Genomic DNA, 116,121 nt, shown 5'->3' on the forward strand with positions numbered 1-116,121 from the left:
CCGGCCAAATTGGCTAGTAAGTTTTTATTTACACCCGCCAATATGAATTTTTACACCCGCCAATATGAATTTTAACCCGCATTTGGCGGGTTGGCGGGTGTTAATTTAGAACCCTGGTTGTGTGTAAGGCCTTTAATTATGAAATGCTGTAAAAGGAAGTGTCAATGTGTGACTCTTGATGTGTCTCTTCCCCGTCGAATAATGTTCCCCTTCTGTTAGTTTTGCATTTCCTATAGTGCCACCTACCGACTGGTTAGGGTCAGGCATAATGTTGGGTGCAGGTTAGGGGAAACAGATCGAAGGGGAAACAGACTTAAACAATCCACCGGTCTGGGTTGTATGCTGTTGCGGAGAATTTGAGACGTCTTTAAGGTAATGAAGCTGCTGTTTTATCGGAGTAAAACTTTGGTAAACGTTAGTTCAATGTTAGCTTTAAGTTCAACAACAAACTGCAGACGTTAGCCTAATGTAGCGGTGAAGCTTACCAGCTAATTCGCCAGCTAGTTGTTGCTTACTGTGGACACACAGCTAGCTAGTTAGCTTAGTTTAATTTAGCTAATTTTTCTGCTCGATCAGGAAAGACACAAAACTTGACAAATCAAATTTTTACCCTGTGGACACCAGGCCGTGTAAATAATAAGCGGTGAACACTTTGACTATTGTGTTAGTGTGTTTTCTGTATTCAATGAACAGTTTTTAACGTTAGTTGTTATCGCAAAAATATGTGGCTAACTTAAGTTACAGTATTATGGGTGTCCTACTGCTGATTGTCTACAGTATATCCATACTTAATGTACCAACATACACAGACCTTTTCTCAGAATGTTCTGGAATTCCTGTTTTGCTTCAATGGAATTTCTGAGTGCTCAAATTGGTTTTAAATGCTTTATGTCCGTATGTAAGTTGTTGTTTACATGTCCCCAATGAATAGGAATGTTCTCTTTCTTCATGTTTTATTTTTTTCACGGTATATCATGATATTACCAAAATAAAAGGGATACTCCATTCCAAACAGGACTCCACCGCTTTTCACTCTATTAACAAAATAAGGCAACACATCTTAAGGAAGAAAAAAATAATGAAAAATGCACATGTTTATTGTCTCCAAATAGGAATGAAAATGATGTATAGGCTTACATGCACTTTGGAAGGAGTGACCTGCCCGATAATGTAGGTTAATTAGTAAAGTTATGTGATTCCTTCTCACAGTTAGATGGTAGGATTAGGCATCTCAACAGCATTTGCGTTTGGCAGAAAACCAAAAGTGTATTATATAAGAACAACAGTCAGAGTACCACGGGGCATGTCTATCAAGTATATTAACATACAGCAGCAACAGACACACATACTGATTCAGCACACAGCAGGGGGGGCTTTCCTGTAACAACAAAAATATTTGGTCTGGCTGTGTGAGACAACACAAAAAGCAAAGTGAAAAAACAGTTACCCACATCCAAGATACTTCTCTGGTTGTTTAATGGGCTTCAAATGAGATTCAGTGTTCACACAGTTTCTCTTGACTGCTCCAGAATTTTAAATACAGCAACATTGCTCCAGGGTGTGGGTCTACAATAGATGCTGCTGGGCACATTAGCCGAGGAACGTGCCTATGGCAAATCATAGATCATAAATTAGCTTGCCATTGGTAACAGGCCAAAAAGTCTGCAATTCATGATTCACCCATTCTACAAAATGGGATTATTCTCCAACTCCATCCTCTCTGTGGACCCGCTATCAAACTGCCAAGCATTGCAAGCTAGCCATTCCTTGCAGCCTCCAGCAGCGTACTGACCGGACAAGGGGGGGTAACTCTGGTGTTGTCAGAGAATCACTAAACTTGTCCATTAGACATGAAAGGTGTCTCTGTGGCTTATTTTCGTTGGTCAACTCTTTTATTGAGTCTCAAAATGAGTATTTTTCTTGGCGTCCTGGGATCCCGAAGAACAGTTTTTGTTGAGATGAAGACTCCTCCATTGGTAGTTGAACTGTGAGTTCTGTATTGAGCATTGACTGCCTTCTTGGCAGTCAATGCTCAATACAGAAAAAATATTAAACAAAAATAGAGAATCCTTGCTGCCAGTCCACCCCAGCCACATATGCAGACAGGACACTCAAATGCACAAAAAACAGAGCAGAACACAGAGCAACTAGTACAATTATGACAAGGGTTGTGACATGCTATGCTGGCTATCCAATAATAATTCCATTTATTATCTTTGTTTGTGTATCATGCTAGTAAACATTTCTTGAAAATGTTAATGGCTGCAATGTTGGGTGGACTTAATTTACCTTCCTCACCACGCAGCAGTAAACCAGGTACCATTGACCCACTGATCTGCATAGTAAGGAAGGAATAATGTTTGTGTCTGTGTGTTCCAGCTGCTGGTCCTCTGGTAGTTTCTGGTTATTGTGGTTGTGGGAGGACTGGCGATGGGGCACTGGATAGTCCTTGGGGTTCAGTGGCTGCGTCCCGTCCAGCTTTTGCTGCCACTGGTGCTCCTTGTCGTCTTGCTGGTGGCGGCTTGGGCAGAAAGCCAAGAGTACTACAATCTGCTGGGAGTCAGCAGGGAGGCCACCACAAGAGAGATACGTCAGGCCTTCAAGAAGCTGGCACTCACCATGCACCCCGACAAAAACCCTGTGAGTTACTCTGAGAAACTACTCACCAAAAACACAGACACAACCATTGGTTTAACCAGAAATACCTATATATAAACCACAAGCATCTAACATCCAGATTCATGTCAGTTTAAACCAAACCTTAATGAAAAAGTGTTCTGTTTAAGGGTGACCCTTCAGCCCATGAGAAGTTTCTGCAAGTAAATCGAGCCTACGAGGTTCTGAAGGATGAAGATCTTAGGAAAAAATATGATAAATATGGAGAAAAGGGACTGGATGAGCAGCAGCAAGGAGGACGGTACGAGAGCTGGAGCTACTACCGTTATGACTTTGGTAAATCTCTATTGTAACCATGCACACCTTTCATATGTAACTATGGTGAGCAACACATTTGTTGTTGTGTTGTGTTTTTTAGGACAGTTTATGTTTAAACCATAGTAGGATTTAGAATGTTTGAAAACCATAAACTGATTTATCTGTTTAGAAATTTGCAGTCTAATAGTCCAACAGTTGTTTGATATTTAAATCTGTCCTTCTCACTAGGTATCTACGATGATGATTTGGAGATTATCACATTGGACAGTGGAGACTTTGGTAAGAGGGGTTATTCTCCAAATTTATTTATTCATTTATTGTTTTAAAACTAATAATCTGTGTGCATGGGCGTTGTAGTTGTTAAAGTTGGTGGTAAAGATCTCGCCCTCCATAAAAAAATTCCTGGGGTGTGATTTATGGTAGTAGTGTCTTTGGCTTTTTTCTTAACTCGATGATACTGTTGTTCCCTGTCTACTGGGTATGAAAGATGACAGCTGTTAATTAAATGGCCACTTCAGTGGTGTAGATCAGTGATTCTCAACTGGGTTGATCAGTGATTCTCGCTGGGTGGGTTGCGACCCAAAAGTGGTTTGCGGTCCCATTTTCAGCAGGTCTCAATGGACAGATTGATATCCCTGAAGTTTAACTGACTTGATGTTATGCTGTGATGATTAAGTGTTCCCTTAATTTTTTGAGCAGTGTATTTAACTGTTCATACTGTATTTCTTTTCATTTTTGCTGTGATTTTTTTTCCTTTTACATCTGAATTCATCAACAAGTGTGTGTGTGTTTCAGAGGCAGCAGTGAACTCTGGAGAAATCTGGTTCATCAACTTCTATTTCCCACGATGTTCACACTGTCACCAGCTGGCTCCAACGGTTGTGTAACACTAAAATATACAATAAACACGCACATACACATTAAAGACAAACTAGACACTGAACTCAACACTGAACACACAGTACACTTTGTATGCGAGTATTTGCCACTCATGGTAGCCTTTTATGATTTTAAATGCTCACTTAAGCTCTTTTATTCTTCAATTCTAACTTTTAGCCTATTTTTTTGTTTTTAAATGTGGTTCTTTATTCTTCAATTTAATTTTCTTCCAAAAATTTTATCAGAGTGTTTTTGTGTATTCAGTAAGTTTTACATTGTTTAATTACTGAGACAGACTAGTGTTAACCAAGTCGTACAACATCCATCTGTCTTTCTTAGATTCTCTCCAAGGCTTGGGGAAAAAAACAGTTCACTTAAAAATTGTGCTTCTTTTTTTTGTATCATTCCTGAATTACCATTAATGCATTGAAATTACCATTGTGACTGAGATAATGTTATCTAAACAAATGATCTGTTTTACTTCATATGCTTAACAAAATAACTTGTGCTCATTAGGGTAGGGCAGTAATCCAGTAATAAGGTATCCCACAGTATCTAAAAATAGCAACGGTATCAGTTTCATTACTGTCATTAAAAAAAATGTTGCGCATATAGGTCTATAGGGGCCTAACATAATTGTAGCATCGTCATAACAAAAATGAAGTCCACTCCATTCAATGTATCTGGTTGAATTTTTACTCGAGAAAAAGGTGACTGTGCAAAAGTACATGCTAAAAAATTAACCTAAGCAGTTTTACAGATGTTTTAACACAGGTATGTCCAAGTGCTCATTTGGGCGCATCTGGGCAGAGTACCGTTATCTCATCCAAGCATACGGAGAAACTCCTCTGTTGAAAACATTTTTTCAGCCTTTTTTCTGCTTGCTATTGTTCTTAGCTCTCATAAAAGGACAAAATACAAATAAAACAGTAAAATAACACCTCGGGCTGCTCAGCAGAGTCCTCTGTGAGCGCTCTGCTCATTCATGTGTAAATGAGATCGAGCGGTGAAACTAACTGCGTAGTTACACCGGTCAATAGCTCAGCGACCCATTGGTCTATTTTGATGATCGTCACCTCAATCGACCAGTCAGAGTCGAGAGAATCGAGGGGCAGCACCCAATTCACCATAGAAAGACGAATGACAATCCAGAAGGAAGTAACCCTAGAGATAGGCTATCGCATGAAGAGCGCTCCCTCCACTCTAGAAACCCCCTCCTCTTTATGTAAACAACCAGGACCTTCGTGATTCGTGGTCTCAAACTAACACAGAATCATAGGAGGAGATATTAGCAATGTTTTTTTGAGCTGGAATATAACTTTTGACCACAAAACAGCAAAGGTAAGACATACTTGATGTAGCGACGTTTTTTTCTGCTACTCTTTGGTGGCTAGCTTGAGCCGAGTTTTTTCACGCACAGTGAGGCAGACATCTTCGTGATCATCAGACTCTCTGCTTTCATATGATACCAGGCTTGTGTGGTTTGCAGGAAGCGGTGAAATCAGCAGATACAGTACTGTTGACGTGCGCTATTTTCGTTACATGCATATATAATTTCTTGGGGTGTGAATTATGTTTTGTTTGGGTGGCAATGCTTGGTAGAGGCTTTTATCTGAGTTTCTCCCTGTCATTCTAGTATGCTACAAGTTAGGATTGGTGCTTCTTACGTGAGCATTGACCGTCTGAACTGTGCACATGTCACGGTGCCCTGCAAAGTGATTTTTAATTATTCACGGTAATACCGTATACCCTGGGAAAATGTGGGGAAGGTTTGATGGTATCAAAATTTGGATACCACCCAACTCTAGTGCTTATACTTACAGGCATGTATTTTCTTGGCTCCTTGGAAGGTATTTGATGCTCTGGGAATGAGAACGGGTTGGCAGGAACAGCTAAATGTAGCACTTCAAAAAAATATATTTTTGTATTCATTGTATTGTACATTCTTTTGTACATTTTATTTATCACTTCTATATGCAGTATAGCATTGGTGCTGCTGAAATAAGACTCAGAAAGACTGATTGATGTGATGTGCATTGCTTTTGGAAACTGATGATATGCAGTCTCTAGAAAAATGTATGATTCAACTTTATCCCATAATCCATTAAAAAAGCAAAACAAAAATTGCGTAAAATCATAATATCGAATCGCAATACATATCAAATCACCACATAATTATTGTTATAGTATCGAATTGGGAGGTAACCATATTGTTCCAGCCCCTGTCTCTCTAAATGTCTCTTGTCTGTCTCTTAGTGGAGGGAGTTTGCCAAGGAGATGGATGGAGTCATCAGGATTGGAGCAGTAAACTGTGGAGACAACAACCATCTCTGCAGGAGGAAAGGCATCAACAGCTACCCAAGTTTGTTTATATACAGAGAAGGGCAGGTCTGTTTGCTTTATTGATTGTTTCCGTATGGATCACCTAACTAATTAATATGAGTGAAGTGTGGGTCGCTGCGATAAAGAAAGCTTGCATTGGATAAAATGCAAGTGTACCTTTTTGTCAGGTTGAGGACTTTAAAAATGCAGCTGGAACATATTCTGTATTTTAACCCACTTCATTTTCTTTTCTGTCACCTTATTCCATCTCCATTTGAAATGATCCATATCTTTTTCCAGTGTTTACACTGAAAACATCCTGCATGTTTGCATTAATAAAGTTCAGCAATCATCATAACCTGCAAGCCCATTCAATGACAGCTCACCAGCATGCTTTTGGTGTAGGTTTAAATTCAATTTTATGCAAGAATACGTTTCAGTAATTTTATTTTATTGAAGGTTAAGTTTAACTCGGTTACTATATAATTTCAGTAACTGAGTCATCGGTTCAATAATTGATAATTGTCTCTTTGGCGATAAATAAGCAAACTTCCCCTCCAGGGCATGTAAAGTCATTTAATTTGTATGAGCCAAAGACAATACTGGAGAATCTTGTAACAAAATGAGCTGATTTAAATTTTTATTTAAGTAACAATATCTAGAACATGCCCTTCAGGTCTCATGCATGTTACTCATCTGTTACTGTTGTGCAAATGAAAGTTAAAATGTGAGTGTTAAGACGCAAAAGAGACAAGGTTAAACTGCTACATTGACAATGAACCCAAGAGCAAGATAAACTTTATCATATTTGAGATTTGACTGAAGTGTTTTTGTAGTGAACATTGCCTGCTTTTCCTCATTTGTCTATGATTTACATATCATCTTGCTGTCTGAGTAAATCTGGCTAACCTGAACCAATGTTGCTTAGTTATCATTAACATTTTGTTTGTCTTTCTGTAGAAACCAGAAAAGTTTAATGGGGAGCGTTTTAAAGACAACCTGGTTCACTTCTCCATGCAGTTCATCACAACAACTGTCACTCAGCTCTGGCAAGGTAGACCACTTTGAATTCTTCATTTACACTAAAGATCTTGTCTTGTTTTTAGAGAAAATTAAATCCCTGTTTCATTTGGATGGTGTTGTACGCGCTGTGTCTCTTGATCTCAGGCAAGCGTCTGATACCATTAATCACAAAGTTCTGTTTGCTAAGCTATCCAAATTTATCTCTAATGGTGCGGTTAAATGATCATACTTTACTTACTGGTCTCAAATCATTTTCCATAAATAATCATCAATCTTTGCATTCCATTTGCGTACTGGTGTCTCGCAAGATCTTTTCTCTTTTCTTGGTCCTTTCTCAGTCTATACATCAGCGACCTTCCATCTTGTTTGTCCTGAACTTGAGGCTGAAAGAGTGCTGCCAGCAACAAAAAAGCTGTCTCAAACAATCATTATTTTCCAAGGAAGGTTGAATCTAGGGTAACTCAACTTTGTTGTAGAAACTTGAAAACATATTGCGTCTCATCCAAGGGGCTTCTTCAGTTCTAACTGTACTGTATATGGACATTTGTACAGATTATAAAAAAATAGTATCGCATCTGATAAATACTATTGTGCTTGAGAAATACTAGGACTATGTATATGCAATGAGCTGCAGTGTCATCCCTCTGGGTGTGCGTCCATTAAAAGTGTTTTTGCCACTGACAGGTTATTGATTGATTATAATAAGTGTCTGACAACATTGTGGAAGGGATCCCTCCTGAGATACATTTTTGTTAAAGAGTAAGATATGTTTTTTTTATAATCAGAAACCGCTGTTTCATTGTTCTTGCCAAAGCCACCAGACTCCATTCACAGAACAGTAATTTTATCATTGTAAAATCCACTTCATTCAAACGCAACAGAAATAAAATAAAAAAAACAAAACTTTCTTAGTTCGTCTTTCAGTGTTCCAAAAATCACCACCATTTCTGGTGTGGTTGAAAAAACTTGTAATTCACTCAGTCGTCATCAGACATTAGGTAAGCAGCAAGGGAGAACAGAGCTGGAATGTTTTCACATCTAACGAATTATTTTTAGTGGACATTATGACTTGAGAGAGTTGAATATGTTGGACTGACCTCAGATTTTCCCTGTAAAAAACAAAAAAAATAAAACAGTGATTACTGGACAGCAGAAACTCTGATTACGTGACCTCTCCATCATGTTGTGCATCTGCTGCCATGGTGTTGCTTTTTTTTCCCCCCACTATTGAATATTAATTTTTTCAATCAAATGTATGGATTTTTACAATTGGAATATATATTTGAATTTAGAATATTTGTTGACAGCTTTAACACACACACTGCTTATTTGCCATTTTGTGCAAAAAATCTGTTTATTATAACAATTCTGTCTCGTTTTCCAGTGGTTAATCTGCATGCCCTGTTTTGTTTTTGCTTTGATGTATTCTTTGATATATTTTAGGAAGTCTTTTAACACCTTGGCTAATGATGTATCACTCACATCTCTGATTTGTTCAGAGATTCAGAATAAAGGAAATAAAGCGGCAATTCAAACTTGATTATCAGGCTACTTTCTGTTGTTTTGTGTGGTCTGACCAGTGGGTATGTATGTGTTTTTGCTAGGTAACGTATTCAATGAGATAGAGAGTGCATTCTCATCAGGTCTTGGCTGGCTGATCACCTTCTGCTCTGACACTGGAGGTAACACACATGCATATATGACTTTTCTTCATGCCAGAAAGTGCACTGCATTCTGATTATCACTTAAAACATTCAATCATGTGTTTCTCTGCATGTCACACATGCATATACACAGGTGTGTGATGTGACATAAATCTATAAAAAAATGTTATGTGTCACATCATCACCCCTTTGTTTATGAGAAGAGGCAGACATCAAATCATTCGGCATAACCACACACACACACACACACACACACACACAGATAAAATTCTGGTCGACATTAATGGAACTCCAGGATTTTAAGTACATCATGTATAATATCTCCTGAAACAAATGTTTTAGGAGATATTATATCATTTTCACACAGAGAAGGAAAAAACGATAACTTAATGAAAAGCAAAAGAAGAAAATGTATTGTAACTTCATAAAGAGAAAGACTGCCTTGTCGTATTGCCACCCTTTTGGTGACTTCAAAAGATCACCTTTGATAAATTCTCCGTGACTTAAATTAACTAGTGAATGATGGCTTTAATGCTTAACAAGCCTACTTTATTCTGTATTTGCTGTTGTCACAATGGTGAAGACCAGAGAGCTGTCTGAGAACATCACCAATTTCTAAAGGGAGCCAGACCATCTCCAAAGACTGCATTCCTGTTTCAACATTGCACAATGTTATTAAGAAGTTTGTAATTGTCAAATACCTCCCAGAACATGGGGGCTGCAGGAAAATCAGTGACAGAAGTTGTTCACAGCTAGTCTGAACTCTGGTACAAACTTCACGTAAAACATCCAGAGAGTGGAAGCCTGACCTTTCAATCTAATGGTAAATGGACTGTATTTGTATAGTGCTTTTCTAGTCTGAAGATCACTGAAAGTGCTTTTTCAACTGAAGCCGACATTCATCCATTCTTGCCCACAATCAAGGTAGCCAAGCCACCTGCTCATTATGAGTGTTACCCATTCACACCAATGGCACAGCATCGGGGGCCGTTTTGGGGTTCAGTATCTTGGCCAAGGACACTTTGGCATGTGGACTGCCGAGGCCAGGGATCGAACCACCGACCTTCTGATAGGTGGACAACCACTCTACCTTCTGAGCCACAGCCACCCCAACTGGGGATATTTATCCTTCTGGACAAATGTTCTGTGGACAGATGAAACCAAACAAAGCTCTTTTGCAATGCAGACCGCAGTCTGCAAGTTTATAAGGAAAAGAACACATTGCCAACAGTTTAACATGGTGGAGGAACCACAATGTTGTGGGGCTATGTTGCTGCCTCTGGTGCTTGAAGCCTATACCATATTAAAGTTATGATTGATGATTGCCAAGGTACTTTAGGGTGCCTTTAATGGTGTCATATTTTGTATTTCTTCTCTGCAATCACTGCACTTATGTTGAAAAGGTTTTTGTTGAACAAAGATGGAAAATTTACATTTATTTCTGAGGATATGGTACAGGTTATACAAAAAAAATCAAGGGTGCTAATACTAATGTACTAATACTAGTTCTCTCTCTCTCTCTCTCTCTCTCTCTCTCTCTCTCTCTCTCTCTCTCTCTCTCTCTCTCTCTCTCTCTCAGATTGCCTGGAGCCAAGAACAAGACAGAAAGTGGCTGGAATGTTGGTGAGCAAAAGGCAGTAATGATCAGTTATTACTGATCTTCTCTGCTAATATGAGAAGAAATCAAAACAGTTGGAATTATAAAAAGCTTACCTTTCAAATTGGTAAAAAAGCTGAGATGCTATTTCACACAGCAAATGGAATTTATTCAGTGGATAGGGCTTCAGTGTCTTTAGCGGTTCCCAAATTTTGGCTTGTGACCCTTAAAACAAAGCAATGTCTTTTCACCCCTCATCAGCAGTTGACTGGCCTCTACTCACCAAACCCCTCAGATTTATTATGTGGTTCGTTTTAGGCCTAGGTCAGACTACACATTTTTAGCCCGATTTTGGGATGATTTTGATGAGGCCAGCGAATTGCCAGCTTCATGGCCGATGGTGAATGACAATCGGACATCTGTTCTCGTGTGGTGTGACATGCCGAATGACGTGTTGTTGGATGCCCCACAACGCTGCAACCCAGACGTGAAGACTAATGTTCTGGCAACTTTGTTTTGAAAGGCACAAAGGTGTTCATTGTCTTTGTGGGAGTTTACTCTTACGCCTGCAGACGGACTCATCCTTGTTGCCTCGAGTGAGACAGCAAGAAGAGAGCCCAGAACAGGGGAAGTTGTCAGGTTATATACAATACATTATCTTGTAAATAGGATGACATTACCATCAGAACAATGTCAGCACAATAGGCACGTCATAATGTGTTGTTCAGTCAGGACAATGATCAATCAGCAGCTTTGATCATGCAGGATGTTCCCTTAATCAGTAGATGAGTACATCCGTGGTGTCATGGTCAGCAGATCAACACATACATACACCTAATCAAATGGCAGAGTTAATCATTTGGCTTCAAGGTAGTGAATGCTTATGACTGAATAAAGAGAAGATGAAATCATTTGGTTCACGATTGAGGAACAGGGAAGACAAATAATAAGAAATCCCATTACACTAATATGTCAGAATTTTTTGTCTTGACTCGTTGAGTCAACATGTTCCTGAGCGCAGTCGGGTAACCACAGCGAGGAGGAGGTGTGCAGAGGCCACTGCTGTCAGGTGGGAAAAGGGAAGAGGAAAAAATTGTTGAGCTGTGGCAACAGTACCCCTGCCTGTTTGACGTTTCCTGCGCAGCATCCACAGCTGTTTTCTCTTTCTTTTCTTTATCGGTACACAAGACTGCAGTATCACACGCAATGCTTCTCTCAGTTTGATTGACAGTTGCTTCACCTGCCTCCCCAATGACATCTGATGTCATGTGTGATCATGAAATACGATGCGCCGTGACTGATTAAGGTCATATATGTAGTCTGGCCAGTCACCTAACCAAGACACAGCATGAGTTTATGGCACTGTGATTGTTAAATCTGGCACAGTGACAATTGCTTAAGACAAAAAAAAATTGTGTTGTCAGAACCAGGCCTTAGGGGTCCCAACACCCAGGTTTGGTTCTAACTGTCCTTGTAACAAAGACAAGACACTGTGAGGAGCTGTCAGACTCAGGTCAGCAGATCACAGCAATAGTCCATTTTCACAATTGTGCCATTTATAGTTTGTGAAGACGCATTTACTGCTGGCAACAATCCAAGATATCCAGTGTTTACTTAGTTATACTGATGCAAAACTCCTTTTCTCTTAGCTTTAGTTTGAAAATATGGTGAAAGTGCAAACTCTCTAGTCCTACACTTTGAGTGAACTATCACTACATTGCTGACAAAAGTGACTTTTTGTTTGAGGCTTCGAGTGAGTGATTATAGTACTTTTTAATCTGGATGATTTTGTATTTTGCACTTCCAAGACTGTTCTGAAATTTGCAGGTTTCTCTGCAAAACTAGCAGTTTCAGAGATGTAGGTAGCTGTCATTCAGGTTGGTAGGAGCAGGTTTGGCTATTTTTGTTGATATGCCTGCTGGTTGTGCTTCCCTTCAGTGTCACAGCCAACAATTTTTGTTACTTTATGTGTTTGTTTAGAAAGCTTGAAAATACTGGAGATTTAAGGAAAATACTTAAACAGGAGGACAGTGGACAAGGACAAGAGGACAGAGAAGGGTAAAATACTGGAGAGTTGACAGATCTGGTCCAGAGAACAACACTGTTGCGTCTTGGCTGCAAAATGTAGATAAATATATTTATTTGGTGCTTTTTTTATTGGGCGTCAACCTCATGTTTCTGCAGTTGTTGAAAAAAAGATTATGAGTGTAAATAAATGCTTCAGGCCGTGGTTATGTCAGTGAGACACAGTTGAAACGTTGGAAAAATGTCTTTGATAAGGCTTGTCAGCAAAATTCCTGTCAAAAGCAATCATAAAATAAGCTAATATTGCCATAGACACTAGGTTATGCTGAGGCTATAGTAGCAATGATGTTATTGTTACAAAACCATAATATATAACTGTACAGTTATTTTGGTAAAAGTAATGAAAAGTAACATAAGGAATAACACGTACATACCTTGATTGTAAGGCCACGGTACGATATCTATTGCGATATTTTAAAAAATCACTGTTAAAAAATGCCCTTTATTAATAAATTAGTACATACAACTTTTTTTTTTTTTTTTAAATTCATATAACAGCAAAATTAAGCAAAGCATGGAGCAGGCAGGAGAAGTGTGCCCTGTAGGAGAGCAGGAAGTATGACCATAGTTATGAGTTGGTTAATTAACATATAACTTAACGTTTGAAATAATTAAAAGAGCTGTTCCATCAGGTGGCCACATCATCATCAGTTTATTTACTGGCAGGTTTAACAGTCTCTGTTTGGTGGTAGTTGAACTGTGGTAGAAAAAAAAAAAAATCGCTGCTACACACCTCACTTGACCAAAGTTACTAACAACAGCAAGACTGTGATGATTGTTGTTATTCTTTATGTCAAGTTCCCACTCCAAAACAGCAGATGTCAAAACCTCACCAATGTTTAGTCCAGTGTGTGATTGCTGCGTCTGCAGGACAAAACTTTTAAATTCCCATTAGCTGGTCATAACATGAGCTGTGACTGTAATAAAGTTCTCAAGCTCGTGAAGTTCACCCATCTGTGATTATTGAGATGCTCTCTGCTTCTTTGAGGACCTTGTGTCACTTAGGCATTTGTATCTTGATACAGAGCTGCTATCACTGAGCGACTAAAGTGTGGCCTTGGAGGAATTGTATACTTTGGGTCCAGCGTCTTTACTAACCTCTGAAATTAATCATTGTTGACCTCAGAAAATGGCCTTAATTCTTTGGCTTTATACATATATTCACAGATGTATCTTGATACTTCTTCAGTTCTGGGACTTTTATGCACAAGTGGGGCTCCCAATGCTTCTTTTAGGCTCCTTTAGCCTGGCTGAGGCTTTGTTGTTGTTTTGATTTGAGCTTTTCTGGGTGGTGATGTGCCAAATGCCGTCTCATATTTGGTGTGTTTCCCATAGTGTAGTTGACCATCGTCCGGCAGTATTTGGAATTTGTTTTGTGTTTCTCAGTTTCCTTTTGCCATTGTCAGTTGAAATGGGAAAACCGAAATGTTGCCACACATCAGCTCTAAATGTTGATGGAGCATCTTCAGTGTCTTTTTTCATTATCTTTTTCGTTCTTCCATAATTTTCTCTTTTGGATTATTCTTGCAGCGCTTGCCTTGCACGCAAAGGTTGATGAGAGTCTTTCTTCTTGATTACTATGATTACGCCCTCTGCTTTTCAAGCAAAAACAATACAATTTTTGACAAGGGGAGGTAATAAATTACCATGTAAGACACCGTCACAGTCTCACAACCACATATATTGCCACTGGATTAGCTGTTGAGGCAATCCAATCTAGCCTCTCATAATGATGCTTCTTATTAAATTAGATTAGATTAGATTCAACTTTATTGTCATTGTCAGCGCACTACGTCAACAATGAAATGCAGTGTAGCATCTAACCAGAAGTGCAAATAGTCAGAATATCCAAAATATAAATACATACAGGTAGTGCAATTGGCGTGAGGTATAAACAGTATGAGGTAGGTGCAAGGAATGAACGTGATTACTATGAGACTATGAAACATGTGCAACAAGGTATATAAATAACTGACATGTGCAATAGGTAGCAAGTGGCAATGCCGTAATGTAAAAGTATAAGAATATAGAGTCTATGTCTTCCTGAGAACCAAGGAAAAAAAGTGTCTTTCAATTACATTTTTTTTTGGTGATTTCCTGTCTCTTTGCAGCTGAAACAACAACTCACAAGTTAGAATTTTGTAAAAATGTTTTTATTTTAGATTTTACAGCATGTCCACTGTAGTGGACTAACAGAACGATTTTACCATAACACAACAAAATCATAATAGGCTGACAAGAAAACAAGAATGTCAATGCATTTTTTAAATGAAACTGAACATTTGGCCTGTTGAACTACTGAACAAAATTGACATTATAAAACATTCATAACATTGCTATTATTTTTCCTAACAAAAAAGTTTAACTGATCTCTGACTCAAATTAATGATTCCTGACATGTTCATAAACAAGAAAATATATGATTACCATAGTTGAAAAAAAAACAATATCTTAACATCTTGACTTATCTTTTCTCTTCTCCTTGCATTTGCGTTTTGCTGCAGTCTCCATTTTGTCTCAGCATGAAAACAAAGTTCCCCTCATCCCACCCAAACACATGAGATATCATTGGAACGGCCAGGATGTCCTCTACTGAGCACACCAGGATTTAGTAGGGTAGCTTAAATGAGTCAAAAGATATAGACCAAAACCAAACTACAGAGGACACGAATAGGCTGGGTCTCAGGAGGATATAATACAAAGTGTTTTGAGCAGTATGACATGGGCTGAGCTGTTCATCTTTGTTGTAGTCTCTTGGGTCCTTAGTGAGGGCCACGAGGTGGCAAGAGGGGGTGTCAATGTCAGTGGGAGTTGGAGGGGTGGCTATGAGGTGGTAAGAGGGGGTGTCAGTGTCCATCAGTGGGAGGGTGATGGAATGGGGGGGGTCGGAGTTCAGCTCTGGGGAAGAAGCTGTGCCTGCTCGTGCGGGAACGGAGGCTCCTGAACCTCCTACCAGATGGTAGGGGGGCAAACAGTTCATGGTTGGGGTGGGAGCTGTCACTGCTGATGCTGCGTGCCCTTCTTAGACACCGCTTGCACTGGAAGTCCTTGATGGCAGTTAGCTTGGCATCGTTGATGTACTGGCCGATTTTCACCACCCATTGCAGGGCCTTCTGCTTGGAGTCTGTGCAGCTGGCATACCATACTGAGATGCAGTTGGTCCGGATGCTCTAAAGATTAAGATTTACTTTATACTATAAACTATACTAAATGGTGCAGCGGTAGAAGTTAACTAGGAATTGACAAGCCAAGTTAACTTTCTTCAGTCTCCTCAGGAAGTAGAGGCGCTGTTGAGCCTTCTTTATCAAGGTGGAGGAGTTGAGGGTCCAGGGAAGGTCCTTGGAGATATGGATGACCAGGAACTTGAAGCTGGAGACACGTTCAACCTCAGCCTCATCAATGTTAATGGGGGTGTGACTGCAGCCTGTGGTTTTCTTGTAGTCCATGATGAGCTCCTTGGTTTTGTTGGTGTTGAGGGTCAGGTTGTTGTTGGTGCACCACACCACCAGCTGCTGAACCTCATCCCTGTAGGCTGACTCTGCAAACTTGATGATGGAGTTGGAACCATGCACCGCACCAGTGCCAGACTGAAAGCGTCCACTCCAGCTAGAACTTGGTCTGACGTCATCTGCCGCAAAAGCAAATCAAGCAAGAAATCAAATAAGAGGGTATCAATGCTCGCTCCACCAGTTGAACTCTGCAAAACAGGTATGAATCACTGACTCTGATTGACAAAAACTGTGATAATACTTACTAGTATTTGAAGTATTTCAAGATGCTGCTGCCCGAGTGGCAGCTTGTTACAGCAGCTCTTTCTTTGTATCAGTGTGTTTTGCACACAGTAGTCTCACAGCTCCAGAGATCACGCCCCCAAGCCCTCCTCCTCATCTCTGGAGACCCTTCCCTGTCCTCCACTCTCCCCACTTTCACGCAGTATGTTAAATACCCCACCAGAGACAATAGAACACTGGACTTACACTATGCAAACACTAAGGATGCTTACAGCTCATCACCTGTACCCCCGCTGGGTCGTTCCGATCCAATCTGGTTTATCTGCTCCTTGCATACATACCTTTAGTGAATAAACAGCCACCGGCCATCAGGTATGTGAGAAGATGGTCAGACGAGTCCAGCATGGCACTGAGAGACTGCTTTGACATCATTTACTGGGATGTGTTGTGCAGTCCACACTGGGAAGACATTGACAGTTTAAAGGTGCCATATTCTGAAACTTTTTCAATAAGTTAAATAGGTCTATGATTTCCATGAAACATGTTTTTCAAGCTGTTTGCTGGAAATAGCTTTTAGGAAAAGATTCTGCCCCCCCTCTATTCCCCTCTGTTTCAGTCCCTTTCAGAATGCTCTATTTCTGGTGTCCATAGCTTTTAGTGCAAATGAGCTGCTGCTGCCCCACCCATGTTACCATGGTAACAGGGAGAGCTTAGACTCTAACGTAGCACAACCCGTGTGAGAGTAGTGGATATGGCAGAAAGGAACAGACTGAACTCTTCAGTAGTTCAACCGTACATGTTCGAACCTTAAACGGATCCTGAAGGCGAGGAGGCTCCTACAGAACCTCAGACTCAGAGAATTCAGCAGGACGCTACTGAATGGTTAGTCAAAAAATGTCTTTCTATTTTTTTTTCTCTTCGATATGAGCACCGCCTGTACAGGGACCAGTGTGAGATGCCCGCAGTTCAGATGGGCAGTGCTTACGCTAGGAAGCACCAACCCTAACTTGCAGCATACCAGAATGACGGGGAGAAACTCAGCTAAAAGCCTCTACCAAGCATTTCCATCCAAATGAAACACAATTCATACCCCAAGAAATTCTATGGGCATGTAACAAAAACACGAAAATGGCATATGTCCACTTTAGCGCGTCTACTGATTTCACCATGTCACAAAAACCACATATGAAAGCAGAGAGTCCGAAGGTCCTGGTTGCTTACATAAAGAGGAGGGGGTTTCTAGAGTGGGGGGAGTGTATGTGAGTAAGTAAGTGTATGCTGCAGAACGCAGCGAGAACGCATACATTTACAAGGCTGAATACAGCTATGGGGGATAGAGCAGTGAGTTTTATCTATAATAACCTACTTAACTTCACTGTTCATACACCATTATAAACTAAATATAGTCAGCCAAGGCCACAAATTCAGATCGGATTTTATCTTGAACATATAGCCAAGTTTTTCCTTAGCAAATAGTGTATATTACACATTTATTCACATGAAACATTTTACAGATATACAATAAAAATTTATTGACCGCAGTCATGAATATTTGGTCATGGAAATACAGTACAAGTGAAGGATACACTGAATCCAATTTAGAAAAATGTGAATGCAGATGTTCACAATATAGAACCTGTTGACTAACATAATGTTCAATTTTCTCAGTCTTTACAGGTATTTAGCTTATCCTGTGCAATACACAGATACACAGACACACACACAAAAAAGTGAATCACTCGTATAATTTACTAGATTATTCAGCAACTGTTAATATACTGTATTTTCCGGACTATAAGTTGCTCCGGAGTCTTATCGGTCAAAAAATGCGTCATGAAAAGGAAAAAAACATATATAACTCGCACTGGACTATAAGTCGCATTTATTTACTACACAACAGCAAATAGAACAACCGGCTGAATGGGTGTCCAGTATGTTAACGTAGCACATTAACATAACACAGTAGCATAAAGGAAGCTCCATACCTAGGAGGCTGAATAGGCTAAATTAACATAACAAGCCAGTGTAGGGGAATCAGTTTATTAAACCTCTAAGTTAACGTTGCATTCGTTAATAAAATAAGGGGCACCAACCTTCCTCAGCTCAGAAGGATTTTATTTATTATTTCTTGTAATGCTGATGTAATGATAACGAATGAACCAACAGTAGACCAGTCTGATAATCTGAAGCGTAAGTTCTCAATACAGGAATTGCTTATATCCAGCTCAGAAGGACACCGTCTGACCACAACTTGAATGAAAAATCTTATTTATTAAACACAATAATGAATGTGAATAATGGATAATACGACAGAGAATATGAGTGATATGATGTAACACAAACAACTGTATAGAGAAACTTATGGCAAGTAATGGCAGAATTTGGCAATAGTGAGAAGTAGTTTTGAGGAAAAATGGGGACGCGCATGTAAGATTAATTTCTTGAATGAGTGACGAAGTGAGTCTAATGAAAATTTAGATTATTATCATTATTTATGACACCATCTCTTTGTTCAGCGTGGAATATGCCTACTACTGTGCCAGCGGCGCTCCAATGGTGGTCGTTAAATTTAATTAAAAGAAGGGGCCCCAGGCTATCGTTCATGGCTCCAATCTGCACTGCGGTCCAATGGGTGAACCAATCAAACCACAGTTGAGAGCCGATATTGGACAGGAATGTTTCAGGAGCTGGAAGGCCGTCAGACAGATCTTATGAATAATGACAGCATTCAACAGTAATCATGATAACAAAGATAAGGAAAGGCAGACTATATTTGCCTACTATCTACTACTATGACTACTTATTATAATTGTCTTATATCAAGTATCTAACCTAACTGCTATGAACCTCTAGATGGCAGTATGGTTCCATGGTAGAAACTCAGACAAACTTTTTAGAACTAAAATCACAGTTTTGTCATTTTATGAGCCAGAATCACGGGAAAAGCATTGATATCATACAGTATTTAGTATTTGAATTTAGTATTGTAAGAACATCCAAAGTTGAATTTAACATATAGACTGCATTATCCTGGTGTGATGGGAAAAGAGGCACACAGACATACAACACAGTTTGCTTTAGGAATGTCTAATTTACAACCCATAAGCACTATCTGATTTGTAGATTCCTCTGAGACATGGTACTTGTTCATCCAGACTGTTTTACTGTCCTTATCTCTCATGGGGCTATCAAGAAAGAATTAAGCCTGGTTTACGCTTCTGCGTCGCGTCGACGCTGTACCTACGCCGTCGACGCAGACCCCTACGCGGACCCTACGCCGTAGCCTGACGCACACCTCCAAAAAATCCTGACTACGCGTTGCGTCGACGCGTCATGACGTGAACGTCGAGGACTGTGATTGGTCCGCTCAGAACTTATTTTCGGTTCAGTTGCAGCCCTATGGTCACAGCACAACAACACCGCCATTTTCAAAGTTTCTGTGGTGAGAGCTACAAGAAAAAATGGACCAAGCCGAAGAAAGAATTATCGAGGAGGTACGCAAGTACGACCACCTCTACAACTCCTCTTCACGGCAGTATAAAGACTGCCAAATGGCCAACAATTTGTGGAGGGAATTCTCGCGAAACACGGGGATCCGACAAGAGCCCCCCGAAACCATACAAAGACACAGCCACACCCCCCTAGCGGCTTGGCGGTGAATTGCGGAGCAACGCGTTCCCTCGACGCAGAACTATGAATGCTCAATGACGGCGTCGGGTGTACGCCGTAGGTATGGCGTTGCCGTGACGCTGAAGCGTAAACCAGGCTTTAGCGTCTCCATGAGAAACATCCTGAGTGAAAGGTAACCTTTGAAGTTGAACTGGTTGTATCTTCTGCTCCGTGGAAGAATGTGGAAGAGGTGTTTCTAAGTCAGACACCCTGTCTCTCTCTGAAATCACACCTCCCTGTAAACAGTCCAAATGGTCAATAACTCCTAAAAGTTGGGATGTTTAACAACTCCATTTCTCCTGAAGGAATGCAAAAAGGGGGAAAGAAGGTCAGTTACAGGTCAGTTCTGCTACACCAGCAAGTCCAACAAGCAAGTTACCGGTAAGCAAGTTCACCAAGCTCCCGATTTCATTCCATATCACTGAATCCACTGAATTGTTCATCCTCGGTGTTGCTTCTGAACAACTCCGCCAACTCTGGAGGAAGATGAAGCGTCGTCTTCTCTTCTGCGAGGCTGATCTTCAGACTCAGCATTAGTTCCAGTTATTCCGGCCTTTCTGAATCCCGACAGGATGGTTTCGGTTGTCATTGAAGTCCAGGCTTTGTTGATCCATCCAAGGACTTGCTGGAAAGTTGCATGCCGTATCCTCCCGGTTGCTGTGAAGCTGGGCTCTCCATCCACCATCCACTCCTCCCACAGGTGACGCAAGGCTGCCTTGAAGCTCCAGTTCACTGAGATGTTGAGTGGCTGGAGTACTTCATTATGCCTCCAGGGATGATGGTAGGTGTGGAGTTGCAAGCTTTTATTTTATCTTTGAACTGTGGCGTTATGAGCGCTTACATACTGTCCATCACAAGCAGGGCTTTGCATGTTTTAAAGAAGCCATCAGGACGCTTAGTAGAGGTGTGCCAAAAAATCGATTCACAGAAGAATCACGATTCTCATTTACTGTGATTCAGAATTGATATAAAATGTCCCAAAATCGATTTTAAAAATTAAAAAAATAAAACAAATATGGTGCCTGTCGGCTTCCATGTTACTATGCGGGACGCGCGCGATGTCCTGACGTCACCATGCAGCTGGTTCTGGAACTCATGCTTGCGTCGGACACACAAAAACAAAGAGGAAATTCAACCAGCCCCGTCCTCGTTAAAGGCAAAGATTTGGACTCATTTAGGTTTTTACCGAATACCTGGGAAAACCGAGCTTGACATGAGCTTCACAGTCTGCAAGGTTTTGCAAAATGAAGATTAAGCACTCAACACCACAGATGCGCGGGCTCACATCACCAGGCATCACCCAGAGTTGAAGTACACAGTGCAGAGTCAGCCACCAGCGGCAGACCAATGCACACTGCAGTGCTTCACCAAACTCTCTGCCAACTCCGAATGGGCCAAAAAAATAACCTGGTCTATTGCCTGCTTCATCGCCAAGACTTACGGCCTTACAGTGTGGTGGAGAATGAGGGGTTTATCTGCATGTTGCAGACAGTGGAGCCAAGGTACGCTATACCATCCCGTAAGTTTTTCACTGAGACAGCTGTGCCACAGCTTTACCAAGAGACTAAAAAAAAAGTTGCCAGTGCCTTGACCAAAACGACCAGAGTGGCACTAACATGTGATGCATGGACATCAAGAGCAATCCAGTCTTTTGTGACATTCACAACTCACTATATAACTGATACGTGGCTGCTCGAATCCCGTGTTTTGCAAACTCGTGTGATGCACGAAAGCCACACGGCTGTGAATGTCAATGCAATGTTTCACTCCGTTGCTAATGAATGGGGGCTGACCATCGCGGATCTGGTGATTGTGACTGATAATGCTGCCATTATGCTCGCCGCTACACAGATTGACGACCTGGCACAAATGTTTTGCCCATACTCTCAACCTGGCTGCTCAACGAGCTCTGAAGCTCACTACGGTGTCACGACTGCTGGGGAGGATCAGACGAATAACTGGCTTCTTCCACCGCAGCACCATCGCAAATCATGAACTGCAGGAGAAACAGAAAATTCTGCCAGCGCACAAACTCAAAACGGATGTTGCTACACAATGGAACAGCGCGCTGGACATGATTGAGCGATTCATAGAGCAGCAACCTGCTATTTGTGCTGCGCTCCTGTCCCCACAGGTGAGAAGATGTGGAAGCGACTGCACACTCAGCGAGATGGACATCTCCACTGCTCAGGAAATGGCATCAGCACTGAAACCAATGAAAGATGCAACCCACATAATGTCCGAGGATTCTACACCTACACTCTCAGTTATTGCTCCTCTGCATGCTCAGTTGCTGCAAGACACCGAGGCAGCTGGCGTTGCTGCTGGCACTCCAGTTATTCGGAAAATCAATCTGAAAATCCATGAAGATTTGGTAAAAAGATACAGTAGTGTGCAGGATAAACACATGCTCTACACTGCTTCCTTCTTGGACCCCAGATTCAAGGCCCTGCCTTTCTTCACCAAGGTGGACCAGCTGGAAGTCCATGCGAATGTAGTTGCAGAGGCTGCTGCACTTGAGGTAAATTACCTGTTCTTGAACAACATATATATATTTGTAAACTGCGTAACACATTTATACATGTTGAAAATGGACAGTAATGTAGGTCAAAGTTAAATCTTGCATGGCTCTGTGTATCCATTTTTATTTTATTTTACCATAAAGGAGGGACTGGTGTGTGATTATATTAAACATAATGATTGATATGATTGTTGTTGTTGTTTTTTTTTTTCCTGTAGCATCATGTGAACTCAGTGGAGGCTGAGGACAAGTCTGAGACACCACAGCCAGACCCAGAAGAAGGACCTGCCCCCAAAAGAAGGCCCTCTGCACTGGTTAATCTGTTGGGCAAGACATTTACTTGGGTCAGTGTCGTCCATAAATTTGCCAGCACCAGAGCTGAAGAGGAGCTGAAGAAATATTTGGAAGCCCCTCCACTGTCCCTGTCAGAGAACCCCCTCTGCTGGTGGAGAACCCATGAGGCAGATTTCCCTCTCTTGGCTGGACAGGCTAAACGATTCTTGTGCATCCTTGGCACTAGCATTGCAGCTGAGAGAGTATTCTCCACTGCTGGGGATATAGTGACAGCTCAGCGAAGCAGTCTTACACCAACACATGTGGACCAGCTTCTTTTCCTACAAAAGAATCTGGATGTTGCACCTGCAAATGCACAGTAATCTTGGACACAATTCATGTCCAGTTCTCTTTTCATGGTTTGTTGAAAATCATACAATCAGTTGCACAGTTGTGGACAGTTCTATTGTTGCAAGAGGCACTTTAATGAAAAATTCAGAGGCAGCTAGCTTACAGGTATGATTTTTCATTTGAAAAAGTTATTTTCATAACTTGTTTTTCTTAAAGCAACTGAGAAATATTAATGTTTTTCATTTGTTCAACAGTTGTGTTGCACATGATATTTTTGGTACTGTAATTTCTTGTGAAATGAAAATGCATCTTGTTCAACTGTACCATTTTTATTATACAGAAGCATTTTATTTTTTGTTTCAGCTTATTTTATAGCTAGCTACATAGAGTAGCAGTTGTGGTCCACACACTGTTGTTGTGGAAAAGGCATTTTCCTTAGAATTCAAAACTTAATGAATGTAAAAAAAATAGACACTTTAATGTCTCCATTTGTCATTCTGTCTTGCAAAGCAGATTGGAGTAGATCATGACGATCCTTTGCACACCTATAGAGTGAAGCAGAAATCATTATCAATCAAGTCGTTTTGAATCGAAAATCGCCTTGAATCGAAAATCGATTCTGAATCACATCCTAGACCCAAAAATCAGAATCGAATCGAATCGTGAGATAGTCAAAGATTCCCAGCCCTAACGCTTAGTGTAGCAGCATTTTTTGATCCATCCACCCTTTCTCATTCATGGCCATGACAACTTTTTTTGGGGGGGGGGCGGGGGGGATTTGTCTTTTGGCATGGTTTTCCATTTGAAAATGACCATTGGTGGCAATTTCGATCCATCTCTACAACATGCCAGCACCACTGTGAAGTGTGATTTCTCATGACCAGTTGTCACTATATTCACACTTTTCTGCCCTTTCTCTGCGACACTTCGGTCCATAGGGATGTCAAACGTGAGGGGGGACCTCGTCCATGTTGATAATATAATCCGGGGATGCGTTGTGTTCAGTTACCTGCTTTTCAATGAAGTCATGGAAACTGTTGGCTTTGGATTGGAAGTCTGCTGGCAGTTTCTGACGCACCATTGTCTGTGCTCTGATAGAGAGGCGGTTGCGTTGCATGAAGTGGTAACACCAAGAAGGCCCGCCTGCAAGGTCATTTATATTCGTCTCCTTGGCAACTAACAGGGCGTGGAGCAGAGTCCTGCACGGGTCCAATTTTCGAAACCCGTGCCCGCCCCGCCCGTCAATCATCAGACCCGTGAACCGACCCGTTACCCGTGATTACATCAAATGTCAAACCAGCCCCGCCCCGCCCGTCAAAAAATGGACCTGTGTCCCGACCCGTTACCGTGATTACATGCACTAAATAGCCTACAACAGACGGTCTCTCACTTAAAAAAAAAAAAAAAAGTTTTATTTTTTCAAGCCTGTCTTAACACAAGATGACAGCAGCCTTCATTAACGCTCTCAGCGAAGTCTTACAGTAGTAGACTGACTAGTCACACACAGACGCACCACTATTTCATATTCACTGCTTGCTAACTTAGCTCGTATCTCCTTCTCCTCCATGCGGTTTTTGTTTTTATTTCCGCGCGCGCACACGCTGCTGCTGCGTGTGTTTATGTACTGGAGGTCAGAGTGCGTGCTGCGCGGTGCGCAGCGTCTTCGCTGCGTCATACTGCTTGAAACTAGTGATTTTCATGACACAATAAAATGTTGCCCGCCCACTTTTGGTTCCGTTCCACCCGTGCCCATACCCGTAAAATTATAAATGCATAGTTTCCACCCGTTTGTACCCGTCAATTGCGGGTACCCGTCGGATATCCGCGGGTACCCGGCCCGTTGCAGGACTCTAGCGTGGAGACGTAATTGCACCATTCACAAGCCTCTCCTGGCAGCATGTTGTTCAAGCACCCATCTGTGGACTTGTTCCTCCAGCTCCGGCCATCTTGCTTTTTAGCCCGCGGTTAGCTTTCTTTGTTTTCTTCATTGCAGCAAGAGTAACGTCTGCTTTTCACCAGTCCCTCACAAATTTCTCACTCACCCCAAACTTTCTGCTCGATTACTGTTTTTGGCTGCATATTTTACTACCTGCACTTTGTAATCTGCAGAATAGGATTTTCTTTTGGGGGGCATTTTGTTTGTGTTCAGTTTTTCTCAGTTGTCTTTCAGTTAATGTTTCAGTTAATTTTTTCAGTGGTACAGGAGCAGCATATAGTTGTCACAAGTCTAGAGCACCCTCTCACAGCTGTAGACGGTAATGTTTACTCCTTGGATCATGTCAGTTAGTATGAATTAACATTTAAAAACATGTTTAATTATATATATTTTGATATATAAGTCGCAGAACCAGCCAAACTATGAAAAAAAAATGTGACTTATAGTCCGGAAAATACGGTAGTGACATTTTACACTTTGAATTTTGTAGTTTCTCAGGTATTTATGGGTGTATTTTTTTGGTTTATTTATTGTGTTGAAAGTACTGAGTTGCGGTACTTTGTGTCATGTACAATATAAATGTTTGTTTTTTGAGTGAATAAAAAAGACGTTTTTTATTACACTTACAAATGTGGCCTCACTCTTCACTGGTTTGGCTCTGCAATATTCCTTCCTGGATTTTGGAAAGCTCAGTTTGAAAAGAGGATCCCCTGATCCCCTGTTGCTTGTCCTCTATCAGCATTCTCGCTGTAATGCAGTGCATTACAACGAGGAAGGCTGCAGGCCCAGATGGCATCAGCTTCAGGCTTCTCAAGTCCTGCTCAGATCAGCTGTGTGGGAATGTCGAACACATGTTCAATCTGAGCCTGAAGCTGGGGAGAGTGCCACAGCTGTAGAAAACATCCTGCGTGGTACTGGTGCCCAAGACTTTGCACCCCAAGGACCTCAGCAGCTACAGGCCGGTGACACTAACATCCCACCTAATGAAGACCCTGGAGCAGCTGGTCCTTGTTCATCTCCGCCCCCTGGTGAGCCCATCCCTAGATCCACTTCAGTTTGCCTACCAGCCTGGCATCCAACACCGAGCTCTCTCTCACCTGGAGAAACCTGGGAGTACTGTGAGAATCATGTTTTTTGATTTCTCCAGTGCTTTCAATACCATTCAGCCTGCACTTCTGAGGGACAAGCTGGAGCACACTGGGGTGAACCATCACCTCACACACTGGATTCTGGACTATCTCACCAACCGTCCACAGTACGTGAGGACCCGGGACTGTGTGTCCGACACGGTTGTCTGCAGCATGGGGGCCCTGCAGGGAACGGTCCTGGCTCCGTTCCTCTTCACCCTCTACACTGCAGACTTCTCATACAACACACCCACCTGTCACTTGCAGAAGTTCTCTAATGACTCTGCAATCGTCGGCCTCGTCACAGATGGGGACGACAGAGAGTACAGAGAACTGACATAGGACTTTGTGGACTGGTGCCAGTGGAACTGCGTCCAGATCAACACAGGTAAAACCAAAGAACTGGTGGTGGATTTCTGCAGACGAACACTTTGCCCCCCGACACCGGTGAACATCCAGGGAACGGACATCGAGATAGTGACATCTTATAAGTACCTTGGTGTTCACCTGAATTATAAACTAGACTGGATTCACAACACAACTGCACTTTACAAGAAAGACCAGAGCAGACTTTATCTGCTCAGGAGACTGAGGTCGTTTGGAGTGCAGGGGGCACTCCTGAAGACCTTTTATGACACTGTGGTGGCATCAGCCATCTTTTATGCAGTGGTCTACTGGGGGAGCAGCATCTCGACAGCTGACAGGAAGAGACTTGACAAACTGATCAGGAAGGCTAGCTTTGTCCTGGGATGCCCCCCCGACTCAGTGGAGGTGGTAGGAGAGAGGAGGATGATGGCTAAGCTGTCATCCATGATCGAGAACGACTCCCACCCTCTGCAGGACACTTTAACAGCACTGGAGAGCTCCTTCAGTTACAGACTGCTTCACCCAAAGTGTGTGAAGGGACGCTATCGCAGGTCCTTCCTTCCTGCAGCAGTCAGACTTTACAACCTGCAGTGCCCCTAGTAGACCACACCCTCACCAAGACTTTCAGTATGACTGCACTATAATATACATCAACTGAGTTCACTCATACTTTGAAAATATTTAGCTCAGGTGACTTTTAACTTAAGGTGCAATATACTATATTATATACAATATACAATATTACTCCTATGTGCAATATCAAAACTCCAGTCGGGAGTACTATCATCCTATTACAATATCAGTTCATATTTCATTATTCCTTGTTGATATTGTTTATATTGCTTGTTTGATATTTAATGTCCTTTTTACTGATCCCCTCTATGTTTATTATCCACTTTGCTGCTGTAATACTGGAAATTTCTCTGCTGTGGGACTAATAAAGGTATATCTTATCTTATTACAACATTAGCCCTTGCAGGACACAGTAGCCTGGACAGCTGTAACAAAAGTATATTGTTATGATAACAGGGCATACTTGGGGCTGCAACAGCTCACTGGTAAACTTGATCAACAGCAGGTAACGGTAATGATGCACTGGCCTATATAAAAAGTGAGAAGTGTCAAGTATCAGCTTTATCTTACATGTATAGCTATGCCAACAGCTACATACAGCTTAAAAAAGGATCACTCATAAATAAACTCCAAGAGAAGAAACTCATTGCACAGAATGGTTGGCTTGGAGTATAAATTGTGCTGTGATGTAGCAGTCTCAACCATACACTTGTTTTGCCCTGGGCTAGGCTAAAATCCAACATTCCAGTTTAGAAAATATTTCCAAATGCATTATTTTCACAAATTCCCAAAGCTTAGACCCGGTGGAGCGTCTGTGTATGTATCGCTGACCGACTGGGTCGCTGGGTTTGCATATAGAGACCATGCTGATTGCTAACTAGAAGCTAGCGTTAGCTTGTGCTATATGGCAAAAGACATGCTACAACACGCAAGAGTTCACGCAAATCTACAAAAGAAACACAGCTAATTATCTGTATACTTACATGTGCCTCGTCTGCAAGTATTCCACGCAAAGTTGGAAGTGATCCCTCCTTTAGAAAAAGTCTCCCAGCTAATCCTGCCTCGTACTGACAGAGGTTGGAGAAACAGTCAGCCTCGTACTGGTTAGCACACACCAACAGGTTTTTGCCAACTGTAGCTGGGACGTTCCCTTAAAAAATTAATTCAACTACGCTGCCCTTCTGTCATCTGCAGCTGGGAGCCAATGGAGCAATTTGGGCTTGTCTTTACAGCCAACAATAGAACACTGCGTGTGGCGCCCCCATGTTATGATTCTTAACACCGTGTTTTAGATGAGGAAATGACAGATCTGTGAGAGGGTAGTGCTGTATCTGGTGGGTGGAGAGACACCTGGGAGATGGTGAGGGGGGTGGTGACTGGTGGGTGGGAATATGCAAATATGCTGGCTTCTTACATAGGAGTCAGCGCCGAATCTGATTGGCTCGTTTGGAAGCTGCAGGTAGCGTGCTTTCAGAAATCTGTATGTCACTCAAAAAGTATGGATGGGATTTTTTCCACACTTTTTATGAGTGAGACACAAAATAGCACCCCAAATCCCACAAAAAAGTGAATTTTTCATAATGTGGGACCTTTAACAACCTGCATTATGGACTACATTAACTTCTGTGTGGAAAACAGTGTGCCGACAAGGAAGGTACAGTGTTTCCCAAACACTGGTGATATTAAACAGCCGGTGGCATGGTCAAACACATTGAAGCAATCATGGACCATCTTGTACCTGTCTCAGTCCCGTCTTAAATTTGCCAATGTTCAACCACAGTCAATCGTGTCTCCTATCCCTACAGCTGAAATGAGCTGTTTAATGTCAGATCATTTGCTAGCAAATCCTTTTTTGTTAATGATCTAAAAACTGAAAACAATTTGCATTCTATGTTTTTAGCTGAGTCCTGGCTAAATAGCACTACTGGTGTACCTACACCGATAGAGGCTTGTCCTCCAAATCATACTTTTTATCAGTCAGTCAGACAAAACAGGAAAGGAGGAGGCATTGCAGCCATTATTTGCTCGCTTGCAGTTCTTGGAAGCTATTCTTTTGTCCGAGCTCAACTACAGCCTGCAGTGTTCGAGCAGCCGGAATCCAGACCGACCACTGTCTCGCGGCAGTCACTGAGCAGAGCTACCACTGCAGCCAGGGGAGAGACAGTAGGAGGGAGGAGGGGCGAGGGGCAAGGGGTGATCACACACAGCACAGCCGATCTCATTGCTAGCTCCGTAAAAAGGTACAGTTCATGCCATCACGTCATTTGAGTCACACAGCTATGACTGCTCTTTAAAGGACATGGTTGAACATTACCATGTCATCTGCTTTAAATGCTGTTCCTCCACTAAAGATTGAAAAGAGGTTGGCTGACAGAATCTCCCCATGGTTAAACAACAGCAGTATTAATGAGATAAAGAGAATTTGTTGAGCAGCTGAAAGAGGAAATGGAGGAAAGCTGGGCTCACAGTTCACTCTAATATATTCAAAGAAGCCATGACTGTCTATAACAAAGCAATATGTCTGGCAAGAAAGGATTATTTTTCCAAGATTATTACAGAGAATGCTGGGAACTCTGAAATATTATTCTCCACTATTGACCAGCTGCTCAGCACTGCCCCCAATCTACCACAGTTCTCTACATCAAACTGAAGAACTTGCATCATTGCTCACTAACAAAATAACTTCACTCAGAGCCAGAGCCAGCATTGTTGCTAATGTGAACACAGATGAACTCAATAAACCTTGTAAAAAAGACATAACCATGGAAAAATTACCCTTTATTACTTTAGCTGAGCTCTGCAAGACTATCAATGAGTCCAGCTCATTGAAGCGGGTGTTTGACAGTGTGTCAAATCATGTCCTGAAGATTAGAAATACATCTCTGCAAACAGACATCTTCACCAATGCGTTTAAAACAGCTGCTGTAAAAAAATTATTAAATAAACCCAACTGAGATAGTAATGCACTGACTAACTACAGACCTATATCCAGTCTTCCATTCATCAGTCAGATACTGGAAAAGATAGTTTCAGTGCAAATTGATGCCTTTCTTAAAGAAAATCAGTCATACTTTAGAACACACCACCGCACCGAAACCACTCTGACTAAAATCATCAGCGACTTCATTTTGATGAAAATAAAGTCTCAGTTCTTGTTCTGTTAGACCTAAGTGCATTATTTGATGTGATTGACCGTGATAATCAGTCATCTTGAACAATTGGTTGGTTTTTCTGACTGTGTGTTGAACTTGCTTTAAAACATATGTTAAAAGGGAGAGAGTTTATGTCAGTCTTGGAGATCATGTGTCTGAGAAACATGCTTTAGATTTAGATTTATTTGTTCTTCTACAAGGAAAATTGTTTCCACCTTCCATATAGCCTCAGCTTACACAAATACATACATCAGACTGGACAGAAAACATCAAATTTCACAAATGCATAAGTGATTTCCACATGACAACAGAGTACAGACAAATACATATGGGAATCACACACCATACACCCACTACCACGGCATTCTCAAACTTAACATACTCAAATACACAAACGCACATTGCAATCTGTATTTTCTGTTCAGTTCTGTTATGGCAGAGGGTACAAAACTCCTGCTGAATTTCACTTTCTTCCATGCCAGCGACCTGTAACGCCGACCAGATGAGAGGAGCACAAAGTGTGGGTTGAGGGGGTGACTGGGGTCAAGTGCTATGGTGTGAGTTCTTTGTGCAGTGGCTATGTGATTGAGGTCTGGGAGGTTGGGGGTTGGGAGGCCATTGATCTTGGCAGCTTTGTGTGTGATTTGTGTAAGTCTGCTTTTGGAGAGGGTTGACAGCACAGGGCTCGAGACTGCGACCAAAATGGTCGCATATGCGACCTTTTTTTCAGAGTTTGCGAGTAAGAATTTCATCTGGTCGCGTTCGTGCGAGCGCATCAGTTTTATTGCTCCGTGTTAGACATTGTGGTTGAAAGTCGTCCTTTTTTTTCACTAGCTTAGTCAGTCGCCTCCACCTGCACTCTCTCCTGTTGAGACAGCGCCGTCACGTGCACATAAGCCATCGCGTACACGCGCAACGCACAGAACTTCAAGACAACAAGACTAGCGTTTCGCTATTCTCAAAAATGAAGCGGTCTATTGCTAACCCTAACCCTTTTTTCCAAAAATTAAATAAGGAGAGAGAGGAGGAGACTGGTGGTTAGGTAGAGCCAGCAAAAGGTGCCGAATCAGACGACCTGTCGGGACCAATGCATCACCCGAAACACTGAGCCCCTCCCGACTTTTTTTCAGCGGATGGATGAGAGTAATCGCTCAACAGAAGAGAACGAAATGGTCATTAAGTTTAATATTGCCTATAACATAGCGAAAGAGGAACTCCCGTTCACACAATTCAAATCCCAGATCGCACTGATGAAAAAAAACGGGCTGAATGTGAACCCAACCTATGCCAATGACAAGGCATGTGCCCAGTTCATAGGAAAATCATGTGCTGGTGCGACCAACTGAGAAAGTTGGTCGCACCAGTGCTACCAGTGGAAAAGTTAGTGTAGAGCCCTGCAGCATATTAAAGAAGCAGGGGGAGCAGTAGAGGAGGATAGGTTGAACAATACTTTTGTAAAGTAGCAGCTGAATTTGGGGCACAACTAGGGATGGGTACCGAATTTCGGTACTTTTTGGGTACCGACCGAATTCCCGCTGAAGTACCGAGTATCGATTCACGGGAAGTCCGTCGGTACCACATTTCGGTACCTGAACGCACCTTTTTTTTTTTTTTACCCTGTACGCACCTTGACGTTATGCGTCGGCGAGAGCGGAGGACTCGGTGACGCGGTTACGTCAGTGGACCGCAAGCGCTCCGAAGTCTGGCTTCATTTTACCAAGCTGGATGCCGACAACGCACGGTGCAACATTTGTGATGCGAAGTGCAAAGCCAGCAAAGGAAAGACGTCCAACTTGAGGAAGCACTTGGTTAAACACCAAATATTCCTCAAGGCGGAGGAGTGCACGATTTTTGACAGTTTAAAAACACAGGCTAACGTTACCACAGCTACTCGCCCGGCGCCAGCATTAAACGTTACCGCCAGCAAGCATGCTGCAGCCAGCGGCTCGACACTTGCAGCCAGCTTCGAGGAAGGAGAACAACCGCCCCTTTTAAAAAGGCAGACGACGACGACGACGACAACGACGCAGCTTCAATTAGCTCAGCAGCATCATTATTTTGAAAGAAACCCGCCTAGTACAGGCTGCAAATGTTAAACATTTCATACAGTTATTTATTTTGAAAGTTGTTTGTTACTGTACAGGCAGCAGGTGCAAATGTGAAACATTTTATACAGTTATTTATTTTGAATCTATTTATTTTTAAGTTATTTACTTTATCCCCACACACATTTTTCTCAAGTTCTATGTTGGAGTTATTTCACTTGATGTTATTGAAGAATAAATGTTATAAATTCCGAAGTTTTGACTATTTTTTTAAATATACAAAATAACTTTAATTACCAAACACATATCCCCCCCAAAAAAAGTATCGAAAACAGGTACCGAAAAATACCGGTATCGATTTGCAGGTACCGAGTATCGGTATCGTATCGATTCAGATGTGAAAGGTACCCATCCCTAGGCACAACACAAAGTGCTCTAAGTTTGCGGATGCCAGAGTCTTTGCCGACAGCATTTATGGATGTCAATTGTGTGTGGTTCAAAATTCATTTTATTGTCTAAGGCTATGCCGAGATATTTGTGCCACCATTTCAACAACTTCGCCATTGATATTGATGGGGGTGTGGGATGGATTAGAAACTGACCTTTGTGTGCTGGAGGAGTTGAATACCAGGTCCTTTGTTTTTGAGACATTTAACTGTAGATGATTGTCTTTGCACCCCTGTTTGAGAAGGGAGATGGAGTCATGGTAGCTTGAGACCGAATTATTATCATTGGCTAGTGCTGCAGTGTTGTCTGAGTATTTGAAGTACATGATGATGGGTGAGGGACTGACACAGTCATTGGTGTAGAGGGTAAACAGGAGGGCGCTCAGGAGGATGGAGGATGTGGATGTTGTACTGCCCACTTTGACGGATTGTGTTCTGTCACTGAGAAAGCTGTGTACCCAGTGGATGAGAAGTGGTGGAACATTCAGATGATGGAGTTTCCTGATCAGCTGGTGGCACTGGGTGGTATTGAAAGCTGAGCTGAAGTCAATGAGGAGGAGTCTGGCAAAGTTACAGGGTGATTCGAGGTGTTGTAGGAGTGGATGGGGGAGACAATTCAGTTTTATTTGTATAGCACCATATGACAACAAAAGTTGTCTCAGGACACTTTCCATATAGATCTGGTACAGGCCGAGCTCTTTTATCTACAGAGACCCAACAATTCCCTCATGAGCAAGCATTGGCGACAGTGGTGAGGAAAAACTTCCTTTTAACAGGCTGCTGCATCCTTAGCCCCCCTTTTGGCCTTGTAGGCAAATTGGTTTGGGTCCAAGTGTGGTTTGACGGTAGGAAGGATGATGTTGAGAACCAGCTTCTCCAGGTGTTTCATGATTATTGAGGCGAGTGTAACTGGGACGTACTGGTTTGGTTCTGATGGGCAGGGTTTCTTGGGTACCGATGATTGTGTATGTTTTCCATAGGGTGGGCACTGAGGCATTACTGTAGAACTACCAGAAGAGAGAGTGCACAATGGGAAAGAGCTAAATGACACACTACCTCAGCACCCATGCCTGGATACTGTCTGGCCCTGGAGCCTTGCCCGGTCTACAGCGGCCCAGCTGCCGGCATACATCCTCCACAGTAAACGGAGCAAGGTGTGTTGACTCAGGGATGGGGATGGTATCCAGTAATGCCTTACATTCTTGTGAGCAGTCCATGATGTCAAACTGGGTGTAAAAAGTGTTCAGGTTTTCAGCAAAAGAGGTGGGATCAGTTATCAGTTATATCACCTAACTTTGGTTGTAGATCATGGCCAGTGAGTGTTTTAACTTTTTGAAAAGCTTGTCTTGTGTTCATGGTGATGAATTCCAGTTCCAGTTTTTCTTTATACCTGACTTTGGCTTTGAAGATTTCATTTTTGATTTGGCGTGTTATGATTTTGAGTGAAACTCAGTCCTGCCGTTGAAAAGCTTTCTGTTTTTCTCTGAGGCTGTGCATGGTATATTGAGTAATCCAAGCTTTTAAGTTTGTGTATTTCTTGAAAAATGTAACTGGGATTGTCGTGAAAATACAGAATTTTATATAGTCTGTGATGACGGAGACCCTCCTATTTAGACTGCCACCCGAGAGAATGTCCCAGCCAGTACAGGTGAGCCCTGCAATTGCACAAAACTGTCCTCCATCCACTGGTGACACTGTAGGCCTGGGGGTTGTGACGCTTGAGTTCCGTTCTCTCTCTGTTCGGGAGATGTAGGCATTAGTAATATTTCCATAGCATAACTTCAGTGTGTTCCCCCTCCTTGTCAGGATGTCCAAATATTGTTGAATGAAAGCAGGACGTTGTTGAGTCTGCAACTGTTATAATCCCCTGTGATAAGCACCAGCGCCTCAGGATATTTCCCCTGCATGTCACTAATGGCATTTGCCACCAGCTCAGCAGCAGTATTAACATTAGTGCTCAGTGGATATACATACAGCTGATGACAACGATGGGAAATTCCTTACCAGACTCCTTTGTGCAGTCTGCCCGGGCGATGGTGAAGTTGTTGAGGTCCACCTTGACATCTGGGAAGGTTCCGTCCAGCCAGGTTTCAGTCAGAGCGATGACACAGGCTTCCTTGTAGGTCCTCCCCAATAGGCACTTTGCATGGATTATATCCATTTTTTTTCCAGAGAGACCGCACATTGGATGTGATGATGGAGGGAAGAGGGGGTTTAAAGGGCCGCTTTGGGGTTGCACAAGGGAGCTGCCTTGGTCCATTATTACTGTTCTCATTACACATGCTGCCACTAGGTGACATCATTAAAGAAAACATGTTTTCATAGTTACACTGATGATACACAACTGTGTATTTGTGCTGAACGAAATGATGCTGCAGAGACAGAGTCCGTTGCAAACTTTTATAATAAATTATATAAATATATGCAAGTAATGCAGTTGGCATGAGATGTAAACAGTATGGGGTATATGCAGGTAGTGCAAGTAATTGCTTTAAAACTATCTGGGGAAATTAAATCCCTGTTGTCATCCTTCACTCATCCATTGTTTAAGTCCCACATCAACAAGGTGACTAAAACTACATTTTTAGTCTTTAAAAACATAGCTCAAGTATGACCATTTCTTAACCAAAAAGATACTGAAAAAGTGATTCATGCCTTTATTTCAAGCCAACTTGATAACTGTAACACACTAGTTACTGGCCTTCTGAAAAAACAAAAAAAAAAACCACTTAGAGACTTCAGCTCATTCAAAACTCTGCAGCTCAGCTATTAAACAGAACCAAGAGCAGACAGCACATTTGTCCAGTTTTAGCTGCTCTGCAATGGCTTCTAGTAACATTCAGCATTGGTTTTAAGGTCCTCCTTGTATACAAAGCCCTTAATAAACTTAGACCAAGCTACATCACTGCCTCCCTCATTTATTATTTGCCTTCAAGAACACTGTGATCATCTACTGCTGGTTTTGAAAGAAAATTGGGGCTGCAGCCTTTGTCCATTATGCCCCAACGCTCTGGAACACACTACCTACAGATTTCAGGGAAGCCAGCTTACTGAATATTTTCAAGAGAAAATCTTAGATATTCCTTTTAGCCTTTCACTAGCTTTGACTTCCTGATACAGGTCTGAAACTTTTGTGCTTTGCCTCACGCTTACAAACTGCTGCATTTCTTTTAAAATGTGATTTTATGCATTCTGTGTAATCTAATTTAACCTACCTATACCTATCATTTTATATCATTTTATGCTGTGATTTGCCTTATTCTACTCTGTTTTTACCTAGATTTTAATATTTTATTGTGTGGTTTTGTGCTTTGTCATTTACATTAATTTTTTTTAAATAGTTTTTATATCCATTCTGTTGTACGGTGGGCTCTGGGGCAATACTGGGTTGTGTCCTATTGGCAGATAAAACCTACAGTGAGATTACGTCCATGAGAAGACATTCTGAGGCGGCTGTGAAATGCCTGCTTCAGTGTAATCAAGACCTGTGGTGAATCAGTATGTGTAAAGAAGGAAAAAAGATTCTGTTGTGTCTGAGAACCACGGAAAGCAGAGGCACCAGACAAAAAATTCTTTTAGAGCTTTGTCCTAATAGACTTCTTCAGATTTTTATCCGTATTCTACTTCATTTTTACCTAGCTTTTTATATATTATTGTGTGGTTTTATGCATTGCCTTTATTTTTATTTTCATCCTTATCTCAGTACATTCACTTACATTCATTTTCACAAACATTGCCACAATACTTTAAACAGCTTTAGTCAAAGTTATAAAGGAGACACATTCTGTTTCTGGCAGATTTTGCGGGAGTGAGCAGAGCTGAGTCAAGCTGGATACTGATCTGTTGTTGTATAGAGGGACTGGTCGGGATGACAAGGAGCTCAGTCTTTGACAGGTTAATCAGAATCAGAATCAGAATGCCTTTATTAGTCCCCCGAAGGAGAAATTCCATTTCAGTTACATCCCGTCCAAGAAACACAAAAAAGACAGTGACACATAACAGGGGAAGACAGGAGCGGGAGAACTGTGGGTCGCACACATGGAGAGCCCCCCGTTTGCTTAGATGTGAAAGAGGAAAAACAAGAGGGAAGAAGAGGGTAAAAAAAGCAACTCCCAAACTAAGCTCCTGTGGGGGGCGGCACAGTGTGGGATTAGGAAAAAAACACCTCGGCACATAAGCAACATAGTAAGACATTACAACAAAATCTCAAGGACTTGCACATGTGGGAAGGGTGGGGGGAGTTGGGGGGGTAGGTGTCGCAGCACAGACACTGGGCGCGTGCAGATGAAGGTGGTTTTCCTTCATCCATGCAGAGATATCAGCAAGGCATGCCAATCCATCCTGAGACTGTAGGGACGTCTGGCGGGAATGAAAGGAGGAGCTGGGTATTGTCAGCATATGAGTGGTATGAGAAGTCATGTGAGCAGATGACTGCACCAAGTGCGGTGGTGTATATTGAAAAGAGAAGAGTCCAAGCACTGACCCTTGAGGTACCCCTGTGGACAAGCAGTGGGATTTAGACACTTCTTCCCTCCAAGATACTGCAAAGGATCTCCCTGAGAGGTAGGACTAAAACCAGTGGAGAGCAGATCCTGAGACGCCGAGCTCCGCAAGTGTGGAGAGGAGGATTTGGTGGTTAGCTGTGTCAAAGGCAGCCGATCGAGTAATAGTAGAACAGAGGACTGACCAGTAGCTCGAGCTGATCATAGTGTTTCCACTACAGATAAGAGCGCAGTTAGACTGTCTGCGTTTGAAAACAAAGCCTGCTAACAGCCTAGATCCCAATCTAAGCCAGAAATAATGTCAGAAAACACTTACTAATAAATTACCAACTCCTATCTTGTAAAATCTAGCTTGTTCTGCGTAGTGGTATGCTCAGTCTGTCTTTTGCGTCTTTGCATCTGACCATGTCAGGACAGACATGACCTCTTCTACTGGTGAGTAACATTAGATGGACACTTTTTGTATGGATGTCAACACCAAATAAAATAGACCTGATGGGGTGTCCCACAGGGCTATACTTTAGGCCCAGTACTTTATATGTTAACACATGGCAAGATTATTTGAAATTGCAACATCAGTTTCCGTAATTATGCAGCTGATACCCAGCTATATGTCTCTTTTAGCTCAAATGAGTACAGTTCAATGAACAGCATGATTGCATGCACCTCAGGCAGAGGTCTGTTGATGACTCAGAACTTAAGCTAAATGAAGATGAAGCTGAGATCCTCATAATTGGAGGCAAAGCTGAGAGAGAAAAGGAAGGAACAAGTACAAAACCATGGTATTATCATTGATTCCAACCTAAATTTTGAGTGTCACATTAGAAACATGACTAAGCCGTCCTATCATTTATTATAGAGTAATTATTTATTGTTGCTAGACTGTCTTTATCCCAAGCAGACACAGTAAAGTTAATGCATGCTTTTATCTCCAGCAGGCTGGATTACTGTAACGCTCTTTTGTCTGGTGTCTCCAAGAAAAGCGATTAGTCAGTGTGCAGAATGCAGCATTGATTTTATTTTCCGTGTTTTTATTACTCAGAAATGTTAGGGTTATCTGCTTTTATGTTAAGCACTTTGTGTTGTATGTATGAATTTTGCAATATAAATAAAGGTTATTAATTTTATTATTATTATTATTAGGATAAGATTGAAAATCTGCAAAGTATCCCTTTAATGTTATCAATTACACTTATGCTTTCCCTTCTATGACAAGCCAAAATGTCTTTGAAAACAGGTCTATTGATCAGTCAGGGTTAGGCATGTTCAGTTCTGTTAATTTACAACCAAAGCAGCACATCACATTGTTGAGGGAAAAACAGAAAACTTGTTTTTTATGAGTTTTGGTTGTGATTGATGTTGGTGGCAGAAGACTCTTACAGACACAATCAACAAAAGGAATTAAGGAATTAACTCAAATTTAGATTTAGTTTTAGGTTAGATATTGACCAATTAACTTGTATTTTAACATGAGTTCTGTCTTTGTATAATGTATTGTGTAGAATGGTCTTGTGAAGGTGGGATGGATGGACTGCACCACACAGGAACAGCTCTGTGACGATTTCCAGGTAAGGCTTGACACTCCTGCAGTACCACTGATATTACTATTATAAGATACTTTAGTTATTCTTTATGGGGAAAGAAAAAAACTGACCACTCAGTTTGTGTCATTGGTCTTGTATTGTGGAGAGGCTCCCATGATTCTTAGCATATATATATGTATGCCCATGGCTAGTTGTAATGGTAGTGGTGTATTAGTTGTTGCATTTAATTGGGATTTATTACACTCTCCAAAATTAGATTTATGACTTGTGAGTCCATCGACCAAGAATATTTTTACTGGCCAAAATACATGGGCACCTCAGTGCTGCAGTATAGTAACTTGAAAATTGCCACAGAAGGTCCTTTCTAGACCTGTTGTACAAGGATATGGTTGACTTTGCTGATAACTTTGATAAGTTTTTTAATGGAATTATAAAAATCTGCCTTTGTAGTAATGAATGGGATATTGTTTGTGATTTTAGCATCTAATTAATAAAAATGCTGTAGTGAAAGAACTGAAAAGTAATGACAGATGTAAGCCTTTGTAACAACAAAGAAAAACACCGAAACCTTTCTGTTTTAAACAACTTTTGTGGCCATTTGAGTATAGATTCTGAGTTTACCAGGTGCACTTGAAAACACCATGAAAGCCTGTCAGTGCCCATGCACTTTGCCATACAAAGCATTATAGATTTCAGAGTTTTCTTTGTGGAAGTGAGTGCACCATGAGGTCCAGGACAGCCCCAGCCAAATTTTAAGCCCTGGTACTACTATTAGTCTCTACTCCTACTTCTGTATTTCAGGTGACCAGTGGAGCGACTGCTTTGTTCCCACATGGAAGTTCTCTGGATCAACATGGGAGTGTACTTGTAAGACACATTACTGGCTCTATTTAGACTTTTAGACAGTGTACTACTGTCTGTAGTAATACTGAGTGTTGTACAGCAGCTCTTACACAATTTGCGCATGTTTCAGTGGCTGAATACTCTGGACAGTAAAGAGATTTACAATCAGGTCATCAACCATCTGCCTAATCTTCAACTGCTGACTACTGACAGCTTCCAGGTACACACAATATTGTACTCACACTCAAAATACTCTATAGCTTTCAGGTGAAACACTCTACAATGCATGGTGAAAACGAACACCCTGTTAATGATATATAACTTCTTGACTCCAGAGGAAGCTAGCCCATCATCGCTGGTTGGTGAGTTTTACATTTGGAGACAGAAGCCCTGCCCCCAACGAGTACAAGAAGCTACAAGTTTTCCTCCAAAATGACCACATACAGGTATCTGTTTCTCTCTCTCTCTCTCTCTCAGTGGGTGAGTGAGTGAGCGAGCAAGCTAGCAAGCCTTCCTGTATGTCCAACTAACTGTGTCTCTCCAGATTGGCAGAGTGGACTGTATAGCAGACTCAGAGTTGTGTCAGTCTCTCTACATCCATAAACCTTGTGTCGCTGTCTTCAAAGGACTGGGAATCCATGACTTTGAGATCCACCATGGTGAGTATTACACACTGTACTTTAGTGTGCTTATACCTTTCTGTGTTCTGCTGTTTGCTGTGCCTCTATGGACGGCAGTGTCTGTCTGTCTATTGGTCCACCACTTTTGACCAGCCTAACATTTATCATAAAATGTTGCATATACTGCCATGAAATTTTGTACAGATATTCGTGGTCCCCTGTTGATAACTCTTAAGCCTGGTTTAGGCTTCTGTGTCGCGTCAATGCTGTACCTACGCCGTCGACGCAGACCCCTACGCGGACCCTACGCCGTAGCCTGACGCGCACCTCCAAAAAATCCTGACTACGCGTCGCGTCGACGCGTAGTGACGTGAACGTCGAGGACTGTGATTGGTCCATTCAGAACGTAATTTTCGGTTCAGTCGCAGCCCTATGGTCGCAGCACAACAACACCGCCATTTTCAAAGTTTCTGTGGTGAGAGCTACAAGAAAAACTGGACCAAGCCGAAGAAAGAATTATCGAGGAGGTGCGCGAGTACGACCACCTCTACAACTCCTCTTCGCGGCAGCAAGAGCCCCCCGAAACCATACAAAGACACAGCCGCACCCCCCTAGCGGCTTGGCGGTGAATTGCGGAGCAACGCGTTCCCTCGACGCAGAACTACGAATGCTCAGTGACGGCGTAGGGTGTACGCCGTAGGTACGGCGTCGCCGCGACGCCGAAGCCTAAACCAAGCTTTACTGTTAGTGTGCTACCATGCAAACATGCAACGTGGTAAACAATCATACCTTCTAAACATAAGAATGTTAGCAATACAACTGAGAGCATGTTGCCATCATTTAGTTCAAAGCATCACCGTGTCTGATTACAGCCTCACAGAGCTGCTATACACTGTTATTCTAGTTGCTCTTCAAACTTTGTCATTCAGTCCTTGTTTAAATGAGTCATTTCCACCGCATGGCACTGCATAGCTCAACTGGACTCGACTCACCTGGAACAGTTCTCTTGGTTTTGCCATTGGCAAAACTTGTTAATAGTACCTGGTACTTTTTTTTTGGTTTTACAGTGACAAAGTTATAAGCCAACTGAGCCAGTAGGAAGTGCAGTGGAAAAAACAAAATCAAGAAATGTACCTGGTACCAAAAGTGACTCCAGTCAAGCTCATTTCCACTGCATGGCAGTCAATACTACCATGCAGTGGAAATGAGACTAAACAGTGTTTCACTTTTGCAACACACCTTCTGTACTACCATCATGTTTTTTTTTTTGTTTTTTGTTTTTTTAAGATTGTGGTCAGCCGCTTTATTTGGTCAATGGGAGCACTAAGAAAAACAACATGTTTGAGAAGCTCAAACCAGGACATATTTTGGCTTAAAAAAAAAAAAAAAAATTTAATGAATGATAGATTAGCAAAAAAATTGTAGATTAATTTTCTGTTGATTCACTGTCTGCGTAACCTGTGTGTCTGTAGGTAAAGATGTGTTGTACAACATTGTGAGTTTTGCGAGAGACAGCGTTCGTGCTCACGTGACAACTCTGAGACCTGACAACTTTCCCTCAGACAGAAAGGAGCCCTGGCTGGTTGACTTCTTCGCTCCGGTTTGTAACTAACTACTTAATAAGAAGATTGATTGATAGATACACACACACTTATGTTAATTTGTTTGACCTGCTCAGGCTGCTATGTGTTACTGATGATGCTTAGTTCTGTTAACATGAACCAGTGGTGAACCAGGTACCAAAATACATATCAGGTCATCTTAGATGGACAGATGCACACCCCTAGCCTGACATACTTATTTAGGTCAGTGGTTGGCATGTGAACTATTGGCATGTTTCATATAGCATCCTATATATTCCATATATCCTCCTAATGATAGATATACAGGTGGAAATGCCCCGTCATAACTAATAAGCTTGACTTGACCTCAGACAGTTTCATGCCTCAAACTTTGCTGCTTGATGACCAATCCTGTATGACTCCCTGTTTACCTTTAGGGCTATGGTGCTGTTACACCTACAACACAGTGAGTGATAAAGAGACAGGTACAAAGAGGCAGACAGGAATAAACAACTTTGTTGCACACCAGTAAAATGGCAGTGGGAGAAAATAACTGTCCAATCGGAGCTGACATGTAAATTCATGTACATGCCTAAGTATAAACATGCATGCAAGCTTGCAGACTTGAGAGAGGCAAGAGAGAGCCTGAAACACACAATGTGTGTGTGAACAAGAGACTGTTAGTCAGTTCTCCGTCCAAATTTGCTAAAGTGGCAAAAGAAAATGCAGATTAATGCATGTTTCCATCCACCACTGAAAGACCATCTGGAAAACATGATGGAAATATAGCATTTCTTTTTGTTTCATGTTTTGAGGAAGGGTACAGTCTCCTCATTGCGCCACACAGATCTCATGTTTTTGTCTCTTCAATGGAAGCTTCAGTGACATGCATTCTGGACGAACTGAACAGTTACAGGATAAGTCACATGAATTGTGTACATGTACATCATGAAGTCTGTTCTGCGCTGAACTACATTTTCTTTTAATTTAGTTTTTATTTTTTGTGATGTTTCAATTTTTTTTATGCACAAATTGAAAATTTGCATATATTATACATATATTCACACCTCTTAACTTTCCCCACATTTTGTTATGTTACAGCCTTTTTCCAAACGGATTAAATTCCTTTTTTGTCTCATTAATCTGCACAAAATTACCCATAATGACTAAGTAAAAAAGTTTTGTTTTTTTTTTTGTTTTATTTTGTTTTTGCAAATTTATTAAAAATAAGAAACTGAAATGTCACATGTACATAAGCATTCACATGCTTGGCTATGACACTCAAAATTGAGCACAGGTACATCCTGTTTCCACTGATGAAATGTTTCTACAACTTGATTGGAGTCCACCTGTAGTAAATTAAATTGATTGGATATGATTTGGATAGGCACACACCTGTCTATGTAAGGTCCCACTGTTTATTTTTCCAAAATATTTTTATTGGTAAAACACAATACAATACTTTGACAGAAATACAATTTACGTTTTCGGTTTTTTTTTAACATACATGCATATGTACACGTTACATATACACGCATAAAAATAAATTTAATTAAATTACAGAGTACCGTGTAATGAACAATGAACAACCAACCACCCATGCCCCCACTCAGCTCGTCATGACCAACACACATATTACTGGTTATTTATGCAATATAAAAGGTACAACAATAACAGGCACACATTCAATTGGGTAGTACCTCTAAATTAGTGAAATAGGAAATAAAGGGTTGCCATTTGTGAAAAAATTTGGCTGTGCATCCTCTCAATGTGCATTTAATGTTCTCAAGTTTTAAAAAAACATGATGTCTTTGAGCCACCGGGAGATAGAAGGATATTTAGCAGATTTCCAATGTAACAATAAGGAGCGTCTAGCTAGTAAGGATGTGAAAGCTATAATGTCCTTTTGTATTGGGTTAAGTGCAAGTGAGGGGTCAGAAATCCCAAATAATTGGAGATTTACCCCAAGAACAGAGGACATATATAGTAAAATAACCCACCCAGAAACCTTTCAGATCAGGACAAAGAAAAAACATGTGGCTAAGGTGACAAGGAGAGCCATGGCATTTATCACATTTGTCTTCCACTCACGGATACAGTTCAGATAGTCTAGATTTAGAGAAATGTGCCCTGTATAAGACCTTAAATTGAATAAGTCCAAGACGAACACAAGAGGTGGTAGATCGTATTCTCTCTATGGCATGTTCTCAGGACTCCTCATGTATGTGTATTCCCAGTTCCCTTTCCCATGTACACTTAAGTTTAGCATTTGAGTGGTTGCTAAAAGCTAAGATAATGTCATACAACTTTGAAATAATTCCTCTATGATGAGGAACAAATGAAAGCATGGTTTCCCACTGCTGATCTGGAGGTAAAGAGGGGAAATTAGGGAAACACTTAGCCACAAAATTGCGAGTTTGAAAATAGCGGAAGAGATGAATAACAGGGAGGTCATAGCGAGATGACAAATTGCCAAAACTATCAAAGACACCATCTACATATAAATATCTGAATTGTGTAATACCCTTGTCATACCACACTGAAATGTCGAGTCTGAAAGTGATGGAGGAAATAAATGGTTGTTATTTAAAGGACCGGAAGATGCAGCTACAAATTTAAAGTGCCGTCTAAATTGATACCAGATTTTGAGTGTGTTAAGAACCACTTGATTGTCAGTATATAGAGAGGGTTTTATAGGTAAAGAGGAATAAGGTCCCACTGTTGACAGCGGACGTCAGAGCAGAAACGAAGCTATGAAGTCAAAGGAATTGTCTGTAGACCTCTGAGACAGTAATGGATCGAGGCACAGATCTGGGGAAGGGTACAGAAAAATTTCCACAGCATTGAAGGTCCCAGAAGAGCACAGTGGTCTCTATCATTCGTAAATGGAAGAAGTCTGGAACCACCAGGAATCCTTCTAGAGCTGGCCACCTGGCCAAACTGAGCAATCGGGAGAGAAAGGCCTTGGTCAGGAAGGTGACCAAGGACCCGATGGCCACTCTAACAGAGCTCCAGCGTTCCTCTGTGGAGATGGGAGAACCTACCAGAAGGACAACCCTCTCTGCAGCACTCCACCAATCAGGCCTTTATGGTAAAGTGGCCAGACTGAAGCCTCTACTAAAATGCACATGACAGCCCGCTTGGAGTTTGCCAAAAGGCACCTAAAGGACTCCCAGACCATGAGAAACAAGATTCTCTGGTCTGATGAAACCAAGATAGAACTCTTTGGCATGAATGCCAAGCGCCACATCTGGAGCAAACTAGGCACCTCTTATCACCTGACTAATACCATCCCCAGGCTGAAGCATGGTGGTGGCAGCATCATGCTGTGGGGATGTTTTTCAGTGTCAAGAACTGGGAAACTAGTCGGGATCAAGGGAAAGATGACCGGAGCAAAGTACAGAGAGATCCTTGATGAAAACCTGCTCGGGAATGCTCAGGACCTCAGATTGGGGTGAAGGTTTATCTTCCCACAGGACAACGATCCTAAGCACACAGCCAAGACAACGAAGGAGTGGCTTTGGGGTATGTCTGTGAATGTCCTTGAGTGGCCCAGCCAGAGCCCAGACTTGAACCCAATTGAACATTTCTGGAAAGACCTGAAAATAGCTGTGCAGTGACGCTCTCCATTTAACCTGACAGAGCTTGAAAAGATCTGCAGAAAAGAATGGGAGAAATACCCTAAATACAAGTGTGCCAAGCTTATAGCGTCATATCCAAGGTGACTTGACACTGTAATCGCTACCAAGGGTACCTCAACATAGTAGTGAGTAAAGGGTGTGAATACTTATGTACATGCGATATTTCAGTTTTTTATTTTTAATAATTTTGCAAAAATTTCTAAAAATAACTTTTTTCACTTTGTCATAATGGGGTCTGGTGTGTAGATTGATGAGACAAAAAAAGGAATTTTTATCCATTTTGGAAAAAGGCTGTAACATAAAAAAGTGTGGGGAAAGTGAAGGGGTGTGAATACTTTCCGAACGCACTGTAAACAGGCAGGTGGAAATACATTTATTGTCCCCAGGCTGTAGTGTTTTTATTCCTAGACCTTATAGTCTAGTCTAGTCTTATTACCAATATCACTAATAACAGTTTGCCCCAAGTGGCTTTATAGTCTGTACAGCATACGACACCCTCTGTTCTTAGACCCTTGATTCAGGTAAGGAAAACCGAAAACCAATTTTCCGTATTTGTCCCTGTCAAAACATTTTGGAAATGCAGTTAAGGTTGTTTTCCAGTTTCATTTCCTCATGGTGAATATCAGGTATTGTAGCCTACTGCCTGTGCCATCTGTGTGATGTACTGTGATGTGCTATTGCACTGTGATGCATTGGGGAGGTATGGACTGGTTATTGATCTCTTCTCATGTGGGTGTGTTTGTGGGTAGCAGTAGTAAGGAAGAAGGCTATATGAAACAGAATGTTAGTTACGTACCACAGCTCCAGATTCCATGGCTATGGGTACAGTCCTCTGAGCCATCAAGAGTGCTTTGGAGGTGCAGAATTTTTCCAAACTCTTGCTATGATACGGAATATCTACCAAAGTAGGTGACTGCTGCTTACTTGATATATGTATGGTGATTGCAAATGGTACAGATGAAAACTGATGTACAGTTTTCTTCCACTTTGTACATGTACTCGTACTCGTCGTCTTCCACTTATCCGGGTCCAGGTTGCAGCAGCCACAGCAAGAGAGCCCAGACAGCTCTCTTCTCAACCACTTCCACCAGCTCCAGCTGAGGGATCCTGAGGCGTTCCCAGGCCAGCTGAGAGACATAATCCCTCCAGCGTGTCCTGGCTCGGCCCCGAGGTCTCCTCCCTGATGGACGTGCCCAGAACACCTCCCTGGGGAGACGTCCAGGAGGCATCCTCACCAGATGCCTGAACCATCTCAACTGGTTCCTCTTGAGGCAGAGGAGCAGCGGCTCTACTCTAAGCTTGTCCCAGATGTCAGAGCTCTTCTCCTGGTCTCTAAGGCTGAGCCCAGACACCCAGCCGAGGAAGCTCAATTCGGCCACCTGTATTTGCGATTTCATTCTCTCGGTCATTACCCATAGTTCATGACCACAGGTGAGGGTCGGAATGTAGATCGAATGGTAAATTGAGAGCTTCGCCTTCCGGCTTGGCTCCCTCTTCACCACAATGGACCGTTTGAGTGCCTGCACCACTGCAGCCGCTGCCCTAATCCACCTATTGACCTCCCGTTCCTTCCTACCCTCCCTTGAGAACAAGACCCCGAGATATTTAAACTCCTCTACTTGGGGGAGATCCTCCTCCCCACCTGGAGCGAGCAGTCCACCCTTTTCCAGCTAAAGACCATGGCCTCAGACTTGGAGGTGCTGATTCTCATCCCAGCTGCTTCACACTTGGCTGTTAACTGCCAAAGCAAGGGCTAGAGGTCATGGTTCGATGACGCCAAGAGACAAGATCCTCAGGTCACCAAACCCAACACCTTCCACGACTCGGTTGCGCCTAGAAATTTTGTCCATAAAAGTTATAAACAGAACCGGTGACACAGGGCGGCCTTGGCGGAGCCCAACCCTCACCAGGAGCAGGTTTGACTTACTACCGGCTACGCGGACCAGAGCCACACTCCGTCGGTACAGGGACTGGATGGCCCCCAACAGAGATTGGACAACCCTTCGTTGAACTCCCCAGCTCTGCTTCATTTTAGGAATACGTGTTGGTGGGATTGAGGAGGTCCTCGAAGTATTCCTTCCTCTGCCCTACTATATCCCCACATGATGTCAGCAGTTCACCACCTCCACTGTAAACAGTATGAGCAAGTTGCCGCCCCCAAGGCACTGGATGGTTTGCCAGAACCTCTTTGGAACTGATCGTAATCTTCTTTCATGGCCTCACTGAATTCCTCCCACGTTTTTGCCTTGGTGACCGCCACGGCCACACACCGCTTGGCTCAGTTGACAATTATGCTCCTCTCTTCACCCGAGTGTCCAGCACATGTGGCCGCAGGTCAAACTATATGAGTATAAAGTCGATCATTGACCTATGACCTGGGGTGTCCAAGTGCCAAGTGCACTGATGGATACGCTTATGTTTTAACATGGTGTTAGTTATTGACAAACTGCGACTCGCACAGAAGTCCAACAACTGAACACCGCCTGGATTCAGATTAGGCAGGCCATTCCTACCAATCACACCCCTCCAGGTCATGCTGTCATTGTCCACGTGAGCATTGAAGTCCCCCAGCAGGACATTGGAGTCCCCAGTCAGAGCATTATCCAACAGCTGTCCCAAGGACTCCAAAAAGGGTGGGTACACTGAACTGCTGTTTGGCACAGAAGCGCAAACAACAGTCGGGACCCGTTCCCCGACTCAAAGGCGCAAGGAAGCAACCCTTTCATCTAGCGGGGTAAACCCCAACGTACAGGTAGAGAGTTTGGGGCCTATCAGAAAGCCCACCCCTGCCCCCTGCCTCTCACCACAAGCAACTCCAGCATGAGAGAGAGTCCAACCCCTCTTGAGGACTTGGGTTCCAGAGCCGGCACTATGAGTCAAGGTGAACCCAACTATATCTAGTCTGTAACACTCAACCACTTCCACAAGCTCCAGCTTCTCACCCACCAGAGAGGTGACATTCCATGTCCCAAAAGCTAACTTTTCCTCAGGTCATTAGGGCTCTCAAACCCCTCTGCCATGATAAGGTGGCAGCTCAGGGAGTTCAGTGGAGTTCTTCCACTTCAACATGCTCAATCATATCATGTAACATAACAAGCTACCAGGACTTGAACAAAGAATTACCCATAGAAACATGTTGCACTTGTCCATTTTGTGCCAGTATAGTGGGAGATGGGAGAAAATAATTACCTAATCAGAGAAGAGTGTGCAAATTATGTGCTTAGTTCTAACATGCCTGCAATCTTCAGTCTTTATTAAAGACAAGAGAAAACCTGCAACTTTGTATTTTTGGAGATATATATTATATATTTAACAAAAACCCAGCCATGCATTAAAAACAATTCTTGTCATGTTACGTACTTGGATATTAATTTAATAAATGTTTGATACATGTGTGCAGTGGTGTCCTCCATGTCGAGCCTTACTGCCTGAACTGAGAAAAGCTTCAATCCAGTTGGCTGGACAGATGAAGTTTGGTACTCTGGACTGCACCATCCACCACAACCTCTGCTCAATGGTAAGTGCATACATATTCAGGCTGTACCATTATGAGCTTAAGACAGGCACATACCACAAACAGGTTGATGATTTGTCTTTCTCTCTGTTTCTTAGTATAATATTCAGGCTTATCCCACCACAGTAATCTTTAATGGTTCCTCTGTTCATGAATATGAAGGACAACATTCAGCTGATGGCATCCTGGAGTTCATAAAGGTACTGTTCCATATCAATTGCATACTAATACACATTATTTCTGTTACTTTCGCTTATAAGAAGCAATTCTAATTCGAAAATTTTGAAAGAGAAAATCGGGATTCTTGTTTAATCCAGAAATTTGCAGATTTACATGAACATAGCTCATAAAAAGAAAATGCCTGCACACTGCTGATGCCTTCCCACCCATAGTTTTGACAAAATGTTTGAATTAGCACCTAGAAAAATACATCTTTGGCTGAAATAGATTATTTCTGTCTCAACAGGATCTGGTTCACCCATCTGTGGTGGTCCTGGATCCTTCCAGCTTTGCTGAGCGAGTTAAAGGTAAAACTAGTTCCGACAGCAACAGATAGTTCTGGTACTAACTGCAGACCAGGGACTGATTGCACAACCAAAGATGTTTAAATTCATTGGCTTGTTTTTGGTATTTCATGAACTTAACAAACATAAACAATAACTATGCAACAATAAAAATGTGTTTCCATACAACTTTTTTTTATGAGTGTTAAAAAACACTCGCGTTAAGTTCAGATGTGTATGTCTCGTAGAGCTGCCTAAATCTCTCATTAATGTCTTTAAAAGACGTAAGTATTGTTCCTGATTCTGATTTGATCTTATGGATGGTCCTGTCATTTTCCATTTTTCGGAATTGTCTTGCTAATAATTTATGTGGTTTGTCTCTGAATTCAAAGTATTTCTGTTTTGTAAACATGAAAGCCCTACTAATTTTGACTGATAATATTTCATTAAGCCTGTATTTGAGTGCTGAAATTTTGGTGTGCTTTTCTAAAGAGGGTTGGTGGGCATTTTCCATATCCAGCTGAAGAATTTCTCTCTCAAGTTCTAATTGATTAGTTTTATTGCGTTTTTGAGGGAAGATCGGTAGGAAACAATGCATCCTCTTAAATAAGCCTTGCAGGCTTTCCACAACAGCGTGGGAGGGATGTCTTTTGTATTATTGGTTTCAAAAAACAATTTAATGTGAGATTCTAGATAATCACAAAACTTCTTGTCTGTGATAGGTTGAGAATTAAATCTCCAGTTTCTCTGTTATAAGAGAATATATATCTGGAATATATATCTGGAATTTCCCCTCACGGGACAAATAAAGGAATATTGATCTTGAGTTTAATTATTTCCACAAAGCTATAATGAGAATGAAACAGGACTGTGATCAGAGATAATCATGTTATTATATTTAGCATTAAAGGAGAATGGCATTAGTTTGCCGTCAACTAAAAATTATTCAAATCTCGTGTGAACATTGTGTACTTTAGAGTGAAAGGAATACTCTCTGCCAGATCCGTTAGACATGCGCCATACATCAAATATGTTCATATTTTCCATATGCTTTTAGAAGATTACATGCTTTGGAGGATTCCACCCTCACTGGAGAGGATCTGTCCAAATAAGTATCTAGCACTAGGTTTAAGTCACCACCTATGACTAAGTTAGTAGTGGAGATATCTGGTATTAATTTCAGAACCTTTCTGAAAAATTCAGGATTGTCATTGTTTGGTCCATATATTAGAGTTGGGTGGTATCCAAATTTTGATACCATCAAACCTTCCCCACATTTTCGCGGGGTATACGGTATTACCGTGACTAATTAAAAATCACTTTGAAGGGCACCGTTACATGCGCACAGTTCAGACGGTCAATGCTCACGCTAGAAAGCACCAATTCTAACTTGTAGCATACCAGAATGACAGGGAGAAACTCTGCTAAAAGCCTCTACCAAGCATTGCCACCCAAATGAAACATAAGTCATACCCGAAGAAATGCACATGTAACGAAAACATGAAAATAGCGCATGTCAACGGTACTGCATCTGCTGATCTCGCCACTTCACGCAAACCACACAAGCCTGGTATCATATGAAAGCAGAGAGTCTGAAGATCACGAAGATGTCTGTCTCCTCACTGTGCGACGAAAACTCGGTGAGCTAGCAGCCAGAGAGTAGCAGAAAAAACTTCAGGACATACTTGTGTTAAAACATCTGTAAACATGCTCAGGTTCATTTTTTTAGCATGTACTTTTGCACAGTCACCTTTTTCTCGAGTAAAAATTCAACCAGATACACTGAACAGAGTGGACTTCATTTTTGTTATGACAATGCTACAATTATTTTAGGCCCCTATAGACCTATAGAGCATATAGGTCTATAGGGGCCTAACATAATTGTCAAAGTTTATAATTGCCATGACAGAGTCCATGGTCTCTTTTAACTCACCACTGAGTTTGGCACACAGGAGGCTTTGGTGGATGAGGCAATGTAGTGATCTCATCTGCGGAACCGCGGCTGCCATCCTCGCAACGAGCCCCTGATCCCTGCCAACCATCGAGGGCGCACCATCTGTCACCAGCATGTTGACGTGCGCCAAATCTAAGTTGTTCTCCTCAAAGAATGCAGCAATTTTGGTGAATAAAGTCTCACCAGCGGTCTGCCCCTCCTGGGGAATTAGTCCAAGCAGATCCTGGCAAAAACATTCTCCATCAAAAAATTGCACAGAGACAGAGCTGTGCAACATCACCGTTATCTGGCGACTCATCCATGGCCAAAGACATCACCTCAGCCTTCCTTAACTTCTCAAAAAGCGTCTCGAAAACGTCCGATGCAAGGGACTCGACTCTCCTTATATTTGACGTGTCAGATGTTGGAATTTGCTTGATCGAATCAGTAATGCTTTTTCGTGTTTTCTCATCTGTTACCACCACATCAATGGATGCCAGCATACACTCCTTGACTGTCTCTGAGCCTGTAAACGGCTTTTTCTTTTTTCCCAATATCCATGTCACTCGTAACGATGCTGCCATTGCTCTCTCTTGATCCGTACAAGCCCGGAACAATATCCGCCATCTTTGCTCATAACAAAATGTAAGCCCCGATATCTTCTGCCTCCGAGCGGCAGAGCCCGGTGGAAAAGTAGTGTTAAAGTTAGCTTGCGTTGTGTTGAAATGTCTTCTCAAATTATACTTTTTACACACGGCGAGGCACTCGTTGCAGATTAAGCACACAGGATTCTCATCGACAGCGATAAACGCGTATATCTCTGTCCATTTTTTATTGGTCATTTGCAGTCCCCCAAAATATATGTCTGGCTAAAACAGGTATATTCTACCTGTTTTTCCACCATGACTTAAACGTGTGCATACCACCTCCTACTGCACGAGAGAATGTACAATTAGTCATGGTCATGCGCTATATGAGACTGTCCATATGTAATAATTACAGTACACTCTAAAGACCGGTATAAAATTCCTCAGGGGCTGGACCTGGCCTGGGGGCCGCCAATTGAATAGCCCAGCTTTATGCGCAGCATTTTTTTTTTTTAATGACGGTAATGAAACTGATACCGTTGCTATTTTTAGATACAGCAGGATACCTTATTACCGGATTACCACCCAACCCTACCATATATGTTCAACAGGGTTATTGGTGTTGAATGGATTTCCCCCACGACTATGACATATCTTCCGTCCCTCTCTACTATCGTGGATAAATGCTTAAATGGAACTCCCCTGCGGATCAGGATGGCTGTCCCTCTAGCCTTAACTGGGAGTGTTAGAGTGGTATATCTGTTGTATCCATCTGCACCTGAGTCTAGTGTGTGTCTCGCTGGACATTATGTAGGGTGATTACAAATCACTGTTCTTTGCCTTCTTAGGTATACATAATTAAGAGTTGAATGCCACTCCAGCCACCAGCCTCCCCCTTCCAACCCCCCTCCCATGTCCACTACACAGACATATAAACAAAACATTGTCAGTTAACGAATACGCGTAATGTAACCTCTCTAAGAAGAGAATAAACTCTAGCAACCAACTGTGGCTGAACTCTTGATCCCTGAGTGAAACTAGTAGCTCTACAGTTATAATTCCTTTGACAAAACTTATATGGCTTTAAAAGATGGATTGTGCATCCTCCATTAAGAAAACTGAAAAAGTAAATCGACTCCAAAGAGCGTTTTGTTCTTATAAAGGTAAACAAATAAAATAAAATAAAATAAAATAAAATAAAATAAAACATAATAGTAAGGCCTATTCCCCTTTAGTCAATTTAACAGACAGACCTTATGTTATTCAGCAGTGAAATCAGACACATATCAGTAGTCTTGCTGTCTTAATTATAAAATAAATCCTCAAATATATTCCTATTCATTCAGGAAAACATGTAGGCCATCCTAGTAAATTCTGACACTCATATTGCCAGATGTTGTCTGTACTAGGTACTATGACATTGAAAACGAAATGAACGAAAGATAAAACTTTTCTAAACAGATATTGCAATGCAGTAGGCTAGCCTACAAGGAAAAGAAAAATGAAGCAAAATAATTTACTAGGGGTGGGACTCGATTAAAAAAATTAATCTAATTAATTAGAGGCTTTGTGATTAATTAATCTCAATTAATCGCAGTTTAATGATATAACAATATTTGCCACAAGAAGCCACATTTTTCAATTTAAATGAATTTTGGTATATGACTGAATCAAATTATAGACACATACATACACTTAAACAACAAAATATTGTTTATTTTGCATCGGTCTGACAATGACACTATAAATCATAATGGTGGCTATATTCAAGCTTTCATAGAACTTTATTTAAACTCAAGCTCCAGTGTGGGTTGCCGGGACGGCTTGCTCGTACTCGGACCAGGACTGCTAGCACTAACAGCTCCGGCGGTTTCTGTGCTCGCTGCAACATGCTTTGCTTTCAGGTGGTACCGTAGGCTTGATGTGCTTCGGTGGTAGGCAAATTCTTTTTTGCACAATTTGCACAAAACCACGCTCTTATCAAGGCTTCCATCAGACAGTTTTTTAAAATGAAACTTGCCCTCCATTAGTCCAAGCAATGTACTCTCATCGGATTCCTCCATGTTAGTTGTTGTTAGCCTCCTAGCTCTGATGCGTCTTGTGCATCAGTGTGATCGGTGGACCAGGAACTCGTGCACTTATAAATGTTCCGTGTTGTCTGGAGTGCAAACTGCGATTAAATGCTTTCATTTTTTTGACACGTTTTTTTTTTTTTTTTTGGTAATTAATTAATCGTAACTAACGCGTTAAAGTCCCACCCCTATAATTTACCTATGCTCTCATTAGGTGGCTGAAATTTGTCAATATCTCCCTGTGTTTGTGACCTTCAACCATCATCTTTGAATAAAGTGAATGTCTGTCCTACGATTGGGATTTGCTTGGGCCAAAGTGGCGTTCCGCATATCGATGCGCCTCCTCTGGGTCTGTGAATGTGGTACTGTTCCCATTGTGCGTCACTCTTAGTTTTGCTGGGTATAACAGTCTGAATTTCACTTCAGGCTTGTCTCGTAGCAAATTTCTGGCTGGGGTGAAAGCAGCACGGCGCTTCAAAAAGGCGGGCAGAAAGTCTCTGAAAATTTTAATTCGCTGTCCTTGATATGAAAGGCCTTTAGACTTTGTGACCCTCTGTCATATGTCCTCAAGTTCATGGCAGTAGTGCATCCTTAGGATCAGATGTCTGGGTGGTACATCATCCCCGGGGCGCTCCCGTAGAGCCCTATGTACTCGATCTATCATTGGCTTTTCATCCAGCTTTAGGACATCTGTTAGCAATTGTGCCACAAAGTCTCTGGTTTTCTGTCCCTTTTCTCTCCCCTCCTTAACTCCAGCAATTCTCAAATTCTGTCGTTTAGACTGACCCTCTAGGTCCAAGCACTTTTCTGAAAGTTGTTCGACTTGGCCATGCAGTTGCTTTACTTTAGCCTCAAGTTCCACCACGGTAGCTGAGCTAGCATTAGCCGACTCTCCTAAACTGTTTAGCGCCTCAGCTTGGGAGTCTATTCGGGCGTTTATTAAAAAATGCAGAGTCACTGTCCATTTCTCCTCTCAAAGTCGTACTCACGTCAGCAATCTTTTCATCAATTTTGTTGCAGATGTCTGACTTGACTTGCGACAACTCGGTTTGCAGTGATGCTATAGCGGCCAAAACCACCTGGTTGTCGTTGCTCAGACCACTCAACTCCGGGTGGTCTCTTCCAGTCTGGCTCGCTGCTTCAGCTCAGCTTCCATCATCGTTTGACTCAGTCTTGGAATTAGCCTTTGGCTTCCCCATTTTTCTTAACTAAAAGGCATTTGAAGTGTTATATATACAAAATCTCCTAGACTTTGGGGTCTAAAGTGTACAGGTTTTGTTTAAATTGTAATTTTATTGTGAAATTTGTAGGAGCTACAGTAAGGCGCGTCTTATTCTACCATGGCTCAACAGCGCCCCCTGGGATTATCATTATTTGGACCTTGGATGCCAGTTTGAGTGTCGATATATTATCCTGGACAATGATACGTCATCCCGATTGATCATGAATGACCTTAAACCAATTCCAAAAATTGTGATGCAGTGAAAACATAAATAATATATATATAATATACTCACTAAAGAACAGTACAAACAAAATACATGTAATGTTTGACTTCAGCTTCATTGATTTTTAAAAAATATATGCTTATTCTGAATCTGATGTATTATGGATTTAGGAACACTGTAAAACTCTTATAGGTTAACAGTTTGTATGCAAATGATTACATTCTGTTTTATTCCTTCTGTCTCTTTTGGAATCAGAGTTGTACACCCCTAGAATAATCATTGTATGGTGCATATAAAACCTGACCTGGCCACCTTTTTTTGTAGTCTATCCATTTCTGCAGCTCTTAAATGTGCTTCGTGCAAAAAACTATTTTGGATTTAAGTTGTTTAATCCTGTTTGAAACCTGTTTTATTTTAGCTGTTTCACTTATCCCCATGATGTTTTCATTTTCCAACATAGATGTAGTCCTGTATAGTTGGAGAAAAAAAATTAGTAAGGACAATGCCGTTAAATGCCCAGCTAACACAAAAAAGGATAAAGATGTTACAGAAACTGTGAACATAGAACAGTCTGCCATATATGTGCTCAAGGCAGTGGGCGCATGCGTCGGTGTTGTGTCTCTCCGCCAAACACCTCTGTCAAAAACTGACTTTTTATGAAATTTTAAGCAACTTTTTTACGTCATACTTTTTAGATCTTGTTTCTTTTTAACTACTCCTCCTAACCAGAGAAACAATTTAAGTAATCAGACGCTTTAATCTCAAGCAAACTAAACTAGCTGAGCACAGCTCAGTCGACCATGGCTCCACTTACCTCGCCATCCGGCTGTCAAAGCTGTTTCGCCCTCAGCAAGAAAATCGCTGAGCTGGAGCAGGGGATTTCCACTCTATACAAAATCCAGGAAGCTGAGAGACACCTGGACACTATCCTCTTCGGCCCTGCACAAGTCTCTGCCACCAGTAAAGAGCTTGAGGCCATGGCTCCCTGCTCGGCTGCTGTTTGCACTCCTTCGGCTGCTGACTCCACGCAGTGCTCTACTACAGTCCCGGCCGTGGGTTCCACTCCACCCGCTGCTGCTTCTGTTCCTGCCGCTGCTACTGCTGCCTCGATACTCGGCTCTATGCAGGCCGCTGCTACCGCACCGGCACCACTGGTTCCGCTCCACCCGCCTTTCCTGAGGACCCCTGGTTCCAGCTCGGGGCTAAACCCAAGGTCCCAGTCAGCTCCAGTCCTTTACACCCGGACACCTGGGTGGTTGTCGGCGATCTCAAAAGGAGAGAGAGGCTGTCACGTCACACTCCCACAACCTGTGACATCCAGCTACAAAATCGCTATGACATCCTGGACTCAAACGAATTTCCAACACTGGCTGGGAACCTGGGGCCTTCTCCTTCACCTCCCAGGACTTTAAATGATTTCAGCAGATCTCCACCGCTCCCGCCTGTCCCAGTGAGCGCACCTGGGTGAACAACTCACCCCACACCTCACTGAGCACAGCTGAATTTCACCCTGGCTCCGCGGGGCTCTTCTTCTGTCTGCCCTTCATCATCTGCTTCTATACCGTGTGCACAGTCTTATCCTCCGCCACTGGTAGCCGGTAGCGCTCAGGTCACTGGACACGCCACCTTGAAGCCTCAACGGTCCTCATCCCGGTCCACGACCGCTTCTGCCCGACGTCGGATCCTGAAGGAGGTCACACTCCGGCGCTCCGGTGGTCTTCCTCGTCCAGAGCCAGCGGGGAATCCCTCTCCCAGGCTTGACAAAGCAGCCTCCACACCGCATCCGTCTGTCCGGACGCACAGCGCAGACCACGGATCATCCAGCCACGGGACGTCACAACCTCCACCACCTTGTCCCCTCATCTCTCCAACCACTTTAGTAGTGGGCGATTCAATAACCTGGGGAATTTGCTTCTTCAACGCAGCCACTCACTGCTTTCCAGGAGCCACAGTCCCGGTTATCCTGGAGAAACTTCCCAGTCTGCTGCGGTCACTCCCATCCTCCATAATCCTTTATCCAAGGAAACACTGGAGAGTTTTGCCCTGGTTGATGCGAGGACACTTGGCCGAGTTTTCTCCCAGGTAAACCCAACAACCTGCCTTTCAGATCCAATTCCCACATCACTTTTAAAGACATTTTATGGATTCTTCGAGGAACAGATTTTAAATATAGTGAATTGCTCTCTTCAGACGGGTGTCTTCCGTGCTGCCTTCAAAACGGCAGTGGTGAAGAGCAATGTAGACCCCAGCATTTTTAATAACTACAGAGGTGTATCCAGAAAAGCTGCTTTTTAACCAACTAAATTATTTCTTAAATACTAATGACATTTTAGAGAACTATCAGTCTGGTTTTAGAGTGAACCACAGTACCGAGACAGCCCTTTTAAAGATTTTAAATGATATCAGGTGTAATGTGGACTCACAAAAACTCACAGTCCTGGTGCTACTGGATCTAAGTGCTGCCTTTGATACAGTAGATCACCACATTTTATTAAACAGACTCAGAAACCTGGTGGGCCTCTCTGGTACTGTTTTTAATTGGTTTTACTCCTATCTCACAGACCGTTGTTTCTATGTAAGTTTGGATACATGTTCCTCTGGAACCCGTGAAATGAAATGTGGGATGCCCCAAGGGTCAATTTTAGGTCCAGTATTTTTTATCTTTATATGCTTCCCCTTGGGGATGTCATCAGGAGACACGGCATCAGCTTTCACAGCTACGCTGACGATACACAGCTTTACATTGCTGTGTCTCCTGATGACACATGGCCTATTGATACCCTTTTAAACTGTGTTTTAGACATCAAGTCATGGATTGCAGAGAACTTCCTACAGCTCAACCAGGATAAAACAGAGGTTTTAGTTATTGGTCCTGAAGGCAAGAGAGAGACACTTTTACCAAAACTGCAAGGTTTTACACCCTCACAATCTGTTAAGAACCTGGGCGTCATTTTTGACACTGAGCTTAGTTTTATTCCTCATATTAAAAATCTAACAAAGATAGGTTTTTACCATCTTAAAAATATAGCCAGAGTCCGCCCGTTTCTCTCTCAGGCTAACACGGAGGTACTGATGCATGCTTTTATCTCCTGCCGTCTAGATTATTGTAATGCCCTGCTCTCTGGTCTTCCCAAAAAGACTATCTATAACTTACAATTACTCCAGAACTCAGCCGCACTTGTGCTGACGAGGACCAGAGGGCGGGAGCACATTACACCGGTTTTAGAATCGCTGCATTGGCTCCCCGTGTGTTTCAGGATCGATTTTAAGGTGCTTTTATTAGTTTATAAGTGTCTTAACGGTCTTGGGCCATCTTATTTATCTGACCTGCTTTTATCATATCAGCCCTCGCGGATCCTGAGGTCCTCTGGCACCAGCCTTTTAATTGTTCCAAGGGTTCGAACCAAAACCCACGGGGAGGCGGCATTCAGTCTTTTAGGTTTTAGGTCTTTTTATTCTATTGCCTTTCAAGTCTTAGGTCTTTTTATTCCATTGTCTTTTATGTTTTAGCTCCAGTGCTTCCTCATGGGGGGCCTCCACGCTGGGAGGTGTGTCTGGTCTGCCCGCCGGGGCGTCGTCATGGGGACCCCTCGGGCCCGGAGGACTGGGGGGCTCTGCCCTGTGTGTGGAGTCCACCCTGGTCCACCCTGGCACTATGTGTGGGGTCCAACCCGGTCTATCTGGGTCGGGGGTCTCTGTTGCGGCGGCGCTCCCTGTGGCCGTGGGCTGTGATCCCTTGCAGTGTGGATGAGCTCCCCATAGGTGGTTTTTACCTCTCATGATTCCTCAGTGCCCTGCCATGTTATTACACTGACAGTTTCGTTGGTGTGTGTGTGTGTGTGTGTGTGTGTGTGTGTGTGTGTGTGTATGTGTGGTTGTGTGTGTGTGTGTGTGGGCATGGTGTGCTGTGGTTTTGTAGGTCTGTGGGTGTGTTCTTCTTTCTATTGTACTACTGTTTCATGTTTTTATCTTTTGTCAAGCACCTTGTGTTGCATTTTTTTGTATGAAAGGTGCTATACAAATAAAGTTTGATTGATTGATTGATTGATTGATTGATTGATATTATCTTCCCTCCCCTGAAGTGCTATAAACCTGGCCATTTTTCTCCAAATTCCCCAAAAATTAAGTGGGGTACACTGATCCACATTTGCATGAGAAGCAACTAATCTGTGAACAGTGAGGAAGCCTCATCTACCATGTGAAGTGCACCCTGCTATATCATGTATACAATATCTGGACGGTTATTCAAAAAGAAAAGACGATAAAACAACTATATTGGATCTACATTTGAACCAGATTTGGGGTGTTACTGCAGTCTCTAAAACTTGTGCCTCTCTTATTGCTTACTCAACAATATACTTGAAAACACAGCTCAGAACTAGCCTGGAAGAGGGGTGGATATTTTCAATTCTGCAGGAATTTAAATTCTTGTAATTGTAGTAGTCGTATTTCGTGTAACTCATACTCTTGCTGAGTGTAAGAGCAGAACTATGACTAGAAGTAGGAACTCAATAGACAAAGTTCCTAGTTCTTCTTCCAACTGCCACTGCTGTCTCTTTTTTTCTCTGTGTTTTGTTGGTTGCAGGTCGAGCTGAAGGACAGATCTGGGTGTTGGATTTCTATGCGCCATGGTGTGGTCCCTGTCAGGCTCTGATGCCAGAGTGGAGACGCATGGCCAGGGTACAACCCACACTATACACATCATATACACACCATTCACACAGTGCAAATGCCCCACACACTGAAACAACCTGGACTGTGTAGAGGAAAGCAGCACAGAGTAATACTAACTGTTTGACTGTACATCTTCTGGAAAGTAAACTGTTTTGTTTTTGTTTTTTCCTGAACCTGACAAAATCCTGCAGAGACTAGAACACAGACTAGAAAAACACTTTCTCTGTATGCAGCAGGTGTCTCTTTGATGCACCAGAAGATTTGTGCAAAACTCATTATTCCAGTGTTTTTACTTGCAGCATTTTTACTTTTTTTCAGTTGCAAACTGACATAACACTAAGCTCACCAGATGGACGACATGCTTTAACATAGCCTAACTGATACTAAAGTTTTAGGCCAATACAGAGCAGTGTTTAATATTTTAAAACTCATAATATTGGCAAACACATTTGTTTTTGTTTTTTTTATCAGGGCATAACAAAAACAAACTTTTTTCAGTTTGTTTTTTGGGTATTTTGTGCCTTTTGTTAGAGAGTCTGACAGTGGAGAAGTGACAGGAAATGAGGGGAGAGTGACGGGGAATGACATAAGTCCCCTATGCCAATCATGGGATGGACCAAGCAGTGTTCATCCATTTGCAGAACAAACACAGCTTGAGGACCAGACAGAAAGTTTGCATACAACTGTTTAGTTACTACTGCTAGTAATCAACAGTACACAGAGCGTAACTTATCTAACCTGCATGTCTCCTTCTTTCCGTCCCTCACCATCCAGCTGCTGTCAGGTCACATCCAGGTTGGTTCCATTGACTGTCAGCGCTTTCAGTCATTCTGTCAGAGTCACAATGTGAGGGCATACCCTGAAATCCGCCTGTATTCTGGTAACACCCAGCAGCCAGACCACTTCATGTATGTACCACTCTTAAAAAAACTCCCTCTGTATGTACAGACCATCTTACATACCTTAGACAAAATGCACATTCAAACACATCAAAGCTATCATTTTGGTAAGATTGCAAATGGGGATTTCTCACTAAAATCAGATATGGCATATTTAAGTGTTAAGATAAAACGATAAAACACTGATGACCTGTGGAGTTCCTTGGGTGTCTGCGTTTGGTTTCTTTCTATTCCCATCACATTGTCTTGTTGGACCCTGTCATCCATAAACACATTAGGGGCCAGATATATAAACAATGTGTACACACAAAAACCAAGCAAATGCTAAACTGGTATTTATAAAATAAGTGACAGCAGTGACAATTTGTGCACCTCATGCACACACTTTTCTTTAGATAGCTGTAAGTTAAATGATGAGGTGGTTATGAATTATGAGGTGAGAGATGAATCCTACATTGTCAGCATCATTAGGTGCAATAGGTTTAAGAGTTTTGCCTTATCAGTTAACTTATTTATCCTGTCGATCTATGTCTTCTGTCTCTCTTCAGGAGTTATAATAGTTGGCATAGAGATGCACATTCACTGAGAGCATGGGCACTGAGGTGAGACACTAACAGTCTTTAGTTATTTTCATTGTTTTTCTGGTGTCAAAAGAATCAATGATTGGGTTCATGTGGAGTACTTTAGATGTGTAATTATGTTAATGTCTTGTGTGTACAGCTCTTTACCCAGGGCGTCAGTAGACCTGACTCCAGAATCCTTTAGGTCTCAGGTTCTGTCAGGTCAGGGTCACTGGGTTCTGGATTTTTATGCCCCTTGGTGTGGACCTTGTCAACACTTCGCCCCAGAGTTTGAGGTCTTAGCTCGGGTGAGTTTTTCTTTTTCTTTTTCCTGTTAGTCACTCCCTAGTAGAGGTGACGGGTGAAACCAGACTCTTCCAGCAGCTATTGGCTGTGACATGAAACTAAAATTGACGTTATTTTTCTATGTATTAGAGCAGGGGTGTCAAACTCAAATACACAGTGGGCCAAAATCTAAAAAAAATTTTCTAAGTCGAGGGCCGGACTGGTTCAGTGTTTTTTGAAAACTGATTGAAATGACCATTTTGCACATATTGAACCTGGAACTAACACAGCTTATAAGTTACTGCCTGTAAAACAACATTAATTATTAAATAAATGAAAAATCAGTTGCATTCATTTGTTATGGCTTTATCTGCACCCTTCCATAGTAATTTCAAATGAAAGCATTTTCCCACAGGCCAACAACAGACAAAAAATAATTTCCTTGAAACAAAAACCAAAAATGCCCAAAGAGTGCAAAAAGTCAACATATATTAAACCTGAGTGTGCTGCTCTCTGATGCGCACTAGTCTAAGCCAGATCCTTGAACCTGGAACTAACACAGCTTATAAGACCATTTTTATCTATAAACAACAACATTAAACATTAAATATAAGAAAAATCACTTGCATTCATTTCTTCTGGCTCTTTATGCAGCTTTTCCAGAGTAATTTATCTGTCACGGTGTTTCGTTTCATAGTGTCTTCTTACGTTATATTCTTTCATGACAGCCACACTGTCTCCGCACAGAAGACAAACAGCTTTGTCCTTCATATCCGCGAACACATACTCTGCCTCCCACCTGCCTTGAAAACCCCTGTTTTCAAAGTCCATCGTCCGTTTAGCCATTTTTTGGGGCGAGGGTAGCTGAAGTTGACCACAGGAAACAAGCTCCATCAGGCTGCTGATGAACGAGTGGGGCAAGGATTCGTGCTTGCGGGCCTTTGATTGACGTGCCAGCACAGTGACAGTGCATTGTGGGACTTGTAGTACTAGTGGTGCGTGCAATATACCGGCAGGCCAGCTCTATCAATAATTAGATATTATCATACGGGCCAAAGATAATTCCATCGCGGGCCAAAACCAGCCCGCGGGCCTTGAGTTTGACATACAGTATGTGTATTCGAGGTTCTTCAAGAGATGTCCTTTGTGTGATTGACAGATTCTTAAAGGGGAGGTACAGGCAGGGAAGCTGGACTGTCAAACTCATCATCATACCTGTCAGTCAGTTGGAATCACTGCCTACCCAACCGTCAGATTCTACCCATACCGGGGAACAAGGAGGGTGAGTGCGCACACACAAACACACCAACAAACACACACAGGCATACACACAAAGAAGCAGCACTTTCAAACAGATAAAGAGCACCAGTCCAAACCTCATCCTTAAGTCATAGGGATGTAACGATATCAAAAACGCACAGAATGATAATACTTCGATATCAGGGCCACAATACGATATCTATTGTGGTATTTAAAAACAAAGAAAAACCTGAAAAAATGCACTTTATGAATAAATTAGTGTATACAGCATTTTTTGTATTCATATAAAATTTGTTTTTAACTTAAAGTGCTTCTGCTTTCCTTCTTTCATAAAATAAAATAAAAGTAGTCAGCCATGACTTGAGCATGTGCAAAATATTTGCATGAATTGTTTTTGGCTATGAATGATTGAACCATGTACAATTTCAAAACAAAGAACAAAGAGAAGCAGTCCTTTTATAAAATAATTAAAAGAGGAGTTCCATCATGTCACCACAGAAAATGGCCTTAAATCTTTGGCTATATAACACACTGATGCATCTTGTTATTTCTTCAGCTCTCAGACTGTAATGCAGAAGTGGGGCTCCAAATGCTTCTTTCATGCTCCTTTGGCCAGGCTGAAGCTTTTTGGGTGGCGATGTGGCAAATGGCTTTGATATGTTTTGCCGTAGCATAGTTGACCATTGTCCAGCAGCATTTGCAAATTGTTTTGAGCTTCTCGGATTCCTTTTCGCCAGTGTCAGTTCTTGAAATGGGAAGACCAAAATGTTGCACATTCATCCGTAATTTTCTCTTTGGGATTATTTTTAGCAGCACTTGCCTTGTATGCAAAGGATGGCGGGAGTCTGTCTTCTTGACCACTATGTTTGCGCCCTCTGTTGTTCAAACAAAAACAATAAAATTTTTGACAAGGCAAGGTAATAAATAACCATGGAACTTCACGGTAAATAGTGTATATGTACTGTGTATAAATATACATGTGTGTGTGTGTGTTTATATATATATATATATATATACTGCTCAAAAAGATGAGGGAACACTTAATCATCACAGTCTAACACTGAGTCAGTTAAACTTCAGGGATATCAATCTGTCCATTTAGGAAGCACAAGTGATTCTGACTGTTACACCTGCTTTGGTGCAAATGAAACTGACAAGAGGTGCAATGGAGAGGCAAAAGCAATACAACCCCCACAAAGGAAATGGTTTTGCATGTTGTGGCCACAGACACAGACTCCTTATTCTTCCTGACTGATTCTTCTCTGGTTTTGAGTTCTGTTAGTGTGCTTGTGCGTGACCAAACTGTCAGAAACAGGCTCCATGAGGGTGGCGTGAGGGCCTGATGTTCCTTTAGTGGGACCTGTGCTCACAGCCTAGCACTGTGCATTTGCTAGAGAACACCAGAATTGGCAGGTCCACCACTGGCACCCCAATCTCTTCACAGATTGAGAGCAGGTTCACACTGAGCACATGTTACAGGCGTCAAAGAGTCTGGAGACACTCTGGTGAACGTTATGATGCCTGTAACATTATCCAGCATGACTGGTTTGGCGATGGGTCAGTGATGGTCTGGGGAGGCATATCCTTGGGGGGTCTCACAGACCTCCATGTCATAGCCAATGGTATGAAATCCTCAGAGTAATTGTCAGACCTTATGTGGGTGCAGTGGGCCCTGGGTTCCTCCTGGTGCAGGACAATGCCCATCCTCATGTGGCCAGAGTGTGTAGGCAATTTTTGGGCAACGAAGGCATTGATGCCATTGACTTGCCTTTACGTTCCCCTGACCTAAATCCAATTAAGCACCTATGGGATGTTATGTATCGGTGCATCTGACGCTGCCAAGTACCGCAGCAGACTGTCCTGGATCTCACTGATGCCCAGATGAAGGGTCTGGGAGGAGATCCCCCAGGACATCATCCGTTGAACGGGAGCATCGGAGCATGCCAAGTCGGTGTCAGGAGTGCATACAGGCATGCAGGGGCCATGAACACTACTGAGTCACATTATGTACATCACTAAAGGTTTTCAACTTGAATAGTTTGTTATTCATGATCCGATGTGGGATTTAAGTGTTCCCTTAAATTTTTGGAGCAGTGTGTGTGTATATACAGTCGTATGAAAAAGTTTGGGCACCCCTGACAATTTCCATTTTTTTCATTTATAAATCATTGTTGCTGTTTTCGGTGGTGGGCAGGGGTCAGCATGGGCACCCTGACTGGTCTGCGGTTATGCCCCACACGCAACATACTGCGTTGCACTGTGTATTGTGACCCCTTTCTATCAGAAGGAGCATTAACTTTTCGGCAATTTGAGCAACAGTAGCTTGTCTGTTGGATTGGACCACACGGGCCAGCCTTTGCTCCCCACGTTCATCAGTGAACCTTGGCCACCCATGATCCTGTCGCCAGTTCACCATAGTTCCTTCCTTGGACCACTTTTGGTAGATACTGACCACTGCAGACCCCACAAGAGCTGCAGTTTTGGAGATGCTTTATAAGTGTGTGTGTGTGTGTGTGTGTGTGTGTGTGTCAGCAGTTAACGACAAACACAAGTTCCACCAAAAGCGTCACTGGCTCTCTTGAATTCATAGGGAAACAAATGGAGGGCATGCCAAGCAAAATTGAAACCCTACAGAGCTGAGTTGAAATCCTGAAAAAGAAAACAAAGTGTTCTGTGACTGCTGCAACAATCTGCAAGCTTACGTGGAATCTACGTGTTCCTGAGATCCATGAACAAATGGGAGAGGATGTCAAGAAGATCATCATCAATTTGTTCAGCCAGATCTTACCTGACATCTGGCCTCAGTGGATATCACTCATAGAGTGCTTGCTGTGGAAATGCTCCAGTTGTCACATTAATGTGCAGTTCCTGTCACGAACCCACAGAAATAAAATCTGGAGGGATGCCAGAACATCACCCTTACTGTAGAAAAGGAAGATCAAAATCTCAGAAGACCTGACATAGGCGACCAAAGATGCCAGGAACAAACTATGGCCACTAGTTAAACAGGCAAGAAAGGAAGGGAAGAAAGCAGGCTTCAGAGGGACCTTCACATACATCCATGGTAAAAAGGTCACAGTGAATAACATGTAAGCAAGAAGATTTAAAATGTATTAGTAGGGATGGGAATTGATAAGAATTTAATGATTCCAATTCCATTATTGATTTTGCTTATCGATCCGATTCCTTATCGATTCTCTTATCGATTCTCATTGGGTGAGGAAATAAAAGAGTACAAATGGGTTTGTTTGCATTAACTGTCTTTTGTATTTTCATCTCTGCACAGAAAATATAACATATACAGTGTGCACAAATGATGTGTGACGTAATCTCAGAACAAACCTAAAAATTAGGTGAGCTGCTTAGAGTAGGGTCCAGAGACCCATATCCTAGGGCTGAGACAGAGAACAGTCCAGGAAGAGCTTGTACCTCTCATCAGTTCCTGCCAGGACATCAGCTCAGTTTTAATCTTAACAGGACCAGATTTTTTCCACTGTATCCTAATGAGTATCCTAATGGAATACACTTTGAAAGGCTATCAAGTTTCATTTTGTAACATTTTGGAATATTAACAGTTCTTCCTAGTTCTTTTGCATTCACCTTAAACCACAACTAAAACTGACACAAAAAATAGAAAGAATTCTTCTGTAGAAATTCACATATTAACATAAAATAAGTCTCGTTTATAAACATTCGTTTATCCTCGTCTCTGTCATTTTACTTTTCCCTACCTCAGTGAAAGGAGTGGATCGATGTGTGCGAGACCTGCCGGTGCCCGCTGCTGCCTCTGAGCCAGTGTGAGAGCTGGCCTCTGAGCCAACCTGACTCTGGCAGTCATCATCATCTAAATTTGATGGAAGGAGATGGAGATGATTCATATGGCGAGAGCAGTTTATACAGTGAAATGGTGCTAACGTTAACACAACAGACAGAGCTTGTAAGAGTTCAACATTACCTTCGGCACTAATAACAGTTGACGCCCTGGTGTTTGCTCTGCCGCTAGATTCACAAGCATCGCTAAGTAGTGTATCAAACACGTGACATTCCTGCAAATGAATTGCATGCTGTGTGGACAAATGTTTTAGCATGTTGGAGGTATTTCCCACCTTTGAAGAAATGGAAACTTTGCAAGTGTTGCAAGTGGCCCTGGTGTCATCTTTTTGCATGAAATATAGCCATACTTTGGAGCGTTTCTGCCTCGAAGCCATATTGACTACGTTCTAAACCAAAACAATGCAGCGTGCGTGTGACATCATCGCGCATGTGCAAGAAAGGTAGAATCAAAAAGCAGAATCATTAACCAGGCAGGCAGACGATTTCAAGGAATTGAGCTACTGGGAGCTGGTTCTCAAAAAGAACAGGTTCTCGATTCCCATCCCTATGTATGAAGAAGAAGAAGAATCGGGCGGAGACATTCCCCTTTATTTGTCACACACATGGGAGCATGGCACACGAGGTGAAATTTGACTTCCGCCTTTAACCCATCCTGGTCGTCCCTCCTCCGCGGCAGACCAGGAGCGGTGGGCAGCCAGACCGGCGCCCATCTTCGGCGTCACCATTGGTCAGGTGGTGATCTTCTTGCATGTTTTTTTTTTAGTGGGGGTATATTTTTACGGAGGATACCCCAGGTGAACACGGGGGAGAACATGCAAACTCCACACAGCTCCTCGAGCAGCAGGCACCGAAGGCATGGTGGAGGACACACCCGGTGCCCGCAGCGAGACCTTCTTGCTGTGAGGCGACAGTGTTGCCACCGTGCCACCGTGACACCACGGTATTAGGCATGTAGTAAATTTTACACAGCACTGCCTTCTGTGGGCTTAAATTGCAGGCGTTGGTAGTTTGCAGAATTTACTATTAGTTCTTTTGTTCAGAAGTGGGAAATCAAACATTTAATTAAATTTAAGGCAGTGGCACCTATGGGATTTTTGAAAAGTAAAATAACTCATTACTGAATGTATGCCATTAGCAGATGACGTGCAAGCTTTTCCTTTGTTCTCTTATGCAGGTTTAGAGTGAAAGTCCATCTTATAGGGTATCTTTCTCTGTTGGGATTTGGGAAAAACATGAGAAAAAATGAGGGATAAACTACTCTTTTTTCCCTGTTTATTTTTAATTTCCCTTTTGCAAGATCAGTCTAACATGTCAGAAGATATACTCCCATGTAATGCAAGTTCAGTTCAATGAGAGTTTAAGAAAGAATATTTGAGTTTTTGTTTCCGTTGATTTGTTCCTAAGAAGGAAAAAGTGGAATGTTTTGGATAGTTTAACTGATGTGTATAATAAAAAAAAGATATTTCTTAATGCCCTTGTTCTTTTGCTATGCAATGTCTGTCAAGGATCTTAAACTGGTAGTTTAAGATCCTTGTTTTTTTTGTTTTTTTTTTAATTATTTTTTATTATTTACTTAAAAAAATGTTCCTATCATAAATTGCAAGTTAAGGCATAGGTGTGATATTCATATCCAGTTAGGTTAGTCTCTTTGTTCATACTTGTCATGACACTGTGGAAATGCTATTGCAATACAGTATTTATCTCAGGTCTTGTGCTTGGTGGTGTCATAGACATTGAAATTTAAAAACAAAGTGGCGTAGGTGGAAAGAACTACAAGAAAACAACAAACAAATGCAAGAATCCAAGAATAGATTTGATGTAAAGATAGAGAGCACTATTTGCGAATCAAAGCGGAATTTTAAATTGTAATCCAGGACAGTTAAAGGAGTTGGTTACCTTGCTGAGCAGATGGAGGCCTGTGGCTTTTCATCTTCAAAAATGCAGAAAATGACCAGTCAAAGAGTCAAAGATGGGTGGAACACATGTACATGATCTAAAAGATGCATAATTGTATGTGTGTGTTGACAGCATGAACACAGTGGAGAACACGTCAATAGCCGGGATGCTAACGTGATTGCTGACACCATCAGACAGCGACTACAACAGCTGTCACTTCAGTTACACAACAAAGCAAAGGTAACTCCCAGGTCACCTCAAATTCAAGCGGAAACCAAAGTTTACCAGAGTGTAACGTCTTTTTCTCTGCAGGATGAGCTGTGATGATTTTAGGATGATGCCATCAGAAGGACCTGCAATCTAATTGGTCAGGGAGGGACAGAAGTGGATTTGATTGGTCTAGCACAAAGATCAATCAGTCAACACTCCTTGATATCACCACAGCTGTAACACAGACAGATGGAGACTGTTAACCTGCTGTGCTGAATGTACTGAATACTTCTGCCTTGTGTTTATTTGTTTTTATTCTGTCACCATTGTTTGTATTTACTCTATGAAGTAAAACTGTGGGACACTGTAAACTGGACATATTACTGAAACACACACACACACACACACACACACACACACACACACAGAGAGAGAGAGAGAGAGAGAGAGAGCCAGATGTTGACAGTGTTGAATTTCATTGTGGAGAAACTGTTGGACCTTCAGAATAAAATGGTGTGTATCTGTTAAAAGACTTTGACAGTCACATTAGTGTAAAAACTTTTCTGCCATTTTTATTCTATTTCTATTCCCTCAATTACAAATTCTATTTGATTGCACAAGTCATGTTGTTATATAGAACTGAAACTAATAAACATTAATCGATTTGTTAATTGATAGAAAATTAACTGGCAACTATTTTGATCATTTCTCTGTTATTATTGTTAATTGAATATTTTGGGGGTTTGGACAGTTAGTCATCACAACGGGAAATATGAACTTGCTACCTGGTGTGCTAGTAAATTGTAACAGGCATTTTCCACTATTTTCTAATATTTTATTGACCAAATAATAAATGGAAAAAATAATTGTGTATTGCAGCTCTAATGCAGTGTAAAGTTAGTTAAAGTTAAAGTTCTTCTCATTCATTTAGGTGTATAGTATACATTGTAGTATCTAGTTTAGTTCTTGTTTGGTTTAGTTTAGTCCTAGTTTGAATCTTTCAAGCAACACACATCCTTCCTTCAGGCAGGGTATTGGCAGGTCTTGAAAAGCTTTGAATTATTTTTCCTCAAAAAAGCCTTAAAAGTGTTAACTGTAATTTACAAAACTTTGAAATATCTTTTCTTGCCTGTAAGAGACAGTAGCATCATTTATCTTTTTTTTTTTTTTTTCCCCTCTTATCCAATTGTGGGCTGTCAGGACTCTAAATTTGGATTGTTGTGGCAGTGGATTGTGCTGCTGCAGCAAACAGTGTCATTACAGCTAACTACAGTAGCTCATCGGTTTATTATGGGCAGTTGTTTATTTTAACAAAATCCATCCATTAATTTTATTCTGCTCATCTGTGTCCAGGTTCTGTTAATTTATTCTAGCATTAAGGATTTTTGCTACATACTACTGGTATAATAAATAATTCTTGACTATTGTCCCTACTGGTGTGCTATCATACAACGGGGGAAAGAGCTAGATTACATTCTATATGGTATTTGAAAGGTCTTAAAGCAGGGGTCTCAAACTCAACTTACCTGGGGGCCTCTGGAGGTAGAGTCTGGGTCAGGCTGGACTGCATCAAGTATTCCAGAAAAAAAGGGTTCAAGTATTCAAAAAAAAAAAAAAAAAAAGAGCACAACTGATCCAATCTTCTCAATCTTTATTATTAACAGTTCTTCTGAACATAAATGGTTCCTCTGAATTTGAACTTTCCTTTCTGAACATGAACAGTTCTTCATGAACTGTCCTTCTGAACATGAACTTTCCTTCTTTACATGAAAGGTTCTTCGAAACATAGGCTTCTCTTGCCTACTCCTTGCTGCCAGAGACCAGGCAGCGCTTCCTCTCACAAAGCTGAGACACATTTGGCTTGAGGGAGGGAACAGTTGAAACCCTCATTATGGCTTGAAGATGCTCATCAGTAAGTCTGGACCTGTACTTTGAAGTTCATAGTGGAGAAGAGCTTTTCACATAGGTATGTGCTCCCAAAAGGCACATGGTCTGCTTGATGGTGGCACGGTGGTAACACTGTCGCCTCACAGCTAGACGGTCCCGGGTTTGACTCTCGCTGTGGGCGCTGGGGGTGTGTCCTCCACCATGCCTTCAATTCAGTTCAGTATTCCTTTATTTGTCCCGCGAAATTCCAGATTACAGCAGCATCAGTAGAGCAGATTAATATAAGAAGTGCATGTAAATTAGAAACAACATCACTATATATACAAAAGAGTGAGAATTTTAAATAAAAAGAAAGAAATTGTAAAAAAAATTGTAAGAAATTGTAAATAGTATTTACAGACTGTTATGTACATGTTTTATTGCACAGCTTATTGCACAGACTATTGCACTGCTTACTTGGAGCAGTTTTTATTGTACAGTCTGACAGCTGCAGGGAGGAATGACCTGCGATACCGCTCTTTCACACACTTGATTGTAGCATCCTGTCACTGATTGAGCTCCTCAGTACAGTGAGTGTGTGTTGGAGGGGGTGGGAGTCATTGTCTACCGTGCCACCACCAAGTGGACCATGTGCCTTTTGGGAGCACATACCTATGTGAAAAGCTCTTCTCCACTATGAACTTCAGTAAGTCAAAGTACAGGTCCAGACTTAATGATGCAATGGTGTTTGCAGAGGGAGGAATATACACAGCCACCACTATGACATGCGAGAACTCCCACGGCAGATAGTATGGCCTCAAACTAACAGCCAGCAGCTCAATGTCCGGGCAGCAGTGCTGCTCCTTGATAGTGATGTGCCTGGAGTTAAACCATCTATCATTCACAAATACTGCCAGCCCTCCTCCTTTCCTCTTACCGCTCCTCTCTGTCCGGCCTGTCCGTATGAGTGAGAATCCCTCCAGCGCTACAGTCGCGTCTGTGTGCTGCATTCCCAGCCAGGTCTCAGTAAATAATAGCATACTGCGCCGCCGGAATTCCTGATAATGCCAGGTCAATGCTGCTAGCTCGTCCATCTTGTTGGAGAGAGATCTTACGTTCCCCATGATGACGGACGGGAGAGTCGGTCTATAAGCTCTCCTCTTGTCCCGGTGTTTGATCCCAGCGCGGCACCCCTGTATCCTCCTCCTTAACTTGCGGGGGACATCAGGTTGCTCCTCCGGCCGCACAGCTGTGTTACGCAGGGCCAGCAGCTGATCCCTACTGTAAACAATGGGAGCCATTGTCTCACTAACCCACAGACGCGGAGAAAGTTGCACGAGTTGTAAAAAGTGGTGAAAAAGTAGCACCAGAGTTACCATGTTTGATGTCTCTGATGCACCAGAGATTTACAAACACACAGAACTAAAATGGAATAAAAAAAAAAAGACTCACAAGAAAACAGTAAAAGAGAAGGAAAACTAGAGAGCTGCTGTAACAGGCTGCCGCTTGTACGGTGCCACCAATGATCGGTGCCCGCTGCTCGAGGAAAAGGGCCTTTCTGTGTGGAGTTTGCATGTTCTCCCCGTGTTCACCTGGGGTATCCTCCATAAAAATACCCCCACTAAAAACATGCAAGAAGATCACCACCTGACCAATGGTGACAAAAAGAACTGGGTCCCCAGGCGCTGGTTGGATGGCAGCCCACCGATCCTGGTCTGCCACGGAGGAAGGACGTCCAGGATGGGCAAATGTGGAGGACAAATTTCACCAGTGCATGGCATGTGTGTGTGTGTGTCTGATTCTTCTTCTTCTTGAACATCTTGGACAGCTCAGTGAAGGTGCGTGGCGATTCTCTCAAAAATTGTCCAAGCTTGTATGTGTTTCCACTCACCTCCCGGAACTTGGCTTGAATTCTGCAAACCTGTGGTCAAATTCCTCCTGTGACTTCACAATTGCATCAGCATATTTCTCACCACTGAATGGTATGCCCACATCCATGAGTGCCTTGTATGCTGGGAAATGGCAGAGGTTTGTCTGAGAGAACTGGGCTTTCCATAACACAGTTTTGTGGAGAATGCACTCACGTTGTCATAGGCGGCACTGACAAGCTGCCCCTGGCCTTGTAGCTTCTTGTTCAGTACATTCAGCTCCTGTGTGATGTCAGTAAGAAAAGCTAAGTCCATGAGTCATTTGGGATCAGGTAACATGGGAACAGCCATCCCATCCTTCTCCGTGAAGGCTTTCACTTCTGCTCTCAACTCAAAAAACCTCTTCAAGATGTTTCTTTTCCTTTACTTTCAGCTAGCAACATGTACTTTTTAATGAACTTGCCTTCCTTGAATGGCCTACTGGCCTTAGCAACCATCTCACTCACCATGTAGCTAGCTTCGACTGCGGCTTCATTGTCTTTGCTTGCTTTCTTAAATAAATCTTATTGCCTCAATAGACATTTTTTAGGATCGGCTACCCGGTTCTTTCTTTCATCTCCCTGGTATTGTGTATACTCCTCAGCATGTCTAGTTGAGTAATGGTGTCTAATGTATTCTTTGTACACCGCAACTTTGCGCATATGAGACACGTATGGTTGCCCCTGTGCTCAACAAAAAAATATTACATCTCTCACTTTTCCTGAAATTGCCTGTGCTCGTTGCCAACCTTTCTCTTCACGGCACGTTTTGAGAGACATGACTAGAACTGGGTTATAAGCAATATTTTCCATCCACTTGGTGTCACTCGTCGAACATGTTTCAACCAAGTGACTAATGTTGATACTCCCCCTGGTACTTCGCGGTTGGCTAGCTTGACAACTGTTGACAACTAACGGCACTGGAAGTTATCATGACACTATCTATGGTAGCCCACACACGATAAAAAAAAAAAAAAAAAAAAAAAAAAAATGCGGCACGTGCAACAACTCAGCAAAAATGTGTGTGCAGGCCACACCAACACTAAACTTTGATGTCAAGTAAGGGGCCACAAAATATCATCCCGTGGGCCTCAATTGGCCCCCGGGCCGCGAGTTTGAGACCCATGTCTTAAAGTATTATATTTAAATTTGTGAACCCTGCAGAAATCCTGTGTAGAAATAATAACCCTGAGTAATTATTTACTGGTTTGATTAGACTAATAATGATTATAAGTGGCCATTAGATATCCTTTTATCTATAATGACTTACAGTATATTATTAATTATTGAGAAAAGTATAAAACTAAAAATTAAATGTAACTAAGAAAAAAAAAAAGATTCTATCGGTCCTTTGGTCTATAAAACATCAGAAAACTGATACATAACAATCCCATTGTTCTGGAGTATAAGGTGATGTAAGCACACCTTTTCCCTAACTACCAGGCCAAAATCCTACATTTACTGTGTCAATAAAAAAGACCAAGACAAACAGCAAATTCTCATATGTTGGAAGCTTTTAACCATCAGGTTTTGGCATATTTGCCTGAGAAGTGGCTTAAACAATAAATTAACAAAGTATTTGCTGGTTTCATTTTTTTTTTTTTTATCAACTAATCAATGAATAGTTGTTGCAGCTCTAAAGATGTATTTGCAGAGTTTGACAATAGAGAGCTATTTTCACATTCATCTGCTAAAAGGGAAAGTTCCTTTGTTCTTACTAAATCTCAAATAAACATGTGTGAGTAGAATTTTGTGACATCACAACTAATTTGGAGCCAAATGTGGTTTGATACGCGCCTTACAGATGTATGATGTGGAAATTTTAAATAATGGACCTAATAAGTAGTAGTAGAAGTAATAGTGGTTTATTGAATGTTTTGTTTGAAAAACAATATCAGACAATGTATCATTCAAATCTGAGTATTTTTATACATCTTAAAATATGTGGAAGTAACCTTTATCTTTTTCTGAAATATTTCCTATTTGACCAGCAGATGTCACTGTTTGGACTAGTTCTTCTCAGTGAGAGTTCTGCAGACAACAGAAGCTTAACCACAATGGATTTGGTAAAGTATGTTTAAAGGGGGTTTATGACTAATTTTAAATGAGCTCAGGATACCTTGTGATCTGATTAATTCAAAACCTGTCCATGACGCATGCTTGGAACCCATGACCATAAACATGGTAAGTGTAACTACTGAGGTTGGATCAATGTTAGAGTAGTCAAAAATAGTTCATTTTATTGAGTAGCCTGCGATGATCAGTGTGTTCTTGGTATGTGATAGAAAAATAACCCATTAGTAATGTAAACCCTAACTATCAAAAAGAAGATACAGATTTGATGCACTGTTTTTGTGTTTAGTTTATTATTTGTGATTTTCACATTTATACAAATGTGAGAATGGGATTAATTGAAACTAGACCTGCAGGCAGGTATTGACGGGGTCTGTGCTCTTTGCACAGCCACAGTTGGCAGTCCATCAAGGCAATGCAAGTTGGACCTGCAGACCTACAAGCGTGATTAAGTTGCACATTAACAACAGCACAGAGAGATTAGACAGATAATAACAATTCATGAGCCCAGTGGATGATATTGCGTTACAACTTCATACAAAATTTTATCTCAATAAAGAAAACTTGGGCTAAAATATGTAGATGTATATTAAATACAATATATGTTTAGTACTAGTGTCCTGAAAAGGGGGTATTTAAATGAATTACACATAGACACAAAGGTTCTTCACCTCACTTGTAATGACTTAATGGAGGAAGTGAGGTGTCTGTAAAGTAGCTCAACAATTCTACACTCCCCTTGCTGGAGCCCTCCGGCAACTGCTACCAATCTTACAACTGTTGGTTTTAGAGTAATATTGGTGCATGGTGAATGCATGTTGGAAATCCAAATCTCAGAGCATAATTATTGAATATCCACAAAATAAGGTGTCTGGCCAATAGAGTTGTAAAGGCCAATACCCGGCGCTTTGCTACAAGGAGATTCGGTGTTGTAACTGGGGGGGGGGGACCAAACAGGGCCGTGCAAGGCTCAGGACTAAGATCCATATCAAGCACTATTTCAAGTATGTCAAAGATTTGGCACTAAAAACCAGTGAGGTTTGGAGGAACCAAAACATATGTGTATGATTAGCAGGAGATCACCTCTACAACTATTACAACACCTATTACAACTGTCACTGGTGCCTGGGTAAATCTTCGTCAGCTGAGCGTATGTGTAGTACACTATGAAAAGAGCCTTATATTGTAATAAGCTGTGCCTAGCACACACAGAGGACAAGTGAACTAGCTTAAGAATTTGGTCCCATTGGTTATCTAATATTGGTACTCCTATCTCCTCCTCCCAGGTCAGCTTCAGGCGAGGCATTTGGTCAGGGTTAAGGGAATCAGTGGAGTTGTAAATCATAGAAGAATGAAGTGAAGATGAAGTGTTTTTGTGCAGGGTTGAAGGTGAGCAAAGAATCAGTCAGAGACCTGGGTGGGTGGTTGGGAAAGTGAGGGTAGGTGGTTTGGACAAAGTGCCTGGCCTGAAAAAAACAGAAAAAGTGAGAGTGAGGTAATTCGAGCCTGGCTGCAAGTTCTGCAAAATCATTAAAAATGTTTTTATTGTAAAGGTCCTTGACGTGCAGCAGGCCAGACATTAAAAGTAGGGTCTGACAGGGAGGGTGGGAATAGATGGTTTTTAACAATCGGGGCTAAAGTTGAAGGTTCATTCAAGCCATAATGTTTACGAAATTGCGTCCAAATTTTCAGTGAGTCAGCAACAACAGGGTTCTGTGAGATGTTATGAATGTTGAGGGGCAGTCGCGCGGTAAGGAGGGACTGTAAAGAGAAGGACCGTACTTCTATCTGAGCCCATTAGGGACATGCGTCAGCTCCTCTGTCAAGCCAATGAACAAGTTTGTTAATACTGCAAGCCCAATAATATTGAATAAGATTGGGTAGTGCGAGACTACTCATCTTTTTTTTTTTTTTTTGGAATATTTTATTTTCAGTTTTGCAATATTTACAAACGTATCAATATACCAACAGTACATACATAACATAAGGTAAGGCATAAAGGGTGAACTTCCTTACCTTAATAAAGACGACCCCCCCCCCCCAAAAAAAAAAAAAAAAAAAAAAGTCAGTACGCAAAGTCAGTACAAACAACTATATTAAGTACTTGGAGTAAGAGGTGTACCGATATGGTCTAAATATGGCTGCCAAATTTTCAAAAACGTGTTGTATCATTTCCTGAGACAATATGTGATTTTTTCCAGGGGGATGCAACTATTCATCTCAAAAGACCACCTGTCAATAAAAAGAGGGGAATCAGATTTCCATGACACTGCAATGCACTTCTTGGCCACACAAAGAGCAATCTCCATAAATTTGAGTTGTGCTTTGTTTAGAGAACCATGAATACACGTAAAGTTCCCCAATAAACACAGTTCTGGGTCCAGTGGGACACTAACTCCTGTGATCCTGGTTAAAGTGGAACAGATATCATGCCAGAAAGGCCTCACTTTGGTACAGTGCCAGGTTCAATGTAGAAACGAACCAACTTCAGTGTCACATCTAAAGCACATCTCTGACAGGTCAGATTTGAATGAATGTAATTTTTCTGGGGTAAGGTATAATTGATGTAGAATATTATAGTTAATCAGTCTACACCAGGCATTGATAGTAGTTGACAAGCTTTTCTGACATAAATCTGCCCAAAACTGTTAATCAATTGTGACGTTAAGATCTGACTCCCATTTCATTCTAGACTTATGCAAACCTCGTTTTGGGCATTCATTCATCAACAGGCGATACATTTTAGAAATGAATTTATATGTGTTCCCCTCATAAAGAAATCTCTCAATATCATTCATGACAGGCAAAGTCATTTCGGGACCGAGATTAGTTCTCAGAAAGGATCTTATCTGGAGATAACAGAAAAAAGTCTGATTGGACAAGTTATATTTCCTCTTCAGGTGTTCAAATGACATGAAAAGTCCTTTGTTGAAGCAGTCCTCCAAGTTTTGGATTGCTTTGTGATGCCATATATCCAGAATCTTATTGTCAAGAGTCATGGTTATAAGATCATTTTGTTTTAAAGGTGTTTTAGGTGACAATCCCACCTTCAATCCAAGACTTTTGTGAACCTCATACCAAATTTTAATCAGATGCCTCAGTATAGGGTTATCTGTCCTCTTGTTTATAGTTCCAGAATTATGTTTGTAAATGAAGTCACTGTGGACCTTTTCTTTCAGGGGATTCAGCCCGATGTCTGTCCAAGAAGGGGCGTCACTGCCCTCAACAAAGGATGAAATGAACCTCATTTGAGCTGCCAAGTAGTAGTTTTTAAAACTGGGCAGTCGAAGTCCCCCTGAACCATAGTCCCACGTTAACTTTGCCATGGATATCCGGGGTACTTTACAGTTCCATATGAATTGTCTAACATATCTACTGAGAGTTTTAAAAAATGATTGTGGTAATGGGATGGGCAGGGATTGAAACAAATATTGCAATCTTGGTTGTACATTCATTTTAATACAATTAACTCTGCCAATCAAGGTGAGAGGCAAACCCATCCACCTACGTAAATCATCTTCAATCTTACTAAGCAGTGGGAGGTAATTCAATTTATACAGGTTTTTGAGGTTGTTGTCTACAATTATCCCAAGGTATTTTATACCATCCATAGGCCATCTAAATGGACTCGTGCGCTGGAGGTTGGGGTGGTTGAAGTTTGTCAATGGAATAATTTCACTTTTTTCCAAATTCACCTTATAACCTGAAATACTACCATAGGTATTTAATATAGTTTGTCATTTGGAAAGGGAGTTACCAGGGTCTTTTAAGTATAAAATAATGTCATCTGCTAGGAGATTAATTTTATGAACTGTCTACCCACCTGAAAGCCCTTTATATCAGGATCTTATCTAATTGCCTCGGCTAAGGGCTCAATTGCCAAGACAAAAAGTGCTGGAGACAGAGGGCATCCCTGTCGACTCGATCTACTTAAAGGGAATGTAGATGCTGGGTTCTGTTTCAGATTTTGTTAAGTGAATAATATTAAAGAGTCTACATAGGTTATTAGTTGAGGAGAGCTTTGAAATAAAGCCACTCTGGTCTGGATTTATTAGTTGTGGCAGGTATTGGCCAAGTCTGTTAGCCAGGGCCTTGGAAAACAATTTATAATCTGTATTTAACAATGAAATTGGCCGATATGAAGAGCATTTCAATGGATCTTTATTTTTTTTTGTAAATCACAGTAATTATGGCTGTAGAGAATGATTCAGGGAGTGTTTGAGTCTTAGAGGCTAAGTTGATGACGTCCATGAGACGTGGGAGGAGTAAATCCTTAAATTCCCTGTAAAATTCTGGAGGAAACCCATCCTCTCCTGGTGACCTGTTTGCCTGCAATGAGCCCAGAGCTTTTTCTATTTCTTTTCGTGTGAAGGGTAGATCAAGACTATTTTGATCTTCCTGGCCAAGCTTGGGCAGTTCAATCGTGGACAAAAATTCATCAATGTTACTCAGGTTTTCTGGTGGTTTTGATGTGTATAAATGTGTGTAAAACTGTTTAAATGAGTCATTAATTTCTGTTGGGTTATATGCTATAGAACCTGTTTCAGTTTGAATTGAATTAATCGTCCTAGAGCTTTCTTCTTTTCTTAGTTGCCAAGACAGAATTTTGTGTGCCTTTTCTCCTAGTTCGTAGTAGTTTTGTTTGCTTCTCAAAATGTTCTTTTCAATTTTATAAGTATGCAATGTATTATATCGAAGTTTTTTATTTACTAATAGCTGGTGTACTCCTTTAGACCTGGATTTTTGAAACTCCTTTTCCAGTTTCAAAATGACTGTTTCCAATTCTTCTATTTCTGCCATGTATTTCTTTTTGATACCTTTGGTATAAGAGATTATTTGTCCCCTTAAAAAGGCTTTAAGTGTGTCCCATAATATAATACTATTGGGAACAGAAGCATAGTTTGTCTCACAGAACAGCCCAATCTGATCTCTTATGAATTTGCAGAAATCTGGTTTTCGAAGGAGAGTAGGGTTCAAACGCCATCTATATGTATTTTTAGCTTTTTCTGGCATATAAATGGACAGGGTCAGAGGTGAGTGATCTGATAGTGTTCTGGATAAGTACTCAGATTCTACTGCTCTGTGAATCAGCTGTGTTGACAACAGGAAAAGATCAATCCGAGTAAAAGAGTTGTGGCGACCAGAATAAAAAGAGTAATCTCGGTTTTGAGGGTGCATTTGTCTCCACACATCAATTAAATTTAATTCCTTCATGAATTCGATGGTGATTTTGGCTGCTTTAGATTTGGATACCGATAGAGCTGACTTATCCACAAGAGGATCCAGACAGAAATTAAAGTCACCCCCTATAAGAATGTTTTGCCATCCTCCTGACACCTTCAAGAATATGTCTCGAACAAATGACTCATCATCATAATTGGGTGCATAAAAATTTAAGAGAGTCCAGGGTTCTGAGTAGATCTGACAATTCACTAAAACGTATCTCCCCATTGTATCAACAACTGTTTCTCCAATTGTCACAGGGGTGTTCTTATTTATTAAAACAGCCACTCCCCTGACTTTAGGATTAAAGGATGATGATATTACATGCCCTACCCAATCCCTCTTCAATTTCCTATGCTCCAGTGGTGTCAAATGGGTTTCTTGTATAAAGGCAATGTCTATTTTCAGTTTTTTCAAATATCTTAGGACTCTCTTCCATTTGACAGGTCCGTTTAACCCATTCACGTTAAAACTCACAAATTTTACCACTCTGTTCATCAATAGTGAATAATTTTACAGAGATATTGCCCCTTCCATAAGACATAGGTGTCCCATACAACCAAGTAGTATAAAGTAAAGCACTGACCATATGAAAAAACAGTGAACGAAAAACACACAACATCCCTCCCTCCCACCCCGCCTTGTGCCTGCCTGAACCTGGTACAAAGGATCCCATATTTATCTCAAAAGGAGCTACTGGGCAAGTAACGAGACTATTACCACTAGCCCCCTCCCCGCAACATTATAATAACCTGAACTATATGATACCGCGAAATAAAGCTATCAAGACAAGGAAAATATAAACAGTATCAGCACCGCAGGCTGTGTGGATATGGCAGCAGTTCAAAATGGGCCATTGTAATAACACGTGTATATAAAACAGTTTATAGAGAGGTCCCAATGCTGCAAGCAGCTGTTCAGCTTCTTTGAACAAATAGTTGCCTCACCTCGGCACAAACGTGAATTAAGTGAAGAATGTCAGTGTGTGGATTTACTCCCCTTCTCGTACGTTATTCCTTCCCAGGGACCTCGCCGCCTCCATCGGGTCCGCGAAGATCCTGGGCGTCCCACCGTCTTGGGGGTAGACATAAAGCTTGGCCAGGTACCGCAGGGTGTATTTTATTTCATCATCGCGCAGAGCCTGTAGCACTTCTTTGAAGGCACGGCGCTGAGCCATGACCTCGCTGGTGTAATCCGGGAAGATAAAGACTTTGCCTCCCTTGTATTCCATGGATTGTTGTCTCCCAAGGTGAAGAATCAACTCCTTCTCCTGGAAGTGGTGGATGCGTGCCAGGATGGTACGCGGTCTGGCGCCGATGGCCGGCTTCGGCTGGAGGGAGCAGTGCGCCTGGTCGACTTTAACTGGATGCGGAAAGTGTTCCTCACCAAGCAGTTTGGGGATCAGTCTGGAGACGAATTCGGTGGGTCTACCTTCCTCCTCACCCTCTTGTATCCACACGATTTTGATGTTGTGCCTCCGGGAGCGGGCCTCCAAGTCAAGCACCTTGTTGTGAAGCTGAGTGTTGCGTACCGCCAGCTCGGTTCCTTTTTGCCTCGAGCGCTAGCATGCGGACATCAAGGTCACTAGCAGCTTGCTCCTGGCTTGCTCCTGGTTAGCCACCCGGGCTTGCAATTCGGCCTGCGAGGCTGTGAGTGACTGAAACTTAGTCTCAAAGGCATCGAAACGTTCATTAATGCAACGCAGGACTGACTCTGACACCTCTTTGCACAGTGCCTTACACATATCATAAGTTTTATCCGGAGGCATGTCGGACTTGGTGGGAGAATCGCTAGTAGGGCTACAGCCATTGGTGGCGCCAGCCCTAGCTCCGGTAGCTTGGTTGTCGGTGGTTTTGGCTTTACTGGAGATGTTTGGCTTCGGCATGTTGAATTCTCAGTTCAGTAAAGTTCTTAGGGAGATCTATATGCATACACTTGTGGTCTATGAGCAGAAAAGACGCAGTATAAAGATAATTTTGTAAGTCGCGGAGAGGAGCACTGACTAAACATGTCTACATCGCTCGCATGCGCACTAGCGCCCCCGACTACTCATCTTTTTGGGGAGTTGTAAAACAGCTTTTTTAATACGGGGTGGCTTATTCAGCCACAGAAATGACGATATTGTCTGGTCTAGCTGCTGAAAAAAGGCTCTTCTCATAAAAATTGGAATATGTTGGAACAAATAGAGGAATTTAGGGAGAATCACCATCTTTACTAGGTGAACTCTGCCAGTTAGGGAAAGAGGGAGGGATGATGAGCCAGCCAAATCAAGCTTACGAATTTTTGTTGAAAAGGTCCTTGAAAGAAGCAGTGACAAATACGCCTAGATATTGAAACCCCTCTGAAATGACTTTGAATGGGAAAGAGGACGGTGGCATCATCCTAGACAGGTGGTTGATAGGGAGCAGTTTGCTTTTATTAAAATTTAATTTATAACCAGAGTATTTGCCGAATTGGGTTAGAAAGTCTGTTATAACAGGGATGGACGAGGCCGGGTTTGACACATATAATAGCAAATCATCCACGTACAGGGACAGCTTGTGGGTGATGCGCCTAGTTTGTCAGCCCGGTTACTATTGACTTTAGGATAAAAAAAAAAGATATGTGATGACTGGAGAAAAACACTGTAATCAGTGGTAGCTGATAATAGATGACTTGTTCAATGTGATACTGTAGTACAGATGATCTGCTGAAGAGTGATATTGTAGTAGAAATGGTTTGCTGAAACTGTAGTAGAAGCAGAGCGATAGAAAATCATGAAATCAACTAGGCTGATAGAGCATCCTTGTGATCATTCTTATCAGGGCTTTTTGGGACTTTCCATGACCTTGCAGGTGTCTGTGCAGCTGTCCTGGCAGCTGATTCTTTGTGTGGCCTCATATAACCTTGCTGTCTGAACAAAGGCCTTTAAGCATGTATTCTCTTATAACCCATGTTTGTGTGTTTTATTCTAACTACTGATAGCTTGAATGTTCTCACAATCTCACTATGATTTGATATAATCTTAAAGTGCACTTAATGATAATATTATTGTGAGATGTGCCTTCATACTTTGTAGTATGCATTTATTGCTTTATATTGTGATTTGTTAATCTTTTTAAAAAAACAGAACTTATGACGGCCAAAAGATAATGGTGTAATTTGGGAGAAATAGAAAGAAAATAGAAAGAGTGTGCTCTGAGGCTGCACCTTTAATGTATCAATATGAATCTGGAAAGATAAGGGAAAACCAAGGCAGAACAACTGCCAAACGAATACATAATGGTGTAAAATTGAAGAAACCCTGAGAAAAAGAGAGGATGCCCCAGGGGCATGGTAAGCCCTGGGCTGAACAGTATATAAGACGGAACGCAGACCATTGTAAGTTAGAACTCTTCAGTCTTGCATGCTGTGCATTTCTGAGTGTGTTCTCCTTTGTTGCCGGTAATAAAGTATTTTGCTCTTTGCTCTTTTCTGACTCCTGCAGATCTTTATTGAGCATTTTCAAGAAGATTTTTCCTACAACAACTGGACAGCTGAATTTGAGTTTTTTGGCCTTTTGCGGTTTATAAATTTGGTTTCAACATTCCACAACATAGGCGAGTACTCTGAGATGTACAAGTCAGAATAGAAATTCAAAAATGCATCATTTACCAATTTGGAATCAGTGACCACTGCCGCCGATGGCAGTTTTATCCTGGGGACCAGTCTTGAAAGAGCTGCGGTTCTAGCCTGATGGGCGAGAAGTCTTCCTGCCTTATCTCCCATTTCAAAATAATGTTGCCTTGTTTTTAACAATTTTGTTTCAACCTTAGATGTTGACAAGAGGTCAAACTCAGCCTGAAATTTAAGACATTGGTCATAGAGACAGGGAGTGGGAGCGGCAGCATATTGTGTGTCAATTCTCAATTCTCAATAGCTGATCCGAGAGCCAGACCATTCTTTCCATGTCCGCTGTTTTCTGCCGGGACGCAAACGAGATCACTTGTCCCCTCAGATATGCTTTACACGCCTCCCATAGAGTACCTCTTGTGATGTCTGAGGTGTCATTTGTCTGAAAGAAGTTGGCTATTTCTTCCTGGAAGAATTTTTTGAAATGTGGATTATTCAGTTAACAGTGGGAAAGTTTCCACTGTGTATGTGGAGGGCTGTGGTTTGGAAAATTTATGACAACCAATGTAGGAGCATGGTCTGAGATCACTATACTGTGATACATGTTAGAGTTGACCCGATGCAATAACCTATTATCGATGAAAAAAAGTCAGTTCTTGAATATGTATGGTGAACATGGGAGAAAAACGAAAAGGCTTTAGTGCATGGGTTAAGAGATCTCTGACGATCACTTAAGCCAAGCAGGTTTATAAAAGATTTCAAAGTAGTCGCGGAGTTGGACAAAGTGAGGGGTCTAGAGGAGGACCTATCTAGAGCAGTGTCTTGAATAAGGTTGACATTGCCACCTATAATTGGGTAATGACTATCTTTATCAGGAAGGGAGGAAAAAAGATGGGTAAGAAATTTGTCATCATCCCACACAGGCAGGGCTGGACTGGGACCAAAAAATGGCCCTGGCATTTTTGGCCATGGCAGCCCACCATGGTTATTTGTACGATATGCTGAGGCACACGACATACCAGAGGATATATGCGCACATTGTGTTGTTTCAGAAATTAAAATAAAGCACAGTTGTCTACATGGAAGAGAGTAATCATGCTAAAAAAATTATATGTTCTTTCACTACTCACAGAGACTTTCATCTTGGGAGAGATGCCACAATTCCCATCTTGAAGTGAAAGTGGTTGTCAAAGAAACACTGTGATGTTTTTAGACTAGTGTAATGTAGTGAAATTTACTGTTTACAAATACAAATAAGACAATTAGGCCTACAGTAAGACCATACATCCATGTAAAATAAAGAGCTCCTCAAAGTGGCACCTTTAAGTATGAAAAACTGAGAATGAAAGAGAGAGAGAGAGAGAAATGCAGAAACAGGCAAAGGAAAGAAAGAGAGCAGGGATCAGTTAAAGTATAGTTTAAATAATACACTGAACAAAAATATAAATGCAACACTTTTGTTGTTTCAAATATTGTTCACAAATTGTGAACAATATTTGAGAGAAATGGTCTTTTGTGTATATGGAAAATGTTTTAGATATTTGAGTTAAGCTCATGAAAAAGGGGAGCAAATACAAAAGTGTTGCATTTATATTTTTGTTTAGTATATTTAGGTGAACAGAGAGATAAAAGCTTATTTTGTACTTACATATTCTGAGACAAAGGCTGCATGGATCTTGGTGCTCTGAGGGAGATAGAAAGCAGAGGTGAGGTCAGATATGCCAGATTCATCTGATAGTTGTCCCCTCTAGAATCAAAATAAGAGCTATTTAGTAAACTCACAATGAAAGAAAAAGAACGTATGTGAACTCCACATCAGGAAAGGCAAACCTTCACTCCAAATATGCTCTAAGGGGAGAGAAACAGGGGCCAGGTGGGTCAATAGAACAGTGAAAATGAAACTGTCTTGTCCTAACAACAGTATACATTATAGTAAACTTACAAATATGAAGAATGCCTGTGAAGTCCACACCAATGAAAGGCACATGCCTGGAACATCCCTGGGGGGTAAGGCAGCCTTAAAGAGAAAGCGTTTGACAGACAAAAAAATGAGTGATACACACCAATTGCATTATAACAGGGCTAATGACTAAAGTAAAGAAATAGACCTAGACAACAGTCTGATATACATACTGGTTGAGAAAATGTTGAATGGTCCTCAAGAACGAATACGTAGAAAGGCAGTGAAATTGGATGATTACCTGAGCAACTGAAAGCAGCAAGGGCACCCTGAGAGAGCAGAGAACAAAACAATAATCACATTACTTTCTGTCAAAAAGTGAAATCCACCGACAGGGTCAGTAAAAACTTGTATGCCAACCCAAGAAGGGGGTATGCGTGAGTCAGCATGTTAAATCTGAGAAGGATTTTGTAGCAGCACAGCGGGCACTCTTTGCAAGAGACACAGGTTTTGCTTATTATGTCCATCTCTTCTAGATCATCTGATTCCTCTTCAACTGCTCTAGTTGTGTAGTCATCCAAGGGCAATTGTACCAGTCTGTCCCATTGCTGTGCCAAGTTTCAGTTCAGTTCAGTTCAATTTGTAGGTTGGTAACAGTTGCCCTGCTGTCATACACAACTAGGCACTTGCTGAGTTCTTCAAGTGCAGATTTAGGAAGAGCACTGGTCTGGATAAGTGGAAAGTTTTTGGGATGTAGGAGGGATAAATCTGCATACAGGGTGCCATGAGTGAGGAATCTTTGGTGCATGGCCTCAACAGCGGTGTCAAGAAATTGGTGGTGAACATTGACCTCGTGGGCTTTTTCTGAATTATTGAGGCTTTCATCCTGGGGCATCTCTCCCTAACAAGACTTTCTTCCTCTTCACCCTTTTCTGAGGTAGTGCAGCCTCCACTTACAAATCTTCATCCTGTTCCTCTAACTTTTCATTTGCCCAATGGACAGAAGAGTCGGCTGCATCTTTGATGGCCGGGAAATCTCTTGCGATCTTTTTCAGTGAATCTTGTGTTGTGGTGACCATTCTATGTGCTGAGAGGATGTCCATTCCTCTAGTCTGTAGGTATTATGATAGTGGTGAGGTGAACTCAAATATCCGGAGGAATAACTGAGCTGTTAACACAGTTTCATATCGGAGTAAGCCATCTCAGTATCCTCTGGCTTCGTTTGGCAGAGAGTGTGGAAACGACTTCAACAAAAAGGCTGCCATGAGGTCTGCCATAGTTTCTGAAAACTTTCCTCAGGGCATCATCTCCAATTGATGAAATGCGTTTGTGCCTCTTGTCCTGGCTCTCGGTCTCCCACACACTCACTCTTGTATATGATTCCCTGATGAATACAGCGATGTCATTAAGCAGATCAAATAGTGATCCACTTTCAATGACACTATGGGTGGTATCGGAAAACACGAGGTTCAGGACATGTGCGTAGCACCACACATGCTGATGGGTGGGGTATTTGGATGCCATTAATGCCGGGAGACCTCTGTATTGACCCTGCATATTAGAGGCTCCATCTGTGGAGTTGCTGATGCACAGGCCTATGTCCAATTTCAGATGCTCATGGACCTCAGTCAACAGAGTCACAAACGATTGTCCGATAGTTGAGTTGCATTGAACGACTGCAACCAGCCTTTCATGGACTGCATGCGTGACATATCTCAAAACCACAGAACGCTGTTCTTTCCCTGTAATATCTTGAGTTGTGTCAAGCTGCACAGAAAACATCCCTACTTTCTTGATGTCTGCAGAGATGGCCTCCTCAATTAAATGTTTGATAGCATCAATTACTGCATTCACAGTTGTTTTGGACAGGAGGGTGATCAGAGAGCCTCTGCCTTGTGTGCCTGATGCATGGATCTGCTTGCTTTTTTCAGTTACACTGCTGAGGTGCTCTTTTAAGCACACATCATATTTCCCCAACAATATAATTAGTTCTAAGAAATTGCCATGGTCGAGACTTTCGTCGTCCAAGGTGTACGCAGCTTCATTGTGCTCCTGTCTGTAGCTTAAGCCTCTCTTCCCTATGACTTTCACAACCTCCACTACACGTTCCAACACCTGACGTCTCTTCTTAACCTGCTCACGGTTTCCTGACAACTGTCTTCCCTCAAAGAGGTGACCAATGCTTGCTCCTGAGCAGTTTAAAAAATATGCCTCAACACATTGTCTGTGTGCCATGCCTCTCTTATGCTCCTCTATTCTTTAGTGCACATGCCTCCAGTCTGTCATGCCTCTAATGAAAGTACTTAGATCATTGGGCTTGCTAAAAGCAAGGCAAACAAAACAAAATAAAGTATGACGTTGACCACAATAAGTCAGCCATTTCCATGCCATGTCGTCTGTTCTAGTGAAGAGCTTCTGGATGACAGGGTTTGTGGCATCCTGTTGTGGATGAAACTGAAAGAATTCCTGCCTCTTGAATGAGGGCGGCTAAAATAGTCTATAACTGCCTGATCTCCCTGTGATTCCTCCACTCCTATTTCAACAGTCTGGCTTGACTAAACAGAGAGAAAGAGAGAATGGCAGGAATGTTCATTTCACTAGTGTTATTTCTCTTGTTACTTACCAATGATTAATCATCCATTTTGGTAGTGTTTCACTAATATTACATGATAATAATAACTGTAAGCTGTATGACCTGCAAACTATAATTTTATGGCAAGCTAAATACTATAATACTGAAAGTTGGACACCAAGTCTACTTATAGCATTATTTGAAAACAAAGGCTATGAGGGCAATTCTCTCTCTCTCTCTCTCTCTCTCTCTCTCTCTCTCTCTCTCTCTCTCTCTCTCTCACTCACACACACACACACACACACACACACACACACACACACACACACACAAAGGGGGTTTTCATCACTTGTGGGGACATTACATAGACTTACATTCCCTATCCTCAGTCTTCACCATAAAATGTAATGATTTAACCTGTGTGGACCTGTATTTTGTCCTCACGTGTGACTGTGAGTCCCCACATGTGACTGTGTAAACAGATTTTTGTCCACACAACATGAGTAATACATGAACACACACAAACACACACACACACACACACACACACACACACACACACAGCTCTCCCCCCTCCTTACATGAAAAGTCCCTCTTCATTCTGCTAACATTTTGGCTACTTACTGGGCTGACAGTAGCTATTCTGACCTCCTCAATCTGTCCCTGCTGGGTCATGTCTCTGTCCTCCTCCTCCTCCTCCTCCTCCTCCTCCTCCTCCGAATCAACTTTAATAGCTACTTCTCCTTCCTCTGATTTATGACCCTGCGGAACGTTAGAGTTGTCTGCCTCTCTGACAGCCTTTGGACTAGGGACTGCTTCTGCACATGATGTTGACGGCCCCGCTGCTGCAGTCGAACTTGTGGCCGCAAACAAGTTTGTAATTTTGGTGCATTTCGCTACGCCGACTTGTAGGCTTTTGAGCCTCTTCTCTCGCAGCTTCTTTGCCCCACCCTTGCGCTTTTGTGGTTTGAGCCTTTCCATTTCAACTCACTCTCTCTGACTCCTGTTGAACTCCAATGGCAAAATTTGATAACCTTCCCTGGAGAGAAGGGGGGAAGGGCTGAGAGATTTCATTGGACTAACCCATTGTCCTTCAAGAAGATCAACCGAATGGCCAAGGTTTTGTGTCTCAAATACCGTCGTGGCCGATTAAAAAAAACAAAATATATATTGCCCGGTATGCCCGATGGCCTGTCCATGCGTGCATACAGGAGTGTAAGCACTCACTAGAATAACTGAGATGTCAAATAGCCTGCCTGATACGGCCACAAAACGCCTATTAGAGTCTTCAGTAGATTTTGTTGGTTTGAATGTTATATTTTTACTTATGAGGAGGAGGAAGATGAAAGGAGGAGGGCTGGCAGTGTTTGTGAATGATAGATGGTGTAACTCCAGGCACATCACTATCAAAGAGCAGCACTGCTGCCCAGACATTGAGCTGTTGGCTGGACTTATTCTATGCCAACACCAAGGAGGCATATGAATCAACACCCCTCCCCCCTCTGGGAAGAGCTGATCACAACCTGGTTCATCTCCTGCCTGTACACAAGCCCCTTGTCAACAGGCAACCAGCTGTGTCCCGCACAGTGAAGAGGTGGTTTGACGAGGCTGAAGAGGCTCTGAAGGACTGCTTCGATACAACAGTGTGGGATATATTCAATGACTCTCATGAGGAGGACATTGACAGGTTGAGAGACAGCATCACGGACTACATAACTTCTGTGTGGAGAACACTGTACCCACCAGGACTGTATGGTGTCACTCAAACAACAAACCCTGGATTAATCCTGACATTAAGGCTCTTTTAAAGGAGAAGAAGAGGGCCTTCAAGTCAGGAAACAAAGAGGAGCTGAAAACTGTTCAGAGGGAGCTAAGAAGGAATATCAGGGAGGGGAAGGACAGATACAGGAAGAGAATGGAGGAACAGCTACAGGAGAACAACACCAGGGGAGTCTAGACAGCCCTGAAAACCATCTCAGGTCACCAGGAACCAAACTCCCAGGCGGCTGGGGATCCAAAGTGGGCAGATGAACTGAACACCTACTTCTGTAGGTTTGAAGAAACATCTGCCCCTCCCACAGCTGCACCAGCACTGCAGCAGACCTCTTTTGATCTGCCAGCATCCTGCCTGAGTACCCCACTGACCCCCCCCCAACAGTATCTAGCTCACCGCAATCAACGCCACCCCCCATTGCTCCTCCCAGCCCCCCATCCACTTCACAAGACACTCAGCCCCCCTGCTCCAACTTGTCCCTCACACCGCTCCAGATGAGGAATCAGCTCAGCAGTTTAAAGATCAGGAAGGCTGCAGGACCGGATGGCCTCAGTCCCAGGCTCCTCAGATCCTGCTCTGATCAGCTGAGTGGGATCACTGGACTTCTGTTCAACCTGAGCCTGAGACTGGGAAGGGTGCCACGCCTCTGGAAGACGTCCTGCGTGGTACCTGTGCCAAAGATCCCACATCCCAAGGACCCTAGCTGCTACAGGCCGGTGGCCCTAGCATCCCAACTCATGAAGGCCCTGGAGCAGCTGGTCCTTGCCCACCTGCGCCCCCTGGTGAGCTCATCCATGGACCCGCTGCAGTTCACTGGACACCCTGGAATCGGAGTGGAAGATGCCCTCATCTTCCTCCTCCATTGAGCTCTATCTCAATCTGGAGATTGCCTGGGAGCTCTGTTTGGGTCCTTTTCCTGGACCTTAGCAGTGCTTTCAACACCATCAGGCGAGCCATCCAGATAAACAAGCTGGAGCTTTCGGGGGTGGACCAACACCTCACATGCTGGATAGCGGACTACCTTTCCAACCACCCACAGTATGTGAGGACACGGGACTGTGTGTCAGGGACTATCCTCTGCAGTGTGCGGGCCCCCCAGGGAATGGTGCTGGCACCGTTTGTCTTCACCCTCTATACGGCTGACTTTTCCCACCTGTCACCCACCTGCCACCTGCAGAAGTTCTCTGATGACTCTGCTATTGTCTGACTCATCACAGATGGGGACGACAGGTCATACAGAGGACTCATCCAGGATTTTGTGGACTGGTGCCAGCAGAACCACATCCTGATTCATTCATGCATTCATCTTCTAGACCCGCCTATCCCTTTCGGGGTTGCGGGGGGCTGGAGCCTATCCCAGCTGTCAATGGGCGAGAGGCGGGGTACACCCTGAACCGGTCGCCAGCCGATTGCAGGGCACCACCTCCTGATTAATGTGGGTAAAACCAAGGAGCTGGTTGTGGTCTTCTGTTGGCGCCTGTACTCTTCACCATCACCAGTGAACATCCAGGGAAGGGACATTGAGATGGTGACATCTTATAAGTACCTGGGTGTTCATCTGAACAACAAATTGGACTGGACTCATAACACCACTGCCCTTTACAAAAAAGGACAGGGCAGACTCTATCTGCTCAGGAGGCTGAGGTCTTTTGGGGTGCGTGGGGCACTCCTGAAGACTTTCTATGACTCCGTTGTGGCCTCTGCCATTTTCTATGGTGTAGTCTACTGGGGGAACAGCATCACAACAGCTGACAGGAAGAGGCTGGACAAACTCATCAGGAAGGCCAGCTCTGTCCTGGGATGCCCTCTGAAACTGGTGGAGGAGGTGGGGGAGAGGAGGATGACAGCCAAGATGTCCTCCATGACAGTCAATGACTCCCACCCCCTCCAACACACACTCACTGCACTGAGGAGCTCCATCAGTGACAGGATGCTACATCCAAAGTGTGTGAAAGAGCGGTATCGCAGGTCATTCCTCCCTGCAGCTGTCAGATTATAGAACAAAAACTGCTCCAAGTAATCAGTGCAATAATCTGTGCAATAAACTGTACAATAAAACATGTACATAACAGTCTGTAAATACTATATACAATTTCTTACAATTCTCTCCGGGCACTCCGGCTTCCTCCCACAGACCAAAAACATGCTCATTAGGTTAATTGGTGACTCTAAATTGTCCGTAGGTGTGAGTGTGAGTGTGAATGGTTGTCTGTCTGTGTGTCTATCTATGTTGCCCTGCGATCGGCTGGCGACCGGTTCAGGGTGTACTCCGCCTCTCGCCCATTGTTAGCTGGGATAGGCTCCAGCCCCCCACAACCCCGAAAGGGATACACGGGTATAGAAGATGAATGAATGAATTTCTTACAATTTTTTACAATTTTTTAGGATGACATTTCTTTTTTTTTTTTTTTAAATTCCCACTCTTTTGTATATACTGATGTTGTTTTTAATTTGCATGCACTTCTTATATTACTCTATCTGCTTTATTGATGCTGCTGTAATTTGGAATTTCCCCTTGCGGGACTAATAAAGGAATACTGAATTGAATTGAAATGAATAATGGCTGCCCCTCTTGCCCTTCCAGAAAACTTAGAATGAAATACATGACTCATCCAAGGTCCTTTAATACGTGAAATCTCCGATGCCTTGAGGTGAGTTTCCTGAAGGAAATAAACATACTGTCATGTCCAGGAAATGATGTCAAGTTATGTTTAGTTTTTGTCGTGTCTATGTTGTCTCGTGGCTTTTATTTTGACATCCCTCTCTCCTCTCGTTTCAGGTAACTTGCCCTTCCCTCGTGTGTCTCTGATTGTCTGCCCCGCCCTGATTATCTCCACCTGTTTCCCATTACCTTGTGTGTGCGTGTGTATATATAGTCTATAGCTGTGTCCCAATTCAGGGGCTGCATCCTTCGGAGGATGAATTTGAAGGCCGCTTACGTCATAACGCTGCGCGAAGGCTGTCCCAATTCGTCCAAATTCGAAGGATCCTCCAAATGCAGCCGACAAATGCGTCCTCCTTTTCCCTGTATTTGGAGGATGCGTCGCTACTATCCTTCACGGCCTCCCATATCCCAAGATGCTTTGCGCACCGATTGTTTTTTTTAATAATGGCGACCTGTTGATATGAGGAGCTCAGTTAACAGTTAGCCTTATTAAAACTCTTCACTTACAAATGTTACAAGCTCGCATGTCAACTGATATCTTATTTTGGGTGAATACTCGATTGTGATTGGCTGCAGGGTCTCCGTTAAAAAGTGTTGTAGGACAACTATAAAAAAGTTCCGGTCAAATAGCCTGATTGTTCTAAATTATTGCGCTGGCTCAAACGCTAGTTGGTAACCGTGGCAACAGAAACTCAGAACATACATTATTTCACAGTTTATTTATCACAACGGCAAGACAGTAGACAACATGAGTGATTTTATAGTTTCCTTTAACCACCTGCACAAGTGTCACCTGCGCCGACCGAGCTGCAGGTTCTGTGGCCAGAGCCGGTTACCTTGGCAACACGTCACAACGAGCGATATTAAATAGTCCACTCAGCCGCGTCTTGTGAAAAACTTATGATGTTAACGGTAAAAAAACAACATTAACGTATTAATAATTGATTTCATATTTATTTCTTTCGTAAGTGACCATGGTATAAGCGGGATAATGCCCTTCGAGGTGTCCATTATCAGAAATGAATGGACGACGCGGAGGCGTGAACTGTCCGACGCGAAGCTGTGAAGATATTCACATCAGGTGAATATGTAAGTTGTATAATAGGCTACATTTCGCGCCTCTTACAAGGGATAGGAGCTGTACGGGCGCATCTCTACACCCCGTAAGTGTGTTTTTCCCGGGTTAGGAGGGAAGAAGTTATGACGTCGTGACGCAATCAGGACACGCTCCGAAGGCTAGACCGTCTCATTTAGCGATAGTTGATGCGGCCGACGGAGGAGCCTCCGCAGGACCCAGCCTCCAGAGACCGCGTAGGCTGGGTCCTCCGAAGGATGCAGCCCCTGAATTGGGACACACCTTTTGTCTCCCTTTGCCCTGTGCCAGTTCGTCTTGTCTGTCATGTCAGAGAACCACGCCAGTCCCATGCTAGATTGACTTCCTGTCAATCTAGGTCTTGTATTACGTTGATACTTTGTTTAGCCTTTGTCTTTGCCTTGCCATTCGTTATTTTGATCATTTGTCTTACCTTTGCTTATTTTGATACTTTGCCTTTGCCATAGCCTGAGTTGCTTTCCTCGTTAGAGTGTTTTTTGTTCTCGTTACGTCCTCATAGTGAGTGATTCCTTATTTAGCGCATTTTGTGATTTTCCTCGAAAGAGTGATTTTCTGTTGATACTTTGTCCTTAATAAATTGTGCCTCCCATATTATATGGCCTAAAACCAAACTACTGATATGTGAGCATAAACGTTGCAGTACAACAGTCACTATGGAAAAAAAATCCTCCAGAGTATTTTAGAAAAAGACAGAACAATGCAAATTTTCCCCTTTCTCCACCCCTTTAGAACAGAAGAGGACGATGTGACCAGGCAGGGGGTAGGAACCAAAGACGTAAGTAGAGAGAGGTGCAGCTTTATGTAACTTAAAAGAAAAGCATTCATCAAGACTCCCACTCCCACTACTGATATTGCCCCTAATACAGGGAAAAAAAAAAAAAAAAAAAAAAAAAAGTATGGCCAATAGCCAAACGGGCCGTGTGGCATTGCTAACCAAAACAAACAGGGGCAGACTACATACACAACATCGGTTCAACAAGCCCAGGCGGGGTTTTACAAAAGCTAGAAGAGTCCGAGTGTTCAAAAAGCATCATACGACATTAGCCACGGGTTCACAGTCACTATACATTAAGTATTATCATGTTGAGACACTGTCACCGGCTGGGCGAGTCAATCCCATGCCCGTAACAGTAGTGGTGTTAGCGTTAGCCGAAAGAGGATTAGCCCGTACATCGTCTGCAAGGATGGGTCAGTGAAGCAGCATCATGGGCTGGGCATGGAACTCACGAAGGCAGTGGCTTCTTCAACTGAGGAAAAACATTTCTTGCCATCTTTCTTGGTGATTTGAAGCTTTGCGGGGTAAAGCAGAGCTGGTCGGAAGCCCAGGTTGTTCAACTTAGCCATAACATTGCGGTAGACCGCACGTTGCTCTAGGACATCAGGGCAGTAATCCTCGTAGATGTGGACCGGCGAGTCACGGTACCTCAGGTCATTCTTCCGTTTGCGGGCCTCCTGGACTACTAGCTCCTTGGTCTGGTGTCGGTGAAAGCATATGATCACAGGTCTGGGCCTGTCTCCCTGTCACAGCTTAGCAGCTAGGGAACGGTGTGCCCAGTCTAGCTCAGGTGGGGATTGTAGCACCTGGTCCCCGAATACCTCCATCAAGACGCTGGAGAAAAAGGTCGTGGGTCGTGGACTCAGGCAGGCCAATAAATCCTGAGGTTGTTACGTTGGCTTCGTCCCTCCAAATCGATGTTTTTGGATTTTAGCTTAGCACAGACCTCTGATAAAGTGGAGCATGACACTTCAAGAGCCTGGATGTGTTCTTCATTTAATTTGGCGTTGGTCTCCAAACTCGCAATTCGTTCACCAAAGTCAGTCACTGTGTCTAGTTTAGCTTCAAGAGAGGCAAACGCTGACCTAAGCTCAGCAAACAGCACTGCCAATATGGACTGGCAGTGTTCCTCCAGCAAGCTAGTCAGAGCAGGCATGCTAATCTGACTAGCCACGTCAGATGAGTCGTCTCTTTTGGTGTCTTTTTCCTTAGCCAGCCTGGTTCTGGAGGCCATGAGGTGTGTAAAAAAATATTACTCACTATTACTAAAGATTCAGGTCGGGTTTGGGTTAAAAAAAGTTACATTTTTCAGGTCAATGCAGCTTGTGCGATGCATGCGTCTACTCGATTCCTCTCTCCACCGGACACTTTTCTAAAATCCTTTTGAATCATTGAATAGCCTGTCGGCCACTGTTTTTCCAGGCTTTAATGTTGTAGGGTACGCCTGTGCCAAATGTGTGGAATGATCTACAATCACTAGTATATACTGATAGCCACCTTTGCATTTATGGAGGTGGAGGAAGTCCACTGACACAAGTTTTTCAAGGCTGGGTGGCTCTTGTCTTACAACTAGGTTTTTTTTTTTGTCTCAGGCAAGTACAGCTCCTTACATATTTCTCTGTTTCCCACAAAAAATGTTCTCTAATCAGCGATATTATCCTGTCAGTGCATTTGCTTAGCTCCTTTGATGCCATGATTCTACATGTTTTAGGCAATACCATTTGCTTTCTGTGGGCTGTTTTTCTCCACAGAACTCAATTTTGATCTATCTCCAGCTTATCCCATTCCCAGAGGAGACATCTCCCAAATGCATTCATTAGCTTCTCAGTATCTACCAGCATCCTAACCAAACTATCAGCATTGATGTTCTGCTTGCCAGGGTGGTATTTGATGGTCAAGTTAAAGACTGCTACTGCTAACCACCAACTTTGTGTGGCATTCAACTTAGCAGGGAATGCCAGGACAGGTGGTTGACCCAGACAGTCTATCAGTCTATCATCTAAAACTGTAAAAACCAGTCTGACCTGCTTTAGACTTATCAGGTCATGTCTCTCCTTTAAGGCAGCTCATTTATATCTGCATGCCATGGTTCTTTCATATTTGTCCTATTGCATCACTGCCTGGGGCCAGGCCACGGACTCAGCTACTAGACCTCTATTCTCACTTTATAAACAAGCTTTGAAAATTTTAGACCAGAAGCCACAAAAATGGCACCACTGCAAAATCATGGAGAAATATAACTTGTTGACTTTTTCTAATTTTATAAAATTCTCCTTCCTGAAAGTTGTTTTTAAGTGCTTAAATGGACTAGCCCCACAAGTGATGTCTCAGATCTTTAAAAAGACAGACAGCTGTAGGACAATGACATGACATGAAAGCAAAACTGTAAAATCCGAAGGTGCAGGACAACATTTGGGCCATCATCCCTCTCAGTGCAAGGTACGCACTTATGGAATTCCTTACCATCAGAAATTAAATCCCAAACAGAACTAAAGAAGTTTAGTGTGAAAGTTAACATTGGCTTAAGCAGCAGCAGAAATGTGAACATTAATTTCTCACAAGTAATTATTAGTATAGTACTTTACTAATGTTTAATGTTAAATTTAACTTGTCTTTTAACCTGTAATTTACTGCAACCGTGTTTATTTATTCATGGTACTTATTCACTGTATCCACTGTAGTACTCACTGTATTTGTATTATTGCATTTGTATTGTATTCTGTATATTTTATTTTATTCTAAAACCTGACCAGGGACAAAGACTGCAAATTAGCTGAAGCTAGGCGTCTTATGTACATCACATTTTCCCATTTCCTGTGGCAATGTTGTATGTATCGTCCCTGTTAAATAAACATAAATAAAATAAAATAAAATTAAATTACATCACTTACATGGCTTTCAAATGTTTGCTGAACACTAGCGTATGATTTAAACAGAGGACACATACTTTGTCTCGGAGGACCTCTAAACACTCTTCCATGCAGCATTGAAAGGCTGCAGGAGCATTCATGAGTCCAAAAAGAAATCCTCGTCCATTCATACAAGCCCCAAGGTATCATGAAAGCTGTCAGGTGCTTGTTACCTTTTGATAAGCCTTGGTGGCCTTGGAAGAAACATGGTGTTTCTTCCAAGGCCATCCATTGATCCATTGATTATATCCTGGACTTTGGGGACTAGCTGTCTGTCAGGGTGAGTCTTGTGGTTTAACTCCCTGTAGTCTATGCACAGGCATATAAAGCCATATTTCTTTCTTACAAGAACAACAGGTGCATAGGATGAGTGGGATTTCTCTATCCTGTGCAAATCCATTAAATAGCCCTTCATTTCCTCATATAAAGGCTTAGGAATTGACATGTAGTTTCATACTACAGGATCAAAATTTTCCCAATGAAATTTTTAGCTGAAGCTTCTCAATACAACCTATGTCACCATCTGATCGGGAGAAGGAGTTTGCCTCCTTCTGCAGCATTCCACATACAACCTGTCTCTGAAATCTAAGTAGCTGAAATCAATAGGGGCGTCTTCGAGATCTGTACTTGTTCCCTTTTGTGTGTTAGACCTGAATGTTTTTTTTGACATCAGCTGTTGAGTGTGCTTCCTAAACAACACTAAGTGGATACACAGACACAGCTGACTATACTGTACCAACAGCTACCCATCCTGTTAACATAATAATGGTCAGTGGGATTTTGCACACTAAGGATGATGTTGGATTGTGGCCCTTTCTTCACCTGCACAAGTGTGTCACAAAATTCCCTCTGGTCACTGGGGATTGCCATCAGACTCAAAGAGCAATGTGATGTTTTCTTCTGAGTGGTTTGACATGTATTCAACACTTTACTTGGACAGCGCTATGGTTCAGTATATTCGTTCTCTGACAGGCTATGCATAAATGAATGCCGTAACTTCCTTTTTCTTTAGGTTAGGAAAAGCCATCTTCACTGTGTTTATGAGTTTCTCTGCTTCTACCTTATTTGCCTGATTTTTCTGACTATTAATAACCACACGTCCAATGACATTGAAGCCAATGATTGGGTGGGACTGTTGGCTGCCTTTCATGTCACGTATGGGGACATTAAACTCCTCACCAGCCAAGAGCTGAAAGATCACTTCTACCCGCCCCTCATATGGCATCGCTGTACAATTAGGTGCCTCGATCTGCAAGGGATAGTCTGGATCCACTGTCTCTGTCATGTCTCTTATTTTGAGGTTATCATGGAAATTGCCAGCCTTCCATACTTCATCGATTACAGACATCTGCGAGTCAGTATCCCTCAGTTCTTGGGTACTCTTCCCTTGTAGGTAACAGTCGAGGCATTTTTCCCCACCAGTTCAGTCACTGTTGGATGTTTCTCTGTCAAGATGTTTCTTCTTTTGTCACTGGCAATCTTGCATGAATGTGCTTGTTGTGATTTTGGCACAAGCCGTATGAATGATTTACAGTTTTCTTTATGCTCTGGCCAGTGACGACACTGATATTCCAGAGAACAATAAAGTGCTGTTTTACACACTGAGCATTGTTGAGACTTCTACTTTTTCCTCACTTTCTCCACTGTTTGTACATTTTTGGGACACTCTGACTGATCTGGTCACTCCCTGGCCCTTGGGGGCAACCACTCTCTCTTGTGGTGCTAGATAATCCAAGGACGTGTTCGCTACTCTCGCACCTGTGCTGCAGTATGCTTGCAGTTAAAAAATCAGCTGGCCAAGCACATGAATCTCATGATGAGTGATATATTTTACTCAAGACCTAGACAAACTTGCTGTGCACACAGTTGGGGGTTGCATCAAACCTAATGAGAAATTGGATTCAACTCAGTTGTAAATTATAGGTCTCACGGTTCTCCAGATGCAGCCTATCATACTTTTCAACCCATTCCACACCTTCTTTGCACGGTTCTGTCCCATATTTGCCTCAGGCTTCTCCCTGTAGTTGTTCTTGGTCTCTCTCAGTTTCCTCCTAAGCAACTCAGAGTTTCTCACAATCCTTTGCCATGAAGGCCCTCTTCTTTCTGTTGAGAAGGCCTTTGATTTTATTAATCAGTGGTTTATTGTTATGGAAGCAGTGGGACTTTTTGGAATCCTAACAGAAATTGAAGTTCAGATTAAGTCTGTCATGCAATCAGACAGACCCTCATTGTCATTCCTCAGGTCTTCCAGGAACATTTTCCTGTCTGTGTTAAGGCTAATCCTTTAAATATAATGTTTACAGAGGCAGAGTGGCACACCAAACGTGACTGGAGAACACTGAAAGAGAGAACTCGATTAGCATAAAGTCTAAAGCACAACAAAAACCCAGAATAATTCTTGGACAAAACTTCAAAGGAAAGAATGTTCCACAGTTTCTGCTTATAATACTCACACAGAAGATAGGTTAACACACGGGAGAGTTCAGGACAAAATGTCAGAAAGTCTCCCCTAAATACAGGTGAAACTTGAAAAATTTTAATATCGTGCAAAAGTTCATTTATTTCAGTAATTCAACTTAAAAGGTGAAACTAATATATCATATAGACTCATTACATACAAAGTGAGATATCCCAAGCCTTTATTTCTTATATTTTTGATGATTATGGCTTAAAGCTTATGAAAACCCCAAATTCAAAATCTCAGAAAATTAGAATATTGTGGAAAGGTCCAATATTGTAGGCTCAAAGTGTCACACTCTAATCAGCTAATTAATCCAAAACACCTGCAAAGGATTCCTTGGCCTTTAAATTGTCTCTCAGTATGCTTCAGTAGAATTCACAATCATGGGGAAGACTGCTGACCTGACAGTTGTGCAGAAAACCATTACTGACACCCTCCACAAGGAGGGAAAGCCTCAAAAGGTAATTGCAAGAGAAGCTGGATGTTCTCAAAGTGCTATATCAAAGCACATTAATAGAGAATTAAGTGGAAGGAAAAAGTGTGGAAGAAAAAGGTTCACAAGCAGCAGGGATGACCGCATCCTGGAGATGATTATCAGGAAAAGGCCATTCAAAAGTGTGGGAGAGCTTCACAAGGAGTGGACTGGGGTTAGAGTTGATGCATCAAGAGCCACCACACACAGATGGATCCTGGACATGGGCTTCAGATGTTGTATTCCTCTTGTGAAGCCGCTCCTGAATAACAAACAACACCAGAAGCATCTTACCTGGGCAAAAGAAAAAAAAGAACTGGTTTGTTGTTCAGTGGTCCAAAGTCCTCTTCTCTGATGAGAGCAAATTTTGCATCTCATTTGGAAACCAAGGTCCCAGAGTCTGGAGGAAGAATGGGGGGGGGGGGGGCACATATTCCAAGATGCTTAAAATCCAGTGTGAATTTTCCACAGTCAGTGTTGATTTGGGGAGCCATGTCATCTGTTGAAGTTGGTCCACTGTGCTTTATTAAGTCCAGGGTCAACGCAACTGTCTACCAGGAAATTTTAGAGCATTTCATGGTTCCTTCAGCAGACAAGCTTTATGGAGATGCTGACTTCATTTTCCAGCAGGACTTGGCACCTGCCCACCCAGCTAAAAGTACCAAAACCTGGTTCAATGATACTGGGATTACTGTGCATGATTGGCCAGCCAACTCACCTGACCTGAACCCCATAGAGAATCTATGGGGCATTGCCAAGAGAAAGATGAGAGACATGAGACCAAACATAGCAGAGAGAGCTGAAGGCTGCTATTGAAGCATCCTGGTCTTCCATAATGCCTCAGCAGTGCCACAGGCTGATAGCATCCATGGCACGCCGCATTGAGGCAGTAATTCATGCAAAAGGGGCCCAAACCAAGTACTGAGTACATATGCATGATTATACTTTTCAGAGGGCCGACATTTCTGTATTTAAAATCCTGTTTTTTTTATTGATTTCATGTAATATTCTAATTTTCTGAGATTTTGAATTTGAGTTTGAATTTTTTCAAAATGATAACAAATAAAGGCTTGAAATTTCTCGCTTTGCATGTAATTTGTCTATGTAATATATTAGTTTCAAGTTTAAAGTTGAATTATTAAACTAAATGAACTTTTGCATGATATTCTAATTTTTCATGTTTCACCTGTACTGCTGGCATGATGACTCTAACACAATGCAGGTATGCAGGTAATTACCGACCCTGATGCCGAAGATCCACCAGGTGGTGAACCATGGAATTGGGGCCACCAACGATGAACTGGGGGGTGGAGGGGGGTCGGCAGGCGGTCTGAGGTCCTGCATTGGATATGATCCTGAACTGCAGGTGCAGTGATGTCGGCTTCCTGTGTGGAAAACAGAGAAGGATGATACCCAAGCGATACCTCAAAGGGAGACAACCCACTGGTGGATGAGACAAGGGAATTATGTGAATACTCAATCCATGGAAGCAGAGTGCTCCAACTGCTGGGGATCTCCGTCGTGACACAGTGCAGGGCAGCCTCCAGATCCTGATTGGTGCATTCAGTTTGACAATTAGACTGGGGGTAAAACCCAAAAGTTAGACTGACTGTGGCCCCCATGGCTTTAGCAAAAGCCTTCCACATGTGAGACATGAACTGGGGACCTTGTAAACTATGTCTGATGGGATGCCGTGTAACCTGATAACATGTTGGATGAGTAGATCAGTGGTCTCAAAAGCTGATAGGAGTTTAGGAAGGGCAACAAAATGAGCAGCCTTGATCTACAGTAGTCAAAACAACAGTGTTACTTTTAGAGGGTGGTTAGCCAGTAACAAAGTCCAAGACTGTGTGAGACCAAGGCCACCCGGGAACCGGCAGAGAGTGCAGCAGAGCCTCACACCAAGCAGATGCTTGGTGTGAGGCTTTGCTCTGTGCACATGGTGCACATCAGCACACGTGTTGGTCTCCGGTGAAGGCCACCATAAATGCCGGTGAAGGAGTGATATGGTGCGGTTAGCTCCAGGGTGACATGCCCAACAGGATGTATGAACCCACTGCAGGACGTGAGAGCAAACAGTGGAGGGCACAAAAAGTCTGTTAGGCAGACCATTACCTGGATCAGGTTCTTGTGTTTGAGCCTCACAGACCACCCTTTCAATGTCCCAAGTAAGAACGGTGACGACACGACACGCAAACAGAATAGTGTTGGGAGCGGCATCTGGCTCAGACAGTGAGAAGTGGTGGGAGAGAGCACCTGGATTGTGAGAGTAAAGTTAAACCTACTGAAAAACATTGCCCATCTGGCCTGACGGGAATTGAGTCTCTTAGCTGATCTAATATATGACAATCTCTTGTGTTTTGCCCACACGATGAATGGCTGATCGGGCCCCTCCAACCAGTGCCTCTATTCATCCAGCGCCAGTTTGATGGCCAGCAGCTCCTGGTTCCCGACATTGTAATTTTGCTCTGCGGGTGAGAGACAAAAGGAAAAGAAGGCACAAGGGTGCAAATGGTTATCAGGCCCTGACCTTTGGGACAAAACAGCTCCCACTCTGGTGTCTGAAGCATCCACCTCCACCTTGTCTCTCAGGGTCAAGCTGCACCAACACTGGAGCCGACATTAACAGTTCCTTTAACTTACTGAAAGCCATGTCTGCCTCAGCTGACCAGCTAAACTTCACGAAAGAGGACGGTGCAGCAACCATCGATAGAACTTAGTGAATCCCAAAAACCACTGCAACTTTTTACAGGTATCCAGGACCAGCCACTGATCCACCACCCTCATTTTCTCTGGGTCAGCCATGAGATTGCCCTCCTGAATAACAAAACCCAGGAAAGACACAGACTTGGTGTGAAAACTCACATTTTTCGGCCTTCACAAACAGTTTATTTTTGAGGAGTCTGGTTAATACCTGATGGACATGACTCTCATGTTTCTCAGCGGAGGAAGAAAAGATGAGGATGTCGTCAAGATAAACAAACACAAACCTACTGAGGAAGTCCCGAAGGACATCGTTAATCAGGGCTTGGAAGGCAGCGGGACCATTGGTGAGCCTGAAAGGCATTATTAAGTATTCAAAATGCCCCAGAGGTGTGTTAAAAGCTGTCTTCCACTCATCCCCCTCACTGATGCGGACCAAGAGTTCATGAGAGGCAGAGGATACTTGTTGTTTACTGTTATATCATTGAGTCCACGAAAATCAGTACAGGGTCCAAGTGACTTGTCCTTCATAGACACAAAGAAAAAACCTCCTACTGCTCCATAGCCCCCTGTTCTGGGCGTGACAGGTTGCACAGTCTACTGGAAGGAAGAGGAGCCCCAGGAAGCAGGTCAATGGAGCAATCATATGGTCGATGAGGGGGGAGAGAGAGAGAACGCGCTCTTTACTGAATACCTCCCGAAGGTCGTGATACACTGCAGGTATTCTGGAGAGATCTAAAAAGTCAGATACATTAGAACATGCATTGGAACTTAGATAGAGTGAATGGCAGTGGGGGCTCCAACCTGAAAAAACTCCCTGTCCACACACAAATGAGGCTTGAATCTCAAATTTGCTTACTGAGGAGGAATAGGAAACTGCTGGGTTAGGACTCGTCAGTACCCCCACATCTACTGACAAGCCATATCTTTTGGCCGAATTGGACACTGCAATGACATGACCCCCAGTACCACAATACAAGCTCTCACCTGCCGGGTCCTGTGGAGGCGCTCAGCGGGTGTCAGACGAGCTCTTCCGAGGAACATGGGCTCCTCCTCTACAGGCCGAGAGGGAGGCTGTGCCAGTGGGTCAGGCCGGAGCGTGGGCTTGGGAAGTGGAAGTCGAGCAGCTCGCAGAGGAAATCAAGATGAAGCAGAAGCATGACCGGCTCTCTCTGCCCGTCTCTCTCTGAGCTGATTGTCCAGGTGGATGGTGAGATTCACCAACGTAGACAGCCCAGGGGGATTATCGCGGGTAGCCAACTCATCTTTAATTTGTTCGCTGAGACCCTTGGTGAACACTCCTCGCAGCATCATCTCATTCCACCCGGTGTGCACCACCAGAGTCCTAAAGTCCACAGCATACTCAGCCACTGTGTGGGAGCCCTTTCGGATAATTAGAAGATGGCTTGAAGCACGTCACGCATAGCTAGGGTGGTCAAAAATCATTCTCAGTTTGTCTTCAAAATCAGAGAAGGTGAGTGTGCTTATGCTAGTGCTCAAGTCAAGTGCCTCAGCCCACTTCAATGCTCTGCCTTGTAATAACCCCAAAACATAATGAACCTTAGATCGTTCGGAACAAAATGAAAGGGGATGCTGCTTAAAAACTAATCTACATTGTAACAAAAAGCCAATACACTTCTCCAGAGTACCATCTAAAGGTTCAGGGTCAATTACATGAACCTCTTTGAAGGTAGAGTTGTCAGATGAAGTGGCTTGGGAGGGCTGGTCGTGTAGAACTATTGCCAGGTGTGACAGGTGATGTGATAGCTCTGAGACATGAGCCGCCATGTGCTGGTTAGAATCGCACAAAGCCTGGAGCAGCTGCTCACGCTGTCCTAAGCGAACCCCCGATTGGCAGTTGCACCCTGTATCGGATCTGCTGGTTCCATATTATTGGCCAGTTTGTTCTGTTAAGGCTAAGCTGGCATGATGACTCTAACATACTGAAAGTGTGCAGGTAATTACAGGGGCCTTTCAAAAGTATTCATACCCTTTGAACTTTTCCACACTTTGTCACGTTACGACCACAAACATAAATATATTTTATTGGAATTTTATGTGAAAGACCAACACAAAGTGGTATACAATTGTGAAGTACACAGAAAATTATACATGATTTTTTTTTTTTTAACAAATAAAAAACTGAAAAGTGTGGTGTGCAAAAGTATTCAGCCCCCTTTTTTCTCACAACCAATTGCCTTCAGAAGTTGCCTGATGATTGCTAAATGTTGACCTAATGACTAAATAGAGTCCACCTGTGTGTAATCTAATCTCAGTACAAATACAGCTGTTCTGTGATGGCCTCAGAGGTTTGTTAAGAGAATATTGGGGGTCAAACAGCATAATGAAGTCCAAGGAACACACCAGACAGGTCAGGGATAAAGTTGTGGAGAAGTTTAAAGCAGGGTTAGGCTATAAAAAGATTTCCCAAGCTTTGAACATCTCACGGAGCACTGTTCAATCCATCATCATGAAATAGAAAGAGTATGGCACAACTGCAAACCTACAAAGACAAGGCCGTCCACCTAAACTTACAGATCTAACAAGGCGAGCACTTATCAGAGATGCAGCCAAGAGGCCCATAGTGACTCTGGATGAACTGCAGCTCCACAGCTCAGGTTGGGAAATCTGTCCACAGGACAACTATTGGGTGTGCACTGCATCAATCTGGCCTTTATGGAAGAGTGGCAAGAAGGAAGCATAAGATGATAAGATAAGATATGCCTTTATTAGTCCCACAGTGGAGAAAGTTCAGGTATTACAGCAGCAAAGTGGATAGCAAACATAGAGGGCATCAGTAAAAAGGACATTAAACATCAAACAAGCAATATAAGCAATATAAACAAGTCCTGGTTGCAGATTGCCAGAAGCCATGTGGGGGACACAGTAAACATGTGGAATGCTATGTGTGGGCAGAAAACTAACACTGCACATCACTCTGAACACACCATCCCCACTGTCAAACATGGTGGTAGCAGCGTCATACTCTGGGGGTGCTTCTTTTCAGCAGGGACAGGGATGATGGTCAGAGTGGATGGAAAGATGCACTGAGCCAAATACAGGGCAATCTTGGAAGAAAACCTGTTGGAGTCTTGGACTTGAGACTGGGGTGAAGTTCACCTTCCAGCAGGACAACGACCCTAAACATAAAGCCAGGACTACAATGGAATGGTTTAAAACAAAAAAATATTCATGTGTTAGAATGGCCCAGTCAAAGTCCAGACCTAAATCCAATCGAGAATCTGTGGCAAGATCTGAAAACTGCCGTTCACAAACGCTCTCCATCTAATCTGACTGAGCTTGAGCTGTTTTGCATAGAAGAATGGGCAAAAATTTCAGTCTCTAGATGTGCAAAGCTGGTTGAGACATACCCCAAAAGACTGTAGCGCCTGTAATTGCAGCAAAAGGCGGCTCCACAAAGTATTGACTCAGGGGGGCTGAATACTTTTGCACACTGCACTTTTCAGTTTTTTATTTGTAAAAGAAAAATTAAAATCATGTATAACTTTCTTTGTACTTCACCATTGTGTGCCACTTTGTGTTGGTCTTTCACATAAAATTCCAATAAAATATATTTATGTTTGTGGTCGTAACGTGAAAAAATGTGGAAAAATTCAAGGGGTATGAATACTTTTGCAAACCCTAGACAGGGCCAGCAGTGAGTGTGGAAGACACACATAGTCTCAGACAGACAGGGGAAACAAACAAACAGACAAATAACACTAAGGAAAAGGGGAATGGAAAAAACACTAGGAGTAGACAAAAGGCATATCCTAACAGTCTGTGACATGGAAGGAACCTCTCCTTGGCATCCTTTGAACAAACCTTCACAGTCCTTGTGCTGGGCACCTGTTGCTTCACCAGTGGCATGTAGGTGGTTTCAAGGTTTATCAGGTTGTTATCTGATTGTGATCTGAATGGTTGGAGGGAAGACAAGTTGTATGCCCCCTTCACACTGACATTTAAGAGGTCCAGGATTTTATTCTTTCATTGCGCAGTCAACATATTGCTTAAAGTTGGTTGGTTGAAATGGCTGAATTCCCCACTGATCATTATGAGGGTGCTGGAATTTGTGTTTGAAGTCCAATGATGACTGGATGGATGACGTCACTCTTGCCACAGTCATCAGATGGACTCCTCTTTAAGCCTTCTGTCCTCCTCTGGCTACAGTCATTGGTGCAGGCCTGCTTGGTGCTCTCACAGCCTTGGAGGGAGAGCCTGCTGAAGCAGAGGTCTCTGGGGAATACTGAGTGTAGGAAAGGAATTCCCTTTCTGGTAGCCATTTTTGGATTGGATGATGTAGGACGAAGGTGGTAAAGGAGATGGCTCACTCACGCTCTGTGGCATCTTCTTATGTTTCAGATACATGGGCCAGTCGTGGCCATCGAACAGGCCGGGGGGGGGGGGGGGTCTGGCACCGTGTAGTTCCTGGAGCAGACAGCAGAATGTAAACAGTAGCAGCAACAGTGTGCAAGAACTCCGGTGGTATACAGTATGGTCTCAAGCTCGCTGTTTACCAAAGTAGCTAGTTTATCCACCTTGTCAGTGAGTGACATCTTATTTCTCATAATGATCAATGGAAAAAACAATTTCAATTTCCTGTCCCTCTCAATCCTTTTTCTGACCTGGCTCTCCTGTCATAGGCAAGGCAAGGCAAGGCAAGGCAAGGCAAGGCAAGGCAAGGCAAATTTATTTGTATAGCACAATTCATACACCAGGCAATTCAAAGTGCTTTACAGAAGCATAAAATACATTAAAATCATACATTTCAAAGAAGGAAAGAAAGAAAGAAAGAAAGAAAGAAAGAAAGAAAGAAAGAAAGAGATTAGAAAAGATTAGAAAAATAAAAATAAAATACAATTAAAGGGAAATTAAAAACAGAAGTCAGTAAAAGACAATAATTTAGCATTTAGAATGATTAAAGTCATTGAGCAAATATATTTACTTTAAGTAAAAGCTGTAGCAAATAATAATATTTTCAACTCTGATTTAAATGAGCTGACAGTTGGTGCAGACCTCAGGTGTGCAGGGAGAATGTTCCACAGGTGAGGAGCATAATAACTGAAAGCTGCTTCACTTTGTTTGGTTCTCATTCTGGGAACACACAATAGACCTGTCCCTGATGACCTGAGAGGTCTGGATACTTCATATGGAGTTAATAAATCTAAAATATATTTCGGTCCTAGACCATTTAATGCTTTGTAGACCAACAGTAAGATTTTAAAGTCTATTCTTTGACTCACAGGAAGCCAGTGTAGTGATCTGAGGACTGGTGTGATATGGTCCATTTTTCTGGTGTTTGTAAGGACTCGTGTAGCAGCATTTTGAATCAGCTGTAATTGCCTAATTGATTTTTTATTTAGGCCAGTAAAGACTCCATTGCAATAGTCCAACCTACTGAAAATAAATGCATGAACCAGTTTTTCCATGTCTTCTTTGGACAGACATCCCTTAATTCTGGTTCTATTTTTCAGGTGGTAGTAGGCTGATTTGGTAATGAGCTTTAAATGGTTGTTAAAATTCAGGTCAGAATCGATAATTACACCAAGATTTCTTGCTTTATCTGTTGTTGTCAGTGACATGGCATTAAGGTGAGCACTGATCTTTGACCTTTCATTTTTGGGGCCAAATACAATCACTTCTGTCTTATCTGCATTAAGCTGAAGAAAATTCTGGCACATCCACTCATTGATTTGATGAATACGCCCACTCAGTGAAAGTAAGGGACTGTAGTCATGTGATGACACAGAAATATAAAGTTGTGTATCATCTGCCTAAGTATGATACGAAATATTATGATGCTCCATAATCTGAGCTAGGGGCAACATGTAGATATTGAAAAGAAGTGGTCCGAGAATGGACCCTTGTGGCACCCCACACATCATCTTTTTCGTTCAGACACATGCTCACCAATTGACACAAAGTAGTCTCTATCTTGTTAATAAGATTTGAACCAGTGTAGTACAGTGCCAGTAAGTCCCACCCACTTTTCCAGTCTGTCAAGAAGTATGTCATGATCAACTGTATCAAAGGCAGCACTGAGATCTAATAATACTAAGACTGAGGTTTTGGAAGCATCATTATTCAGATGTATGTCATTTAAAACTTTGATAAGTACAGTCTCAGTGCTGTGGTGTGGACGAAATCCAGACTGAAATACATTAAAAAGATTGTTCTGCATCATGAAAGCATGCGTTTGCTGAAAAACAACCCTTTCAATAATTTTTCCCAGAAAGGGAAGATTTGATATTGGCCTGTAGTTACTTATCACTGAAGCATCCAGATTAGTCTTTTTTAGGAGAGGTTTTATTACTTTATTACTTTATTTATTTATTATTTTATTATTTCTCGCTGTGGGCGCCTGGGACGTGTCCTCCACCATGCCTTCGGTGCCTGCTGCTCAAGGAAAAAGGGCCTTTCTGTGTGGAGTTTGCATGTTCTCCCCGTGTTCACCTGGGGTATCCTCCATAAAAATACCCCCACTAAAAACATGCAAGAAGATCACCACCTGACCAATGGTGACAAAAGGAACTGGGTCCCCGGGCGCCGGTTGGATGGCAGCCCACTGCTCCTGGTCTGCCACAGAGGAAGGACGACCAGGATGGGTTTAAGGCGGAAGACAAATTTCACCAGTGCATGGCGTGTGTGTGCATGAATGTATCTGTGTGACAAATAAAGGGGACTGTCCCTCTGATTCTTCTTCTTCTATTACTGCAGTTTTCAAGGCGTGGGGAGAGTGACCACACTGAAGAGAATTATTTATTATCTGCAACACATCTGGAGCTATGCAATTAAAGACATTTTTAAAAAAGTTTGTTGGCAGAGTATCAAGGCAGCATGTTGTGGATTTTAACTGTGATACAGTTTCTGTCAGCCTTGTATGATCTAGAAGGTTAAAATGTGCTAGATTAATAACCAAATCTAATATATGCCCTTTGTTATGTGTTGAATGTGTTACGTGCTGAGATAGGCCAAAATGATCCAGGATGTTTAAAAGTTCTTTAGCACATCCATCTTTGAGATTATCAACATGAATGTTGAAGTCACCCACTAACACAACACAGTCAAAATCAATACAAACAACAGACAGTAGATTGGCAAACTCATTGGAAAACTTTGCATTGTATTTTGGAGGCTTGTAGATGGTTACGAAGACTGATCGACAGGGAGACTTTGATTGAATGGCAACATATTCAAAAGATTCAAACTGACCGATCTTCTCCTCCTACCTATTGAGACATGAATCAATGAAGCTTCCGGCACAATGGGCCCTGGCATTCCTTGGAAAAGTCAGGCATAACATTTGCCTTAAAAACTGGACCCAGAACACATCCGTTACCTAAACAAATAGGTGGCTGTGCTGGGCTCTTACTAGGGGACTGGAGTAGGTTCAGATCAAGCCGTGGAGGGGGTGGAGGTGGTGCCCGTCGGCACTGTGGTGGTGGAGGGGGACAGGGTGGTTGTAGGGGGCGGGGTGGAATTTGGTGGGACAGGATCCCAGATTGGCGAGGAGTAAGCCTGATACCAGCTCTGACAAGTTTGTTCATTTGGTCAGTAAACTCCAGCAGGGGGGAGGAGGGTGATGGGATACCCAGTGAAGATGATGAGCTAGATGGAGTTTGGGCAGTTGGAGATGGTGACCTAGGTGGAGTTTTAGTGGTTGGAGATGGTGACCTAAGTGGTGTTTTAGTGGTTGGAGTCGGTGAATCCTCACGAGCAGTGGCCCCTGGTGGAGGACATGAGGCATCCCCCTTTTTTGCTCTGATATCCCTCATGGTTAGAGCATACAGGCGGGGGGAGAGTTGGTTCTCCTTCATGTTTTGTTGTTTGCTGCTTTTGTTTGGATTCCTCTTGTCTCTTGTCCTTGGGAGTGGGAACAGTGTTATGCAGGAAGAAAGATAGGTGGGAGGCAAAGTTTTACTTGTGACTTGTTTAGGGAAAGTCCGTCTCCTTTGAAAAAATGTCTGCGGTCCCAGAAAAAGTTGAAATTGTCAATAAAATGCACTGAGTGGACATCACATGCAGTTGAAAGCCATCTGTTTACTCCCAATAATCTGCTGAATCTCTCTCCTCCTCCTCTGACTGGTGGTAAAGGCCCACTGAAGAAGACCTCAGCATTCAGCTCACTGCATTTAGCAGTTTATCTAAATCTCTTTTGAGCACTTCAGATTGTCATTTCGCAATATCATTTGCCCCTGTGTGCAGTATAAGGTATTTCAAAATTGGAATTTCTGCAACAATACTGAGGATTCTGTCGGTCATGTTGGAGACTGTATCATCAGGAAAGCACAACACTTTTGTGTTTCTGCTGTACATGCTTCCCACATCTTTTATAGCAGAATCACCAACAACCAGAGTCTCAGGACCAGTCAGTAGCTTTCCTTGTAGCTTTCTAGCTTCTGACTTCCTGTCAGGCCTTACCCTTCTCTGTGAGTCCGAGAAGTTATCCAGGTTTTCAGTTGGAGATCCAGGGTCCTGCAGTAGTGGAGCAAACCGATTTTGTAACTGCACACTAGCTGGTTTGGGAGCTTTGTTGCTCATCTTCCCTTTAGCTTTTATCCACAGCTGTGTCTTACTCTGCACAGGTGTTGAGGAGGATGGTAACGCAGGCCAGCCTGTCGCATCACAGATCTCTGGGCGCTGGGTTCTACCTGTTGGACGTCTCCCCATATCAGCTGATTTTCTCTTGGGCTTTGCCCCGAGAGCATTCCAGGGAGGACTGATACTGGCAGATTTATTACCCGGTACACAGCCCTTTAGTTTGTGGGAGCTGTATCAGAGCTAATTAGCTGGATGTTAGCATTCTCCAGTCCGCTGTTTTGAGCCAGTGGCAAAGTGCTGTCATTTCCACAAGGTCCGTTCACTTCTGCGTTTATTTCCAGACGCTGAACTTTAGTTTCCAACACTGCAACCTGCTGCAGAAGTTTGTAGAGGTCATCTGTGGAGAAAGGAGGCATCTTGGTGCTAGTTAGCTTTAGCTGCCAGCAGGATTTTTCTGTTGGTAGGCCGAAGCAGGCTTTTTCTGTCAGTAGGCCAGAGCAGAGTGTATCCGTGAAATATCAGAGGTCGCAAGGGTCATCCACAACTTTTAAATATTTGTCCATAAAATATGTCTTTAGATGTCCAATTCAGCCAAAAATTAAAACTTTCAAGTGTGAAGAATAAAATAAATAAATACAGAAAACAAGATGGGAAATCACGAGCCCAGACAGAAACCAGCTACCAGAGGAGGAGGAGGAGTGACAGGAGTGTCATAGTGACAGTGTCTCCATATCCGCTCTGGTATGCGTACCAATGGAACTTTTTAAAAACATCTGAAAACACAAGTTTACATGAAAAAAGCAGACAAAAATTATGAGGGAAATTTCTTTCTTCAGGTCTATTAGGTAATATGACAAACTCTGTCTCCTAAGGAGGACTGGACAGTGAAGCTGTTCTGATAAGGCTGGGCTGTCTCCTTCTCCTAGTGGAGCCAGGGTCGAAGCACAGGTTGTACTCTATCCCAGACTTCACAGACTGTCTCCCCTTAGAAAGTATCCATGTGACCTGAGTGTTACATACAACGTGACTTAGGTAGGCATAGTTTCTTGTTTAGGATCCAACACCCAACAGAATCCTCACATATGTACAGATGAGAGAAGAGTACCTTACTTGGACGTGTAATTAATCTCATGGGTCTACTAAGGTTTAAATAATCTCAGCCACGAAGGAGTCGTCAGATATGGGTGATATTACACAGACTCTCTTGTATTGCTCATCTCTGTCCTCCTCAGTCGAGCTTCATTAAATGCTTCTGCGAAGACATCTCGGTCACCTGGACCTTCGTCAATCACAAGTTAGAAAGATTTCTTTGACAAATAACTGTCAATCAGAATCAGAATCAGAATGCCTTTATTAGTCTCCCGAAGGAGAAATTCCATTTCAGTTACAACCCGTCCAAGAAACACAAAAAAGACAGTGACACATAACAGGGGAGGACAGGAGTGGGAGAACTGTGGGTCGCACACATGGAGAGCGCCCCGTTTACTTAGATGAGAAAGAGGAAAAACAAGAGGGAAGAAGAGGGTAAAAAAAGCAACTCCCAAACTAAGCTCCTGTGGGAAAAAAACACCTCGGCACATAAGCAGCACAATAAGACATTACAACAAAAACTCAAGGACTTGCACATGTGGGAGGGGTGGGGGGTGTTGGGGAGGGTAGGTGTCGCAGCACAGACACTGGGGGCACGTGCACACAGCCACATTTGAGTGCCTCGCAACTGCGACAAAGGAGGGAGGGGGGTGGGAGCCACGAAGGCGTTGAGTTGGAGGGTGTGTGCGTGTCATATGTGTCTTCGTGTGTGTATGTATAAGCCCATGTTCTTCATCTCCACTCAGTCCCAACCCATTGTCTCTGCCGTCTGATAACTGATGATGTGGAGACGACCTCGGAGAGTTCTGATCCAGAAACAAAGTTCTCAGGAGTAGGGGGGTGATGAGGGAGGAGATAGGGCCGGAGCATCTTGTCTGCCTAACATCCAGGAGAGTGGAGAGACACCGGCCTTGGGAAGGCCGGCTATCTCAGGGAGCCAATGAAGATAACAACTGTCTTGGGTCAGGCTGACACTGCAAATTTTCCGAGCTGAAAACTTCTCCAAATTGGCATCCATCCTGGGAAAGAGTTCAGGAATCGCATCCAGCCTGCGATTTTGATCAAGAATCGCATCCAGCTTGCGATTTTGATCAAGAATCGCATCCAGTTTGCGATGTTAGCTCACACATCACTTGAGTCTGAGTGTTTACAACCCTGCTCATTCCCTCAATCAAGACGGGCAGCTTCTCGATTGCCAAAAGTGCTGCCAACATCTTCCGAACATTGCGATAGATCAGGAAGCTGCCAACTCCAGACAGCAGAAAGCCTGTTATCATAAATCCAATTATGAAGACGTCTTCAACATCCTCAACGGAAAGGATCGACAGGCACACGATCCTCCACTTCTCCCAGGAGTCCATCGTGTATCCGGCTGCAAACGTTCCATCAGGGCATGCGGGCTCTCCTTTACCCAGTCTCTTTGTCGAAAAAAGAACAGGATTTCAAGGTAATGACTGCTAAGTGCAAAGTTTCTTTTTTTTGCCCAACTATGTCTGTTTGTGTATGTATTCTGTGTGTGCTTTTTTTTTTTTTTTTTTTTTTTTTGGCTCTGTTTGGTGGGTGGGTTGGGTCGTGGAGGGGATGCAACCTTGGTACATGGAGCACATGCTCTCCTAAGTGAGCTATCAGGCCGCCCTACCACGTCTGTGTTTGATGGGATCATAAATAAACTGTGTGTATTTGCTACAGTTTAGCTGCAAGCATCTAAGATCTGAATAAAGTCAGGGTTCAGTGTATGGGGACAATGTCCTGGCTGACCATCTCAGTGGATGTTCAAATCAAAATTTGCAAGTTTAGAGTAAGCAAGAAAGAGAGAAATCAAGTGACCTAAACGTGGTTTAACTTGATGTGTTTTGCTGGTATACTGGTTCTGGTATAAATTAGATGTGCTAGATTCATTGCTACTGTCAGTGGTTGGTCTGCACATTTGAGAGAAAAGACCTTAGAGTTTATTATAGGCCTTACATGACACAGTGGAAGCTATGTGACTTTAACTCCTATGTGACTGGTGACCAAATGTCGTTTTTGCCACACTTAAAGCAATATCATTTACCTTAAAACACAATTAACAGTATTAACATATTGTTGCTATTAAGTTGCTTGTAGAACAAGATGTAATGACATATGCAAGACTTCAGGGGTTTCTCTTGTAGTAACTGTTGGTACAATTACAATTTACAACTGTAACTGTAGGTAGTGTAAATGTAGTGTGGTAAGAAACACAATGTCTCACATAGCAGAAATACTCAGATGAAAGACTGCTATTTAAAAATTTTTTTGTAGCACTGTAATTAACAAAATGACATAAGGTACTTTCCACTTCTGAGTAGTTAAACCAGGACAATTCTTTGTATCTCTCCCTCCCTCTCACCCTTTCTGTTTTGTGGGCAGTTGGAGGTCAGCATTTACGCAGCACTGCTCCATAAACCACTGGAACTACTTACTGTGTGTGTTCTATTGTTTCATGATGTGAAATGGAGTTGGACAAACATTTGCTGAGGTATTGTGGGAACCAACCTGGTAATACTCTGTGTGTGTATGTGTTTGGATGATGACATCACAATAAAAATCACTTTTTGTGTTGGGCTACTGAAGCTTTAGCTTTGCGTGTTTTAGTTGTAGAGCAGTGCTGATCGCAACGACTTACTCACAAAAGAAAAAAGCTCCCATTAGACTGGATCTGTGTAAGTTTTAATTTCAGCACTGAATGACAGCAGCCAAAATGAATAGACAAGTTTTTCTTTTTTCAGATTTGATGCATGTATTTCTCAAAACACTCAAACAATATTGCTGGACTGAACCTGGGCTAAAACACAAAAGAATAGATAACCAAACCGAGCTAAAGCAACAGCAAATATTGGACCAAAGCAGGACTAAAATGCAGTTTTTGTTAATGTATACTCAATCTTCAGAATTAATGAATTAATATAGTATGTTTTTGTCTACTTACTGCCATCTAGTATTGAAAAATCACTTAATGCAGCTTTAACTGCTTTCAACTAGGTCAGTATGATATGGGCTAAAACCCCAGAGAATGTAGAGCTGGGACTAAATAACCAATGAGTACTTGACCAAACATTAGAGAATATTAGACAACTGTGGCTAAAATACCAGTGGATACAAGAATAAACTGGGACTAAAATGACAGAAAACATTGGACAAAACCAGGGTCTGAACACCTGAGAATGTTGGACAAACCTGGGCTAAAACACCACCAAAGACTTCGATGGATTTTTTTCTTTTTTTTTGGTCCAAATGTTTTGTTTATGTGCTAGCCTTCAAAATGTAATGAGCTGATGTAGTATATTGAAGCAAATAGTTGTTTTTTTTTATCTGCTTTCTGCCCTCTAGCGTTGAAAACTCACTTAATCTTGCTTTTACTGCTTTCAGCGAGGTCAGTCAGTAT

The 116,121-nt window shown here is 42.4% G+C and overlaps 2 protein-coding genes across 2 annotated transcripts; both read left to right on the forward strand.

The window, feature by feature from the left end:
- Nucleotides 1–241: 241 nt before the first annotated feature.
- Nucleotides 242–70,510, forward strand: dnajc10 (DnaJ (Hsp40) homolog, subfamily C, member 10). Its single transcript, XM_076747452.1, has 25 exons — nucleotides 242–372; nucleotides 2,380–2,640; nucleotides 2,787–2,952; nucleotides 3,163–3,213; nucleotides 3,730–3,812; nucleotides 6,070–6,201; nucleotides 7,096–7,189; nucleotides 8,763–8,840; nucleotides 10,402–10,445; nucleotides 38,699–38,764; nucleotides 39,542–39,607; nucleotides 39,714–39,803; nucleotides 39,919–40,029; nucleotides 40,128–40,242; nucleotides 41,676–41,803; nucleotides 48,807–48,923; nucleotides 49,019–49,120; nucleotides 49,387–49,447; nucleotides 60,049–60,143; nucleotides 60,912–61,045; nucleotides 61,585–61,638; nucleotides 61,757–61,904; nucleotides 63,041–63,163; nucleotides 69,004–69,111; nucleotides 69,184–70,510. The coding sequence occupies exons 2-25, from the start codon at nucleotides 2,431–2,433 to the stop codon at nucleotides 69,193–69,195; spliced, it is 2,388 nt and encodes a 795-aa protein (XP_076603567.1). The 5' UTR covers nucleotides 242–372; nucleotides 2,380–2,430; the 3' UTR covers nucleotides 69,196–70,510.
- On the forward strand, nucleotides 21,900–24,426 carry LOC143330721 (E3 SUMO-protein ligase ZBED1-like). The gene is made up of 2 exons (XM_076747459.1): nucleotides 21,900–22,425; nucleotides 22,644–24,426. Exons 1-2 carry the CDS (start codon nucleotides 21,979–21,981, stop codon nucleotides 23,079–23,081), a joined length of 885 nt encoding a protein of 294 aa, XP_076603574.1. The 5' UTR covers nucleotides 21,900–21,978; the 3' UTR covers nucleotides 23,082–24,426.
- Nucleotides 70,511–116,121: the final 45,611 nt, after the last annotated feature.

The sequence above is a fragment of the Chaetodon auriga genome, chromosome 13 (assembly GCF_051107435.1).
Source record: "Chaetodon auriga isolate fChaAug3 chromosome 13, fChaAug3.hap1, whole genome shotgun sequence".
NCBI lineage: Eukaryota > Metazoa > Chordata > Actinopteri > Chaetodontiformes > Chaetodontidae > Chaetodon > Chaetodon auriga.

Coding starts and splice junctions, on each gene's coding strand:
- LOC143330721 (XM_076747459.1), top strand. CDS start 21,979: ATGATTGAGCGATTCATAGAGCAGCAACCTGCTATTTGTGCTGCGCTC. Junction 22,426..22,643: donor CAGAGGCTGCTGCACTTGAG/GTAAATTACCTG, acceptor TTTTTCCTGTAG/CATCATGTGAACTCAGTGGA.
- dnajc10 (XM_076747452.1), top strand. CDS start 2,431: ATGGGGCACTGGATAGTCCTTGGGGTTCAGTGGCTGCGTCCCGTCCAG. Junction 39,804..39,918: donor TGACTACTGACAGCTTCCAG/GTACACACAATA, acceptor TCTTGACTCCAG/AGGAAGCTAGCCCATCATCG. Junction 49,121..49,386: donor GCATCCTGGAGTTCATAAAG/GTACTGTTCCAT, acceptor CTGTCTCAACAG/GATCTGGTTCACCCATCTGT.